Source organism: Eretmochelys imbricata, chromosome 4, assembly GCF_965152235.1.
Source record: "Eretmochelys imbricata isolate rEreImb1 chromosome 4, rEreImb1.hap1, whole genome shotgun sequence".
Taxonomy (NCBI): domain Eukaryota; kingdom Metazoa; phylum Chordata; order Testudines; family Cheloniidae; genus Eretmochelys; species Eretmochelys imbricata.
Window position 1 is genome coordinate 110,135,830 of NC_135575.1, and position 144,179 is coordinate 110,280,008.

The 144,179-nt window shown below is 43.2% G+C and overlaps 2 protein-coding genes across 3 annotated transcripts; one reads left to right on the top strand and one right to left on the bottom strand.

Moving 5' to 3' along the window:
- Window positions 1–17,725: 17,725 nt before the first annotated feature.
- Window positions 17,726–79,592, top strand: CCDC149 (coiled-coil domain containing 149). 2 transcript variants are annotated; one of them, XM_077815797.1, is made up of 12 exons: window positions 17,726–17,909; window positions 28,212–28,373; window positions 29,588–29,626; window positions 40,949–41,056; window positions 50,345–50,461; window positions 52,271–52,443; window positions 55,013–55,085; window positions 56,448–56,532; window positions 57,810–57,954; window positions 69,403–69,479; window positions 76,269–76,385; window positions 78,646–79,592. In XM_077815797.1, exons 1-12 carry the CDS (start codon window positions 17,862–17,864, stop codon window positions 79,200–79,202), a joined length of 1,701 nt encoding a protein of 566 aa, XP_077671923.1. In that variant the 5' UTR covers window positions 17,726–17,861; the 3' UTR covers window positions 79,203–79,592. The 2 variants fall into 2 exon arrangements, with proteins under 2 accessions (XP_077671923.1, XP_077671922.1); XM_077815796.1 differs by having other exon boundaries at window positions 17,727–17,909; window positions 78,505–79,592.
- A 4,350-nt stretch (window positions 79,593–83,942) lies between these two features.
- On the bottom strand, window positions 83,943–84,680 carry SOD3 (superoxide dismutase 3). The gene has a single exon (XM_077814613.1). The coding sequence runs from the start codon at window positions 84,678–84,680 to the stop codon at window positions 83,943–83,945; it is 738 nt and encodes a 245-aa protein (XP_077670739.1).
- Window positions 84,681–144,179: the final 59,499 nt, after the last annotated feature.

A 144,179-nucleotide genomic window follows, 5' to 3' on the forward strand; every position in this document is an offset into this window, starting at 1 on the left:
TATGATCCGTTATAACCCCCAGATCTTTTTCTGCAATACTGCTGCTTACCCAGTTATTCCCCATTTTGTGTTTGTGCGTTTGATTTTTCCTTCATATATGTTGTACTTTGTATGTGTCTTTACTGAATTTCATCTTGTTGATTTAAGATCAATTCTCCAGTTTATCAGTCCATTTGAATTCTAATCCTGTCCTCCAAAGTACTGGCAACTCCTTTCAGCTTGATGTCATCTGCATATTTTATAATCATAGTCCCCACTCCATTATCCAAGTCTTCAGTGAAAATATTAAATAGTACCAGATCCGGGATAGACTACAGGACTTGTTAGATGAACTGCCTTGAATACCGTATAATTATTGTAAAGTTCAGTAAAAAATACAGTGTATAAAAGTTGACTCTTAAGATAAGAATTTAAATATGGAATCTACATATTATCACCAACCCTGGGATCTCTCAAAAATCCTATTTGTTTAAAACTCCTGCCATTTTATATAAACATAAGATTACTTGTGGTTTTTGTTTGTTTGTCTGTTTTTGTTGTTGTTGGGTTTTTTGTTTTTTCCCTGCCTTCTGATTTTTAAAACTTTAAAAGATGGGTGGAGCCTTGGACCTCCATTTTGTGTGTGCGCATAATTTCAGGTTGAAAATTCAACCTTAAAATGCACCCACAGAAAAGCAGGCTTCTCCTCAGTTGGTCAGAATGGGACTCCACTTACCATCTCCTAACCTACTGCCTAGAGGATCACTTTTGCTATCCCTAGTTGTTCCCCTCCCCTGCTAATCTCCAGCGTTGAACTTGCGGTAAAGGAAAGCAAAGTTGATTAACAGCCTGAATGTAAATTGGCATTATCCATCACAAACACTGGTCCCCACACTAGCGTAGTACGAGGTTGTAATGAAGGCTACAGACATGCCATTGACAACTCTGAAAATACAAAAGAGGGAAGTCTGTCTGGTCTAGAGATCTTTAATTGTGAATTACTCCCACTGGGGAGCCCAGAGCTGGAAAGCAGCTCAAAGACAGACAAACAAAATAAAGTCAAATAGTAAAAGAGTCAGTGTGAAGCCAAAGGGAAGACAGAAGCCAAGAATAAATCTTCAAAAAAAAACACAGAGGCAGAGAGAGAGAGTAAAGGAAATGGGCCAGTTCAGAGTCAAAGAAAAAAAGGGTAAACCAAAAGTTAAGAGAGTTAAGCACAATAGATTAATGCAGAGCCAGTTGAACATAAGGTAGAATAGTCCTTCCAGCAGGCTCAGATGTTCAAGTCAACCACTGTACCTTGTCCTCAATTCAGATTTATGTTTTGACTTTGTTTGGCCTTTTCAATATTAACAATGCTCATGAAGTTAAAAGAGGGAGATGTACTGAAAGGCACTAAAAGGATGCTTATTGTAGGTCTCACGAATGACACCTGGGTAATGTTTCTTGAGTCTCCTCTGGATTATCACTAAAAAACTCTGACCTCTGTAGTAACCACGCGTGTTCCTGCCTACACCACAACATGACAGTACCCTCATAAAAGCTGTATAATAGAGGGTGAAATCCTAGCTCCATTGAAATCAATGGCAAAGTTCCCATCAACTTCAACAGAGCCAGGATTTCACCTTAAGTATATATTAAAAACCAGAACTTAAATATGGAACTTATTCAGTATGAACAACTTTATGATTTGAAAACCATGAGTCATATCTAAAAAGTTGGCAGCCAGTTTATCTTCCACATTCACTAATGTAAGTAGGTGTGGGAGTGACTCCCCTAGAGTTACTGGGAAGACTGCCCATGATTTGTGTAAATTTGTTTAATTCTGTGAAAAAGCAGTGTTCTGTATTATGCATGGGAATGAAGGTTTCACAGAGATTACCACAAAACAGGAATCTTCAAACAAGACTTCCAGTAAGGAGGTTCTCCCCTCCAGCCAGAGCATTGTCTCCTCCTCCTCTGTTGGTGTGTACAGCACTTCACAGACAAGTACAAAGACAAACCAGATCTCTGCTCTGAATGTCTTACACCCTAAGTAGATTGATAACATAATGGAAGCTGAATACAGCTATATTCAGAAATAGTTGAAGGAGATCATCCTCAAGTCATGGACAAACACAAACTCTGCTACTCACTCCACATATGTCTCTTGGTCTGCTGCTTCTTTTTACAGTTGCTTTCTCGCCTAGTACTCTTCAAAAATAGCCGTTAAGAAATCAAATGTCTTTTTATTCTTCTCACAAATATCCTCCTAACTTTTTAGAGGGATTCTTATCACACTACAATTATGTTTTAGAGTTGGCGTACTCAAATCCTCACTGATTTTGAGAATAGTCTTAAATCACACATTATAAAGCCTTATCCTCCGGCATTCTGATTGCTTTGGATTTACAGTCTCAGTTAAAGTCACATCTATGAAGGAAGATGACATGAGCAAGCACCTTGCTTCTCCCTATGCTTTTAAGCCCCCAAATTGATTTGGTATCTTAAGTTATTGCTATAGTTTATACTGAGTCCGCTGAATCAGTTCATTGAATTTTAGCGGCAGCTATATAAAATCCCATATAGTAAAATTATTTGACCACACTGAGGATGACTAAGCCCTGATCCATCAATGCCACTAACTGCCAGCAATAAAGGAATCCTCCATCCCACTCATCACAATGAATTTTTTCAACTATTATTGAACATCTGGAATACACTCTCCTAGGTTTCTAATTATTTTTTTTCCTTTGGGTAGCACATCAATAATATTCATATGAATCACACTTGACTGGTGAGTGACTTCTATAGCTGTCAGAAAGAGACATTGGGAGGATCCAAGGAAATACAGACTTGTAAGTCTGACTTTAATAGTCAGAAAGATAATGGAAACATTTATAAAAGACAAAATTATAATTCAGTTAGAGATGTGATTTAGTAAGGGGCAGCCTGCATGGATCTGTAGGAAAGGAAAATCGTGTATGACAAAACATACTAGGGTTATTTCAGTGCATTACTGAATTGAGAACGATGAAATTGTTGACATAATGCATCCAGATTTCAGGAAAGTATTTGTTACTGACTGCACAGGCGATTGGTTAGCAAGGTCAGGAAGCAGAGTACAGCGGACAACTTTTGAAATGGAATACAAATTGGTTTGGGCACAAGAAACAGATGGTGTCCAGTAAAATGAAACAATTCAGGGTGCAGAAAGGTTGAGACATGCATGAATACGAATGCTGAATACCACAATTCAGGTCCAAAAGTATTTGTTCCACGAGGAATGTGGAAATGGGCAGAACTTCACGACTTTGGAATGAAATGATTTGCAAAGCTCTTTAAGGTGACTGATTGAAAACTACCATTGAAATGCAAATCATTGTAGAGAAATCCATGCAGTAAAAGTATGATTAAATTTCTCCATGGCATAGAAAAAAGCCTAAAATTCACAGGTGATTAACCACTTCTATCTGCCTTTTAACACCATCTGTGCACCCTGTTAAATAACAAATTGAAATAAATACATTTTAATTGTGTGTCGGAATCATCCCATCCATTGAAGTTGGAAAAACTTACACTATCATTAATGGATCCATCAGCTGTGAGGAATCTGGGGGTCAGAGGGCGTAGGAGAGCCATCCCATGGTTACACGAGGAAGCACCTCAACCAGCTCTTCTGGCTTTTCTCCTCTCCGTGTTTCTTTTCTTTCTGCTTGGAAGCTGAGAGCAACAGGATAATGGAAGGATTCTCGAAGGTGGAATTTCTTCACCCAAAGTCATAGGCTTTGGGTATTCTGCACACACGGCTACATGCCATGGGCTATCTTGCCCAACCTTGAGAACATTATGGGCCTTGTTAGGAAGATTATTAAGACCACTAACTGAATCGTATGTGTATTAAGTTTGCCATAGGTCAAAGGATAAATGCTAAGAGTTAGATTACTAAAAGTGTTAGAAATTCCAATGGCAGTTAGGGACCTATGTTAGGGGCTTTTGAAAATCCCACTAGGCACCTATCTGAATCTTCAGGCATGCAAAGACCTTTGAAAGGTTGACCTAAGGGCCACATCCTCCAGTGGTGTAAACCAAATAGCTCCATTGATTTAATATCTAGTAGCACTGTCAAGTGATTAAAAAAATCAACCGTGATTAATTGCGCGATTAATCGCACTGTTAAACAATAATACTGTAGTGCAGTCTCTTTATCATGAAAGTTGACATGCATCCATGCTGATAACGGGTTCTGCTCGACAACAATCCAAAGCAGTGCAGATCAACACATGTTCATTCTTATCATCTGAATCAGATGCCACCAGCAGAAGATTGATTTTCTTTGTTGTTGGTTTGGGTTCTGTTGTTCCACTTTGGAGTGCTGCTCTTTAAAGACTTCTGAAAGCATGCTCCACACTCAGTCCTGATCAGATTTTGGAAGGCACTTAAGTTTCTTAAACCTTGGGTCAAGTACTGTAGCTATCTTTGGAAATCTCACACTGGTATCTTCTCTGTGTTTTGTAAAATCTGCAGTGAAAATGAACACGTGCTGGGTTATCATACAAGACTACTATCACATGAAATATACGGCAGAATGTAGGTAAAACAGAGCAGGGGACATAGTATTCTCCCCCAAGGAGTTCAGTCACAAATTTAATTAATGCATTATTTTTTTAACGAGCGTCATCAGCATGGAAGCATGTCCTCTGGAACGAAGGGGCATGAAGCATGAAGGGGCATACAAATGTTTAGCTTTTCTGGCAAGTAAATACCTTGCAATGCAAGCTACAAACGTGCCATGCAAATGTCTGTTCTTACGTTCTGCTCACATTGTAAATAAGACGAGGGCAGCATTACCTCCTGTAAATGTAAACAAACTTGTTTGTCTTAGTGATTGGCTGAACAAGAAGTAGGACTGAGTGGACTTGCAGGCTCTGAAGTTTTACACTGTTTTGTTTTTGAGAGCAGTTATGTAACAAAAAAAATCTACATTTGTAAGTTGCACTTTCACTACAAAGAAATTGCACTATAAGGTGTTTGTGTATGTAGTGCTTGTATGAGGTGAATTCAAAAATACTATTTCTTCTATAATGACAGGTTTCAGAGTAACAGCTGTGTTAGTCTGTATTCGCAAAAAGAAAAGGAGTACCTGTGGGACCTTAGAGACTAACTAATTTATTTGATCATAAGCTTTCGTGAGCTAGCTGTAGCTAGCTGTAGCTCACAAAAGCTTATGCTCAAATAAATTGGTTAGTCTCTAAGGTGCCACTAGTACTCCTTTTCTTTTTACTATTTCTTCTGTTTATCATTTTTACAGTGTAAATAACATACACTTTGATTTCAATTACAAGATAGAATACAATATATATGAAAATGTAGAAAAACATCCAAAATATTTAATTAATTTCAATTGGTATTGTATTGTTTAACAGAGCGATTAAAACTGTGATTAATCACTATTCTTTTTTTAATCACAAGTAATTTTTTTAGTTAATTGCGTGAGTTAACTGCGATTAATTGACAGCCCTATTATCTAGCCTCTCTCCAGCCATGAATTTGTATAGCTCTGTAAAGCAAAGTTACTTGAAATTAACTGGTGCTGAAAAAGCTTGGAACAAAACTCACAAGCAGATTAATAACATATCCGTTTGTATTACCCAATGGGTACAGCTACACAGCAAGTCTCAGAGCCTGGGTTCACTAGCGTGGGCTTCCATTATGGGGTGCTAAAAATAGTTGTGCAGATCTTGTGGCTTGGGATGGAGCTTGGGCTCTGAAGCCTCGGGAGAGAGGTAAGCTGGCCAGGCTGGCTCTTCTCTCTCTCTCTCCTGTGGCTGGTAGTTGTGTGAAGAGACTAGCTTCTCCCTTTTCCCAACGTAGTTTTGGAGAGAGCTAGCTGTGGGATGAAAGCTCCTGTGAAGCTGGGAGCTTCTGGTCCGCTGGGTTCCTCTTGTTGAGAAACAAAATGAAGTTCTTTCTCCTACTCTGCAGAGAATAATTATGGGGCTGCATCTCCATCTGCTGCTAGAACCCCGCTCCCTTACCTCCCTACAAACAATGCGTGTGGGGGGGATGGGGGGGAGGGGAAAGATGCATGTATTGGTCTGTCCTGACCATTTGCAGGCGATCCTGAGTGTGGGTTGGGGGTCCAACCATGTCAAACTCATAGCCAAGTAACACCTCCTCTTCTCTGCCCCAGCCTCCATTGCTGTGTGGGCCTCAAATATAGAGGTCACATAGTAAGTTTCTTGTTCCCAGCTGCTGACTCTATGCTGTCTGTGAGAGCTGCTTCTCTCAACCCCTATAAATTAACTTATTCTACTACGAACTGACCCCTAGTCTGCTGTCCATTGTGTTCTCTAGCTTGTTCTTCTCCTGTTCTTCTTTATATTCTATTAGAGCTTACAAGGTGCTAGGCATTGTTTCCACATACAAGATGTCACGGTCCCCACCCCAAAGAGCTTAGTCCCTAGTATAGTTATAGCAGCTGAATGGAAAACCTAATATGTCTCAGAGATGATCAAACAGCTTTCAGAATCCGGAGTACCCCATCAATGAAAAATGAATGTAGCCTCAGAAAAGATATTCATACATCATATCTGCTGACAATACCTAGTTAACCTTGACAAATTACATTGTATCATAAAGTAGACTGAATGCCCCAATTTTTCTCTCCTGACAAAACTATTTCCTGTGTATTTAGGGTTTTTATAGTACTGATTAGAGTCTAAATGCAGTACACCTTTCCTTAGTACCCCTTTCAATTGTGCCTGTCTGAGCCGCTAGACAAAATACTTTCTCTAATAAGTAATTGCATTTTTTAACTGCATCAATAAAAATATTATTGGGGGAAAATAATGCGGCAGGAGGACAGTGAGAAACTGGCAAACTGTCTTGACAAGAGGAGTCTGATGCTTCTGGGAAAACAGCATTCACTTTTTCAGAACTCTAAATTAAATTATAATGGCATTTTCTTAAAACAAGCAAAGGCAAACTATTGAGCCTGTGCTCTGTTCTGTACTGAAATGTTCTGATTCTTATTACATCATCTTTATTCGTAGGGTCACAAGAGAAAGAGTCAGGAAAGAGTTGTATTGTACATACAATAGCTCAATCTTAATCCTTAGGGAGTTAGCCACTTCCCAGGTGGATATACCCAAAGGACCACTGAATTGCTGCTATAGGGCAGAGGGAGGGGGGCTCAGGACTTCTCCCTGCAGTTAGTATTCACCTGTTCAGCCTCCACCAGGGGGAAGCACATTCTCTCCCTTAACCAGTCCACTCAGTGAGAGCTAAAAGAAAAGGAATACTTGTGGCACCTTAGAGACTAACCAATTTATTTGAGCATAAGCTTTCGTGAGCTACAGCTCACTTCATCGGATGCATACTGTGGAAACTGCAGAAGAACAGTTTCTGCAGTTTCCACAGTATGCATCCGATGAAGTGAGCTATAGCTCACGAAAGCTTATGCTCAAATAAATTGGTTAGTCTCTGAGGTGCCACAAGTACTCCTTTTCTTTTTGCGAATACAGACTAACATGGCTGTTACTCTGAAACCTGTCAGTGAGAGCTGTTTCCCTCTGCCCAGGGAATTTTCAGATATGGAGCCCAGTGTAACTGCTGAAGAAGCGGGCAGCTGCTGACCAAGTGGATGAGGAGAGTAAAGATGGCCACCTGGTACTAATGAGTAACGTAGTTCAAAAGGCCAGAGTGAAGGGCTAAGGTAAGGACTCTTACTGAGGAAGAAGAGGGAGGAAACGATATAAGAGAGAGAAGGGATGTACTGGTGGGGAGCTCAGATGCATTTGAAATGCAGTGTATTGAGGATAACTATATTCAATACAGTGCAGTGTATTGAGGATAACTATATCCATCCACAAAGACCTAGTAATCATTATAGTGTCACTTCCTTTCTGTTTGAAAACCAGAGTGCAGCAGAAGCAATCAGACCTACAGTTAAGGGAGGCTCCAGTCCAACAGGAAGGGAGTGGCTGACTCAGGACACATTCCAATAATGTGTCCAATGGTTCAAATCCCACCCAATTTGGAAGTGAATGAGAGCTGCTTAATGGCCCATGTGAAATGGACTGATTGTCTCAGTCCAGGTTCTAGTGGAGAGGTATCACCATCACATTTGCACTGCCTTCCTTGCTAGCAATCTCAATGAAGAGACCTAGAAACTGCCTCGATATAACGGATGAACTATCCTCTCCACGTAGCTGATACTGCTGCTGCTTGTCGTACTATACCTTTTTTTACAGCTAAAAGGGGAATTTCACTTTCCCAACCTGTTAATCTGGCACCTTTCACAAACACAAAAACCCGCTTTAAAAAAAATCATCTTAACTTTTGTCACTAGATTCTAAAGAGGATCCAGTTTATGCAGAAAAATATAATGAAAAGCCATTCAAGGTCATGCCTGCTGACAGCAAACCTGGATTCTAACATTTTCTGATTCCTACAAGAGAGGTAGTCTTTCTAGGTGGTCAAAAAATAGAAAGGTGTTTTCAAAAGGTGCTAAGATCCTAATTGGTTTTTAGGTGTGAGCTTGATTCACAAAGCAAAATAAAGGGATTTTAAAAGATTTCATATACACTGAGAAAATGCATACATTTGGGGAGATAAAGTAGTGGCAAATGTACTTTGGAAGAAAAGCTCCCAGGGGTAAGACTCTCATGGACTTGACTCAGGACCTTCCATAATCAGAATTGTTGGGACTTTGAAACTGGGACCATTATGTCTAATAGAACTTGAGTTCAAATCCACTGCTCTGGAAGAACTCTTGAATCACCTTGTCTCTTGTATTTTGGAATCTGTTTGTGTTTCTGTGTTTAGATAAATGCAGCTATTTGAACTGTCAGAGTACTTGTCAGAGAATACGGGTAAAAGTTTCAAAGGCACCAGTCACTCAGGAGCCCAAATCCCATTTTCAAATGGGAATTAGGGTCCTAAGTGTCTACGTCTCTTTTGAAAACGGGACTTGGGCTCCTAAGTCACTTCGGTGCTTTTGAAAAATTTATTCTAAGTGTTCTTATATATAAAATATTACACACAAAAAGACTACATTAAAATAACTTTCCTAAGGCTGCAAACTCAAACATTCAGAAGTGAGGAAATGCCAGAAGCAAGGCTGCCTGTACATATTTAATTTTGGGCCCCTTGGCACTATGTTATGATACAGTTTTTAATTACATGACCACATTCTTTTTTTTTCCACATACAATCTCTCCCTTTTCCCACACCCAGTCTCTGTCTCCTTGCCTAGCCAGTCTCAGTTTCCCCCTCTTAGCTCCTCATCCAATATGTTTCTATCTCCTCACTACCCCGATCCTGCTGGTCCCCAGTCTCCCTCCTTGGGCTCCTTATCCAATCTGGCTCACCCTTCACCTTACCTCTCACCCTTGTTCTTGTCTTGTCTTTTCCCATCCCATCCCAGTTCTCCAGCCACATCCCAGCTCCTTGTCAGAGCTGACTCCCTTCCCTCTGGCCCTGTTCCCCCACACTGGTTCATAGTCCAGGCCTCTTTGCGCCCTTTCCAGCCATGCCTGACACATTAACCCAACTCCCATCCTACCTTTACCCATGCCTCCCAGTCACAGTGTTTCTATCCACCTCCAATCCCAGTCTTATCTGACTCCTTGCCCCAGTCTACTCCTTTCCCTCTCTCCCCCGCCCCATGTTGGGCTATTGTCCCCTCTGTATTTGAATCAGATGGCTTCCTCCTCCATTTTGCATGGGCTCAGCAGAAAGGACATAGAGAGCACTAGAGTGACAGGCTCCCTGTTATTAGTTTTGGTGTATCTGATTCTAAGGGTACGGCCAGTATCCAGTATCCAAATGAGTATAATATATTAAAAGTCCAAAATCACAGAGGAGTAAAAAGGAAACACCATCACTTCAAAACTCTCCAGTGTTTGTCTAAGAAGTGTCTTTCATGGACATGACTGATTGGGCATGAAAGGATTCAAAATAAATGAATAGCAGCTAAACTGCTTCTGATCTCAGTTCATATTGTCTTGCTGACAGACCATGCATGTGAACTAGAGGAGTTGACAGATAATAGTGGAACCAGCATTGAACCTGAGAAAATTGAAGAGGCACAGCAGGAATATAAATGGACAAAAAACAGCCTCAAACTAGATACCAGAGACAAGAAGGCACAACAGAAGTAGAGTGGATACCTAGGGGAGAGGGCAAATGTTAAAATTAATAATATTGCCACAAATGTGGAGTGCCTCCAACAGAATGGGTGCACAAGGTTGCAGGATGTATTTATGTATTAGCAGACTAACAGAAGTATAAAATGAGACTATTGCTGATATAAATTACCATAGGTCCTAAATGCCTGTGCTATCCATAATAGGTGATATCTTCATTCAGAGGTACTTAAACCTTGATTAAATAGTTGGAACATCTGTAGAGAGCAGGACCAAATTATTCTTCTGCGGACAACCATTACATACTTTCATTAAGCTTCAATGACTTATCCTGCCAGAATGTATCCTGTGTTTGTCTTTTTACCATATATGTCTTCAAAGCAGAAGATGGAAGTGATGATCATGTTAGTGCAGTAGATAAACAATGAACACAACAAAAATAAATAACAAAGTTGTAGACGATCCCATTTACTGGCCTAGCTATAAATAAAACAAAAGGGCAAGCTTTCTAGAATGAGGCTGACTGACTGACAGGAGACTGATTTTTGAAAGCTAAGTTTTAAAACTGTGGGCTAAATCTTCAGCTGGTGTAAATTGGTGTAGTTTCACTAAAGTCAATGGAGCTATGCCTATTTACACTAGCTGTGGATCTGGCCCTGTGTTTTTAGTTAGTCCAGTAAAAAGGATTACCTAGGGAACTAAGAGGCTCAGGGATTGGTAATGGTATTGCACTGGTGATCAACACATACATGGAGGATAAATTGATAAAGAGATCATGTGAAAAGCAAGATACCCCAGGAGAAGATTTGAGAAACAGAGTCAGAAATGTGAGAGTAGACAGAGTGGTAAACAGGGGTGGAAAAGGGGTAGACAGTGAGGTGGCAAAGTTTGCAGATGATACTAAACTGCTCAAGATAGTAAAGACCAAAGCAGACTGTGAAGAACTTCAAAAAGATCTCACAAAACTAAGTGACTGGGCAACAAAATGGCAAATGAAATTTAATGTGGATAAATGTAAAGTAATGCACATTGTAAAAAATAACCCCAACTATACATACAATATAATGGGGGTAATTTAGCTACAACTAATGAGGAAAGAGATCTCGGAGTCATCGTGGAGAGTTCTCTGAAGATGTCCACGCAGTGTGCAGCGGCAGTCAAAAAAGCAAACAAGATGTTAGGAATCATTTAAAAAGGGATAGAGAATAAGACAGAGAATATCTTGTTGCCCTTATATAAATCCATGGTACACCCAAATCTTGAATACTGCGTACAGATGTGGTCTCCTCATCTCAAAAAAGATATACTGGCATTAGAAAAGGTTCAGAGAAGGGAAACTAAAATGATTAGGGGTTTGGAACGGGCCCCATATGAGGAGAGATTAAAGAGGCTAGGACTTTTCAGCTTGGAAAAGAGGAGACTAAGAGGGGATATGATAGAGGTATATAAAATCATGAGTGATGTGGAGAAAGCGAATAAGGAAAAGTTATTTACTTGTTCCCATGATATAAGAACTAGGGGCCACCAAATGAAATTAATGGGCAGCAAGTTTAAAACAAATAAAAGGAAGTACTTCTTCACACAGCTCACAGTCAACCTGTGGAACTCCCTGCCTGAGGAGGTTGTGAAGGCTAGGACTGTAACAGGGTTTAAAAGAGAACTGGATAAATTCATGGAGGTTAGGTCCATTGATGGTTATTAGCCAAGATGGGTAAGGAATGGTGTCCCTAGCCTCTGTTTTGTCAGAGGGTGGAGATGGATGGCAGGAGAGAGATCACTTGATCATTACCTATTAGGTTCACTCCCTCTGGGCACCTGGCATTGGCCACTGTCTGTAAACAGGATACTGATACCAGTCAGAATACTGATACCAGTTTTTGGGGAACCAGGGTGCAGTATCTAGCCTGTCTAACTCATGAAAGACACACCACCACCACCAGTCTCTTCTTGAAGCAAAACCGATCAGAGAAAAGGCTTGCAGAAAGCAGTGAAGGGTGTTGGGAGACATAACTCGACCCCTCCTGACAAGGGTGACAAGATTAAGACATCTCCATTAGCATACAGAATGGAGAACAGAGAACCGCACTGAACTCTGGGATCAGAAAAGCAGGGATGCACTGTATCATGGGAATCTCTGCTCCAGATGGTAATGAACCTATGCCTGCACACACCCAGCTCAGCAATTATCAGACCAATTCTAGTAATAAATCCTTGATTGATATCCAAAATACTGAAGCAGCCTAGTTGCACTGTGAGCTCCCTGGAAGAAAACACTACCAATAGCCGAGAGTGATCAGCTCCTATTGTCTAGCCCAGGGGTTGGCAACCTTTTAGAAGTGGTGTGCCGAGTCTTCATTTATTCACTTTAATTTAAGGTTTTGCATGCCAGTAATACATGTTAACTTTTTTTAGAAGGTCTCTCTCTATAAGTCTATATATCATATATCTAAACTATTGTCGTATGTGAAGTAAACAAGGTTTTCAAAATGCTTAAGAAGCTTCATTTAAAATTAAATTAAAATGTTGATCTTACGCCGCTGGCCCGCTCAGCCCGCTGCCAGCCCGGGGATCCATTCACCTAGGCCAGCAGCAGGTTGAGCAGGGCCTGCGGCCGGGACCCCACGCTGACAGCAGGCTGAGAGGGGCCGGCAGCCGGGGCCCCAGACCAGCAGTGGGCTGAACAGCTCAGCCCGCTGCCACTCAGCCCGCTGCCAGTCTGGGGTTCCGTCTGCCGACTCCTGCCAGCCAGGTTCCTGGCTGCCGGCCCCGCTCAGCCCACTGCCGGTCTGGGATCTCGGCCCTGGCCACATAGAGTAGGTACCTACCTTCTCCCTGGTTCTAGCCCATTCTCTTCCTCTCTCTCTGCACTGAGCTGAGGGTGGGAGTGCACTGGGGGCGAAGGAGCAGGCTGGGGGTTGGGGTGTAGGGTCTGGCCAGGAGCTATAATGAGGGAGGGGGCTCAGGGTTGGGGCAGAAGGTTTGGGTGTGGATCCCCAAAGATTGCTTACCTGGGCAGCTCCCATTTGGTGCGAGGGTGCAGGTGGGAATGTGTGTGGGTGGCAGGGGGGTGCAGGAGCTCCCGTTTGGTGCTCAGGGTGGGGGTGGGAATGTGGGGGTGCAAGAGTCAGGGCATGGGGTGTGGGGGGCTGGGTATGTGTGGGGGTGTAGGGGTCAGGGCAGGAGGCTGGGGTGTGTGGGTGGTGGAGGGGTCAGGGCAGAGGCCTGGGGGTGTGAGCTAGGGTTGTGGAGGTGCTCCCAGTCCCCTGCCCAGAGCAGCTCACAGCAGGAGGCTGCAGGGGGTATGCCCTGATTCCACCCCACCTTCCCCAAGGCCCCGTCCCCACCTCTTCTGTGCCTCCTCCCCGGAGCAGCGAGCACCCTGCAGCTCCGCTTCTCCCCCTCCCTAGCAAGGGCCATCAGCTTATCAGCGACAGGGAGGGAGAGGGGGAGGGGCAGAAACCCAGCAAGCTGGGGGGAAAGGCAGGGGAGGGGGGAGCTTGCTTGCCCTGCAGCAGCAGCCAGCAGGACCAAGCTTCTTCACCATGCCCCCGCAGGGGGGGAGGGGGCAGAGAAGAGCAGGCCGGGGCGGGCAGGATTTTTAATGGCATGCTGCTGCCTGCCGGGGTCCCTGACACTGGCCCCACTCAGCCCTCTGCCGGTGTGGGTTCAGCAGCAGGCTGAGCGGGGCCGGCAGCTGGGACCTGGCAGGCAGCAGCATGCCATTAAAAATCAGCTCACGTGCCATCTTTGGCACACGTGCCATAAGTTGCCGACCCCTGGTCTAGCCTAAAGAAAACCCTTGAGTCATCAGTTTACCAATAAACAAATCTAGTGTTCTCCCTTGAACCACTGTATTTTCTCTACAAAAATCCTTACTCACACTCCAGTCAATGTTCCGATGCTTAGATCCAAACTATGCATCAGTTCCACTGGGAATCCATCTTCTCCTGACTGATCCTGCTGGGGACTCTGCCTGTCTCCAGCACTCAGCACCCTGAGCTACCACCATCACCTGGGAACCCCGACCCGTTCAAGCCTCATGGAGTGGGTGAGATCCCCTTCTTTCTCTCTCTGTTTCCCTTTCTACCTTAGGTATTAACCTTTAATGTATGTTATGTTGGTTTAGCCCTCTTTGTGTAGTTATCACTATTATTCAATAAATAACTTTTATGGTTAAGCTGGTTGCTTCTCTCTCTCTCTTTCTGAACTTTACTCTTTTGTGTTTTTAGCTTCCCCCATTTACTCTGCAGCAACACTTCTTTTACCTAAGCTAAAGAACCCTGTAGTGCCCAAAAATACCGTGGGGTTTGCTCATCAAGTGAGTTACTGCCAGTACAATTGTGATGTGAAAGTGGGATAGGGATGTGTTAAACCTGGGGCACATAAGGGGAGGGGCAGCTGAAAGTGCTGCTCAGCCCAGCCTATTGAGACCAGGGGCACAAAAGGGTGACAGCTTGAAGGTGCTGCTTAACCCAGCCCATTGAGTACAGGGACATATGAGGGGATCAGCTTCAGAGTGCTGACTGACCTGGTCCGCTCAGACTTGCTCTGTTACTGTGTGTGTGTGTGTGTGTTCATGTGTGTGTGTGTGTTTTCGTGTGTGTGTTCATCTAGTTTTAGGGCTGGAGAAACCCAGTCCTGGGGAACCTAGGTACTGCAGGATAGCTCCATTGGGAGGGAACTTGCAGAAGGAAGGAGTAGAGCTCCATATGAACACAGAAGTGACACAAACAGTATATTAATAGAATTACAGAACCCCTCCTCCCCCAGAGGAGTAACCCTAATAAATGAGCATACCCCAAGGTAACAGGCACATCTGGTAACATGGACCTTTGGTCTGACCCAGTATGGCCATTCTTATGTTCTTATGTAGAGTTTGGAGTTACACAGACAGTTGCAAGTTATCTGCAGAGAGGTGAGAAAAAACCCCAGAAGCAGACAAGATTGTCTGGAAAGAGTATGAAAGAAGAGACTGAGGACAGAACCCTGAACAACATCAAGAGAGAGGGGAGACAAGGAGTCTAGAGACAAGAAGACCGGATTGAAGTTGGAGAGGGAGGTAGGGCTATGAATTTTTTTTCCAGATTACGAATTACAAGAGTAGGTTATTGGTGAAGTGATGGTGAAGGCACAGTAACTGACGTAGGAGAACCTGGAGAGCTCACCTGTTAGAGAACAGGAAGGCTGGTTTTGTGGCTAAAGCAGTGGGCTGGGACTCAGGAGATCAGCATTTAATTCCCAGGATCCAGGGGAGAGTTGTTAAAGCTAAAGAGGAAAGGGATGAGAAAAAGTGAGAGAAGGCAAGAAGAAGGAGGAAGCAGGAGAAGATGAGGTTCAAGAGTTAGAAGAAGATTGCAGGAGGATATTAAAGAGTGAGAGGAGGTTGGAGAGGGGGTAGGAGGGATAGATAAACACTTCATCTCTGTGACTGTCAAGATGACTCCTATCCCCATCGTTAACAGGCGCTACAAAAAGGAAGTGGATATACACAGTGCTGGGCTATTTGTTTATTTCATTCTCAGGGAGCTTACACGGGTTCGTATTCGAGTAACTAAATATTTCATAGCTGCAGAACAACAACAACCCCCTTGCCCCAACTATTTTTCATGATAGCTTTCTGACTGTCAAGGCCACAACTTTGGGCCACAGTGTGTAACAAAGACCTAAAATGAGTGACACAAAAAAAAAAAAAAAGCATTCAGGAAACTTAAAATACTGTGGGATTCACTATTGCCAATCGCAAGCGATCAAAAATCATGAGTCAGGCCCTAAAAATAACAAGTGACTTTAAATCTTAGGTTTTAAAAAGTAAACTTTGTGGCCTTGTTATTTGCCTTTTTGTTTTTGAGCCTTTACAGTGCACTCATGTCACATTTCAGGCTCTCTCTCTGCAACCATGAGGACTAGAAAGTCACTTATTTTTTCAAATTAGAGTTGGGAGTCTGACATAATCACATAACTTCAGAAGATGGGTCTTTAAAAAACACACCATAGATACAAGATTTGTGATAAAATCACAAGAGCTGTTAATACAGTCCCCAAGGCTGATTCTGCGTCACCTTGCTTACCCGTCCCTGCCAGTTGCTCTCTGTGTGATTGAACTTCATGGCTTCAGTAGCCAGGATGCAGGATGCTGATGGTTACAACTTGAAACCTGACGCTGGAGTAAACGGAGGCAGAGAAGCAGAGTCCAGCAGGTTCATATCCAAGATCATTATTACTATGTATTCATCTGTATAACTTTAAACAGACAAATAACACGAGTCCATGCCCTATGGAGCTTACAATTTAAGAGCCAGATTCTGAGAGATTGGAGTCTGTTCTCTAGTCTTCTTGCCGCCCGTATGTTGCTCCTCCAGCATACATGGGAGGGGAACACTCACTGCACTATGGGTTCTGTGAGTGACATAAAGCAGCCAAAATTACCTAATGGCGCTGCCTCGTATACCCTGGTGTAGGAGATCGAGAGGCAGTGGCTGGACCACTCTGCACTGTGACTAGTCATAGCTGCGAGGAGTCTGTTGCTCTAATTTACAATGGCAGTTGAATTGGCCCATCCAGTCTGAGGGGTCAGGCAAAGGTTGTACACCAGTTTAAGCTAAGGTGTGAATTTAAAATAGTATATTGTTATTACTTCCATGTGAACACATTTAAGCCAATATAAGAAAGTGCCTTTTCCCCACCTTATATGAGAAGAAGTATGGGCTGGTGGTTATGGCTTTTGCTTAAACTGTGGGAAACACAAGTATCAAGGGGTAGCCATGTTAGTCTGTATCCACAAAAACAACAAGGAGTCTGGTGGCACCTTAAGGACTAACAGATTTATTTGGGTAAAACACCACTTCTTCAGATGCCTGGCATGCATCTGAAGAAGTGGGTGTTTTACCCACGAAAGCTTATGCCCAAATAAATCTGTTAAGTCTTTAAGGTGCCACCAGACTCCTTGCTGTTTTTGTGGGAGACACAGGTTCAATTCCCTGCTCTGCCACAAAATTCCTGCATAACCTTGGGCAAGTCACTTCGCCTCTGTGTGCCTCAGCTCCCTGTCTGGAAAATGGGACTAATACTTCCTTACAGCAGGGCACTGCGAGGCTAAATACCTTAAAGATCTTGGAGAGGTGGAGAGCTACTGCTGAGAAGAAGCTGTTTGCTTCAGTTTAGCTTATGTCGCTCTGCTCCGGGTTTCAGCTAAACTGGAACAGCCCAAGGCTCTTCTGGCGTGGCAAGAGCGTGCAGGTGCGGGGCCAGCCGCAGGGCTGCGGCGGGTAACACTCGCCCCTGCTGGGGGCGCTGCCGTTGGAGTCCGCGCGCCCTGGTGCCTGCCGGCCTGGCTGGCGAGGGCGGGGCTCCTGAGCCGGGGGCAGAGAGCAGGGGCCTTGTTGCACTGGGCTCCAACGCCCGCTCGGGCCGGGCCGCAGCGGGGGCAGCGCCCCCCACCCCGGCCTAGGCAGGAGGGGCGGGGCCGGGCCGCTGGTAGGGGGCGGGGCAGGCCGGGCCGGAGGGGCGAGGCTAGTCAGGCAGCGCCCGGGGGCGGAGCGGGGCGGACCACGCCGGAGGGGGCGGGGCTGGGCAGGCTCATACCGGGATGCAGGGGGCGGGGCAGCCTCGGACCAGGATGCCGGAGGCGACATCGCCCCGGCAGGTGGTGGGGGGGGCTCCGGCCGCTGCGCAGGCGGCTCCGCTAAGCCCACGTAGCGCTGGCGCTGCCCGGCCCTGGAGGCGGTGCCGGAGCGCTCCACTTGCCGCGCAGCCATGAGCTTCAATCGCACGGAGAGCGACTGGCAGGGGCTGGTGGGCGAGGTGAGGCGGCCTCGGCGGGGGGCCGGACTGGGGGAGCGGCCGAGGCTGTAGCGGGGCGGCGTGGCCCGGGGGCCCAGAGGGGGCGGCTGCCGGCGCTTGGCCTCAGCGCTGTGCTCCGCGGGCGCGGGGTCCTGACCAGCGCTGGGGCAGGCCGGGGAGCCCGCCCGGGAGCGCTACAGGGGGCAGAGCCCGGAGCTCGGAGTAGGCCTGGACGTGGGCCGGCGATGCTGGCTCCCGCCCCCGGTGAGCCGAATGGTTCCGGCTGCCCCCTCTGCTGGGCTGTTCCCGCGCCGAGCCGGTTGCTCGTGAACAGCCTGGGGTGCCGCAGGTGGAGGCATCGCCGCAGGTGCTGCAGTAACAGCGGGTGGAGCGGAGCCTGGGTGTTCCTGCTCCTAATGGAGGGCTGTGACAGCCCGCCAGCCAGCTAGCCAGGCCCTGGACCGCTGATCCTTGGCCCTTGGTTTGCACCTTCCTTCCCAAAGCACTTCAGAGCTAGAAACACAGTTCGGTGCGGACCCAAAACACTGCAGTGACCTTGTGTGAGCTGTCGGGCTTGGAGCCCGTCCTGGAGAATAAGGAATGTGTGCCTTTCAATGATACGTCTTTTAAAAGTTTGTGACGACTTGGTCTGTGATGACTTCTCAAGGTGGGCGCTCTACAGGCACGGGAAGGAAAGCTCCATAATGTTTAAATCCTTCGGCTGGCTTGTGGATGTTCCTTGCCCCCTCACTCTTCATGTATAATTGTTAGGCATCCTTCAGAAATTTTATACAATGTGAAACTTCATGGTGCACTGCTATCTGGTGTGTATCACATCTGATGCTGTAGAAATTAAATATTGGCACCAGATAGCACAGTTGTAAATGACATTGTCACAAGTTGCTTTGGGCCCAAACTGAACCAACTTCCTGATTACTACCAGAAGGCAGTTCTTACTTAGGTACTGATCCTGCAATTGCCAGTGCAAGAGTCACAGGGGGTTCACCTGTGCACAGATCAAATTGCAGCATTGCGGCCCTAGGCCTTAAATTGTTTTAAGCTTTTAGATAGTGTCAACGGAAAACAAAGGTTGAGAGCGGACTGCACTTGAACGTAAGTATGCTGTGGTAGCCGATAGTATGTATACACAGCTTTGTTCATGTTTGAGACAAAATAGACTTCAGCTTTTGTTCTAATCTTGTTGCAAATGCAAGGCTTTAGACATCTACTTTAGAAGAATTGGGTACTTAAGCTATGCAAAACAGTCTTTATGGTAGACAAAGATTTGGACCTGTAACCTCAATAGGTAGAAGTAACAATTCAATATTGGAAATATTATTTCTGTTTTACATGCCTTATACAAACCTCTGAACTATCTACACTTAAAAAAATATATAGTAACAGACTGTTAACAATTGATAACACATGCACAAACCCAAAGTAGCAGGCAACCACGTAAAGAGACATCAACTTGAAATTTATTTAGTTTCCAGCAAGTGAGTTAAAATTAGTATCTGGTAGTATACTGCCACTGTACCATGCCCACAACCTTTGCTGTTTTACAAGTACATTTTCTTGTTTACAAAAACAAAAAACTCGTCTCTCTTCTGCTGCTGTTTGAAAGTTCCCAAACTTACAATATGATTCATGTGGGTGAACCCACTGATTTCACTGCAGCTGTGCATGCATAACAATTGGTAACACATTGCAAGATTGTGGCATAGGGCCCTAATCTTGCAAACAATACTCCAACACAGAGCCATGAAACTGTGACAACTTCCAGTGACATCAGTGGGAATTTGTGTGAGCATGGGGATCTCAGCTAATTCAGCTACTTCCAGGATTGGGGTCTAACTGTCAACACACACAATGCTGTATCAAATACACAATAAGTTGGAAGACTGAAATATGCATTTTCTCTATTCTTCTGTTTTTTACACAATATGAAATGTCAGGACAGAATTTTTCTCATCAGTCTTGAGGGAACATGGGGGATGGGGAAAGAAAAGGGTTTTTTAAATTATGGTGGAGGGAAGTGTCCCCAGACTTCTTAAAAACACTCATGACTTTATTTTGTTCATCAGACTTCCAAAATATTTTAGCCTACAGACTCCAAGTCTGGGCTCTGATCCTGAAATTAAACCCATGTGGATGAGCCCTTGTGCCCCTGCAGAGCCTCATTGATCATACCAAGTTTAGGCTATGGTTAGGGCCCTACCAAATTCACTGCTGTGAAAAATGCATCATGGACCATGATATCTGGTCTTTTGTGTATTTTTAACCTATACTATTCAGATTTCATAGGAGAAGCCAGCGTTTCTCAAACTCAGGGTTTGAGACTCCCAAAAGGGAGTCGTGCTGGGGGGAGGCAGGCACAAGGTGATTGTAGAGGGGTCATGGTACTGCCACCCTTACTTCTGCACTGCCTTCAGAGCTGGGAACCTGGAGAGTGGCAGCTGCTGGCAAGGACCCAGCTCTGCAGGCAGCAGCACAAAGTAAGGGTGGGACTGCCATGCCATGCCATCCTTACTTCTGCATTGCTGCTGGCAGTGGCGCTGCCTTCAGACTTGGAAGATCAAGATTCAGTTTGCAGTTCTATCACAGATTTCCTGTGAACTTAGGCAAGTCGCCTTGTGTTCACAAGTTGCTCTGGTTTAACTGGAACGAATTTTAAAAATCAGTTTAGTTAAATCAGTGCAAAACCATGTGTGTACTGTTGTAAAATGATGTAAACTTGGCTTATATTAGGTCAAATTGCAAAGGATGAATATAAACAAATAACCAGTATGTAGGGACAAAATTAAAAAAGCCAAGGCACAAAATGAGAATAAAATAGCTAGAGACATAAAGGGTAACAAGGAAACCTTCTACAAATACATTAGAAACAAGAGGAAGAGCAAGCACAGGGTAGGGCCACTACTCAGTGGGGGGGAACAATAACAGAAAATGTGAAAACGGCAGAAGTGTTAAATTGTTTTTTGTTTGTTTGTTTCAGTTTTCACCAAAAAGGTTAGTGGGCTAGTAGCAATAGGAAGGCTAACATAGTGAATGCCACTGAAAATGAGGTAGGATCAGAGGCTAAAATAGGGAAAGAACAAATTAAAAATTACTTAGACAAGTTAGATGTCTTCAGGTCACCAGGTTCTGATGAAATACATCCTAGAATACTCAAGGAGCTGACTGACGAGATATCTGAGCCATTAGCAATTATCTTTGAAAAGTAATGGAAGAGATTCCAGAGGACTGGAAGAGGGCAAATATCGTTCCAATAAAAAAGGGAATAAGGACAACCCCGGGGAATTATGGACGAGTCAGCTCGGAAAGATAATGGAGCAAATAATTAAGCAATCAGTTTGCGAACACCTAGAAGATAATAAAGTGATAAGTAACAGTCAGCTTTCTTTGACAGGGTAGCAAGTCTGGTGGATGGTGGGGAAGCAATATACAGTGTGTAGTATATCGTGTCTTTAATAAGGCTTTTGATACTGTCTTGCATGACCGCTCATAAATAAACTACAAAAATACAATCTAGATGGAACTACTATAAGGAGGGTGCATAACTGGTTCAAAAACTGTTCCCAGAGAGTAGTTATCAGTGGTTCACAGTCAAGCTGCAAGGGCATAATGAGTGGGGTCCCACAAGGATCAGTTCTGGGTCCAGTTCTGTTCAATTTCTTCATGAATTATTTAAATAATGGCATAGAGAATAGACTTATAAAGTTTGCGGATGATACCAAGCTGGGTGGGGTTTCAAGTTCTTTGCAGGATAGGATGAAAATTCAAAATGATCTGGAGAAATGCTCTGAAGTAAATAGGATGAAATTCAATGACGACAAATGCAAAGTACTCCACTTGGGAAGGAACAATCAGTTGCATACATACAAAATGGAAAATGACTGCCTAGGAAGGAGTACTGCAGAATGGAGTCTGGGGGTCATTGTGGATCACAAGCTAAATATGAGTGAACTATATAGCACAAAAAAAGCAAACATCATTCTCGGATGTATTAGCAGGAGTGTTGTAAGCAAAATACGAGAAGTAATTATTCTGCTCTACTCTGCGCTGATTAGACCTAACTGGAGTATTGTGTCCATTTCTAAGTGCCACATTTCAGGAAAGATGTGGACAAATTGGAGAAAGTCCAGAGAAGAGCAGCAAAAATGATTAAAGGTCTAGAGAACATGGCCTATAAGGGAAGATTGAAGAAATTGTGTTTCTTTAGTCTGGAGAAGAGAAGACTGAGAGGGGACATAAGTTTTCAAGTACATAAAATGTTACAAGAAGGAAGAAAAATTATTTTCCTTAACCTCTGAGGATGGGACAAGAAGCAATGGGCTTAGATTGCACCAAGGGTTGTTTAGGTTGGACATTAGGAAAAACTTCATTACTGTCAGGTTGGTTATCGTACTGGCTTCCACATTTCTTGGGCAGTACAGACAGTTGGATACTGGGGAAGCAAGAGGGGTGAAAGAGGTGAATACTGTGTCTCTGCCCACTGTGGTCAAGAACAGGAAAAAGGTATCCAATGGGTACCCCAAGAAATGTTGAAGGCTGAACACGGGTAATAAGATCTGAACCAAAGACCGTAAATCCCTTAAGGGCTTGTCTACATTACAAAATATGCTCTTTGAACATGACTTTGAAAAATGAAATCAAATTACATCATGCTGACCTCTACTTAAGTCAGTGTAGACCAGGACAAATAGTGTTTAGTCACAGTTACTTGAATCGCTGAACTCTGATCCACGGTGAGACTGTTGTCTATAGGATCTCTGCCTCATGTACTTTATCAGCTGGGAATTGTATAGTGAAGTAAGCAGGGACTGCAGGAAGAAAAAGAAAAGGAGTACTTGTGGCACCTTAAAGACTAACCAATTTATTTGAGCATAAGCTTTCGTGAGCTACAGCTCACTTCATCGGATGCATACTGTGGAAAGTGTAGAAGATCTTTTAATACACACAAAGCATGAAAAAATACCTCCTCCCACCCCACTCTCCTGCTGGTAATAGCTTATCTAAAGTGATCACTCTCCTTACAATGTGTATGATAATCAAGTTGGGCCATTTCCAGCACAAATCCGTGAGAAAACCTGGATTTGTGCTGGAAATGGCCCAACTTGATTATCATACACATTGTAAGGAGAGTGATCACTTTAGATAAGCTATTACCAGCAGGAGAGTGGGGTGGGAGGAGGTATTTTTTCATGCTTTGTGTGTATTAAAAGATCTTCTACACTTTCCACAGTATGCATCCGATGAAGTGAGCTGTAGCTCACGAAAGCTTATGCTCAGATAAATTGGTTAGTCTCTAAGGTGCCACAAGTACTCCTTTTCTTTTTGCGAATACAGACTAACACGGCTGTTACTCAGGAAGAAAAAGGATTGTCTAATGGGTACAGCAATTGACTGAAACCCAGAAGAACTGTTTTTTATCTTTGGCTTTGTCACAGACTTTGGATGAGATGCTGGGAAAGTCATTTAAATCAGAATTGTAACAGGTGGCCACTAATTGTATTCCTCATTTCCTCAGACCTAACTAGACACCTAACGCCTAATTTTCAGGTGTGCTGAGTACTCAACATTGCAACTGAAGTCAGTGGGAGAAGCCAGTGCTGACCTGTGAAAAGTCAGCCCCATGGCAACTTGAAGGTTACTCCATCATTAAGACACCCAAAGTCAATGGATATCTTTGGAAATTTTGGCATTAATCTTTCAGTCCCTCAGTTCCCCATTTCTGCAATACCTCATAGGGGCGAGGGCGTTGTGAAGATAAAGGCTTTAATAGTTGAGGGCGTGAAACATTAGTGATTCGGACTTCTTGTCCAAAAGATTTGAGTGTATAGTTTCAGCTCTCAAGAACGGAAATAGCAATGGAAGAAGATAAGTTTCAACATCTTTGTATAGTACCATTGAGTTCCTACCAAAATTTAGGAGTTGTACTGATTCCAGAATGCTGAGAATACATAGAATGCAGTCCACAGTGATTCATAAGCAGAGGTTAGAGATGTTTTCATTACTCTTGCTCTCAGCCAGTTGGTGATTTGATGCGGAAATAATGGCAAGAAGGGAAATACGAAGCTATAAGCCAGTCATTTATACAAATGTAATATAGACAAATTTCTAAACTATTTTGTGATATGAACTTGTCATGCATTATTGTAAATTCTAAGACCTTGACAGTGTCCCAGCTTCATTGGATTATTAGACCATGTCTGCATAGTAGCTGATGAGATCTAACCAGATTTGTCACTAAAAATAGCTGTGGACAAATAATTAGTGTTTGGGGTAGAGAGGGTCACCTTGGCACAATTCCATTCTCCTGTAATATCAGTCTCTTACTCGGTTTCACTAAAGAAGTTACCAGGTCGTAAAGCATTTCAGGCAATAAATAGTTTGTCATATATATATATTCCTTTTAATTATTATGATCTGCCTGGTAGCAATTATCATTTGTTTTATTGCAGATAACAGTTAATTGGTAGATAAGAGTCAGTAGGCAAATAAGGAAACCCGTACACTTCAGCTTTTTAGATTGAAGGGACGCAAGCAGGTTCATGGGTAACTTCTTGTTTTGTTGTTTTTAAGCTGACTTTGAAAAGGAAGCTTTCTTGGATTTTAAAATTTAATATAACCATGCAGAAGAGATTTTTATTTCTTTTTTATTTTTGGTGTGGTATAAATATTTTACTGTACCTAGAATACATTACAGAATTCATTTTGTTCATATCTCACTGATTGTGTGGCCTACTGTACGTAACCTTTTTTCTTCCACTTGAGAAAAGGAAACCTTTGGCATTCATGTAAACAGAAGCAGCTATTGGATATTTTTTCTAAAGACCTACGCTTAAAAATCTCTTTGCTTTGCTTTTTCCATTTCTTGCTTTGTTCAAACCAGAATATTCAAGTCTGTGTTTTCTGTTTTAATCGGCACCATACTGGTTCTGCTGGTCTCATTTGTTCAGATATGCAGTTTTCAACAGGGCCCTGTTATTTCCTTAAATACCTTCCTCTCTTGTTGTTATTCAGTTGGTCTCATTCACTTTATGGCCATTATTCCTTTTTTAATTGGTAAAAAGCATATGCATTGCATAGTGTCTCGCTTGCCTACTTTGAATTGTCTTGATATAATTTATTATTACGTGAAAAACAAATAGATTAGAATTGGGAACATAGTTCTGGAGAATCATAGTTTTGGAGAATCATCAAGCTTAGGAGAATAGGCTATTACTGTAGATTTTTTTTTTTTTTTTTTTACTTTTGACATAAGTCCACAGAAGCAAACTCCATATTATTTTTTTAAATCCATTTAGAAGGTAAAAATGCCTACATAGAAATATCAAGCCACCTTCTTATGTATGGCTCTTCATCAGTATATAATTCACTAAGTCAGAGCACAATTGACTCAATGTGCGGAGGACATTGTGATCCCTTTTCATTTGGACCCTGAACACAGTTGTCACCATCTGTTCATGGTTCAGTCACTGTCAGCCTAATTGATAAGGGTAAATCACCTTCTCCCCATAAAAGGTGACATGTTCTTTCATGCTCTGAATGTACTTCTAATGGAGGCCTGACATGGATGGCAAGATCTATTTTTGTTTAGCATTTGATCTATATTTACAGGTTGAAAGCCTGCATTTGTACTGCAGTATAGTTACAGGCTACCATGTAGCTCTTGTAACTAACAGATCTTCATTCGTAATTCCATTTTATGGTCTGAAGGCCTGAATCTTAAGACTGGCTCTACCCAGCCAGTAATAGTGGTGCTTGGAAGTAGTTGCTCATTGTGAACATCTTCTGATACGAGGTGCTCAATTGCTGCTCCCCTCTCATTATACACATTGCCTAATCAGTTCTATGATCCACATAAGGCTGACTGCATGTGCCAGTGCCCTTGTTCCTGGTCAATAAATGAGTATGGGGACTTTTTTTTTACAAGGAATTTTGTGTTTACTTTCACTTTTATAGGTATTAATTAACCTGTCCAATTGCCATTTCTGGTAGTGAGTAATTATTTGGAATTTGTTGGGCTTACGTATATGAGAACATCTGAATAAAGGAAAGGGAGCTCTTCAAAGAAGAATCCTTCATAAAGGGAAAAAGTTTGAAATTCAAGTGATTTATCAGCAAAACTGTTGGAGGCAGATTTTTATAGATATCTATAAAGGGCCTGTCAAAGTTAATTCTCAGGTCTCATAGTTAGTATTTTAATTCCTTCTATTTATCTTTTTCCTTTATTAGGAATATGTTAGAAATGTTTTCATACATATGGTATATTAGGATGGTTTTCTGTTCCAACAGCTTTATTCACCTGAAGTCATAACTCTTGGCTTGTGATTTTACTTCCAAGTAGCAATTCATAATCTTGTACAGAAATCCCTTACTTTTGGTTGGTCTTAAAGTAGGGAGAGAAAGAAACTAGAAATGGAAGAACACAATTGTTCATTGAAGTTTAGAATTGTTTACGCTGTCATTAGAGTAACTGACAGCATTACATTTTAGATTCTGGATGGCTTTTTTGGTTTTTACCATGGATTTGCCACTTTCAAGGTGTCAGGACACAAGTACAGAGGTATAGTTGCCTTCGTGAGGCTTATGCCAAGGCATCATAATCCAGAACATTTATGGCAGTGTTTCAATTTCTTTGCTGCCAGGAATAAAATTAATCCAAGGTGGAAGTGTCCTCTCCAGGAGCTCAAATCCTTCTTGGAATTGCTTTTCATTTCCCTTTTGGTTTTGCAACTAAGCATTTGCCATTTTTGGAAGACATTAGCTGTACTAATGTATCAAACACTCCCCCAACCTTTTCCTTACTCATTTTAAATTGAAGTTAAGTAAGTCAATTCCAGGCAAGTAGTATATATGAGTAATGATTTTTGTCCTGAAGAACTACACTGACTTGAACAGTATGGAAGTGCTGATGCTGTTGCTTTGTATAAGAGCCCATAATGACAAAATATTCTTGTCAGAGTATATAATGAAACTATAAATTGTTTTCATGAATGCTCTGATGTTTGGTCTCTTACAGGGCAAATTCAAAATGTATTTAGTACCACATCTCATATGTGAATAACATCAAGTTGTACAGTATGTACAGTAGAAATATAGCACTCTTCACAGACACACTCTCGTGTGCGGTGAGAGAGTCTGACTGCACGTTGTAAAAACTGAAGCAAGTTGTATAAACACTTTTTTTGAGAATTAAAATTCAGATATGACAGAAAAGCATGATATATGCATATATAATACATACATAATTTCTCCCACTTTCTCCCTCAAAATCAAGGGCTCAAGGGAAAGTGGCAGCATGGGGTAGACTAGTAGATAACTTTAATGGCTTGTACACCAGTGCTAGGAGCTTGGGTAGTAACAAACAAGAGGAATTGGAATTGCTCATTTATGAACATAAATTTTGATCTAGCTAGTGTTACAGAAACCTGGTTTGAATCCCATGATAGGAATATTAAAATCAATTGCTAAAATCTATTTAGGAAGGATCGAGTGGGGGATAGGGGAGGGGGAGTGGCACTCTGCCAAAAATGGCATTACCTGTTTCTAAGTTCCTGATAACTCAAAAGAAAATGATCCTGCATGCTTACAGGTGCAAACAGATAAAGCATAAGATGGGGTATTACTTGGTGTCTGCTACAGATGTCCAAATCACATTACGGAGCAGAATGACCAGCTCCTTATGCATGTATCTATTGTGTGCAGGGGGGGAAAAAAGCTGTGTGATTATGGAGGACTTCAATTTAGGTGATACATGCTTGAGGTCTCATAGTGCTGGTACTAAAACATGCTTGGAATTTCTAAATATTATGGATGACAATTTCCTAACTCAAAAAGTGTTGCAACCGATGCCAGGGAATTCTATATTAGACCTAGACTTGACAGATAGAGGAACTGATTACAGAACTAAAAATTAATGGTAATTTAGGTAATTATGATTGGGAATTGTTTAGGAACATTTTACTAGATGCTCAAAAAGCCACAATCCAGGTTAAGCTGTGGAATTCTCTGGCTGCTTCTATGGATGGTGTCTAGGGGGAAAATGGCCAGGAAACTCTGTGACTTGAAACTGTTGGAATAATTTGGCCCTAAGAGTTGATTTTAGGATTCTCTTGTCCAGCAAATACTTTCCCAGTGATTCTAGTATATTAAAGTCTTCAGTTTTAACCTAGAAAGACACAAACGTACACCTCTAAACCCTTACAGATAAATTGCTTTTAAAATATTTTCTTAATGCAAACTTAGTCTTCTCAGTTCAGCATAGTCTTGTGAATTAATGCTTTGTCCAATTACTTTCCCTTTTCTCTTTTGCAGTATCTGGTATGTAAAAGAAAGCTAGAAAGTAAAAAGGAAGCATTGCTGATACTTTCCAAGGAACTGGACACATGTCAACAGGAAAGAGACCAGTACAAGCTTATGGCCAATCAGCTGCGGGAACGACACCAGTCACTGAAAAAGAAATACCGGGAGCTGATTGTATGTTACTTTATGAACATTGTAGTGATTTGGGCAAGAATGAACCTGAATTTAAAGTGTTTTCCTTTTATGAGTGCAGTGTATGCTGTAAAAATTAATTGTTTGCTATACTACTTCCAGATGGTATGATCCCGATTCCACCATTATTTATTTGTTAAGCGCTGATGTAGTTGGCGCTATAAAAGTTGGCTTGGCAGGATTCGATTTAAATCGACAGATGTTTGTAAATGTTTCAGCTGCCACTCTGAATCCGATTAAGGTAACAGTCGCTGTAAGTTCAGCCTCCCGTCTGCACCTTGTGCCTGCAGAGATTGGTGTCGCTGGCCCTGTGGCAGCACAGAGCCCTCTGCAGCCCTGCTGTCAAAGGAGTGGGTGGAGCTGTGACAATGGGCCGATAACACTGGACCTCTGCAGATGCAAGGTGCAAGGAAGACACTGGTCCTGGCCAGTGGAGCAAAGACCTCTGGCCAGACCTGTAAGGAGAAGGACAAGCCTCTGGCCATGGGAGAAGCCACCTCACCGCTGAATGGCTCTTGCCCAGGGACAGAGCCAGTCAGCGTGGGGTGCTCTTCCTCCTCCTCCACATTGAGTGGCGAGTTGACCTCCTGGCAGCCCTGGCCGGGGATCTGTGCTCTGCCAAGCCAGGACTGCAGCCTCCTCCGCACCTTGCACCTGCTGTCTTGGGCCCCTCGACAGCATAGAGCGCATCCTGCAGCTCTGCAGTCAGTACATTAACCCCCCTGGAGCCTTGCTGTCAGTGCTGCCCTAACCTGCTCCCCTTAATTTTCTTCAGTTAACTATTTTTACAGTTGCAGGAAATTAATTAATGGAAAAAAATAAAAATTAAATTCTGCCAAGACTGTGTATAAGGCACAAACAAAGACCATTCCAATCCCAAGGAGGTTAATCTAAAAGTCAGGCTACCATTTAAAAACTGACTGCAGTGTTATGCCACGGTAACGTCATGCACTGTTATGGAGAACAATGCAACACAAATGTATGATATGCTGTTTTTAGCAATGTACATAAATCTTAACTCTCCAGTTCCAAGAATCTTCTGAAGTTAACATGAAGTGTCTTTAATCAGACTGCAACTTTTTGAAAACTATTGGTTCAGATACATTCTGGTGTTTTAAAGTCTTAGAGCCGCAAAGCTTATATGGTTACCGATTTTAGAAATAAGCTGCCAATAAAATGTATCTCTTTATTTGTAGGATGGGGATCCCTGTCTTCCTCCTGAAAAAAGAAAACAGGTAGGCTTTTTCTGTTTTTAGTTGGCATCATACATAAACTATTTTGTGAGAATTCAAACTCTTAAAACTATATTGATGTCAATAAAAAAAATCTGATATTCAAGTGGACATTCCAATTCACATTGGAAGACTATGAAGTCTTCAGTGACTCGTGCTTTCTTTTAAACATGCTAACTCCTGAAATATCTGAGCTATCATTAATAGAGCAAATGGTTATGCCTATCATTTTACCTAAACTGAAATCAACAAGGGTAAGAGAGTTGAGATTACCTCTTCATTTCTATTTCTTGTATCCTAAAACAAGTGAACAATTAGGGGCATCATGGTGTCAAAGGGGGCTTAGAAATCTTTTGCATGTGTACCAGTTACTTACACCGTGTTTAGGTGCTCTTTCCAATTGCATGGTCTCCTGGTTTTGTGGGGGGGTTTCAGTGTGGAGCTATATTAATTACTTATACTTATTTTAGGCTAGAGGTTCAGCGACCGTGCTCAACAGAGTACTTGTTGGTCTGCAGAGAGCTGGCAGTTGCATGAGGATGGATCTTGGTTTCTACTGAGAAATATAAGAAATGAGAGGGTGTGATGAAATGAAGAACAGAAATAACCATTGTAACTTCTCAAAACGGGCAAAACATCTGTTGCACTAATGCCAGGCAAAAATATATGAATATTTTCCTGTTGTTGTCTTTGAACAGAGGGGCTAGCTTTTTTTTTTTTTTTTTTTTTTTTGCCACTGGGATAGTATTTGAGCACAGATAGGAGGGAAGGTGGTGGTCTGGGTGAGCCCAAAGGAAAGGTGTCCATGAAACAGTCTCTCTAAGATGTAGCCCACATTATTGAGAATTTGAGACTCCCCATTTTAGTCAGTCATCAGTCTCTCCTGGTGCCTAACATTCATATTAACAGTTTTTTCTTCTCAGTATCTAATTTAGCATTTAAAAACCTAAATTCATATTCCCTTTAAACTCCAGAGAGGTGAAATCCCAATCCATATCCCCAAATGTTCAAAAATTACCTCAGGCCTCAAAAAATCATGAGTTTTAAAAATAACAAATTATGGGTTCCTTTTTGTTTTGAGTCTCTGGGCTTCACTCAGGTCACATTTTCTATTTTTTTTTCTGAAACCTAGAGAGCTTAAAACTTCCTTTTAAAAATTTAAATTTTAAAATGGTAACTCAGATGTTCATAGAACCACTTGACTCCAGGAGCTGCCGTTTTAGGAAAAAACACCAAATATGGTGAGACTTGTGATGAACTCATAAGTTTCGGCAACTCTGCCTAATACTTCCCTTCAAAACGATCTATAGAAAAGTCAGAAGAATGCTGAAAATAATAATGTAGGTAGAAAGGTTAGAAAACAGCGCTTAGAAGGAAGTACACTTGAAGGGCTGAAGATTTACATGTACTGTAAATACTGCCTATGTGCACTGGAGTGAAATTAAAACCACATGTCAACTTTTATTCTGAGTTTACTGGCTCTATTGTGCTCATGACACCTGTGGAGCTGCCATTCCACATATGCATGTCAGCGGCGTGGAAGGGCCATCCCTCCATGTTTACCTACTCCTTTAACTTCAGAGTAGAGGGCAGAGAGGAGAACTGGCTCCTCTGTCTCAAATCTGGTTGGCCAGAGGACTGGGTCAGAATCCCACTCCTGCCTTCCCATTATCAGGCTGCTTCCCACTGGAGGAGGAAAGTGCTACTCCGCAAATGGAGCTTAGCTCTCTCTCACTGGGGACAGGATTGGTTGGCTATAGGCTACTTGGGTGGCAGAGGGGCGTTGCTGGGATAAGGCTGGCTTTGGGCAGCAAACAGCTGCTGCTGTTGGGAATAGGTCTAAACACAGCCTGCACCCAGGGCTCGGATATTGGCCCACAGAGCAGGCTAAGGCACTCCCATAGCCAGGGTGGAGGAGTAGATGAAACCCAGCTGAGGAAGCCCTGACAAGCATGGAGACCACTGGGCTGGACACTACAATATAGCAGCATCCAAGATTCACAACTTGGAGCTCACACCACACCCAAACGTGAGTGATAAGTGCAGGGGACAGGAGATGCCCTCTTTTGGGACTAAGGGACTCTGACTGTTGAACCACTTGGAGGAGAGGAAGGTGATCAGGAAACAGCCAACATGGATTCACCAAGGACAAGTCATGCCTGACCAACCTGATTCCCTTCTAAGTTGAGACAAGTAGGGGGAGGGGTAGCTCAGTGGTTTGAGCATTGGCCTGCTAACCCCAGGGCTGTGAATTCAATCCTTGAGGGGGCCATTTAGGGATCTGGAGCAAAAATAAGGGACGGTACTTGTTCCTGCTGTGAAGGCAGGGGACTGGACTCAATGGCCTTTCAAGGTTCCTTCCAGTTCTGAGAGATAGGTATATCTTCATATTAAAGACTAAACTGGCTCTGTGGATATGGGGAAAGCGGTGGGTGTGATATACCTTGACTTTAGCAAAGTTTTTGATACAGTCTCCCCCGGTATTCTTGCCAGCAAGTTAAAGTAGTATGGATTGGATGAGTGGACTATAAGGTGGATAGGAAGCTGGCTAGATCATTGGGCTCAACAGGTAGTGATCAATGGCTCAATGTCTAGTTGGCAGCCGGTATCAAGCAGATTTCCTCAGTGGTCGGTCCTGGGGCTGGTTTTGTTCAACATGTTCATTAATGATCTGGATGATCGGATGGATTGCACCCTCAATAATTTTGTGGATGACACTAAGCTGGGGGGAGAGATAGGGGCCAGAGTGACCTAGACAGAGTGGAGGATTGGACCAAAAAATCTGATGAGGTTCAACAAGGACAAGTGCAGAGACCTTAGGATGGAAGAGTCCCATGCACTGCTACAGACAGGGGACCGACTGGCTAAGCGGCAGTTCTGCAGAAAAGGACCTGGGGATTAAAGTGGACAAGAAGCTGGGTATGAGTCAACAGTGTGCCCTTGTTGCCAAGAAGGCTAACAGCATACCGGGCTGCTTTAGCGGGAGCATTGCCAGCAGATCGAGGGAAGTGATTATTCCCCTCTATTTGCCACGGGTGAGGCCACATCTGTCCCCACTGCAGAAAGGATGTGGACGAATTGGAGAGAGTTCAGCGGAGTGCAATGAAAAAGGTTAGGGGGTGGGGCGCATAACTTACAAGGATAGGCTGAGGAAACTGGGCTTATTTTGTCTGCAGAAGAGAATAGTAAAGGGGCATTTGATAGCAGCCTTCAGCTACCTGAAGTGGGGTTCCAAAGAGGGATGGAACTGGTCTCAGTGGTGACAGATGGCGGAACAAGGAGTAATGGTCTCAAGTTGCAGTGGGGGAGGTCTAAGTTGGATATCAGAAAAAACTATTTTACTAGGAGGGTGGTGAAGCACTGGAATGGGTTCCCTAGGGAGGTGGTAGAATCTCCATTCTTAGAGATTTTTAAGGCCTGTCTTGACAAAGCCCTGGCTGGGATGATTTAGTTCGGGTTGGCCCTGCTTTGAGCAGGGGGTTGGACTAGATGACCTCCTGAGGTCTCTTCCAACCCTAATCTGTGATTTAATGATCTAAACTGCTTGCATGTCCCCTTCACCTGTCAGAATCCAGTTTAAAGGCTAACTCCATTCAGTTACGCTTGGTGGCTGTTTCTGACTATCAAAAATTAGTCAAAAAGCTGAGCAGTGTGACTACAGCCCCTTGTCATCAGATTTGTGCAGGAAGTACTGCTAGCCTTTCACTAAAGTGCTAAGAGCCATGAGTGAAAATCCTGAAAGATAACATCTTCAGAAAAGTTTCAGAGTAGCAGCCATATTAGTCTGTATCCGCAAAAAGAAAAGGAGTACTTGTGGCACCTTAGAGACTAACAAATTTATTTGAGCATAGGCTTTCGTGAGAATGCATCTGATGAAGTGAGCTGTAGCTCACGAAAGCTTATGCTCAAATAAATTTGTTAGTCTCTAAAGTGCCACAAGTACTGTTATCTTCAGAAAAGCAGCGTTTTGGAGGTAAGCAATCATCCCTTATCTACCCCATGGATGTTGTGAAGATTGATTAATGTGATTTCCCTTTTGTTAAGGGGGTCTGAAGATGAAAAGCACTACTCATGTGCCAATTACTAGTAATAAAATGAGACCTACCAGCTTTGTTGTGGTTTGTGGGTGAGTGACTCCCTGACTGCGAAGAGGCAGATGGAAAACTGCAAGATTTTGTCCTTGTAATGCTTCAGAGAACAGTATTCTTGTATATTTCAAACTTCATCTGCTCAGAGGAATCCTATCTGCAGAGTGGAGGTACCCTGGTTTCTACATATCTTTAGTCTTACAGAAACAGGGCATTCTGTGTATTGTGAACATGTAGGTCGAAAACTAGGATTTTTAGCAATGTTGTAAGCTTTGTTCTATAGGGTGACAGTGTTTTTGTTTTCCTCATAATGTAGTTTAAAAAGAAAAGGTGCCCTTAAAAGTTGAATCTAACAGTCATTATGGTACCCATTTTCATAATGTTGGGATCTTTTCAGGCCCAACCCCTCATGCTCCCTGTGCTCCTCTCCTTTCTCAGTTTCTTACTTTTCTGGAATAGAGAACCCTTGCCCATGGATAAACTTTAATATCCTTGAAAAACAGCCCAGTGTTCATTAATCATAACACTCTCAAAAGGCTACAAAGATTTTGTTTTTCTGTTTTACTTTCTGCTTGAGGTAAAGTTGTTCATCTCAGATTCTGAAAGCAACTGAAATGACTCCCATAAAACATCACATGAGAGGATTTTCTTGTTGGGCAATATGGAGGCCTTTATTTAAGCAGAAAATTTTCCTGTTTGGCTAGATCTGACAAATATTTGACGCACTAGCAGCATGTGTTCGGGATGTGAGGACAAAAACGCCCTTAATGAACACTCCCACTGAGCAGTGCTTCTAGAAACTTGGTTATAAAAGCTACTTGCAATCTTAAGGTCCTCTGTTATTGGTGAAGGAGTGGGAGTGAGCACTGGGAACAAGTGACATCTTAAAGGAGGCTACAGTTGTTACCTACCTGTACTCTTGTTCTGCAGCCCTTCCCAACTGGGACAGATCTGGGTAACTGTTAATAGGTGCTCTGCTACAGAGGACCAGAGCTGACATGCAAAGGATTTCTTGGTTGACACACACAAACCCACAGTGGTTATATATCTGTAGTTTCTAAATTGATAAACCTAGATACAGCTCCTTGATGGTATATTTATTTCTATAAAGAGCTTTGCATGGGGGGAAAAATCCATGCTTCATATTTTTTTAATCAGCCCTGTATTTACAAAAACACATACCCCACATTTCTGAATTCCAGTCTTGAAAGTTATTAGGGTTAAGTAAAAGTGAGTAAGTCTTAACAAAACATTGTCAGGCCCTGGGTGATGTATTTCTGTGCTAGCATCCCTGTGACTGATCTCAGAGAGCCTGGATCCTCCTCCAGGGGTTCTGTATTTATTTATTTTATTAGGTCATCACTGTGGAGGTCTTTTTTCTGTCCAAGGGAATGTGTGACTTGTAGACGGTGCATTTTGTTTGCTACATCCAGGTCACCATAGCTTCAAAACGATTTTGGGGGAAGACTGATGGTAGGAGGTTTAAGTTTAGTTTCTAATAAGATTGTAGTGCTAACAGAGGTCATCAAATTTTGTAGCTTGAAGTGAACAGGGGCCCTTGCTAAGCAAAAGCAAATTTCTGTGTTAACTCACCCATCAACATCATATGAAAGCCCAGGAGGACAAATTGCAGTTAAACTTGCTATCAGTCACAGCCCTAAAGTGTACCTGATGTTTCAAGAGACTTTTATCCTGTTCTCCCTTGTTGAAGGTGTGGGTGTGAGAAATGGGAATATTCTAAGACATTAAGATAAAGATGAACTATTTTTACACATTTGTATCTAAATATTTAAAGGAATATTTTTTCCAGATGTTTACCTTCCATTCCCCCACCACCGCTTTAAAAAAAAAAAAACACAACACTCTTTTCCGGCAGTATCTAAAGGATACCGAGGAGAATTTTTTAAGTGCCATATAAGAGTTATGTGCCAGAGAATTGAGGTATCTTAAAGGGGTGTTCCTATCCATTTTTATACAGTAGTGTGAAGGAGCATAACACTTAGTCATATGGCTAGACTTGAGAAACTGTTAAAGGAGTCTTATACAAGGACAGTGCATGGTTCCAGAATGTATTTGAATAAGGATTTTTTTTCTTACCTCTTGATTAGTGGTTCAAATACTGTTCATGTCAGTAATAAATTTAAATGAATGAAAATCATTGTTCCCTGGCAGCCATTCACTCGCCAGTATCTCATTAGCTGGTGGTTTTTTAGCGGTGACTTCAGTTGATTAAGTTAACTTAAAATAAAACCCTTATTCACCCTCATGCTCCTCCTCCTGCCCCCAAAATGTTTTGAGTACTTAACTAGAAATGAGCAGTGTTTCTCAACAACTGGGCCGTGGACTGGCCCCAGTCCCTGAGATCTCCTTGATGCAGTTTAGGAAGGCAGCATCAGGTTGACGAAACACTGTTATAGAGCATCTGAGGCTCCAAAATTCTTGCCCCTTGCATGTTTAACTGAGAGCCTTGATGATGTCTTGCCAAAACCTTCGGAATCTGGGACAATTCAAAATGCGTGTAGTGCAGAACCTCTAAGCTGGGGGAATGAATTCTCCAGCAATTACTCATTGGTGGTGTGGCTTATTTGTTTCAGTTTAACAGAAGTAAAATAGAAGCTTTGCAGTAAGGGGCAAGTCTGTGCTTAGCTTATTGAGATGCTCTTAGCATGTTAAAGTGCTGTTTTATTTTGGCGTCTAAATCCTTTGTTTAAAAATTTCTCCCAAAATCTCAGTTGTGTATATAAAGATTAATTACATTGTCTTAAATCATTCATCTGATTAAGCAGTAAAATGCAGCAGAGATTGCAATTCCAGAAAAATGTTTTAGTAGGAAATAAATGGGTGTGATCATACACCCGTTAGTCAGTGGAGCTGGATTTGGCTCGGAGCTAGTACAACTCCAGTGTCGTAGTTGTCAACACTGATTAGTGACATTCAGTTCTTCTAAGGGGTTCAAATTACGTATGGTATTGGAGTGTGCAGATGTCTTCACGTTCATAACAGAAATGAATTTCACAAATGGAAATATTTCTAAGAGATTTATACAAATAGCATTCCTCTTAAGTAACTCAATCTCTCACTTATCTCGTCTTTATTGAAATTCAGTCACTTTTTGCAACATTTGCATCAGAGCATTGCAAGTCAATTGATTCTAGAAGAACTTCAGCCTCAGCTACTTTGGTTTAGATGAAAAAGTCCTGAAAACGACCTGAAATATTTTTAATGCCCCTTAGACAGTAATCTCTGAACCACTGACAGAATGCATCTTGAAGCTTCTTGATCCATTCAGTATACTGATGACTCATTTGTTAGCATGCAGAAAAAAATCATTCTACTGAAGAAGACCTTGAAAAAGAGTTGTGTTGGCTGAAAGGTTGCTGTCTGAAAACTAAAATCAGAAACTAGTTAATTCTTGCCCTAAAGTTGGATAGTTATGTTGTTTAGGAAATATGTAACCTCTGAAACAGACAGATCTGAGCCATTCCCAGTTTTCAGCCATATCAGCAGCTAAAAATAGGGCTGTAGATTAATCACAGTTAACTTACGTGATTAACTCAAAAAAATTAATTGCGATTAATTGCAGTTTTCATCACACTTAAACAATAGAATACCAATTGAAATGTATTAAATATTTTTGGATATTTTTCTACATTTTCAAATATATTCATTTAAATTACAACACAGAATACAAAGTATACACTCTTCACTTTATATTATTTTTTATTACAAATATTTGCACTGTAAAAATTATAAAATAAATAGTATTTTTGAATTCACTTCATACAAGTACTGTCGTATAATCTCTTTATTGTGAAAGTGCAGTTTACGAATGTAGGTTTTTTTGTTACATAACTGCACTCAAAAACAAAACAATGTAAGTAGAGCCAACAAGTCCTCTCAGTCTTACTTCTTGTTCAGCCAATTGCTAAGACAAACAAGTTTGTTTACATTTACGAGAGATAATGCTGCCCTCTTCTTTACAATGTCATCTGAAAGAGAGAACAGGTGTTCACATAGCACTTTTGTAGCCAGCATTGCAAAGTATTTATTTGCCAGATATACTAAACATTCGTATGTCCCTTCATGCTTCTGCTACCATTCCAGAGGACATGCTTCCATGTTGATGATACTTGTTAACAAAATAACGTGTGTGTTAAATTTATGACTGAACTCCTTGGGGGAGAATTGCATGTCTCCTGCTCTGTTTTACTTGCATTCTCCCATATATTTCATGTTTTAGCAATCTCGGATGATGACCCAGCACATGTTGTTCGTTTCAAGAACACTTTCATTGCAGATCTGACAAAACGCAAAGATACCAATGTGACATTTTTAAAGGTAGTTATAGCACTCGACCCAAGGTTTAAGAATCTGAAGTGCCTTCCAAAATGTGAGAGGGAGCATGCTTTCAGAAGTCTTAAAAAAGCAACACTCAAATGTGGAAACTTCAGAACCCAAACGAACAACAAAGAAAATCAACCTTCTGCTGGTGGCATCTGACACAAATGATGAAAATGAACATGTGTAGGTTTGTACTGCTTTGGATCGTGATCGAGCAGAACCTGTCATTAGCATGGACACGTCCTCTGGAATGGTGGTTGAAGCATGAAGGGACATATGAATCTTTAGCACAGTCTGGCACGTAAATATCTTGCGATGCCAGCTACAACAGTGCCATGCGAATGCCTGTTCTCATTTTCAGGTGACATTGTAAATAAGAAGCGGGCAACATTATCTCCCATAAATGTAAACAAACTTGTTTGTCTGAGCAATCGGCTGAACAAGAAACAGGAGTGAGTAGACTTGTAGGCTCTAAAGTTTTACATTGTTTTATTTTTAAATGCAGGTTTTTTTGTACATAATTCTACTTTTGTAAATTCAATTTTCATGATAAAGAGATTGCCCTACAATACTTGTATTAGGTAAATTGAAAAATACTATTCCTTTTTTTTACAGTGCAAATATTTGTAATAAAAAATAAATATAAAATGAGCACTGTACACTTCGTATTTTGTGTTGTAATTGAAATCAATATATTTGAAAATGTAGAAAACATCCAAAAGTATTTTAAATAAATAGTATTCTATTATTGCTTAACAGTGCAGTTAATCACAATTAATTTTTTTAATTGACAGCCCTAGTTAAAAATACTTTGATCTTTTCCAAAAACGCAAGGAACTTTACTGTGATCTTCTGAGCCTCTAACCTCAAAAGTAGAAACCACATGAATTGCCATAGTGGATCTCACCAATGGTCTGTCTAGTACAGAGGACCAATGTATTTGGCTTCTTGTTTCTCCTTGAAAGTTTGAAGTTGGCCGTGATATAGGCCACCTGATCTAGCAAACTTGACTATTGTAACAACAATCACAAATGAGTTTTTCTTGTTCTATTTCTATTACATTGGGATTTTTGGACGCTAATCAGGTCAGGTCCATGGCACTGGATACTGCATATACGTAGGTCCTGATCTTGCAATCAGATCTCTGTACGCAAACCATTATGCCTATATGGACCGGGTTTGCCAGACTAAGGCCAGATAGCATGAGACTACGACTAAAATTTCAAATGTACCTAAGTGAAAATTGGATTTAGGTTCCAAAGTCACATAGGATAAAGTTTTCAGAAGCACCTGTGCCTTGCCAAATTGCTTGTAGTCTAATAGCCTAATCCTGTAAACACTGAAGTAACTTTATTTAGGTGAGTAGATCAGTTGAAATAGAGAAGACAAAGGGTGTGGGAAAGGGATGCAACATACAAGCAGAGTAGTCGCAGTGATAGTTGTCAAACATTGTGTTAGTTCCATGGTGTGTGCGTGTGCGCACGTTGAGCTTTTGCATTTTTTATTTAAAAAGAAAAAAGTAGTAAGTAGCTGAGGGGAGGATTAAGGGAAAGAGAAAGGAAGGATGAGGAATGCTGAGGAGGAAGGAAAAGGGGACATCCTGGAAAGCAGTGAGAGTGAGGGAGAGGGGTGGATGGAGGTCAGAGCAAATACCAATCAGCGGATAGCCTCAAATTCTAGACATTACTTTCTAAGCTCTTTCCACACAGATCCAAACAGTGCTTCATTGGGTCATACTCAAGTTGTCTTCTGAGAAATAAATAGGATTGCCAGCTTTAATTGCTGAATACCAAACATCCTTGCCCCGCCCACTCAGAGGCCCCACCCCTCACTCACTCCTTCCCCCTCCATCTGTTCTCTATCCACTCCCCTCACTCACTCTTCCCTCTCCTGGGACTCGCCTGCACATCCAGGGAACAGCAGGGCATGGGGTGGATTGGTCCCTGGAACGAGGGGCTGGGGCAATTGAGACATGGTAGGGGTTGGTCCCTGAAGCAAGGGGTCAGGGCTGGGCCAATCGGGGAACAGTAGGGGTCTGTCCCTGGAGCAAGGGGCTGGGGAGGAGAGGGGCCAGTTCCCGTAGCGAGGGGCAGTTGGGGCACAGCAAGGGCCGGTCCCTGGAGAGAGGGGCCGGGGCAGAACAGAGAGGCAGACAGGAATGAGGGGGGGGAAAGAGTAGCTAACTCTACAAAATATTTAGGATGTCAGTAATGATAACTTCTGAGACACACACCATTTGTTTTTTTTCAGGAGTGTACATCTTGAGGATGTTAGTGGAAGAATATTATTTTTTGGTTAATCTGATATTTTTCAGTAAACGTGCAATAACAAATAATGCTAGATCATGCTCAGCATCTTCTAAATGTTGCACCACTTTGACATACAAGACATTTCCAGAGTAGCTATGAATGGGGGTAGGGACTTGTTGGGGGAGATGTAGAGAAATTTTCTGAAGTTCATTTGCGTAACAGCACATAGAATTTAAGCAGAGAGAACACCCCACCCACTTCAAAGCTCTCTTTCTCAGTTATTCCTTTTGCCTAATTATACCCATGTTTAAAACAGTTAGTTTAGCTATCTCATATCAGATTTTGTCTATTAAGCTTTTTTTATTTTCAGAGGTATCTGAGATAGTGTGGGTATTCCCACCTTTTTTTTATGGTTATGTACTGTTCTGGAGCTTTGTAATACACATACTTTATTAATTATTTTGCTGTAATTTAGGTGCTAGAATCCTGATGCTGTTTCTAGTGAAACGTTGGGGCTAGATAACATTGACAAAACTAGACACAGTTGAAAGGTAGTGCATAAAGCCCTGGTTCCTTCTCAACCACCACCTACACTCATTACTCACAAAAGCACACTTTTGTCTAATATAACTTTGTAACTTTCCTAGGCTAATCTTGCCCAACTATTGAGTGATTCTCGGGATCGAAATAAGCATCTGGGAGAAGAAATTAAAGAACTGCAGCAAAGACTGGGAGAAGTACAAGGAGACAACAAGGTACTGCAAACTTTTTTCTTTACTAGGAAGACTACATGTAATGTGTAAACTGGACTAGAGACAAGCTCCTCAGAAAAACTGAATGAAGAAATATTTTGTTTTATTCATAAGTTTCTAGAATATTGAGGTTACAAAAAATACTCAAAACAGGAAAACAAAAACAGCCTACACAGGATGCTAGTAACCTAGGTTCCTTGGATATATTTTTTGTGCATGCTACATTTGTTCTGTTTTCTTTGAATATTTATTGTGGATCCTGTTTTGGGTTAATCACCATTAGCTTCTGCTCTTTTATATGCTGTTCCTGGTGTTTCCATTTGTAAATATATTTGGACAAGCTTTTAATCTTTTCTTGGTTATGTGATATTTTAAAGTATTTTAACAGGGTTAGGTCAGATGGCTACAGGAGAGTGTTAGAAGGAAGATATATTAGGCCCAGATTAAGCAGGTCCATTTTCCCTGGGTAAGGTAACAGGGGCAGTTCCAGAACAAGAAGGAACTTGCTGGAACAAATTCAGGCAGGCAGGCTAATTAGGACACCTGGAGCCAATTAAGAAGCTGCTAGAATCAATTAGGGCAGGCTGGCTAATCAGGGCACCTGAGTTTAAAAAGAACCTCACTTCAGTTTGTGGCATGTGTGCAAGGAGCTGGGAGCAAGAGGTAGTAGGAACTGAGAGTGAGAAGGCATACTGTTGGAGGATTGAGGAGTACAAGCTTTATCAGACACCAGGACAAGGAGCCTGCGGAGAGGATAAAGAAGGTGTTGGGAGGAGGCCATGGGGAAGTAGCCCAGGGACTTGTAGCTGTCGCACAGCTGTTCCAGGAGGCACTCTAGACAGCTGCAGTCCACAGTGCCCTGGGCTGGAACCCAGAGTAGAGAGGGCAGGCCTGGGTTCCCCCCAAACCTCTCAACTCCTGATCAGACACAGGGGGAGTTTACCTGGACTGTGGGTTCCACGAGAGGGGAAGGTCTCTGGGCTGTTCGCCGACCCACATGGTGGATCAGCAGAGACTGTGGGGATTGTTCTTTCCTTTTTCTCAGGCTGGCCAGTGATGAGGTTAGCTGAGTGAACGGCAGGTTTGAGCCAATAGCAAAAGTGGCCAAACTGAGGGCTGCTGTGAATCTCTGAGGCAAGCAAATCACAGATCCTCCAATAAGTGCAGGACCCACAAAGGCAGAGGAGGAACTTTGTCATGGTATCTAATGCAATAATGTAGAATTTCAGTATATGATTAAAAAAGGTGTTTTATATTTTTCTCTCAAAAAAACATAGACCCAAGTGGTCTTGAAGTACATATTTCGTTATGAATTTTAAGTAATCATTCTGCTAATTATCTTTACATAACCAATTAATTTTATTACCAAGTTTAGCAATGTATATGGAACATTGCTCGAAAACTGCTGTTCAGTATTAATCAAACTCCTGTTTTCTGTTAATTGAAATATATAAGCTCAAGCTAAATGTGTGTACCACTCGCAGCTGGAGCTGTCTACAAAAGTGTGCACACAAATCAAACTAGTGAAAGGTAGGACTTGTAACAGGTGGTGGGGACACCAGGTAAGGACTAAAAACTAGCAAGGCTTATAGGGAGCAGAATAAAAATTACACAAGGCCTCAATCCCGTACTGGCGTATCTCTCTGATCAGTGGAGCACTACTCGAGTAGCTTGCAGGACTGGGGCCTAAGAGCTGGCTTAAACACACTTTTTATACAGTTATAACTGTATCTGTTTAGAAACTGATAAAATGGTAAAACTCTTATTTGGATGCAGTTATATTGATATAAGGTGCTTATAACAGCTGCTGTAGCTTATTCCAGTAAATCTATGTAAATGTTTTTGCTTTGTTTCCTTTCACTCTTGTGCTCCATCCCTTGTCTCCATTTTCTTTGCTTCCTTTTGTGTTCTGTTTTCTTTCATGATGTCTCCCCATATATCGTTGGAAACTTACTTTTATTTTGTAAGAGCATCCTGTCTCCAGCTCTCTCCTTTGCAGAGGAAGGATGGTCCAGTGGTTAGGGCACAAGCCTGGGACATGGGAAACCCAGGTTCAATTCCTTCCTTCAACAAGATTTCCTTTGACTTCAGGCAAATCACTTAGCTGCTCTGTGCCTTCAGTTCCTCTTCTGTAAAATGGGGATATTACTGCTGTACCTCACACTGGTGTTGGTTTATAGATAGAGCTACTCTGATACTATGGTGACAGTGTCTATATAAGTACCTTAGATTGTCAGACTTGCCTTTTATCTGTGTGTTCCTCTCTCCCCGCCTCTTTTTTCATGTTCCCCTGCACCCCTTTCCCATCTTTGTCAAAGGTGCTGTTCAGAAAATGCCTACAGGATGTACTAATGCAAATTCTGAGTCCAGTCAAGGAACAGTAAGATGTCAACTAAAAATACATATGTTGGCTCACATGGCTTTTGAAAGACCGTGCCTCAGGAAAAAAAGTTTAACAAAGTCTCTCCACTTTATTCCACTCCTTCTGTTCATAACATGAAGATACAAAAGATCAAAACCCAGAGTTCTTGCCAGAAATGGCTCATGATCTGACTGCCCCACGAAGGGCTACATTGTGGCATTCAAGGTGATCTGTAGAGGAGGAAAATAATTATGAATGCCTATTTCTTATATAGAGCTTTTTATCAGTAGATCTCAAAGAACATCACAATCTTTGATATACACCTCTACCCCGATATAATGTGATCCGTGGGAGCCAAAAAATCTTACCGCATTATATGTGAAACTGCATTATATCGAACTTGCTTTGGCCCCCCTGCTCTTTGGCCCCTGACCGCCTCCTCCAGAGACCCCCCAGGACCCCGTCCCTTACACAGCCCGCTGTCTTCTGTCTGCCCCAACCCCTATCCACACCCCCTGACAGGCAGTCACTGGCAGCGGCGGGAAGCAGAGCCATGTGGCCACAACCCACTCCACTCCGCCAACTCCCAGCGGCGGCGCTCCATTTCCCGACGCCGGTGAGTGCGGGGAGGTTGGGGAAGGGACGTTCCCCGCATTCACCAGTGGTGGGAAGCAGAGCGCCACGGCTGGGAGCCGGCGGAGTGGAGCGGGCTAGCGCTGGGCAGCTCTGCTGCCACTAGTGAGTGCGGGGGGGGGGGGGGGAATCCCTTCCCCCAAGCCCCCTCCCCCAAGCGACACGGCTAGGGTTGGGGTGAGGGAAGAGAAGTGGGCTGCTCCCAGCCCCCTGCTAATCACCCGGACCATAGCTCCTGCCTCCCAGACCTGGGGGTGGGGGAGGCTGCTTTACTGCTTTGGCAGCCCCCCTGAAATGTGCTCGCAGCTTCCAAGGGGGCCTCAGACCCCTGATTGAGAACTACTGCTTGTTGCCATATTTTACTCTCTCCTAGCTTTGGTAGGAAAAGTTCTGGGATGGTTCTTCTGAGCTGGCAGAAGAGTTAACTCAGCATTGCAGAACTGATAAAATACAGTATACAAAAACAACAAATTACAATAATTTCTTACGTTTTTATACTGCCATTTTTCTCTCTCCATTTTTTCCAAAGCAAGGGAGGGCCCCGGGTCAACGTCAACTTTATTTCTGGCAAGAGATGAACAAGCAGCTGCTTTTGCAGCCAGTGAAGCTGCTGCTGGATGAACAATTCTGCCTGTGCTTGAACATGCATGACTCATAAAGCCTGTCCCTCAATGACATGTGTTTTGTAGAATTAAAAAAAGACCCTCAACAGAGCCGTTGTGTGATATTTAAGGAGAAGTGTGTTGATGGCCTGATTTTTTTTCCTTCAAATTGCATTAGTGCTCACCAGTAGTGAGATACAACGGTTAATTGGGTTAGCAATGGGATTTTAACTGATGACCTTTGTACTTGTTATGGGAATTGTGGATTCTAGATATTAAGTACATAATCAGTTAGACAAGAGCAAATTGTTTGTATTTGACTTTTTTAACTGGACTAATTTTCCCATTTATTCAGCTAGAACTCAAATGGCACAAACAGTAAAACATTTCCAAAAAGTCTCTTGAAAGATTTGTTGCTGCAGCTAAAGAAATACAGCTACAGTTACACTGTAGCATTCAAGCAACTGAGTTCTAAGGGTATTTACTCTTATGGTTGATCACAATCTCTTATCAACTCTGACACATGAAAACTACTGTGTTTACCGGGTACTTGATTTTTAAACCCCTTTTCTACCCAGCGTTGGGACAGCGATACTTGGAGAATAAACCCTTAAACTTAGAGGGCCTGAAGAGATCACGCTCGTGCCTTAAATGGAGACATAGAAGTTGTTTGCGGGGGGGGGTGTGGGAGGCTAGACGCTTCTAGGAGATGAGGTGACTCTCATCTCCACTTTAATTCCCACTCACACAAGTCACTGACAGAGAAATGATTTGCTGAACTGCTAAGGGTATAGTTCAGTGATAGGACAACATGTTGTGTCCAAAATAATTGCTACAGTATTACTGCCCATACATGAGACACAGTCATTGTCAAACTAAGTGTCTCATGTGAAAACCCACTGTGTCAGAGGTCCCATCCCTGGCCCAAGCAGCCTGCTGTGGCTTGGAAGTCCTATACATCAGCTTACCAATTACCAGAATTCCCTTACTCAAACTACTTGCTCAGTATGAGACCTTTACCATAATTCAAGCCTGTGCAGAATTGGTCCTCATTTCCAGCCTAGGTCACAGGCTATCTGGCAGTAGCAGTGTTATGAACTCTGGTGTAGAGTGCTGGTGGTTGCCTCAGTGTTATCTAGAGTTGTTTTCATCAGGGTTAGGTGGTGGTACTGGAGAAAAATGCCAGCAGCAGCTTATCTGCACCAGCTGGTGCAGCTGCCCTAGTGCTGGCAATGGTGTGAAGTTTGAATTAAAAAAAAAAGGTGAGACACATCTCGGACAATTAGGGGATTGAAGGGTCTGTTCATAAAGCAGCATAGATATTGTTTTGATGCCCTTTTCAGGGATGAGTCCTTCAACTTGTAATCAGTCATTGACTGTTTAGACTTGGTGGTGACTTGATATACCTCCGACTGTGACTGTGAGCCACAAGCTATTCAGTTACTGCTGTGGAGTATAGTGGTAAGCTAGTCGGTCTGGCAACTTTGCCTAACCAGCTGAACCAGAAGCATGACAGCTAAAGCCTGCTAGGTGGGGGTGGACACCTGTAGCATGATTCAAATGTGTGAATCGAATTGCTGTAGAAACTAGCTATGTGATAAGTGTAATTATTATACTAAGAAATCTTGTTATTATTTGGCACTAACAGTGCACTTGGTCCTCTATAAGCAACATAGGCACTCAAGGTCCCTGTCTCAAGTTGTTTTATGGTTATGCAAAGTACACAAAAGTGCACTGGGATACCCAGAAGTGCCAGTGTAACATTTCATCAACATAATGGGCTGGAGACAGCATTTCACTGCTATGGGTTAAGGTTGGTGCTCTTCATGGAGAAGGTGAGTTAAAAAGAATTACTGTACCTTCATATTGTATATATGTGTGTGGCCACGAGTAATCTAGTTATATATTTAACTTCCTGGTTAGTATTTTGAGATAAATTCTGTATGATCAGATAAAACGATAGTGCAGTACAGTATCCCTGTATTCAGTTCACAACTTCAGCCTACCTTTGGAACCTAAAAGAGTGTTTAAGTTAACAAAATTTAATATGTCACTAGTGTCTCCCATCCCTAATGAACCAAAAGAGGATCCAAAATAATGCTCCCAAAATGCATATGTACATGCTGTGAAAGAAGTATCACTGTACTCTTCATTTTCCATGGCAATTGCTCCCTGTGCACATTGTGCTCCTAGCAGGACCTATGAATCTGGGGGGGGGGGGGGGAGGGAGAGGGCGAAGGGAATAGTTTTAGCCAGGGTGCAGTACATTTAGTAAATAAAATACCACAGAGGTAACAGATTCAAAGTTGAAACTTATTTAGGGGTGACAATGGCATTGCTGTGGCTCCGACCCTGCAAATATTTACATAATATGCTTAATATTACACTTTTTTATTTGTCCCATTGGTGGCTAATGAGTCTACTCCATGTGTCAGCCAGATTGATGGGATTACTCACAGTGCATAAAGTTAAGCACATGCATATGTCTCTTGCAGTAGGTCCAAATCCCCTCTAAAGACTCACTTATGCCATGATTAAGGCTATGATTTAGTCATAGGTATTTTTAGTAAAAGGTACGGAGAGGTCACAGGCAATAACCAAAAAGTCGCGGGCAGTGACCTCTCCGTGACTTTTACAAAATGTACCCCTAACTAAATCTTAGGTACTGCAGGGATAGGGGGCGCTCCAGCAGCCACTGCCACTCCTGGGGTGGCGGGATGGGCCGGCCTGGGGTCCTGCCACTCCTCCTCCCCAGGGGGCTGCCCTTGGCCCCACTGCTGCTCCTGGGGTGGGGGGGCCTGGCCTGGGGCCCTGCCACCACTGCTCCTGGACCACTGCTCTGGGGCAGTGTCCAAGACCAGTGCCTGTGGCCTCCGGAGCAGGCCGGCCCCAGGGCCAACCCAGCTGCTCAGGCAGCCCTGGGGTCAGCTGCTGCAACTGAAGAAGTCACGGAGGTCCTAGAAAGCCACGGAATCTGTGACCTCCATGAAAGACTCACAGCCTTAGCCACGATGCCTAGAAGGCTCTGCCAGATTAACATGCTTGTGTTAACTGTGACTACTGCCTGCTGTGCAGAACTCGCTTTTCCCCTCGTGTCTGTTCAGCACCTCGAACAGCGAGGTCCGATGGAGGTATCTCGCTCTGTTTATTTTAACCAAAATTGTTGGGTTAAAATAAATTTTGATTTTATCATTTTTGCCTGCGCCTAGCCCAGTAGAGAGTGATGCTAAATAATGGCATGCTGCACCCTGCTTTGTTTGGTGAAAGCCTGTTTGTTTAGTGTATGCTGAGCCTCTCAGGAACCGCTGCCTCTGTTTAAAGTGCACTTCACTTCAAAATCTACTGTGCTGGAAATATTTTTGGAGTCCTGAGGGGTCCTCTATTTGTATTAATCTAGTCTGAGGAATAGGGCAACAAAATGAAGCTGAGTGGTTCTATCCTGGATGAATTCTGAATGATAGTTCAATAAAAATACAGTGCCCAGAGGGACGGAGTACAAACTTTATAATAAAAGGCTAAAATATAGAATAAACCCTTCTTTCTCCCCCCCGCTCCTTCGCTTTCCCCCTAGCATAACATGAAAATGCTGACATTCCAAGAGTTACAAAGGAAAAAATCTTTACAGCAGGTGGTGCAACATCAGCAGATGTGCAGGGTGCAGACCTGGAGGGCTAGACCTGCTCAGCCGCACCTGCTGTCTGAGTCGCTGAATGTCTGAAGTGATCTGTCATTTAGGAATAAGATGTTGGATTTGTGTTTAGGATTCCCCCCACCCCCACACACTTCATCAGTAAATAAAGAACTGTGATTTGACTGGAACAAACTTTGGGCCTTGCAACCCTTATTCCTGCAAGTAGTATTTACTCAGGCTGTAATCAAGGGTGCTGGGGATGTGACAGTACCCCCTGGTTTGAAGTGGTTTCCATCATATACAGCGTTTACAGTTTGCTTCAATGGCTCTCAGAACCCCCACTGTACAAATTGTCCCAGCACCACAGGCTGTTACATATTATACCCCAGCCCCTTCTTGGGGTATGGAATGAGCATGGTTGAATGGCGTTAACCAAGCTCTCCCTATCTAGAGCTGTGTGTGCTTTGGAGAGATCCTAAGCTGTTACTTGCATTGAGGGGGGAGAAGGTTCCCTGCTCCCATTTTCTGAGCCTTCTGATCCTTATTTCAATTTACTTTTCTAACCAGTCGCAAAGTGAGATGCTGTAATACAGTTTGGCTATTAGCACTATGTGTTTTTCCCCTTTCACATCTGTATGATCAGACGAAAGCTCTGGCCCCATTCCTAAATCTGCTTGGTTTAAAAAATTTTTTTTTTTTAAATTAGCCACTGGTATATTTTCCAGGAACAATTCAGTGTGTGCTCCTTACAATATAATCCACACTCTTTCTGTGGGAAGGGGGAAATGCAGTTTGTCAAAAATAAGGCAGCCTGTGGACCATTACTTCACTCAGGAGCTGTAAGTCTCCCTTTAGAGCTTATCAGAAGAAGCTATAGTAGCAGCACTTGTGTGGACTAAACGGGCTGAAGTGGAGAAGAACCTGTTTTTGATGGTCTGCTTTGCATCAGTAGGATTTTAACTAGCACATAGGAACTGTGGTGACTGGCATCCTCTAAATACCTAAAATAGATGGAATATACAGTCTTCTGTTTCAGAAGATTGATTTGCTAACTCTGAAATATAATGGTGCACATTAATTCCTTTGTGCCACTGAAAAATGGGAGGGAAGTCATGGGAATTCTCACTGCAGATTTCTCAAGCCTCTATGGAAATCCCACAAATTGGGCTACTGGGATGTAGCACTTTTTCTGAACTGTGCAAAGTATAAACAATTCTAAATGATGCATGTTCTTTAGCCTATGCACTCTGTAGGCTGTTTATTTTACCCCTTTTAATCCTTGAAACCTAATCCTCAGAGTAGCCTCTGTTTAACAGTAGTATTGAAAATGGTTTTGTTAATTCAGGTCAGGCTTTGTTTAAAAAATGTTTACTAGCCATGAAAGATGCTGAAGATTTTGTTTTGCATTTTAACTAAATATTTTTAACATCTTCCACTATCATTATATGTTAATAGATATTTCAGAAACATTTGTTTTCATGTTCATGTAAAAATAGCCCCGTTCTTTTAATCTTTGTGCTAATTCTGCACAAAGGTTGCAACTGGATTTAGTTTAGGAGGTGCATGTGTGGTGCTGGGCAAGTCATTTGACTTCTCTGTGCCATGTTTCCTAATCTGTAAAATTAGGATAATAGTTATTGTCCTTTGCAAACAGCTTTCAGATATAGGGGTGAAAAGCCTGACATAAAAGCAAGATATTATTTCTGGTAGTAAATAATTTTTAAAATTCAAAACCTTGTCTTTTCTGGAGAATGAGGATGGATCGTATGTCCATGCTCACTTTAAACATATGCCCATATGTAAAATTCTTAAATTACTGCTAGAGGGCCTAATCTGGCTCTTTGAAGTCACTGGCCAAACACCCATCAATTTGAATGAGAATGGGATAGGGCTCATAGGCACAAAAGTGATCTCTCATAAAATATCTCTGGTTCAGATTTGTGAGAGTCTGGAAAGGCTCTCTGATAACATTCCATATCTAGTGATACAATATACTCTGCTAATATTCTCTCAAGTGTTCAATCTGTGTTCTGTGGTTTATGAAGTCTTGGCATTTCTTGCAGCTCCTTAGAATGACAATAGCAAAACAAAGACTTGGAGATGAGGAAGTTGGGGCACGCCACTTTGCAGCACACGAGCGTGAAGACCTTGTTCAGCAGCTGGAGAAAGCACGAGAACAAGTAATAACTAATGGGCATTCAGTGAGAGATTGTTTTCACTGCTGGCAAAAGAACAAGTAAATTATAATGCCTCTGCTGTGCTGTAATTGTTGTTACCTGGTTTGCAATGCAGATAGTGGTGTTGGTGGCAAGGAAGTTTATACTCTGGTAGTATTTATTGAACGTATGTGTAAAGAGCATGCAGAGCACTTTATGCATTTACAAGGTATGCACCACTGGAGATGAAGTTGCTTCATCTCAGAAATTCATCCACCTCAAGAGGTGGAATGTGACAGCTGTTGAATAGCACATAGCAATAGTTTAGGATTGTCAGTGAAGAATCCCATATTTAACCAGAAATGTCAGAGGCACATATGTTGACATGATACGAGATGCCCAAACTGAAATTTAGCCAGGGGACAGATTAACATGTTAAAGTGCGTTCTTTAATTTCCACAATTGGGGAAGACTTCTGATTGATGTCTTTTCCAAAATCCCTTGTGCCTTTCATCAGGAAAGTGCTCTTTAACACTGCACTTAGTACTCACTGTGTACTGAATCACCAAGACTTCATGGTGTCTTCACCTAGATGTCCACTGGCAGTTGGTATCTCTCATCCCAGTACTCACCTGGTTTACTCCTGCTTCGTGTACTGAAGGCAGAACTTCAAAGTCCTGAACACATTTCAGTAGAAACAACTGAATTTTAAGGACAGGTGTTAGAACAGTTTTTCTACCCTATGTAGACTGGTTGTTTTCTTATAATTAGAAATGGGTCAAAACTTGAACCTTGAATATGAAACCCTTTTAATTGTGAAGGCTGCTGGGTTTTAAATTCTAATCCCAGGAGCTAAACCTGTCATTACAATCTTGGATCCAGTCCAATCCAAAACCACCAAGCCCCAACACCCCCCCCTTCAGATGGAACTGTAATTTCTAAGAACAACTGATCTCACAAGAAAGCCTTATCTAGTTTTTGCCTCACACCCTACGCTAGCCCAGACCTACTCTATACCCAAACGCTAGCTCTTTAGTCCCTTGATACCAAGTTATAACCATGCTAGGAACCACTTGTTGCTGACCTAATTCCGACCTTAGTGTGAATAAGGTCTTCCTTTGCTTTTGTATTCCAAATGGTTTTTAAATATTTTGCAAGCTAGTTCAGTTTTAATTGCTGAACTTTGTTTTAACATTAGTTTTAATGAAATAGAGAAAAACAGAGTAAACGATACTTTTAAAACAAAATTGTGTATGCATGGTCAAAAGAGGAGAACAACAAATGCAATCTTTATTTCCTTTTTTTGGCTCTCATTTTAAAAGGGAGGAAATAGCGGTGCAGAAAAAACTGTAGCTATATGAATTTTAGAGTCAGAAGCTAAAGAAATTTTGCAGAAAGGTTATGCATCTCAACTTTTCTTACAGTGGTGTCTTCAGTGATATTACTGACAACAATTATAGGGAGCATCATAAATTAAAATATTGCTTGGTCAGGGTGAATTCTAATTTCTTTCCCAATATATTCAGGTAGCTTGAGTAGAGATGTAGTGATCCACAAAGATTGAAACTAAACTTCTCCAAAGTTTTAAGGATGTTTGAATCTGGGGGTTTGATTCAGTCTTTGTATGCTGCCTTTTAGTATGCTTATGGCTACTTTTTGTTTTATGGATTATCAAAAATCTACTAATTGGCCTTCTAAATCTGACCTTCTTCAGAAGCGAAGTACTTGCTACTATTCTGTGTCTGGATATGATTTCAGATATGTTCTGTGTCTGGATATGATTCCTTCTTCAGTAAATTCTGCAGAATAACAATAGCTTTGATTTCTTCTCAGATTGAGACTCTGGAACATGATCTTCAAGCCGCATTGGATGAGCTACAGGATGTAAAAGAAGAACGCTCTTCTTATCAAGATAAAGCAGACCGACTCAACCAAGAGCTTAATCGCATTCTGGGAGGACATGAAAATCGCATCATTGATGTAGATGCCCTGTGTATGGAAAACAGGTGAGTGTATAGGAAGTCTGCAGTGCTTCTTCAGTATGTACAGTGTGATGGTTCACATGGTTCAAGGACTGAGTCACCTTGTTACCCCCACCTCCAGCGTGAGGTAGCTTTGTCTGAGGTAGTTGGGTGTTAGTGCCTTAACACCCCCAGCCTGTCAGCCACTCAAGCACTCTCTTTGAGCTGTGCCAGTTGTGGCTTTGCCTTGCAGATTAACAAGAGGGGCACCCCAGACCCCTTGAAGCATTCCCTTGTGATATCCAGCCCCGACACTGGCTACTCACAGAAATCCGAGATCATCCATTCCCCAGCGAGTAGTGTACTCAGTTTCAGTTTTTTCTTAAATTGCTGCTCATGTGTAACACACAGCACTTGTGAGCACTTATAGTAAAACAAAAGGTTTATTTAAGAAAGAACAGAGATTTCACTAGAAACAAGAGTGATGGAAGCAAATGGTCTCAATACAAAACAAAATCATAAAGCTTGGGAGCCTATGCTTATTAATAGTTACCTTTCCTATCTAATAAAGTAGGTTTCTCCCCTCCTGCCAGAGTTCTGTTGTAAAGCTGGCTGGTTTCCTAGGAACCAGGATCCAATCTTACATGAAATACCCCCGTTCCACAGGCTGTCGGCTCAGTGAATGGATGCAGAGTGTTTTTGTCCACCATGTGATATATGGAATCACTATATCACATGCTACACTTCATGAATAAATACCATGCAAGTGGTGTGTTAGGTGTAGTGAGTTTGTCAGGTTGGAGAAAGGAGTTGCTTGTAAAGAAAAATGAACCCTTTGCCCATTAGCACCAGTTAGCCTCTGTGACACAGGCAGCAAATTGCTGAAATTGGTGCTTGCATCAGTAGCTCAGCCACATCACAGCTTTAAAGAAAATATTTCAAAGAATGTAAACTGACGGATTTGGACTCTTAAGTGTTGTGCTTTGTACTTGTTCAGTTTCACATTTGTTTTCATTCCATCTATATCATGAACAAGCAGTCAGAATTCACAATGGCAGGCAGCTTATTTGGATTTTGCTCTGCTGAAATGGTGGGAGTGATGCTTTGCAGTGTGTGGGGATGAGGAAGGAGGGAATGGTTCATATTCTTTCAATCGGTTTATGGCACAGAATCAAAGACAATTTCAGAAGTAGCCATATTTTTACCCTTCAGACATCCTGCACTGAATACTGAGACCAAACAGAGTCTTGAGCTTGTAAATGAGGGGCCTGAGCACATGGATACATGGTTCTGCATCCGCTTTGACCACAGAAAGGGCTTGTCTTTTTATGGGAAAATTTGCCAATATAGTTATGCTGGTAAATTTGCCCTTGTAGGCAAGTCCATTAATTCTCTGTCACTGCTTTGGAAAGGGGAAGTGCAGTTACTGTATGATTTGGGCTCTCTGCTAGGACACTAGAAGAGAGGGCTCTGAAGAGGCTTTGCAGTATGTCTATAACATTTAATTACCTAGAATTTCAGAGTTACAGACACTGTTTGAGTTGTTCTGAAATGTTCATAATTCTGAACAAAATGTTATGGTGGTTCTTTCAAAAGTTTACAACTGAACATTGACTTAATACAGCTTTGACGCTTTACTATGCAGAACAAAAATGCTGCTTTCCCTTTATTTTTTAGTAGGTTACGTTTAACACAGTACTGCACTATATTTGCTTTTTTTTCCTTTTTCTCTGCTGCTGCCTGATTACATACTTCCGGTTCAAATGAGGTGTGTGGTTGACTTGTCAGGTCATAACTCTGGTGTTCATAACTCTGAGGTTTTACAGTATACACATCCAGACTTAAGGGGCCAAAGGTGGGGAAATGACTTCTGAAGTCAAGTATGTCTTCCCTGAAGAATTAACTCAGGCTTTAGCCCAGATGTTGCCCTGATCTCTAATCGGTGATTGAGGGTGCTTTAAACCCAGGCTAGTAGACACAGTTGAGGGTATAGTCTTGAACTTTGGTGTAGCTTCAGCCTGGGCTGGCAACCTGTCTACTTTGCAGTGAGAATGCAGGGTAATCCAGCCTGGCTGCTGTTAGTCTTCTGATGCTGTTCCACGACTGCACCTGGGCTGTACTTTGTTTGATCTTTCCTTCTGCATTGGAAGTCATCTATGCTGTCTCAGCATTTTAACCCCATATTTGCCTGCTCCATGTCTGCTTCACTTGCACAGCATTTCAACAGATGTCTCCACTTGGAAGTTCAGAACATAAAAGTATTGTTCTCATGGCACTGCCACAGATGACAACTTCATGCCAAGTGAGAGAGTGTGAGCATCCTGTGAATGAATTTGTAGAGCAGACCAGTATAATGTACCACAAAGAACCAGCACGTGGGCTAATACAGCATCATATGTGAATGCATGGGTAGGGCTTTGCATTGGGGATGCTCCACCAGTGCTAGGTGAATTCTCCAGTGAAGACATAACTGTAGAAGCCCCCTCTTGTGAAACGTCTTGGCAGTGGCTCCGTTTGTGCCTTGTGCTATGCAATGACTAATACATTGCCAGTGTTTAATACAAAAGAAACACAATATACAGGAGTCTAATGATATATATTATGTATTTTCCAGATACCTTCAAGAGAGATTAAAGCAACTTCAAGAGGAGGTCAACCTTCTTAAATCTAATATTGCTAAGTACAAGGTAGAGTTCTATCAGCATATCGTTATGCAGCGCTCCTCTATAGAGTTTACTTTTTTTCATTTGTTTATACGCATTTTAAAAAGTGTAAAATTGTTTGGATCTGTAGCACCTCAGGAGTTAAAATTCCAGGTGCAATTACCACTTCCTCTTACTTGTAGTTTAAGACAACTAGATAATTTTAGTACCTTTATGTATTTTGTTTACATCCCCAGTCTTCCCTATAGACTTCTCAGCTGTTTTATAGCATAAAGAAATACCTGCTAGAAATATCTAGAAAGTGAATGTGTTCTCTCAAGATCTAGGAAAAATTGCTCCTAGTTGGGGTTAGAATGTGACGTTGTTCCAGCTTGTCACTAAATGGAAGATTGGTGGTCGTAGAAAATTAATGCTCTTGTGTTTCTACAAAGTGTTAGGACATTTATTATCATGCAGCTGTTCTTTTATCTCCATGTTTCCCAACACCAGTACTGTTGATTGGCAAATTTTAATGATTGATATATCTTCCTTATACCTCCACTTTTGGGATAGGCTGTATGTGTTCTTTTGCAGAATATATCTTCTGGACTAAATCTAGTTATCTGAGTATTCTTCCTCTAACCCTCTGCTCCAACTTCAATCAAAAAACACATCCTCCATTTTTCTGCATGAGACGTTAAGCCTATAGGTGATGCTTCTTAATTCCTTAATCACTGTTAAGCAGTCACAGCATTCCCTGCCATTCTAGTGAAGAGCAAAATTCCTCCAAAGCACTGCCATCCCCATCCCAGGCACAGGTATGAGAAACTGAGGTCACAAAGCAGGTGTGTGTGTATCTGATTTCTGAAGGACAGTTCTTTGGGAATAACTAGGGCTCAGCTTTAGTGAGAATCATGATTTTGCTTTGAACTCTTCCTAAAAGCCAGCATTTTCTGCTGAAAGGACCTTAAAGAGAGTTTTAGTGCTCTTTTCTTTTCCCTCTTTAAGCATGTCCAAGAGAAACTTTCTGGAAGGTCAGAATTTTATCCCAGGCTGCTATTCCCCATGGAGTGTTTCTGCATTTACAAATGTATTCAACTTTTTCCAGAAATAGGAAAGTTTTAAAAACCCAAGTGGTGGTGTGGGGGGGGGGAAGGGGGATAGAAAGAAGAGTAAAGGGGGATGGTGATGAGGTGCATAGATTCTTTAGGGTCCCAAAGGCTCTCTTGGCTAGTATATCCAATACTTCAGAAGGAGTCCCACTCATCCAACCAACAGTGTAGGTATAGACTCATGCCCTAGAAGAGAAACTCCAGGATTAATATCCCCACCCTCAGATCCCTTACTCTAATGAAAATGCTTACTTAGGCTAATGTGTCTGAAAAATAAATGTTTTTGTTTCCTTAGAATGCTCTAGAGAGACGGAAAAATTCAAAGATTCACAATAGATCGGGCAGCAGTGCACTGACTGGAGTCCTTTCTGCAAAGCAAGGTACTGCATAGATGGAACGTGGTAGTACAGTACCTCATTCTTTCTTCAGTATGAACTGAAGTTTTTCTCACATCACTTTCTTCCTAATCATCTCTCAACCTGCCAGCCAATCTAGAATAAAGCTGCTAAACCTACCTTCCTTTTCCTGTCAGTCTGACCGTGTAAATTCCGCTCCTTTGCTTCCACCTGTTCACTACGTCAAGCTTGAACTTCTTCGCCTTGCCTTCAAGGCCCAATATAACTCTGACCCAGATGAGTCTCTTCTTGTGTCACCTCTTTTCTCTGCTAACAATGCCAACCTTGATGCTCTGTTTTAGCAGTAGTACAGAGAAGGCATGTTAAGGAAGGTGGGGGCAGTTTAAGTCCAAGTTCCACTCCTGCACTTGGGAGCTACTGTGGCTTGCTTCTCCCTTGTGGGAGGAGTTCTGAGGTTTCCTTCAGGAAGAGACTAACAGAGCAATCGCCTCATCCCACATGTTTTCCCCCACACAAACCCTGAACAAAGGCTAAGGATCAGAAAAGATGAGAATAGGATAAGAAAAAGTAACCTTTTTTTTTCCCCTGGCAAATCTTGTCTCCTGCACCGTGATCGTCACCCTCTCTCCATGCACACAGGCACATACCAAACCAGCAGTACTTGTCATGACAGGTTGAAACTCAAGAAGTTCGCCAGCACTGACTGCTCTGTTTATGTCCTCTTCTCCATACGTTTGTATAGTTTCTAGCCACAGCAGATGACCAAATGTGATGATGCAGGTGGACTTGCTGAGCAAGGTTAATGAGTTCGCAGGCTTTCTTACTGCAGAAGAAGGTTCTTCTTGGCTGATGTGTGACAACTCCGTTACATCAATCTCGAACAACCTTAGGGAATCAATAGTTCTAAACATGAAGCCTTCTTTGTGGGCTTGGTTTTTCAGTTGGACTGAAGAAAAATATTCCTGTCCTGCCAGTGGCAGGAGATCATAGGTTAGAAAAATGAGGCTCTTTCCAACTGAATGGAAATCTGTTCTTTCCAAAAGAAATATTAGCCAAGCAGAAAATGGGTCTACCTATGTTTGTGCTGGCAATTGCTGCAGAACAATGATCAGCTTAAACAGCCACCATTTTTTATGACTGAGTATTATATGTCTGGGTTTGTTTTGCTCGTTGGTTGGAATGAATCTACATTCAGCTAAGTAATTAAACAAAGGTGGATTTGCTTTGTAAGTCTCACTACCTACTTGTGTCACGTTTCTGTCCACATAAAGGTAAGATTCATTTTTGTTTTAACATTTTAGTCCAAGAGTTGTTATCGGAGGACCATGGTTGTAGCCTACCAGCCACGCCGCAGTCTATTTCAGATCTCAAATCTTTGGCTACTGCCTTGCTGGAGACTATCCATGAGAAAAACATGGTCATACAACACCAAAGGCAAACCAACAAGTAAGTAGTATGACTTGGAATTTGGGGGAAACCAACACAGGTGTTCAAAACACTTTTTAAACTAGCATTTGATGTTTGAGCTCTTGTATAGAAAATGGGAACTTAAAAACAGGAAAGGGAAGGAAGGTCAGGTATCTTGTACTCCTCTTCTGTGAAATGTCATTGTCATAGGTTTGGAATAGCAGTTGCTTAGCCACAGCCATGACAATTCCTAATATAGCAACTTGAACATTGGGTTTTTTTGAGGCATAAACTGTTGGATTGTAACACTACTGTATGATTCCTATTCTGTTTTGTGATTTAATAAATTATTTATGTTGGACAGTAATCTTAACTATCCTACCTCGTCTAATCTAATCTTGCTATCTCACATACTTCAGGATTTTCTATAGCAGCCAGCTTGAGAATATATAACTGTCTTTTGACACAGTTTAAGACATTGGACTGTGTCCTTATGCAACACGAGAAAGTGGGAACTAGAAAGGAAGCATTTCTTGATTGTGTTTAGCCTTTTAGCAGCACTGACTCACTAGTGGTAATCAGAGGTAATTCAGGCTTCTCAAAGGCACATCAGGACCAGATGTCACAAACAGGCAGATATCTTTCATGAAAGGAAGACGAAATACTAAAGGAAATTGGATTGCACTAGGATAGATGATTCATTTTGAAAATTGATAACTCTAATACTTAAGCAGAATCCATAGTATAATTCTTGGAAGTGGCAACAAAAACGGAGGAACAGTCTGTAGGCATACTTAAAAGCTTTGGATGAAATAAGGGTCTGTTGAGCTGAAGAGAGGCTAACATCACATTAGTACCAGGGAATCTGAGGAGAAATCCAGACACCTTCCAACCTAGCTGTCTCAATGACTTCCATCATTCCACCATGCTTCAGTCTAGACCTATTATGTCATGGTTCTTTGTCATTCAGCTGCATTATAGTTGACCTGTTCTTGTCTGTAAACTTTGCATTCTATCTAGGCATTAAGAGTGTGTCTCCCTAGAGCTCAGAGCATGTCTCCCAGTCTGGGTAGACAGTCTTGTGCTAGGTCTGCTCAAACTAATGCACTAAAAATAGCAGCATGGACATGGCAGCACCAGGTGTAGTTTTTCACTACCAGATAGTTGCCTTTGTTTAACTCTTAGTTAGACGTGATTGTCCCTCACTATTCGTCTGTTTTCCCCAGATTCTAATTTAAATAACCCTCCCAAAGTTTGGTAAGTGGAAAGAGTTACAGATATTAATGAGGGCCAGAGAAGGGATCAATAGAAATTAGAAATGTAGCCTGAAAAGTAACATGTGGAAACTTAAGAATACTTTCGGTGGAAAATAATCTGGATGCACAGATACTGAATGAGGCACAAACCTGAAAAGCAGTAAAGTTGCAAGATATTTAGTGGTGGCATTGGATGGTGGATTGCATGTGATTTTTGCGCTGCAGTGTGACACAAAAAAGGCCATTGCAACTTTGGGCTACATATATGCACACAGGCATATCCCTCTCTCTCTCCAGCTCTGTTGTGACCACACCTGTACGTAAAATATTGCATTCAGTTCTGGGTGCCTCCATGAAAGACCAACTGATAAACTGGAGTGAGTTCATAGCAGAGCAGCAAGGACAGTTGGCCAGGCAAAGAAACTTTTACAACCAAACAAGATTTAAATATCTAGCATAGCTACGGTAAGCACAATTAGTCAGAGCAACCTATGGATATTTGGAAGCCACAAACAGCAAGGAGGGATAGGAATTTATTTTGGATACTGCATGAAGCAACAGGATGAAACTGAAAGAGGAAAGCTTACCAGAAAAACATCCTGACAGTGAGACGTATTAAGCTATGGACTAGACTCCCAAGGGAAGTGAAGGAAGCCTTGTTGCTTCAGACATCTAAAACAAAACTTTAAAAACCCATATAAAATGTTGAGGGTGTGAACTACTAGTGGTAAAGGCAGAAGATATCCGAAAATAGGGAGGCAAATCAAACTGGTGATGAGATGTGGACTCAACATGGGGTTTTGATAGGGTGGGAAAGGATGCACAGGGAAGGGGAGGTTTTTTTTTTAAATTTGAGACCGGAGCTGCAGAGGTGAAATTGACAGGGGTCTCGTGCAAAATTCCTCCCTACTCAAGGTTGGTGATGTAAGGAGGGTGACTTAGAGAGCAGGCTGGGAGGGGAAGCTGGAGAGAGAAGGGACTGTAATGGGAGGAAAGATGACCTGGCTCAAAAAGGTAGAAGGATCTCCTTTCTTCATGCTTCTGTTCCTTTCTTCTTCCCCTTGGCCTCCCTTATGCAGAGACCTTGCTGCACAGAAGAATCTGTGAAATCACATTAGGTGTTTTTAACTGCCTGTTTGTTTGCAGAACCCTCTTAGAAGTTCAGAGATGCAATTTATTTTCCTGTCAGTTTTCTCCTTTCTTTTTAACCAAACAGTGATGACTCTTTAACATATGGTGCTTGTTAACCCCTGAATTTATTTACTACTTTGTGCTCCATCTACTTAGACAACGTCCCTCGAGAATGGTTCCCAGAATGTGTTTCATTAACTTGCAGCAGACCAGCAGAGGGAGCACCACGCAGGGAGAACAATTTGAACCTACAGAAATGGTGGATCTTATTATTACCACCAAATGGGAAATAAATGAAAATAGACTATTTAATATTGCCTTCGCTAATCAGTCTTTGCAACTATACTGAGTGCTCATGAATAAGAATTGTAGACATCAGTTGCTAACCTGTCTCACTAGAAGGCGTTCTTTTAAAATATTGTGGATTAAAATGGCTCTGTCTTTGTTAGGAAGGAAAGCGGAGATGGATTAGTGATTATTAGTACAGAGATGGGGATGTGGTAACAGACCCACTTCCCCACACTCCAGCCAGGTGAAGTCAGTGTTTTTTAAGTGACTGGCCAAACACATGTTGGTACAATAGGGATTTAAAGTGTTTGCAGTGGGATATACACACAACAGTTGGAAGCAGCACACGAAAGCATCATTTGGAACACAGAGTTGTCTTTTACTGCACTCTGAACAGGGCTGTGAGCTTTGCTGCTGTTTCTGCTTGTCATAAATATAAAGGGAAGGGTAAACACATTTAAATCTCTCCTGGCCAGAGGAAAAACCCTTTCACCTGTAAACGGTTAAGAAGCTAAGATAACCTCGCTGGCACCTGACCAAAATGACCAATGAAGAAGCAAGATACTTTCAAAGCTGGAGGGGGGGAAACAAAGGCTCTCTCTGTCTGTGTGATGCTTTTGCTGGGACCAGAGCAGGAATGCAGGTCAGAACTCCTGTAAAGAGTTAGTAAGCAATCTAGTTAGATATGCGTTGGATTCTGTTTTGTTTAAATGGCTGATAAAAATAAGTTGTGCTGAATGGAATGTATATTCCTGTTTTTGTGCCTTTTTGTAACTTAAGGTTTTGCCTAGAGGGATTCTCTATGTTTTGAATCTGATTACCCTGTAAGGTTTTTACCATCCTGATTTTACAGAGGTGATTCTTACACTTTTTCTTTAATTAAAATTCTCTTTTAAGAACCTGATTGTTTTTTTTCATTGTTCTTAAGATCCAAGGGTTTGGGTCTGTGTTCACCTATGCAAATTGGTGAGGATTTTTATCAAGCCTTCCTCAGGAAAGGGAGTGTAGAGCTTGGGGGGATATTTTGGGAGGGAGACATTTCCAAGTGGGCATTTCCCCTGTGCTTTGTGTAACACTTTGGTGGCGGTGGCATTTAACCTAAGTTGGTCAGAATAAGCTTAGGGGGTCTTTCATACAGGTCCCCCCCCCACATCTGTACCCTAGAGTTCAGAGTGAGGAAGGAACCTTGACACTGCGGTTAATCCAGTTTTTGTCAAAGGCAACAAGATCAACTCCTATGCGCATATTATAAATAAAAATAGAGTAGGAAAGACTATCCTGAATGGGTGTCAACTCATTTGTCTCCCATCAATGAATTAACCCATTCCCAAAGTCCAAACCCATCTTCACTGTTTGACGGCTAGGACATAATTATTTTTCAATTTACCAATGATGGTGTACTTTTGTTTAACAGCAGCAGCAACACGGGGGGGGGTTTAATAGGGGGGCTTTCAATTAGATAAGGTACCAATGACACAGAGAAAGGTAGGAGAGAGATTCTGGAGGCCAAATTTAAGATGCTAGGTAAGAGGTTAAAGTCCAACACCTCCATGGTAGCATTCTTTGAAATGCACAAGACCAGTAAAGCAGAACTGCAGGATCTCAATGTGTGGATGAGACAATGGTGTAGAGAGAAGAGATTTAGGTTTATTAGGAATTAGGGAACCTTTTGGGAAAGGAGGAGCCTATACAGGAAGGATGGGCTCCACCTAAACCAAATGGAACCAGATTGCTGGCATGTAAAATTAAAAAGGTGGTAGAGGAGTTTTTAAATTAAGGGCTGGGGAAAGCCAGTAGGTGCGAAGGAACACACAGTTCAGACAGACATCCCTTAGCAGAGGCTCTATTAACAGGGATTCACTGTAGCTTAGTAAGGAGGAGAGGATAGAAGTTAATAAAGTACAGAGAGGAACTGAAGAGAAACAGTCAAATGAAAGAGTCCCATTCAATTACATCACATGAAGGCAGACAACTAAATATTGACAAATGTTATAAGTGCTTGTGTACAAATGCTAGAAGTCTAAATACTAAGATGAGTGAACTTGAGTACCTGGTATTAATTGAGGTTATTGAGCTAAGAGGCATCAGAGAAACTTGGTGGAACGATAATCAGTGGGACGCTATAATACCAAGGTACAAAATATATAGGAATGTCAGAGTAGGTTGTACTAGTGGCAAAACAGAGTCAAAAATAACAAAAATCTTAATTGAATCAAACTCTACCATAGAATCTCTGGGGATTTAAACTCCAGGTTTGAATAATAAGAATATAGCACTAGGGATATACTACTGACCAGCTGACCAGGATGGTGATAGTGATTGTGAAATGCTCACGGAGGATAGAAAGTCTATAGAACTGGAAAAATTAATAATAATGGGGGATTTCAACTATCCTCCTATTGACTGGGTACATGTCACCTCAGGACAGGATGCAGACAGACACTTTTAGTGACTGCTTCTTGGAGTAGCTGATCCTGGAACTGACAAAGGGAGCACAAGATGTGGTCCAAGAGATGGATGTAGCTGAACCGCTCAGTAATAGCAACCATAATGTAATTAAGTTTAACATCCTTTTTAGGGGGGAAAACCAAGCCCACCACAAAAGAGTTTAACTTCTAAAAGGGGAACGACACAAAAAATGAGGAAGCTAGTTAAACAAAAACTAAAAGGAATAGTCACAAGAGTGAAATGCCTGCAAGCTGTCGGGAAACGTTTTAAAAACACCATAATAGAGGGTCAAATCAAATGTATACCCCAAATTAAAAAGAATTGAGACCCCAAAAAATGCCACGATGGCTACACAGAATAAAAGTGGTTAGAGACAAAAAGACATCCTTTAAAAATTGGAAGTCCAGTTCAACTGAGGAAAATGGAAAGGAGCATAAAATCTGGCAAGTCAAGTGTAAACATATTATGAGGCAGGCCAAGAAAGAATATGAAGAGTAGCTAGCAAAAAATAAAAAAACAGCAAAAAAAAAAAAAAAAAAAAAAAGTATATCAAATAGGAAGCCTGCTAAACTATCAGTGGGTCCACTGGACAATCAAAGGAGCGCTCAAGGAAGGCAAGGCCATTGCGAAGAAGCTAAATGAATTCTTTGCATCAGTCTTCATTGCACAGGATGTGAGGGAGATTCCCACACCTGAGCCATTCTTTAAGTGACAAACCTGAAGAACTGTCCTAGACTGAGGTGTCAGTACAGCATGTTTTGGAGCAAATTGATAAATTAAACAGTAAAAAGTCACCAGGGCCAGATGATATGCACCCAAAAGTTCTAATGGAATTCAAATATAAAATTAGAGAGCTATTTACTATGGTTGTAACCTATCACTTAAATCCTCTTCTGTAATAGATGACTGGAGGATAGCTAATGAGACACCAGTTTTTTAAAAAGTCTCCAGAGGCAATCCTAACAATTACAGGCTAGTAAGCCTAACTTCAGTACCAGGCAAACTGGTTGAAAATAAAGTAAACAACAGAATTATCAGACACATATATGAACACAATTTGTTGGGGAAGAGTCAGCATGGCTTTATGTAAAGGGAAATCATGCCTCCCCAATCTATTAGAATTATTTGAGAGAGTCAACAAGCATGTGGACAAGGGTGATCCAGTGGATATACTTGGACTTTCAGAAAGCCTATGGGAGGTCCCTCACCAGAGGCTCTTAAGCAAAGTAAGCAGCCATGGGATAAGAGGAAAGGTCCTCTCCGGGCTCAGTAATTGATTAAAAGGAAGGAAACTAAGGTTAGGAATAAATGGTCAGTTTTCAGAGTAGAGAGAAGTAAATAGCAGTGTCCCCAGGGATCTGTATGGGACCTGTTAAACATGTGCATAAATGATCTGGAAAAAGGAGTAAACAGTGAGATGGCAAAATTTGCAGCATGTACAAAATTACTTGATAGTTAAGTCCAAGGCAGACAGTGAAGAGTTACAAAGGAGCCTCATGAAACTGGGCAACAAAATGGCAGATGAAATTAAATTGATAAATGCAAAGTAGCGCACATTGGAAAACGATCCCAAGTATACATACAAAATGATGGGGTCTAAATTAGATGTTCCCATTCAAGAAAAAGATCTTGGAATCACCGTGGACAGTTCTGTGAAAACATCTGCTCAGTGTGCATTGGCAAAAAACCTAACAAATTAGCAACCATTAGGAAAGGGATAGATAATAAGATGGTAAATATCATAATGCCACTATATAAATCCATGGTACACCCACATCTTGTATACAGCAGTTTTAGTAGCCCCATCTCAAAAAAGATATATTAGGAAATCAAAAGGTACAGAGAAGAGCAACAAAAATTATGAGGTGAAATTAAAAAGGTTGGTAGTGTTCATCTTAGAAAAGAGACAGTTATGGGGGGATATGTTAGAAATCATGAATGGTGTAGAGAAAGTGAATAAGGAAGTGTTACGTATATCTTCACTTAACACAAGGAATAGGGGTCTCCAATGAAATTAATAGGCAGCTGGTTTAAAACAAAAGTGAGTACTTCACACAATGCACAATCAACCTGTGAAACTCGTTGCCATGGGATGCTGTGAAGGCCAAAACTATAACTGGGCTCAAAAAAGAATTAAGAGAAATTAATGGAGGATAGGTCCATCATAATGGTCAGGGATGCAACCCCATGCTTTGGGTGTCCTTAAGCCTCTGACTGCCAGATGATGGGACTGGACAACAGAATGGATCATTCGATAATTGCCCTGTTCTGGTCATTCTCTCTGAAACATTTGACACTGGCTACTGTCAGAAGACAGGATACTGGGCTGGATGGACCATTGATCTGATCTTGTAGGCCCATTCTTCTGTTCAAGCATTTTTATTCTTCTTGTTTCTTTAAAGAAATGTATGTAAGCAGAATCACATGCTAAACAGAATCAAGGAAGTAGCCTAAGGTATGATTGAGCTAAATCCAGCCTCTGATTTTCTTTGGCCCAGTAGTTAAGAAAAATAAAGGTTGGTTCCTGTACATGATACGTACTTCTCACCCGTGGGTTGTAGGCAGTTCACCTACATTTCTTCTCACAAGCATATCAACTTAAAATTTATAAAGCTGACTGTGTGATTTTGAAATGCACCACAGAATGGAATTATGTAAATTAGAGAAAATTAGGCCCTGTCTAGAGATGGTCTAAAATCGTCTTAGCTTGAAACAGTTAGTTTATATCTTGTTCATGGTAACTTGTTTACTCATGAATTAGGTGGCCATTCTGGATAGGGGTCAAGTGAGATTAGGAACTGCTGTAGACCATGTCATTAGCTTGTGCTGGGTTTAAAAACGCTTAGAAGCCTGGACCTTTGCTGGTTTAACTCCAATATAAGATGGACTGAGAGAGAAAATGTGTCAGTCTGAGGATAAATAAAGGATTCTAGGTGATACACAGCGGATGTGACAGTGGACTTATTTATAGACAGCAGAGAGATCTTATAAGGGTAGGACAGATCCTCAGCTACTGTAAATTGGTGTAGCTCTGTTGAGGTTATGTCTATGCATCACTGGGGAGCGTGGGCAAGCCAGCATGTGAGCTGCTAAACACAGGACGGGGCTGAGGAGCGAGCTGGCATTGCCACAGCAGTTTGAACATGGGCAGTGGAAGTGCAGGAAAACCTGATCCTAAACAAAGAGGGCTGGGTTAACTCTCATGAGGTGCCAGGCACATTACTATCAGGGAGTGGAGACTGTGCTTCTCTCTACTACCAGGCGCACTTTTGTCAATGAGGCCATGGTAGTTTACATCATCTGAGCATCTTGCCTGGTGTGTCTAGATCTAGGCAAGAGATTGCAGCTGTGCACGCAAAGGGAAGTCTCCACAGACTCTTCAAAAATACTCATCATTCTGGGGGCAAGGACAGTGGATTGATACAAGTGTAGGATTACATTTTCCATAGCACAGCAGAGACAATGCATTTTATTTAAAAAACAAAAATCAAACTAAGTAGTAGTCAAAATTGACTCAGTGATTGTTCAAGTAAAGTATTCTGACAAGTGTTCACTGGCTCGATATATTATTCAGCGAACTTAACTTATGTTTGAAAAGGGGTATGGAAAAATGACCATGGTTGAGGACAAAGTAAAATAGCAATATGCTTTGTCTCGTGGGAGCAGCCACATAACAGTCCTTTGAGAGCTTGGGAACCTGTCATAGAGGAGAGAGAATTCCCCAGCCCCTGATTACAGGATCTATCAATGGGGTTGGGGATAGACACCATGTCCCAATAGCTTGGGAGAGTGCAGCATGTGAATGACAAAGTTCAAAAGGGGTTAAAGGAAGTTGGCCTTGCTACTCCTGCACTAACGGGCAGTGGTGCAAACCTGGGTCACAGTGGCTCTTTGATATGTTGGTGATATCTCTAGCAGCCCCCATCCCTGCTATGATGAGCACCTCCCTCCCCTTCCCTGCCCAAACTGCCAGGAGAGGAGGGGAGACAATCCTGCCAAGGAGTCTCTTCTGCTGTTAACAATGGCACAGAGATCAAACTGTGACTCCTTGCCTTTATCAGTACACCCCACTTTGCATACCGCCTCTGCAGCACTTGCTCCTGTGCTGAACTTGCACATACTGTATATGAAGGCTCTTCCCTCCCTCCTGAGCAGTCCTCCTCATTTGGGTCCTTGAATCCTGGTATACCAGTCTCCTTGTGTGGAAACTGAGAGCTTGTTGGAAGCTGCTGTCTGCCTTGCAGACGTCATCACTGGGCACCCAGGGAGAAGTAAAGCCAAGGACATTAAGAGTGAGTCTCAAAGTTAACTCGAAAGGAAATATATAAAATAAAAATGCAGATTGGCTCAGATTTCATTGAAGTTAGAGATGAGAAAACAGCTGTTTGGTCACTGAGTGTGTGCCTATGCCAGAGCATGATTGCTCCCACTGGCACATGACCTAATGTTTTGTCACTCTTGCACTACACTGCAATAAAATACACGTGCGCACTACACTGCAATAAAATACATGTGGCTGGCCCCTGTCAGCTGACTTAGGCTGCAGGCCTATAAAATTGCAGTATAGACAGCCTAAGCCCAGATGTTTACACTGCAATTCTATAGCATTTCAGCCAGAGCCCAATGAGCCCAAGTCAGCTGACCGAGGCCAGATGTGAGTGTTTTATTCTAGTATAGACACCCTTTGGGGCTAAGTATTCCAGCTGATGGGCTTGTATTACTATCCATAGGCTATTCCCCGTCCCCATTCACTTCATTCCTGTCCTTGATATTTATCATAAATTTTCCTTTTTTTTTCCTCTTCATTTCGTCCCCTTTCTCTTGTATTACCCTCCTCTCCCACCTTAGTATTTACACTACTGAAATACTGGTAGACTTTTATCCTGTGCCTTGTACACACCTCATGGTAGATGCTTTGCTAGGCTACAGATATTTAGCCCCTTTTTAATCTTTCTTTCATCAGTCTCTCTTGCCCCTTAATTTGTGTTGCTGTGTTTCATATTCTTTCTAGTTTCTAGTTTTTTTCTGGTAACCAGGTGCGCTCAAATGGGAGAGGCATAAAAACCTGGTGAGGTGGACTGAGCACAGTATTCCATCCCCACCAGAGCTGTGTACAGAGACTGTTGCTTCACTGGTTTGTAATGTGCTGTCTGAATATTCAGACTTCATTGTCTTTTCCTGTTGCTATATCTTCATGTAAAGTTGTATATAATTTGCTGTTCATTATTACTGCTGGATCACTTTTAGCATTGCTGTATCTTCTGGGGTGTATCTACACTTGGAGCTGGGGTGTGATTTCCAGCTTGAGGAAACATACATGTGCTAGCTCTAATTAACTAGTGTGCTAAAAGTAGTGTGTGGCACGAGCAGTGGGAGGGGCTAGCTGCTCCGACAACCTGCCTAGGGTATCTGACTGGCATGTATGCAGGGCAGCTAGCCCCTCCCGCAGCTTGCACCACCACAGTTGTGCTCTATATTTAGCTTGCTAGCTCAATTAGAGCTAGTGTAAGAGCGTCTCCTCGAGCTGGGAATTACTCCCCCCCACCTCCAATTTTAGACTTACCTTAGGTATCTCCCTTCCATTGAGTATTGTTTGGGATTTAGTTAAGGCCTTCTGTTTTTTAGAGACTTGTTCTAGAAGTGAAACACATTCAAAACTTACAACAAAATGGAACCTTTCTTGTTAGACACATATCATCTGATTTTTTGGGGAAAAAAATCATGGCTAAAAGGTAAATCTTGCTGGAGAGCTGAGGATTGTATTTACATAGGGATCAGAAACGAAAGCCTTGGTGACCCAGGAAATGCAGTCAAAACTGAGAGCAGTTGATACGGTCTATAAAGAACTTGAGACTGCTCAGTACTGAAGTGAGACCCTGTTCAGTGGAATCAAACAGCATTAAATGTGCTACAAAGGAATATTAAAGCTTGATGGGCAAACCAGATTGGATAAAGTAACTGGCCCAAAGCTAAGGCTAATACCTTGCAAAATTCAAATCTTATTTTGAGGCTCAAAGATGTTTGCCTACCGCTCTGCCTCCTGGTTTCAGCCAAGGAAGGGAATAGAAATACCATAGGGGCTATTCTCACAGTATTTCTTTCATAGTAAATCTAAGATATACTGGAAATTTATTTGGGACTTTTGTTTTGGGAGAGGCTCAGGTAAGCATCCAAATATTATTTAATCTGAACTTTTGGGGGTTTGCCCATCACTGTCATTGAAACAAAAGATAAACAAGTTAATATGTATGTGCTGTGACTGTGGAGAATGTATCCACAACCATGCAAACATCTGTGGGTGGAATAAATCCCTGTGACAATGAGTCTTCTCTTTCTCAGCTGATATATCATGTTCTTTTTTCAGAATTCTAGGTAATCGGGTGGCAGAATTGGAGAAGAAGTTGAGAACTTTAGAAATTTCTGGTTTGTGGAGTCTTCCAGGTTAGTAGAAATTTAGAAAAACATAACATAAGAATGGCCATTGTGGGTCAGACCAATGGTCGGTCTAGCCCAGTATCCTGTCTTCCTTCAGCGGTCAATGCCAGATTCTTCAGAGGGAATGAACGGAAATCGGCAATTATTGAGTGATCCATCCCCGGTTGTCCAGTCCCAGCTTCTGGCAGTCAGAGGGCTAGGGATACCCAGAGCATGGGGTTGCATCTCTGACAATCTTGACTAATAGCCATTGATGGACCTAACTTCCATGAACTTATCTAGTTCTTTTTTTGAACCCATGCCCTGTCAATGAGTTCTGCAAGTTGACTATGTGTTGTGTGAAGAAGTACTTCCTTTTGTTGGTTTTAAACCTGCCACCTATTGATTTCATTGAGTTACCCTTGCTTCTTGTGTTATGTGAAGGGGTAAATAACTTTCTTTCTTACTTTCTCTATGCCTTTTGTGATTTTATAAACATCATTGTAGTTTCTTTTCTAAGCTGAACAATCCCAGTCTTTTTAATCTTTCATATGGAAAGCTGTTCCATCCCCCTAGTCATATTTATTGCCTTTCTCTCTACTTTTTTCAGTTCTAATCTGTCTCTTTAGAGCTGGGTCAACCAGAACTATATGCAGTATTCAAGGTGTGTGTGTACCATGGATTTATATAGATGCATCAATATTTTCTGTCTTATGTATCCCTCTTCTAATGGTTCTAAACATTTGGTGACCCTTTTCTTTTTTTGACTGCCACTGAACATTGAACAGGTGTTTTCAGAGAACTGTGCACGATGACTCCAAGATCTTTTTTTTTTTTTTGAGTGATATCAGCCAATTTAGACCCCATCATTTTGTATGTATAGTTGGGATTATGTTTTCCAATGTGCATTACTTTGCATTTATCAGCGTTGAATTTTATCTGCCATTTTATTGGTCCGTCTCCCAGTTTTGTGAGATCCCTTGCATTATTAAGTGTTTGGGTGTCTGTTTCCATATGACAGGTTTCAGAGTAACAGCCGTGTTAGTCTGTATTCGCAAAAAGAAAAGGAGTACTTGTGGCACCTTAGAGACTAACCAATTTATTTGAGCATGAGCTTTCGTGAGCTACAGCTCACTTCATCAGATGCATACCGTGGAAACTGCAGCAGACTTTATATATACACAGAGAATATGAAACAATACCTCCTCCCACCCCACTGTCCTGCTGGTAATAGCTTATCTATACTTTAGATATATCTATACTTTAGATAAGCTATTACCAGCAGGACAGTGGGGTGGGAGGAGGTATTGTTTCATATTCTCTGTGTATATATAAAGTCTGCTGCAGTTTCCACGGTATGCATCTGATGAAGTGAGCTGTAGCTCACGAAAGCTCATGCTCAAATAAATTGGTTAGTCTCTAAGGTGCCACAAGTACTCCTTTTCTTTTTGTTTCCATATGAGGATTTGAATGTACACTTTGTGAGAAACTTGTTAAAAATACAGCCAAGTTTCAGTGGCTAGTGGTTTTGAAAAGATGGATGTTTACCAGTTTTTGGGAAAATCCAGCTTAAGGTGTGTCAAGTTGGAAACCCAAAATCGCTAGTCACTTGTGAAAATGCTGGCTTTACACACATTTTAAATCAGAATACAGTAGATAGCAGAAAAAATACCCTTTGGAGAATGCAAGAAACAATCGAACTATCACCATGGTTTGTAGCTGAAAAATATTAACTATCTGATTTAAATGTTAGTATAAAATCATGCAACTTAAGATATTAGAGCCAGGTTTTTTTTTCAACATTTTATTTATTAATTTTAGTTAAATGTGCATTGTTCGGGTTACATTCATTTTTGGTTATTTTTCTCTCATTACACCTAATTGTTTCTCCTTTAAACATCTTTCTCCTTGATGTTCACACCACTAGGTTATGTTTGTGGTAACGGTTTCCCACTGCTGCCACCATTAGAGGTACCTACACTAGTGTAGACAAGGTTCCAGGTGTTCTAACCTATATCATTAAGGTCTAACCTCACCAAAAAAAGGTAATATTCAGCAATGTATCTGAAGAGTCTTTGTGACAAACCTCCCCAGTTCCACTCCTGATGTTAGTTTTAACTCAAATCCTCTTGATGCAAGATGCAGATAAAATAATTATCTTGAGTCACACTAATATAGGTTTACATTCTAATTGAAATTTAATGTTGCCTGGGTATTTAACAGATTGGCATTCTACTTTGTTTAAAAAATGTTGTTCAGTGAAATTCATAGTTAATAAATGCAATGTTTGGTCTTTGCAGAAATGTATAAAAATACATAAAAAATAGAATAAATGGAATGCTGAGAGCTTGCTCCATTGTTAGTCTATTTAGGTAAGACATCCAATTAATATTAATACAATAACTGTCTCTTTTCTTCCTTTCTTTTGCTGCCTGAAGGCCTGAGCTACAATGTCTCAGTGGGATTTGGGAGTAGGTTCTACTTGACATGTATATTTTTAGTAACTAATTTTAGCAGTACGTTAAATATTGTCACAGCATGTAAATAAATGAAAATGTTATCTGAACATTTTTATATTTGTCAGATTAAGATGTTCAAGTGAGTGAGTTAGATGTCCGCAAGGGAAATGGAGACTGCTGCACAAGACTATTCTTTTAAATTGGGGAAAAATGATGATAAAGGCTGATACTCAATAGTTGTAACTGAATTTTGCAGTAGATTGCGACTTGCATCAAACAGTGAGGTTTATTTGTTTGTTTAACCAGAGAAGCAGTAAATTAAGAATGCACTTTTGTTTCCAAGTGTGATTGAGCTCAGAGATACTCAGTATGAATCTTGAGACACCCAGTGGGGTCAGGAACGCTTTTTCGGATGGTTACCAGCTGGCTTCTGCTCTGTAAAATACCATCTCATATCAATACTGTGAGAACTATCATAAGAATGTTGGCTTGAGTGAAGGGTGAGAGCACCTGCTCTGATTGATGCTAGAAGAAAGATTTTCAGAAGAAAACATCACTTGATTTACAGTGAGTTGAACTTTTTGTCATTGGAAAGACTTGCCAGTGAGAGCTGACTTTCAATCATATTTGTGAAACAGACACGTCAGTCTAGTTTAATAAATTTCAGGTTCCTAAAAGCAGAATAAGTATTGCTACCTAAACATTGCCATCAATAGACTATCTATTTACTTAGCCCAGCACCATGCCACCTATTTACAAATAGAAATAGCCTTAACATTCACTCTCTTTGCCAGCCTGTAGAAGAAATGGTTTGATAGTTTATAGGTTCTTTAGTTAGTTGGTTTTTGTTTGTTGGCATGCATGTAGGGGGAAACAACTGGGTAAGCGAAATCAAATAAATGAATTTTGTGTTTGAAAGTGGTGAAAGGTCCGCAGTTGTCATCTTTTGTCAGGGGTGAGTTCCATAGAGCGAGTCTCTATCCTGCAAAATTTCTTTCACATTTAGGATTCTCCCTTATTGGCTGATGGTTTCATTGTTCAGTGAAACTCAACCTGTCATGAGAGAGCATGGTTGTGTTGGGAGAGGTCTTGGGCATGGATTTGCTCTGATCTCGTTTACATAAGCTTGTCACTGCTGAGGGTGGAGCAACAGTGGGTATCCTGAAATCCTGATAGCATTTCATTCTTTTATTGGTTGCCTAGATACCAATAGGTGATTGATGCATCATCAATATCATCAATAGGTGATTGATGCATTAGAAATGTGTATGTACAGTGAGTGTCACCCCGCTTCTTAGACTTTGGTGTAACTGGTCACTTTACATCAGCAATTGGTTTATAAGCTATTCTGCTCTCAAAAACCAATTCCCAGCTCAAAAGGATTAGGTTGAGTCCAAGAACAGTTCTCTTGCTTTTCTTTGTATGACCACAGGAAATGCTGCAGATGGCTTTTGTTACTCAGCAACCACCCACTTAAAACATGCAGCTCCTCAACTGGCCTATCTCCAGAGGGAGTGATGTATTTAGCTCTGAGGCAGTTATGTTTGACCTTCTATGAGCGGATATTAAAAGAGAGGTGAAAACTTGACGGAATTTACAAGACTCCACGTATTCCTCTAAAGAAAGGAGAAAACAAACTTACCTTTCCATGAATAGCTCTCTCGTTTACCTGCTTATTTTCAGCCCTGTACATTTTTAACCAGAAATCCCCCCTGAAAGCTCCCTAAATTGAGGATGTGCCTTCCAGCAGCTATAGGTGGAGAAGAATAATGTACAGAAGTGAGCTAGCTCCAAGCACTCAATCAAAATTACATTTGATAGCCCCACTCATACCATGCTTCACAGAATATGGTGCAGCAGTAGTCAAACCTCCCACTTACAAGGACGTGAATCACTGTTCTGATGTATGAATAAGGCTTGAGAGTCTGTCACGGATTCCTTGACTTCTGTGACCTCCGTGACTCCCGCAGCGGCTGGGCAGCCCTGGGCCAGCAGCAGCAGTTAGGATAGGAGGGAGGGGGCTCAGGGCTAGGGGCAGGGGTTTGGAGGGTGCGGGGGGGCGGGGGATTACCTGTTGTGGGGGGCCCCCCCCTGCAGCTCCTAGGCAGTAGAGGGGCGAGGGGTCTGCATGCTGCACACTGCTGGTGCCTGCAGGCCATGCCCCTGCAGCTCCCATTGGCTGTGGTTTCCAGCCAATGGGAGCTGCAGCAGCTGGTGCTTGTGGCGGGAGCAGCAGAGGAGCTCCTGCCCTGGCCCCTGTCTCCGCTGCCTAGGAGCTGCAGGGACACAGAGCTGGGTAGGAAGCCTCCACCAGCCCCACCTTCCCAAGTACAAGTGGGGGATCCAGGTCACCTCCCCCAGCATCCGTGGCACCCCCTAAGCACCCTTCCCCTTCCCCCCCCCAGCAATCCCACCCAAGTTTTACTTAGGGCAGGTATTTTTAGTAAAAATCATAGATAGATCACGGGCCTGTGAATTTTTGTTTACGGCCCATGACCCGTCCATGACTTTTACTAAAAATACCCGTGACTAAAAGGTAGCCTTATGTATGAATAAGACTCTTTAGGCAGGTGAAACAGTATTGCTTAGATGGCTAGATGATGATGATCTGATTATTTTGTGGAACCAGTTGGTTTCAAAGGGGATGGTGAAAGTTATAGAAGTGAATGTGTTTACTGGGTAACAGCTGGTTGGAAGTCAAACTAGTTTGGTGTTTATACTGGAAGCCACAAGCGTCCCAGCTCAGGCTTTACTTTCCTGAATCTGACATGCTGTGCAAGGTGCTCAGAATAAACAACTCCGCTGGCTCCCATTCTGTCTGGGAAGAGCCAGTTCTGTTTTTTTTTTAAATATCTCCACAGACTTGCTCCATCCTGTGTCATAAACCTTTCATGTCACTACCCCCCTTCCAACCACCTCTGTTCATCTAGCCCTGCCCATCTCTCCATGCAGTCTTACCACTGTCGTAGAGAAAAGCCTTTCCCACTTCAGCTTGTGCCATTTGGAACAGCCCTCAGGTTTGTTCTGCCTCATCAGCTGCCCACCTTCAATTTTCAGCTGAAAACTTGTCCCTTTTCCCTTATATCATAGTTTCTCTCACTCGGCTGTCTAACTCCATAATTTTATTATTTGCTGTAGAGGATGCAGAGTTCAAATGCAAATTATGTTTAAGTTGGAATTCTGATCTTGATCCAGTCAAAACTTCTCCAGCGTTGTTATTTTGTTTGTATTACTGTAACATGTAGACCCCAGCAAGGTCAGCTCTCTGTTGTGTTAGACACTGAACAGACATGTGGAAGCACGGTTACAGCCAAGTTTTTCAAAAGTGACTAGAGATTTTGGGAGCCCAACTTGACATCTGAAGTAAGGGACCTGAGGTAAAGGGAGGGTACTCAGAACTTCTGGAACAGCAGGCTCCTTAAGGTGTTTACAGACTGGACACCCAAAAATTGAGGACCCCAAAGTCCCTCTTTAAAATCATAGCTTTTCACACTGATGTAAGATAACATGCAGAGTATGCCCAAACAAATTTGTAGAAACAGAGTAATGGTAATACAAATGTGTCATCTTATTTGTTTAATGAAGATAAGCAGAGCAATAGTCTGAGCAGAACATCTGTCCAGACCTTATCTATTAGCTGGCAGTGTTCTATAGGCCTCACAGAAACTTGCAAAATTATATCCACAGTGGAATCCCCCTTCCGGTCTGACATTGAATCAGACCCCTTAAAAATGGATTTGGGTCTATGGATTAAAATCCCCAAGACCTCCTTTTTCTTGCAATATTACTGTTTGTGTTTACTGCTTATCTCATAATTCATACTAATACTATAAGCCTTTGGGGGGTGCAATTTATATTAAAAATGGGGAACAAAATTGCATTTGTAATATCGAGGGTACAGCAATGAAAGCAGGATGTAGAGGGTGAAAGGACAGAGTGAAATGTTTGGCGTGGTGTGCTCCTAGAGTCTAGATGTAAATGATCTCCGCATTAGTGTAACGCTTTAATCTAAAAATAATACTTTCTGCATCACTTCTAATATGATCTGATTACAGCAGAATACAGCAGCAGCTGGTCGTCTTTCAGCAAATTCGAGAACTGCCCTTTAACCAGTAGTGTTGGTAGAAATTAGTGTGTGCTTTTTGTATTTGGCTAGTGCACTTCAGCTGCTGTACATTGGTACTTTGTTCTGCAGAAAAAATCATTTTAAGCTACTTTACATATCACTCTACTTTTTTTTTTGTAATGGCAGAAAAAAATAATTAAACCGCAAGATGTTTTTAAACAAAACCAAACTCTTTGGTGATCATTCATTGCAATCTGTTACTGAATCTTTCCAATGCTTTCTTCATTTCAGGTGGAAAAGATACCATAACATTCAGTGACCCAACCCTGCCTGTTCTACAGAGGTCAAGATCGCCATTGCTAACATTTGCTGACAAGCCACAACAGAATCAAGCACAGAGGCACGAAGGTGAGCATCTAGGACAGAGATGGGTCGACACTACACATCTTATCAAATACAGTAAAAGTAAAAGCCAAGGTTTCATGCCAGTATAGCAGAAGGTAAAGATTCAGTGGTCACAGAGATTAACTAAATCAATCACGACCAAAGTGGGGGATCATCCCAGTTTGAACAGTCCTGGAGGGACTGATAAATGACTGTATAGTGACTTGGACCATGCTAGAGGTCAGGTTTTAGCAGCTCAAAGGAATTTTGCAACATAGCTGTATGCCATAGGAAAGCAACACATTGTACCTGTGTAAAGCTGGTTCCCTCCTGTTCTCCTCTCCTCCCCCCCTTTACAGCGCATGATAGGAAAGTAGACTATGGAACTATCTTAGCACTCTCCTGCATTAGACCTGATCTACAGATGAAAGGCTTCGTGATTGTGCCTGGCAAATTGAAATAAACCCCTGCTGTTGAGCAATTGATTCTTCTTTTATAGTCATGCATGCATTTTGTTAAAATCCTTTCCCAATCACAAGCACTAAGATCTTCCCTTAAAAGTCCAGCTCAGCTCTATTTGATACTAAACAGCAGGCTAATATTTTAATGAAAGCACTACTTTTCTTTAGTTGGTGGACAGGGAATAAATTTTGAGACTTGCCTATCAACATTTGGATAAGCTATTTAATGGCTATAAAATTTTTGACATGCCCAGATCTTATTCAGTCAACCATGAAGCACTGTAAATGCTTTGATATTAATTTCTCAAATTAAATAGATCATGGCCTCATTTTGACTTTATTATCCATGTTATCAGATGATTGACAGGTTTCAGAGTAGCAGCCGTGTTAGTCTGTATCCGCAAAAAGAACAGGAGTACTTGTGGCACCTTAGAGACTAACAGATTTATTTGAGCATAAGCTTTCGTGAGCTACAGTTCGCTTCATCGGATGCATGCAGTGGATTGATCGCTTTTAGTCTTGATCAGCTAATTTTTTCTGTGCTAAAAATAGAAAACCTATTTAATCACTCCTTCACTGAATAACTTACAAATATTAATTTTCATTTTAAATAATCATTGGGTTCTAATTAAATCTTCACTCACTGAAAGTGTTTAGTTGATATTGTTATATTGATTTTGCCTTATTTGTCATTGTTTGCCGGGCTGGTAGCACTACCTACTATTAAGGTTGCGCAACACTTCCCATTATAAGACCCTGCATTCACTTGCATGTAATTTTGCTGAACTCCAGCCATTTGAGTTGAAATTTTCTATGCTGGGTGACTGTCTCAGCCTGAATTGTTTTTTGGGGTGTTTTTTTTGTTTTTTTTTTTGTTTTGTTTTTTAAATTTAAGCCAAAACAGTTGAGCTGTTTCTGAGAACAAAGATTACCACTCCTCTGCTGTGGGCAAACACTTGCAAAACACATCCCCCTCTAGTAGTCCACAGTGAGGATGGCAATCTACTACTGCTGTCAGTTACTCTGCTAGCTCAAGTAACAGAGGCCAATGTGGTACAACCTAGTTTGGCCCCCTTGTGCAGATGCACTATGATGCTGTCTTTAATTGCATAATCCCTTCTTTCTGAATTGTTTTTTGTATAGTTATATCCAGTGCTTGGATTTTGTTGTAATGATACGCTTAAAATGTTTAATATATGGAGAGAGAAAAGGAAAAAAGCTGGGTTTTTTTTGTCCCTGCCTTATCTTATGCTGCTATCAAAGCATGTTATTCAGATGAAATGTTGAAGGGTTAATTATATAACTTCATTATTGGATGGGTTTCAGAGTAACAGCCGTGTTAGTCTGTATTTGCAAAAAGGAAAGGAGTACTTGTGGCACCTTAGAGACTAACCAATTTATTTGAGCATAAGCTTTCGTGAGCTACAGCTCACTTCCTGATGAACTTCCCAATGTTCTGATTGGTTCTGTTCTTTGAAGTGAGTCCAGAATGGGGTAAAGAGCCAGGGTAGAATTCAACATACTATAGTTAAGTTGTGCTCTGATCAATCTTTTACCATGATGGTGAGCCACTGGTATTTCACTAGCTAGATCATCTTCTGCATGGCTTTCTTGGTCTTTGCCCCATGCATATAAATTCATATAACGTACACTAGTGTGACACTGTCCCATTTCTCTCTTAGCAAAACAGAAGGGAAAACCAGATGAAATTTATGCCGTTTCAACAGAGTTGACAGTTCCAGAGGAAGCTGCTAAGGTCTACAACAATTCCCAAGCAAACATAAATAACAGTAACCAAAATAAGCCTTTTCATCCCTCATTAGCCCAGTTTCCTTCTGAGGAGGAAGAAATAAACAGTCTTGGAAGTGAAATAATTAAATTGACAGAAGAACAGGCAGCTGCAGAACTGGAAGGGAGCAGAAGAGAAAGTCTACTGGAGGGCCAGAGTACAATGGACCAATCTGACCTTAGCAGCTCATCCAAGGAAGAGTGCCTCTTGTCCAGCCCTGACCTATTTGACCCTGCGGAGACATCAAACTCCAAGAATGAGCATGCAGCTGAAAATTGGGTCCTGAAAGACCATGAGGAAACCTCAGAGAATGATTATGAAAATGTAAATAAGAGAGAGGGTGGAAATGGCAACACACTGGACACTAAAGACACAGAAGGATGTGGAGAACTAACTGTTTCAACATCTGACTTAAACAACATCTCCAGTAATCCCCCTGAACCTGAGTGTGACAAATCATTTGATCCTGCTGAATGCTCTGAATATTTGGATAACAGCATGGCTTGTGGTATGAAATCCAAGATCTCAAGCTTCTCCCTGTCATCCTCTTGCAGTGGAAGCTGTGCTGCCGTGAATACGGATAGTCACTGAATTAATCTGCCATAGAATTGGTTTTTTTACATTGGTCTGTCAGCATTTGTCCATTAAATAGATGTTTTTCTATTAACATTGACTGTGCTTAACCAAAATAATGTAAATATATAAAATGGATAGAACTTGAAAATGATGAGGGGCAGGGTTAATGATGGCTCTGGTGTTTACAGTGATTGAAGTTTCTTGGGAGACTGACATAATTGAGAAAAATGGGGCCAGGAGACTCACCATTATCCTTTATCATGTCAAGTCCTAGCTGGGTCTTCATAGCATGTATGTTCTTGTCCAATGCACAATGCCTACTGGTATGTATTTTAAGGGTTTCAAATGGCTATTTTCAGCAGATGAAAAACTTGAAATGATAAACTAAAAAGGATCTAAAGGTAACAGGCTTTTGTTTATTTTTCTAAACTTGCATTCTCTCTGTGTATATTTGCTGAGAATGCATATTTAGAATAGCAGCATTTGGTCCCTACTGAAAAGCAAAGTGGTTTTGAAAAGTAGCCCCTGTGCATGAAGTTTCCATCTCTTAAACCTCCATATCTCCTCTACATTCCTCTGAAGTTTTCCTTCCTTTCCCCAAGAAAACAGGGGGGACTTATGTCTCAAAGTGTTAAGGCCCCATTCCAACTGAAGCTCTTAAAGCTGCTCTAGTAGAGGGAAAGTTCCCCAGGGAACTAAAAAATTATCCTAGGGGACATAGCAGAACTGCCTAGGGGAAGAGAACATGTGTGTGTGTGTGTGTGTGTGTGTATATATATATAGGCCAGCTTCCTATTGTGTGCTGCTAGTACCAATTCATGGGACTATGTTCCTCCACCTTGGCCTGGAGTCGCCTGTGTGGCCCCTGGTGGGAGATTGAGTGGATCTAAGCCTATCTCCACTTTTGTTAGGTATAAAACAAAAATGTGAATGTGAAACTCTTCCTTTCCTCCCCCGGCTCACCAGTCTTTTGGATAGTGGTGGGGTTATTCTTTGGGCCCCAGTTGCCCCTTTCAAATTCTTCCTAACCTGACACGTAGTCTGCAAGAAAAATCTTCTGGTGTTAGAGTGGGGGGCGTGCAGAGAAAGTCCCCATCTCTCGAGTGATGGAGTTGTGCCACGCTGCCCCCCGGGAAGGCAGCAGCAAGGGAATACTTAATGTTGGAGTTCACAGCTGTGAGAGCTGGGGAGGCACTTCCGCTCCTCTTTCTAGAACGGGGAACAGTCTCTGCAGCTGTGGAGCTTCTATGGGCCAGCAGCCGTGGAGGCAATTTTTCTGCTGGCTTGGGACCTAATTGTCTGTAAATGTTCATTTCTCACTCCTAGAACTTGAAACCAATCAGAGAGAATTAAACCAAATTTAATAAACTACTACTAATAAAAAGGAGAATCCCTCCCAGATTGAGCCTTTGTTTGACAAATATGTGCCAGCTGCAGATTTTTACAGCCCACTTGTCAGCTACTGAAAAACAAGGTTTGTATTAGCAGCACTGACAAACTCGTCTCTATATGGATACTGAACTAGCAGGTGCTGCCATAATCAAAGGTGTTTTGATTCCATGAACAGTTTGGGCTTGTCAGAAGAAAGAATATATGTAATGGTTACATCTGAATATAATGAACGATGGGAGGCTGAAAAATGTGACCTGCCTCTTATTTTTGTGCATTCCCCTAAGAGGGGCATGCATGTAACCCTTTCTCTGCTGTCTGTCTGCTCTTTTCTTGCTGTGTGCAGGCAATAAAGGAATACTTGTATCACTCCTCTAAAATGCTTCCTTTCTACTTAAAGTACTGTGGCATTGCATCACACTGGTATCAACAGCCCCCTTTGAACCAGTTTGTTCCAAATTCAGATGCCTTGGGAACATGCTACACTGAAAAGTTTAAGCTTTCTTCCCTGGCCCCAGTTATATTTATGTTCCTCAAAACCCAAAGACCAAGAGGGGCTGTTGCTATTAAAGGTAAAATAACTGATTACATTATTGACTCAGTTATTTATATGACACCACTGGCAAGCATGAAGAAAAATAGACATGCACTGAAATAATTGAAGAGATTTTTACAGGGTTTTGTAATGTTTAAAATATAACCCTCCCCGTAATGTTTGTTCCAAGGAGTGTATTCCTTTCCACCTTTCATCACAGCCTGAGGCATTCTGAAGCTAAATGCTAGAGAAGTTTTAATAAAAATGCAGCCAGAATTGAGGCTGGCTTTGATTTTTCTTTTTTTAATCCCTAAATGTCAGTGTTTGTTTATACAGCTTAACTCTGAAATGTTGAAGGTATGTGCATGCTTGATTCTCCTCTCCCATACGTTGGCGTAGAGGCCTGAGGCAAAGCTCATTGAAGTCAATGGGAGTCTTTCCCTTGACTACTGTAGGCTTTGGATCAGTCATTAAAATAGGAGTAATCCCGCTGAAATCATTATGGTAATGGTGTAAACCTGGCGCAAGTCAGAGCAGACTCAGGCTGACAGGCATCTTTAACACACAAAACTGTTATTTTTGTTCTGATATGGCTGGCAGGCTGCTCTTTGAAAAACCTCCGGTAAATTAGATCCTTCTATGGATTAATCTCTCCCCATTCCTCCCCACCTAAATTCCTCTTCTGTACCCTTGCAACCACTTGCTGGCACAGACTCTGGGTAGGAGGCTCCCTGCAGACCTCACTTCAGTACCACATAATTTCCCTGTCTACAGGGAGTCCAGTGCAATGCATTTTGTGCCCTTTTCCACACAGGGGACTGTGCATCCTCCCGGCTGTGCTTTCAGCCTTCATCCTTGGGACTTGAGCCTTTACAGACTGAGACATGAAGCTTCAATACAGCACCAAATCACTCTTAAAGTAAGATTTGTTTGCTGCAATAAAATTACAGTTGACGCTGAATGTTGGGGGGAAAGGGAGGGTTATTTTCCTTTTACTGGTGCTGCTGTTACACTAGTATAACTGTTGTCTTTACTGGAATTACTTCTGATTTACACCAGCCAGGAGAAGAATCAGGCCTTCTCTGTTGAGACCTACATGCTGTCTCCGTAGGACTTTAAACCATGCTCTGACAAGGTACACCCAACCATAAACCACCCTCCTCACTGATGGGGAGGGCGGGAGACAGAGTGGCAGCTTCAAATCCAACATTTCAAAAACTGATTTTTAAGCATGCTGTTTCATAATCAGACCAGATGACTTCCCTTATTCTATACCCTTTTGAAAGACAGTGAACTTGTGCTGGAGCCCAGCAGCAAATACATGTTTTAACTGGGAGAAAAGAGGAGGGAAAAAGACCCAGACCCTTTAAATTAAACCTATTACAGAAAAGGTGTTCACTGAATCTTTAAAACGTAAATTTGTGAAAATGACAGATTAAGAAAGATCTTTTAAAGCACTGCTTCCTTTCTAAGTGAGACTATTTTTATGCATAGGGCAACTTGTATAATAAAGAAATTAGAATTTCTTTCATCCACATGAGCCGAAGAATGTATTTTAGAATCTTAACTGAGATTAATTTTTAAAAGATTGGGATTTTTTTTACCAGTTGCTGTTTTATTTAAAGAAAGATATAGCTTTTATTTATTTGCAAGCCTTTCCTTTGTTGCAAACCTACAGTCACCATGTAACATGACAACTATATATAAGTATATATATTTTGGCTCCTGGAATAAAGACAAATTTCCAGATTTGTTTTGTCCTTTATCTTCTCCCTTATTAATATGGGAGGGACGTTAATTATGCCTTAGTGTTTTATCAGTGGGTCATGTATTAAATTGTGGTCATACTTTCTTTTTATAAAACAAGGAATGTAAAATTTTATTCAATAACTTTCTTCAGTTTGTATAAAAAAAATCTAAATTGAAAGTCTCTTCCACTGTCACTTATTCCTTGCAATCTGAACAGACTAATTTGCTATATTTGTGTGGGTATGGAAGATCACACTATGTACCCTTGCCTTCAAAATATTATATATATTTTTTAAATTAATGTATCTACATTGTGTTAACAGCATTACACAATTTTACCAGCTGTGTTATCTAGTAGTAAGCTCTCCAAACATTTCCAAGCTACTTTTTTAAAAAAAAAAAAAAAGCCAGAACAGTTCTTGTAAGTCTACTTTCAAATGTAAACAATGTGATTCGGGTACAAGCGAATGGATAACTCAAACCAGTTAAGATTACACATGTTGGAGAATAAAACCAGCAAATATAAGTAGAATAGTATAATGGATCAGAAGTTAAAAATAGAAATAATGTCTATACTCTTCCTGAATCTGAGGAGAAGGCTATTATCTAGCTTTACTAGGCTACCACACAAAGCTGTTGAAGTTATAGAAATCTTTATACTTTTCAGATATGTAGAAAAACACTGCAGAGCATCTTAGCCAAAAGCAGTTTGACATTAATTTGTCTTTTTCTTTGTACCTCAGCTTGTGATCGCTCAAGAGATCCGTTAGAATGGACAAGCTCTTTCCAGATTTCATAAACTAAATATTTTGCTAGTCTTACCATGTTGCACTAAACTTTTGAGCTGAATAAATGGGAGTTTAAAGTTTAAAAAAAAATTACATTGCAAAGTTGAGTTGATGCTGTTTTTTATTAATCTGCTTACAGAAGGGAAAAACCTCTAAAGAGTAATATGCATTTCTCAGAGAGCAGTAGGACAGAGATCCAATGGAAACAGGAAACCTTTCGCATGTCTCTCATTGATCAACTACATGGACTATATCTATTCTGTGCTGCCTAGGCAATGGATGGTATGGTGGCCTTTAGTTAGGCCTGGTTGTTTTGTGCTCATTTGTGATCCTCTTCTTCCTCCTGTCTGTAATGTCAGGAAGCTTTTTCTCCCATAAGTTCTTGTTGCATATCCCAATGACACAGCAAGCTAGACGTCTGCCAGCATTCCCATTCTCCAAACTGGCTTTATTGTTACCCTTGCCCATGTCATCTTCCTGTTCATGGATCACAATGGATCTCCCCATGATGGAGTAGGGGCCAAACAGCGTGGCGAGCAGATTTGACTTGTATTTTCTAATTTTGCCTTCTTTAGAGTAGAAGTTGCCAAAATCCCCTGGATGGCGAGGGTGGTTCACGTTGAAAGGGTTATAGTGCCCCCCAGCAGAGTCACAGCTGTTGCTGAGGTCTCCGAGCTTATGGATGTGAATAGCTCTGCCAGACTGATTGCTGCCTGATGGAAACCCATTCAAGTCAAAGAGAGCCTCTAGTTTTCCATTTGGGTAGGACTGTCTGAACAAGACTTGGCCTGTCACCTGTGGCTTGTCAGCATCTAGGTTGGAGCTGGGCTTCACTTCACAGGTGGCATAACCTGCCCGGTCAGTCTCCTCATTGATGAACTGTGGGTAGAGTAAATTCTGCCACAGGTCATTCACTTTTTTCTGTATGTCTTGAAGTGGGCTGTCTCCATTGGAATCAACCTCACCTTCTCCCCTCACAACACCAGATGCAGAGAGGCCCTGGCTGATGGCCAGGTAAAGGAACAGAAACATGTCTGCAATTCCCAACCTGCAAAATACAAAAGGCTACAAAAAGGCAAGGAAAAAAGTGCCATGATTTTTTTATTCTGTGTGGAAGGAAGAGTAACCCATTATGGCGAAAGGGACAGGCACATCATTAGCTTTTAATATTACCAAGCAAAACAGCTGAACTGTGTGGTCACGACACACTCTGCTTATTTCTAAATCTCTCTACAATGATTAATCACCTGACTAACCTAGAACGCTCTCTTCACATGCAGTTTTTAAACCTACATAAACTACCAACTATGAATGTAAAAATATCAGCAATCTAGAGCGCAGAGCAGGTCTGCAATATCTTCCTTCTTGCAGAAATCAAATCTAAAATTTTTGAATTAGTATTAAGAATTTTTTCCCTAAATCAAACCCCTCTAGGAAAATCTGCCAGGAGACTTTATTGTGGGCTACACATTTGCAGCCAACTGATTATGAAAAACAATCCTGATGTTGCCTACCTTTTCAAAGATTTTTCCAAAAGCTCTTCACAGTGGGTTGCAGTCTCTGCTTTTGTGAACTTGGAGCAGTGATCAGCCCAAATTTCAGACCTCTCTACAGCTGAGACTTATGAGAGCTGCCTGTTTATGTAAAAGTTGGGTAACACTACTCATGGGAGTGGCCAATAGAACTCTGGGAAGAGAGGAGGAAAAAGTTTAACTAGGAACTTTTTAGAAAGGATAAACAGTTTGTCTCCTTTTCCTGAGTCCATACAGCAAACTGGCTCTGAGACCTCCCTGACTCCCCCTCCCGCCCCCCCAAATGATTACCAAGCTTTTAAATTCATCTTCCCTTTCATGATTTCATGTGTGTGTTTAAGGCATATGAGTGGCAGAGGGAAGGAGAATTTTATCAGGGTACAGTCATCTTTGTTTAGACAGGTTTCAGAGTAACAGCCATGTTAGTCTGTATTCGCAAAAAGAAAAGGAGTCCTTGTGGCACCTTAGAGACTAACCAATTTATTTGAGCATGAGCTTTCGTGAAGTGAGCTGTAGCTCACGAAAGCTCATGCTCAAATAAATTGGTTAGTCTCTAAGGTGCCACAAGGACTCCTTTTCTTTTTTGTTTAGACAGTTCTTCCACTTAAATCTATCGTTTCACAGATTTTGCTAGGTGCTGCAGTTTATTTCATTAGAAATAATGATAGCAGCTGCTTTAATATCAGAACCTGATTTACATGGGCACATACGGAGCTGCTGGGATTACAGAATCTGAAAGGCACAATAAGAGCTCTAAAGCAGCGGTTCTCAACCAGGGGTCCGGCGGGCTGGGGGTGGGAGGGCGTGAGCAGGTTGCCAGGGGGTCTGCCAAAACAAACCAGAGAGCAGGGCCCGTGTTAGACTTGCTGGGGCCCAGGGCAGAAAGCTGAAGCCCGAGCCCCACTGCCTGGGGCTGAAAGCTGAAGCCTGAGCAACTTAGCTTCATGGGGACCTCCTGTCGTGTGCGGCCCTGAGCAATTGCCCTGCTTGCTACGCCCTGATGCCGGCCCTGGCTTTTAATCTACTGAGTATGTATAAAAACAGTTGTTGTGGCACAGTTGGGCCATGGAATTGTTATAGCATGGGGGGTGGAGGGGGCTGAGAAAGAAAAGTTGAGAACCCCTGCTCTAAAGCCTTATGAAAAACTTTTAAGAACAACTTTGCGTCTCTATAAAAATTATCAAAGAGGATCCCCTCCCTGCAAACCCATTCTTGCCAGGCTGTTTGTTCTGTTGCAGTGGGTTATTGTGGAAGTGGTTAATTCTTTCCACAGTGTGTGTTTTGGGTAAGTACTTCTGCAGCAGTGGGGTGTCAGACGTAAGCACGGAGTGCGATTGTTGCCCAGAAGCTGACTGAAGAGCCTAGATCAATCTATAATGCACACACATTTAGTTGGCTTTTGAATTAAGAAATGTGCCGCTGTTGGCAGGACTGTTGCGTTACTGGTAGCATTTTGAAGTGCCATACGGGAGAGTTGGTTTGGATTAGGAATCCCAGTCTCTGAGCCTAACTAACTGGAATTGCTGCAGAGATAGAGTGGCTCCTGATACGCAAGGAAAACTCTTCAGCCTTCTCTACGCTAGAAAATTGTTGAGGAAAAAGCTCCTACCAGTTCAGTAGTGGTGGTAATTGGGGTGTGCATGGCACTGCCAGCTTCTGGAATTGTTAGCACTGTTAGTTAATTCTCATGGAACATACTCTAGATGCAGTTTACAGTCATACCTGCTTACTGGAGAGCTGATTTTTGTCTGGGGAAGGAGATCAGAGAGGAGGGATGGTCCATCAGTTAGGGCTACGAGGTCTGGGTTCAAATCTTTGTTCTGCCACAGTCTCCCTGCATGACTGTGGGCAAGTCATTTCATTTCCCTGTGCCTTCATTTCCCATCTGTGAACTGGGGGAAAATAAAACTTGTCTGCCTCACAGGAGTGATGAGAGGATAAATACATTAAAGGTTGTGAGGTACGTGGGTAATACAGGGATGGGAGCTACACAGTGGCCTTAGGTGGAAGTTATGATTGGTTCATAATCTTAGGTAGGCACAGTCCAAGCTCAGGACTGAGACAGGAATACCTGAGTTGTGATCCTAGTTCTGACACGTCCTCCTTCAGTAGCCTTGTCCAAGTCACTTAATCCAATGGTTTCCTATCTGTAACAAGGAATTAATATATAATTACAGCACAGTGATGGAGTGAAACTAACTGAAGATAGTTTATAAGATGTTTTGAAGAGATGAAATGCTCCACTGAAAAGTCAAGTTGTTTAAGACAAAAAATCCAAAAGGTTGAGGGAGGTCAGTTGTAATGTTGTAAAATGGGCAATTTCAACTTCTTAGATATATATAAAAGCGGCAAAGAGTTTTGTGGCACCTTATAGACTAACAGATATATTGGAGGATAAGCTTTCGTGGGTGAATACCCACTTCATCGGATGCATGTACATGCAGAAAACTTATGCTCCAATATGTCTGTTAGTCTATAAGGTTCCACAGGACTCTTAGTCTGGATCTGTAAAAGCAGCAAACACGGCTACCCCTCTGATACTTAGATATATAAAGTTACTGAGCATCCCATTGTGATGGGGTGCACCACTCACTGCTTGTCTGGCACCTCCTCCTAGTCACTCTGGGGTGTCGACCTCAAGAGCTAATCCCCATTCTGTGGTCGCATGCCATCACACTGTCTCTCTCAGGTCTGCAGCTCCTCTCTTGTCCCAGAGGCCAGTGTCCTCTTCATGACTCAGCCCTCTGGCTAGGTCACTCAGCATTTCTCCTCTTCCAGGGTATAGTCCTCCAAATTCTCTCACTCCAGCAGTGACACAGGCAGTCTTCCTGTTCACTGCCCCTCTGGTGTAGGTCATGCCCTTGGTGGCTAGTGGTAGGGAACCTGGGCCCGCCCCCAACTTCAGGGACCCTACACCCAGCAGTTCTGGGCTTTCCTCTCCCAGCCCTCATTGCTCCTTCCCTGGACTGCTTCCTACATCTCCTGGTTTCCCTCCTCTAGCTGGGTGTACCAGCTCCAAACCTTCCTCCTCCTTCCCAGGGAGGGTTTGTCTACACTAGAAACATAAGTCGACCTGTATTAGGTCAACTTACAGCCACTACACTAATTACTGCAGTAGTGCATGTCCACACTACCCTCTTTCCGGTAGTGCGCATCCTCACCAGGAGTGCTTCCACTGATCTCAAAGAGGCAGTGTGGGGAGCAAACATCTGTGTCTCAGCTTCGCTGGCAGCTCCCTGCCAGGAGCCTGGGTGCCCCAGGGGCTCCAGGGCTCCCAGCACACTGTCCCCCGTTCTCTCCCTGGCTCCCAGCTGGGAGTGGGGTCTGGCAACTTGGGTTTCCACTTTGGGTATGGGAGGCAGCTGGGCTCTAGTTGCCCGACTTTCATGAAATTGGTAAGTCAGCCAACAGCCATGTAAGAAACAGTGTCTACACAGACATAAGTCTTTCTTACACCTCTCGTGGAGGTGGAGTTATTACGTTGGTGTAGAAGGGCACTTAATCACCAGGAGGAAGGCTGTAGTGTAGACACTGACATAACTGGGTCGACTTTTAAGCTGCCTTACTAATGGTGTAGTGTAGACCAGTCCAGAGTGACTGCTGTTTCCCAACAGCTCTGTCTGTTGCCAGCTTTCTGACTTTATAGGCCCTGCCCGTTCCTGCACTATTAAACCTGCTTGCAATCAATTCCCTGTTTCCCTGGCCCTTCCTCCAGGTGCAGCCTGTGGCATTAATAGACCTAACTACCCATCCAGTTCTGTGTGCGTCTCATCGCACTCATCAAGATAGGGTTTGAAGAAAGTATTTCTCCACATCAGAAATAATTTTCTTTTGGGGGAAGCTTGCTCTAGAACACACAGGAGGCCGAGGCTGTTTTTTGGCATGTGTACTCAGGAATGCACATGAGTTGGTTGAGCTGCTAAATAACCGTGGTGATAATTAAGTTTGATGTCCTTGCAGAGGGAGTCCTAATCCAAGACTTCGTGTTCTGACACTTTACTTGAGGTGAGTAAGTTATAAACCATTTTAAGGTGAATGTTAAGAAATTAGGGTCAGATCCTCAGCCGCTGTAAATCAGGATGGCTCCTTTGACTTCACTGTTTCTACATGGATTTCTACCAGCTAAGGGTCTGGCCGTAAAAGGAAATTCAAAGAGCTAATAGTAAGAGGAAGAAGTTTTCTTGATGTACCTTACAAATGGGAAGCATGCAGGAGGCCAGCAGGGCATAAGGGGGGAAATCAAAGAGACTGTTTCACTGCACTCTAAATGATGTATTTCCAGTGTTCTTCACTTCAGAGAATATAGTAGAAATACCTACCCCGGGCTACCATCAGATATATTTTTAAAGAGAGACACTGAAGAACACAATAATTAAATTGTCATAAGTTACTCAGATGAGCTGGCTCACCTGGTGACTGATATATTCTTTATTAAATAGAGGGGCTGAGGTAATATAACTTGTTAATGACCTTTAGTTAGGTTAGTCAACAAGGCATGGGAGGGAATACCAGAAGGACCTAACCTTGCACTGCTCTGCCATGATCCTTGCCATTTAAAAAAACAAACAAACAAAAACCAGGACCTAACTCTTACTTGGGCAAAGCCTGATTCAGTGAAGAGACCCTTGAAGTCAGTGTAGGATTTAGCCTGAGTAAGAAATGCTGAGTGGTGCCCTGAGAGTAAATGCCACTGGTTGTGATGCAGTGTGTAAATGGCATTGGATGATTTATTTATTTTGCTTTTATAATATGTCTCTAGATGTGGCCACAGTGCTACTGAGCTCGCATTAGCAGATAGCACCAGGTCTACTTCTGTCTTCTCTGCCCCGGATACAGCAGCTGACTGCTTTACTCTGTTTCTAGCTGAGAATGGAGCAATTATGAGAGCAAGTGGTTGAGCTTCGATCCAGCTACAATAGAAGTTGTGTGAGGAAAGCAAACTGAAGATCTTTTGAAGCTTAATCTGGTCCTTTGGTCTAAGGGCATGTATCTGCCTTTTGTTACTTATGTTCCCACTTTGGGAATCTGGTTAGATCCAAAGTTACTGTTGGATAGTAGCATTGAATCAACTAGTTGTATACAGTGTTATATGTAAATGTGTCAAGTAAGGTCTTTTATGAAATCGTGGAATGTTCTAAACCTGATGATTCTTAGGCGATCTGTATACAGCTATGGGTATGAATGGATGCATGTAGAACATTGTCATTGTAACCAAGGGTGCAACTACAGCATCACCTCTCAGCAGTGCAGGAAGCAATCAGGAAGGACACCTCCAGTAGTGGATCATTACAGTTAATGGAAAGACATTGAAACTGAAAAGAAAAACCCCAGTCTTGGAAAACTAAGGAAGGAGGGAGTTTCCCCTGCTCTGTCTGGTAATTAAGAACTTGCGGGGGGAAGGGGGGTGGAGGATGGATTTAGGGAGACTTGAGACCAGAAGAGCTGTTGGAGTCACCCTGCAGAGGGTAACTAGGCAGGTGGAAGCCAGGGTGAGACCTTTATGCTTGTGGGCTAGCTCCTGGTGTCAGAGCTCTGAGCCATAGCAGCATAGTATTGTTGCCGGCACGCAGTGCCAGAGGCGAACAACAGCAAGGTTCGTTGCCCGGTGTGTGTCACCCAATAATCACAACGGGGTGGAGAAGTAGAAAAGTTTATTTGCAGCTGCAAACAAGGTACAGGGAGAATAGAATCTCAAATCCTGCACACAGAGCAGGAAGTTACACAGGCTTTTATACATCCTTTCTTCAGCATACTTATCCAATAGCAAGCTGCCCTAAGTATCCATATAACCAGCCAATCCAGGCACCAGCTAGTTCCCTGGTTCTCTGTACCATCTGTTAAACCATACATAAAGCTGCTTTATTCAGCACTGTTCTTCCATATCTGCCCTGTTTGGCCTTGTTTAATTTCAGGCAGTCTGACTCTGCAACATATTGTTGCAGATCCCTCAGCATAACTGCTGCGAGTGCCTCCAGGTGGAGGAGGGGCCAAGGACACTTGGGCCTAGTGCGAGGGGGGTTCATCGACACTCGTGGTCTTCCATCCCCTCGAGTTACCTAGTGGCCATGCCCCAGTGTCCCCAACAACTCCCTCCTTTGAGAACACTCAACAACCTTGGCTCTGAGTTTTCTCACTTGGGCTACTTATTTCTTTACAATAGGACTTTGCATAAGCACTTTGTGATAGCCCTGAAGAGAATGACTTATTAACTTTTGCAAAAGGGTCCTGACACATGAGACTGCACACATAATACCATTAATATAAGCAATACAGGAAACAGAAGTTTCAATAACAGGCTAAATAAACCACCAAGCCAAAACGACAAACCCCAGCCTGAAAACAAGGTTTGCAACCAATCGCTCTCGGGGGCAGTATAGGCAACCTGTGCTCCGGCTCGGGCATGGGCCTCAGCCTGTACCACCTTTTCATAGATCTCATAACTGCTATCATTTACATATACACAACATCGGGGCCCAATGAGGGCACAAACCCCTCCTTGGGATGCCAAGAGATAATCCAAAGCCAGCCTGTTTTGGAGGGAAAAGGTCCTGAGCTGCTGTACCTCTTTATTTAACGTTTTTACTGCTGACCCTAAATCACTAACCGAGTCCTCTAACTCTAAGGCAACTTTCTCAAGTACCATTTGCAGCCTTACAGTATGGCGGCCTATGCACGCCATGGCTGGCCCGGTAAACAGTGGTTCTATTCCCAGTACAGAGCACCCTACAAGCTTCTCGGTTGTGAGGGGATTCTTTATATTGCCCTCCAATGCTGTAGTCAGTTGCCGCTGGGTCTTTTTTCGTGACTCAGCAGAGGTATCTTTACTTTGGGCAGTGTGGCAGTTATTGACAGATGAGGAACTCCATGAGCTATATAACAGCTACCTGTCCAGTTGGCTGGCAGCACCTTGTAAGCCTTTCGGCCACATACAAAATAGTGACTCCGTAGGGCCCAGTAAGGACTGTTTCTTAAGGGGATTCCTGGGATATTTAAGGCTGCTTGGCTGCTTTTCCAAACAGTTCATATGCTCCTAAGGGGGCATCCCATCCTCCTGATTGGGTACAAGTGGGAGTGTTTCTAATTGTGCTGTTCAAATTACACTCGCCATAGGGACCAGTACAAACCCACCATTGGTTTGCTACATTGGAGATATTAACCAGACAGCAAGTTATATTTCCAAACCCTTCTTTTGTGGTAAGATTATTTGTAAGAGTTTCCCTAAAAGGGGAGGAACCATTACACCCACACTGCTGGCCTCCCCTCTTGGTCTTTATCCGATACCCATCAGCCCCCTGTGTAATAACACAGGAGCTCTTTCCCACAGGATGCCCATAGTGATCAGATTGGTTTGGGTGAAACATAACACTCCCTCAGTGAGTACTGCAACTGAATACTCCTGGTCCTGATAGGTGGCTTGCTGTAAAGAGGTCTTGTTCCAGAACGGCGAGTCCATTCTTTTCTGCTCTTTGGTGGCAGCTAATTCTGCTAGGGTCGGGGCAGCATGTCAAGGGGCATTCCCATTTTGGGGGACAGTAGAGTTGGAGCACATACCCAGCAATCAGTTTGGTTTGTTAAAGAAGCAACATGGTGCGCAAGCGAAACAAAGGAGTTATGCTCCCGATATGCACAGTTTGGAAATAACAATACAGAGAATAACAATGTTACCCAATTAATTATTACCAGAGTCTTCCCAATCCAGGGTCTCCAGTACCTGAGTGGGCCCATTTTGGCGTTAAGGTGCCTGCTATTTGTGTCTCTTAAACAGTAGTTTTAGCCCGAGATCATCACTAGATGAGGAGTCAGCAGGTTGGACGGTCCACTGTTCTGCTGACGAGGGGGTGTGTACTGCCTTCAGATGAGAGTGATGGGTCCAGTTCTTGTGTCCCTCGATCTTTGGCGCTGTATGGGAGATCAGCAGGACGGTGTAGGGTCCTCTCCACTTTTCCTGGAGAGGCTCGTCTTTCCAGGTACGAACAAGCACGGAGTCACCGGGCTGTAAGGAGTGGACAGGAGAGTCCAAGGGGAGAGGCTGGGAATCCTTGGTATACCTGTGAAGAGACAAGAGAGCAGCAGACAGGGAACACGTATACTGAGACAAAAAAACATTACCCAACTCCCATTCCCTTGACAGAACTGGGGTGCCATTCATAGGCCATGCCCTTCCAAACATAATTTCAAAGGGACTAAGCCCTAATCTACCTTTTGGGAGAACGCGGATACAGAGTAGGACAAGGGGCAAAGATCAGGCCATCGCAGTGAGGCTTCTTGGCACGCTTTTGAGACATGTCGTTTAAGGGTCTGATTGGTATGCTCCACTACACCACTGGCTTGCGGTCTCCAGGGCGTATGGAGTTTCCAGGGGATCTGTAAGGCATGTGAGATGCTTTGAATGATTTTTGACGTGAAGTGTGTCCCGTTGTCAGATTCCATCCACTGCGGGAGTCCAAAGTGAGGAATGATCTCCTTAAGAAACTTGAAGGCCACTGTTCTGGCAGCGCAATTACGGCATGGAAAGGCTTCTGGCCATCCGCTGAACTGATCCACTAGGACGAGGAGATATTTGAACCCTTGGGTCTGGGGAAACTCAGTAAAGTCTATTTGCCACACTTGTCCAGGGCCTGGTGAGTTCCAGGTGGCACAGGATGTCCTGGTCGGGGGTTATTCTTTTAGCAGACTAAGCAGTCCGCTTGTACCTGGGCAGCCAGGGGTCGGAGTCTGGAAGTGATAAAGTATTTTCCCATTAGTTGGATAAGTGCTTCCCTGCCAGCATGAGTGGTTTGATGTAGTTTCTGCAGCACCGGCCGGATCAGGCCCTTTGGTAGGAGGACCTTCCTTTCCGGGGAATGGAGCCATCCCTCCTTTTCCCGGAGACCGAGTTTGTCAGTTAGCTCCTCCCCAGAGTACTGAGGGGTTGGAAGCTCCCCTACTGATGGGATAAGGGCATGCATATGGGCGTTCTCAGTCTGAGGGGATGGCAGCGTGGCAGCATGCTTAACCTCTCTATCTGCCCGGGTGTTACCTCTGGCCACGATCTTGATCTTCCCTGTGATGGGCTGTACAGTGTATCACCGCCACTTCTGTGGGAAGTTGTACTGCTTCTAAAAGCCAGAGGATTTGGGGCCCGTACTTGACTGGGGAGCCTTGGTCTGTCAGCATTCCCCTTTGCTTCCATAGGCCAGCATGAGCATGCAGCGCACCAAAAGCATACTTTGAATCAGTAAAAATGTTGACCCGCTTTCCTTTTGACAGTTCAAGTGCACGGGTTAGGGCTATTAGTTCGGCAAGCTGGGCAGAGGTCCCAGCAGGCAAACCTTCAGCTTCCACAGTGTCATGGAGGGTCACAACAGCATAACCCGCCCTCCTTTGCCCACCTATTACGGTACTGCTACCATCAGTGTACCACTCATAATCTGCATTTGGGAGAGGTACATCCTTTAAATCTGAATGGCTGGAGTACTGGGTATCTATGATCTCTAAACAGTCATGTTCTTGTTCCTCTGTTTCTGGCAAGAGGGTGGCTGGGTTAAGGGAGGGGCAAGGCTGTAAGGTGACTTCAGAGTTCTCTAACAGCTTAGCCTAATACCGAGCAATCCGAGCCTGGGTGAGCCAGAGCCCATGGGGTCTAGCAGACCCTTGGTGTCTAGCAGGGCTCGGACCATATGGGGAGTATAGATTTGCATATCCCTTCCCAGTGTTAGCTTCTCGGCTTTCTCAAGCACTAGGGCAGTAGCTGCGGCCTCCCATAAACATGCCGGCCAACCCTTCGCAACCTGATCCAGTTGCTTAGAAAAATAAGCCACGGGACGTCTCCATGCTCCTAACAGCTGTGTGAGCACTCCTAGGGCCACCTCCTTTCATTCATGTACATACAACTGAAACAGCTTAGAGAGATCCGGCAGGCCCAGAGCTGGGGCTTCCATCAACTTCCTTTTCAAGATTTTAAATGCCCTGACAGCCTCTGGGGTCCAATAGAAGGGGTCGTGATCCGTTCCCTTGACACAGTCGTACAGGGGTTTAGCCCATAGTCCAAACTCTGAGATCCAGATCTTGCAAAAGCCTGCCATACCCAGAAATGCCCTGAGCCGCTTACGATTACTTGGGGTAGGAACTCGACAGATAGCTTCCTTTGTTTTGCTTGAAAGCTAACGCTTCTTTGCCTTAGCTGTAACCTGATTCCGCTCCACCTCAGACAACAGAGTTCTCAGGAGGATATTACAGTTGTCCCAATCCGGCTTGTGACTACTGAGGCACCCCTCAAAGACTGAAATAAACCAGCTTGGGTTCATGGAGAATTCCCCAGTGTTTTACAAGCTGCTAGGTCTATGGGATTGAATGACACATGGGTGTAAACTTGCATAGTGATAGCCTGATGTCCGTCTGCCGCTGGGCGAGCCACAACAGTCTCAGTAATCAAAGGATAGAGTCCCACTGAGGGGGCAATCTCTGTAACCCGAGACATTCTACCCTTATAAGGTGGGGGTGTGGGGGCTGAAGGGGACACCGAATCTGCCATTACAACAGTGTGGGGGGCGGTTCTGGGGACTAACATTAGCTGCTACCAAGCCAGTTGGAGTCAAATTACAGCTCTGTTCTATCTCTTAAAGCCATAAACACTTGTGCATACAGATGTTCATTCCATTTACCCATTCACTGACAAAACAAAACTAATTGGAGGATCGTATTATAATTAATTGACCCTCCCTGTGGCCACCGTTCCTGGTCCTCTAGCCGATATTGAGGCCATTCTATTGTACAAAACTTTTTCAATTTGCTTTTTGTCATTGGATCTGATCCAAACACTTTCCAGTTTGCTAGAATGCATTCTAGGGGCGTACACTGTGCCCTAACCCCCGAGCTCTGTCCCAGTCCCATACCTACAGGGTAACTCTAGGCGTCCCCAGGTTCCAACAGAGTATACAATCCGGATTTCAAAAGGTTCCTACCTTACCCCAGGGACCGGTTCCCCACCGTCGCCCGCAGCTGCTCCTCCCCCATGTCCAAGGGACCGGTTCCTCACCATCGCCCACAGCTGCTTCACTATATGAGTGTGTTGCACCGTTGTGCCCTCCGGGCTCGATCAAATCACATCTGCTCCGAGGCCCCCGATGAACTCACCGGTGCACGCTGGGCGTCGGTTCTCGCCGCAATCCTCGACCTCCAGGAGGGGTCCGGGAAAGGCTAAATAGCAGCCTCGTTGCCCACCCAGGGACGCTGAAAGCTGTTGCCGGCACCCAGTGCCAGAGGCGAACAACAGCAAGGTTCGTTGCCCAGTGTGCGTCACCCAATAATCACAATGGGGTGGAGAAGCAGAAAAGTTTATTTGCAGCTGCAAACAAGGTACAGGGAGAATAGAATCTCAAATCCTGCACACAGAGCAGGAAGTTACACAGGCTTTTATACATCCTTTCTTCAGCATACTTATCCAATAGCAAGCTGCCCTAAGTATCCATATAGCCAGCCAATCCACTTACCAGCTAGTTCCCTTGTTCTCTGTACCATCTGTTAAACCATACATAAAGCTGCTTTATTCAGCATTGTTCTTCCATATCTGCCCTGTTTGGCCTTGTTTAGTTTCAGGCAGTCTGACTCTGCAACATATTGTTGCAGATCCTCAGCATAACTGCTGCGAGTGCCTCTAGGCGGGGGAGGGGCAAGGACACTTGGGCCTAGTACGCATAACTGCTGTGAGTACCTCTAGGCAGGGGAGGGGCAAGGACACCTGGGCCTAGTGCGAGGGGGCTTCATCGACACTCGTGGGCTTCCATCCCCTCGAGTTACCTAGTGGCCATGCCCCAGTGTCCCCAACAGTATTAAGGCACCCAAAGTTACAAGGAGGCAGTGCCAGATCTGGTCTGAGGCGTCCTCAAAAGGTTACAGTGGGGTATTCTGCAATCTTTTTGCAACAAGGAGGTTAGTTGGCCGTTGCTGATGTATAGTGGAGTTTGCTGTTGATTTTGTCTTTGTTACAATTTGTGCTTATACAAGAAATATTAAGGGGCACTGAGAGCCTGGAATAGCCTTCTTTTAAAACTTTTAAATAAATACATACAACTGGAAGGAAGCTGTGCACATTTCCAGCTTCCCAGGGAATGCAGCACAGTGAGAGCTGAAGTTAAATAAAAATACTGCTCTGAAAGGAAACTAATTTCTGCTAAAACAGAGGAGAGGCTCACATGCCTTCCAAGCTGGTCTTACTGATCAGCATCTGACTTGGCTGGCAGGCCAGCCAGCCAGTTCAAAAAAAAATTCTTGAAATTCCTGCACTTTAAGAGCTTGGGATAAAATCACTTTGTAAGTGGGAAGAGGGAGAGAGAGGCCTTCAATAAGCTAGTCTGGAAACAATCCATCTAAAAATTAGAACCAGATCTGTCAGTAGAATTTAATTTTGTGTGTGTGTACAAGATAGAGAATTAACCCAATTACGAGGACAGTTATTGTATACAATTACATAGTGTTTGGGTCCGTTCACTATTAGATAATATATTGATGGCCTCTTGTAAATCATGCGTGCATCAAATTAAACTGGAGGGTGTAGACACTGATTATTTTTCTAATGGTGAGGGAAAGCAAAGAAATATATCAGCCTTGAAGGTCACCTCGTAGTCGACCGCTGTAGTGGAAGGACCTCAGCACTATTGTCAATGGGTCCAAACCCAAGAGCCACTGGAGATTTGGGCCAGTAGTTCAGTAATATGAGGCGTAACCAGGCAACAAATATTTAAAAGATAAATCTGTCAGAATTGATTCAGTATCCCAACAAACACTGAGTGCATTGCAAAACCCAAATGCCTTTTCCCATGAGTTATGTCACACGGCTAAGAGAATAGGACTTTTGACCTCTGTTACAGGCATTTACCATTCAAACGGGCACAGTTAGACAAAGAAGATACTTGGAATTTAATATCGATTTCACCTCACCAACCCGGTATTCACTTCATGTTTGATCTAGAGTTATTTCTCTCCCCTCTGTAATAGCGTACAGAGTAGATGGGATCTTAGTTTCAGCTTCTCTCAGTGAATTGCATTACCCTTCTTTGTTCTTAGCTGGCATTAAGTTCATTAGCCCATCGCTTTACCCTGCTTAAATGACGTGAGTGTGTGTTCCGATATGTACTGTCTCAAAAGCTGGTCACTTGGTAGTTGTGGTCACCAGACACTGAGGGATCCAGCTGAGCTGTGGGATCATTCTCTCTTTCTTCTCGGCTGTGGTCTTGGCTTCAAGTCTGGTTACTGGTGTTGTCAGAACCCAGGTGTATTCCTAAGGAATTCAGGGAGAGCGCTCACCATACTACTTAACAGCCAGGTCTCTGGCATAGCTATCCTCTGCGAGGAGTCGCCCCTGTACTTGTGTATGGGTTTAACTATACACATAGTCACTGCACAAGCATATTGATTCATTGATGGCTGCGAACAGATTGTGATGCTCCTGAGCGCTTCTCTAACTAATTCACTCTGTTATCTTACTCTCATCACATACCTAGTCATTCTGCTTCTTTTGAAGTTTGCTACATTTCTTCAATACTTAGTGTGCTTATTAGAGGCTCTCTGAGTCCATGCACAAAAATTAATATGGAAACCAGCTCCCTGAGGCATGCAGTACATGCACGCACTGCAAAAGCAAGATTTTATTGCTGCTTGCCTCATCTTCCCTTTTTTTCTCCCCAGTTGGATGGTTGGTTGTTATACTCATATAAATGGTACATCAGTTGTGCCCAAACGTCCCAATCAGATTTGACATAACATAACAATCCCAATCCGACCCCAAAGAGCTCATCTTAAAAGTGCTTATGATCATTTAAGCCTTGATCGTTTCTCTCCCTTGGTCTAGAAGGCATTATGCAAATTGACAGACAGTGTATATGTTGTCATCTTGATTTAAGCTTTATCTCCATACATTTAAAAAAAAAAAAAAAAAACAGAAGGGACCATTGTGATTATTTTGTCTGATCTGCTGTGTAACTCAGGCCATAGAAACTTCCCTGTATTCATTTCTTCTTCAAGTCCAACAGGTATGGTTAAACAAGAGCATCTCTCTTAGAAAAGCATCCAATTCTGATTTTAAAATGTCTAGTGATGGAGAATCCACCATAACCCTTGGTAAACTGTTCAAATCGTTAATTACCCTAAAAAAAAAGATTGCCTTATTTCTCAAAGTAATGTGTCTAGCTTCAGCTTCCAGCTTTTGGAGCATGTTATAGCTTTGTTTGCTAGATTAAAAATCCCTCTATTGCAAATTTCTATTCCCCAGGTAGATACTTATAGACTGATAATCAAAGAGAAGGTTAAAGTGTGACAAACTAAACAGATTGAGCTCCTTGAGTCCACCATTACTAGATGTATTTTCTAATCCTTTACTCATTTGCGTGGCTCTTCTCTGAACCCTTTCTACAAAGTTTAAGATCATACAAACTTTTGTACACAGAAGTATCCTTTGGTTTTCTTTTTCCCTTTTTCGGTTTTCCTTCTTCCCTCCTCCTGCCACAAATCAGCTGAGATTTATCGTTTTGTTTTTTAAATATTTGGTAACGCAAAGTGGGTTGTTACATTTTACTGCCTTCGGATTGAGATTTATGATCACTCTATAGTCTAGTGCAGGGATTCCCAAATTATGGTACGTGTACCCTTGGGGGTACATGAGACATCTCTGAGGAGTATGTGGGAGAAATTGTGTAATGGTGGATTTATTTATTTATTTATAGCATTTTCATAATAGGCTACTCAGATGAAGCTTTAAAACTCTGTGGGAATCTGTTATATAAAATACTGTAGTTAGTTTACTTCAAGATGTACCAGTGAGAACACAGATACGCAGAGACTCTAACATACGGAGCCCTCACTTCCAATTGCTGTACAGTGTGGGTTCAGTTGCCCAGCAACTGTCCAGTCTGAGCTCAGTACTTAGGGAAAAAAATTTCAGTTGTCTACATCGCATTATATCTGTACATAACAGTGAAATGTGGAGAGATGGCTAAAGACAGGTAGTGTTAAGAACATACAAAGTCTCAGTGATGAGATGGGTAGAAACACATGGGCAGCTGGTAGAACTGGAAGGGGGCACACAATAAGAAAAGCTTGGGAACCTCTGGTCTAGTGGTATTCATGGTAATCCCAATGATAACCGATGGAACATTATAATATGAAAGAGTAGCCAAAGAGAAGCTTTGGAGAGCTTAAATAATGGTATGTTACTTTCTGGGTATATTCTGGAGAAAGATGTAAAGAAACAGATCTATTTCTCAGCAGAAGAAAAATAGTTTTCATTACAAAATGGGTCCCCACCTCTTAACAGTATTCAGACTAATGTATTGATTTTGTAAGCATAATTTAAAGCCTGGGAGACTGACATTTAACAATGTGTTAATGATCATTGTTGTTTTCTCAGTTAAAATACAATATCCTAGATCCTAGTTATGATCTGAAATTCCAGAGGTTCCAAGCCTCTTACTTGACCATAACATCATCTCCTCGTTACATGTAGCTTTCGTAAGCATATACACTTATTTAAATTCCCCTATGGAGAATGTTTTTTTTAAAGATCAGATGAACAGGGGTTATAAAGAAAAGAATTTTCTTACCCCAATTTAACTAGTTTTTGACATTGAAGTGTGAATAGTTAAGGCCTTTTTTTCTTGTACCATCAAAGGGGCCAAGACTTGGATGGGGAAATTGATAGTAAAAATATTTTCATTTCTAAGCGAATCCTTAAAGGATTTTAACTTTTTAAATGTTGTATGCCAACTCTTAAGCCCCTGTGAACAACAGTAATCTCCTAGAGGCGTGTATTTTCCTGTGAAATCACATCATGGATAACGTTTCCATCTAAGGAAATTATACTATATGACCAAAAATGGAATAGGAAAACTCCAATCTGAAGAATTTTTCTGCATTGCATATATTCTGAAAAAAGATTCATTTTGGATTTATGAAGGTGCATAATAAAATGTCAAGCTTTAGGACACTGCATAGAGATGCAGAGTTCTTTTACTGACTCACTCTGATGTCAGATCAGGTGAGTCCCACTAGCTCCAACTTTGGAGTAAGAAGAGTTTGAGTATCTCTGAGGAAGGGGGAATTAGGGACAGAAAAAGAGGGGTCCTACTTGGAAAGATAGACCATTAAGAACAGTCAAGCTGAGGAGAAAACTTCCTCTGAGGTTTGTTTTGTTTATGTTAACAATAAGGGCAACCCCAAGAAAGGGTTAAATTGGATCTGATCAGTCTATACTTTTAACAGCAGGAGTGGGAATGCCACCTGCTTACAGAAAAGCCTTAAACCCTCAGTACATGGAGACTTGATTAGTATCCCATTAAATATAGTAACGTTTCTAGGAGCAACATTTCTCGGAGGGTGTACACATTTATACAAAATTGGGCTCCTACTGGGGTGTTCTATGAGGCGAGGCTTTGCATTCTAGTTAAATAAGATAAAACAACTGTTCTTACAGGTATGTGGGGAAAGCCTTGCACCACCTGTGGCTCAAAGCTTGGTATTTGGATGCCAGCAATGAGAATGTCAGGGGGAAAAGAGGAGTAGAAATACAAGAATATACAATAGTGGTTTTTCAGAAGGGAAGGCCTCACATTAGAATGTATCAAAAATAATAAAACAGTTTTGGAAAAAATAATGAAAAATCTGTCATCTTTGAAATTGTAACAAAATGAGGAAAGGACAAATTGACATTCCATCTTCAAGTTCCAGAATTCCCTCCCATGAGTTGTCATCTATTTGTCACTTGCAAGACTTATTCCCAAAGCCTGCAGATTTTATTAAAACTGAGGATTATAAGGTTATAAAGTGCTTTGAAAAAGCCAGATACAGATTGAATGTTTTTATTAGAGGATTACCAAATTTTTGTCAACAGAAGCGAGTCTGAATTAATTCCACTGGAAGCTTTACTGTAGAAGTTATGAAATGTTTGATCTTGAGGATATAAAACTGCACCTTAGGAAGGTACAATTCTCTCACTGTGCTATTGAAAGGACATGTTTGATGTATAAAGTTGGATCTCTGCCAACCCCTATAGTCTCTTACCGTTTAAATGGGAAAAGTTTGTTGATTATGCCAGGAAGAAATTGTCACCTAGTACAAAAAGGACTGAGGATCCTTCCTAGTCTTCCTGTTCACTTCAGAATCCCTACCCTGTTTCACAGAAGAAACCAAATTAGTAGATTGGGAGCACTGACTGTGTGATTCAATGTTCAGTGCCAGAATCATGATTTTCTACTTTTTAAGCTGTGTCCACCATTTGTACTGACAGGAACAGGAAAGTAGTAGGACCTATATACACACTCCCAAGCAATGAACACATTCATTTAGCCCACATGTTAATACTCATGTGGGCCAGAGCCAATTCCAATAAACTAGAACAACTTGCAGGGTTAACAGTCTTATTCAGGCTTAGGAACAGGTGCAGGAACAGGCAGGGCCTTTAAAGCAGGAAGGTGCCAACAGACAGGAGCAGTTGCTGGGAAAGGGCAGTCACTCCTTGGGAAAGGGGGTGAGGGTTGGAGCTGGTACACCCAGAAAGAGTAGGGGAACCAAGAGTTGTAGGAAGCAGTCCAGGGAAGGAGCAATGAGGGAAGAGAGAGGAAAGCCCAGAGAACTGCCGGGTTGAGAGTCCTTGAATGGGAAACTGGAGTAGAGGGCAGGTCCAGGTTCCCCTACCAGCCGTTGAAGGAGTGGCACCTGAGGCAGTGAATGGGAAGACTGTCTGGGACTGGTGAAGGAAAGACTTTGATATACCCCAGAAGGGAGGAATGCTTAGTGACTGGACCAGTGGGATGAATCACAAAGAGGACGCTGTGGTTCCTGGGGCAAGAGAGAAGCTACAGACCAGAGAGAAAGTCGGAGCAACTGCATGCCAACTGCCAAAGGGGGAGTCAACCTTGAGAGCTAAATCCCCTGAGTGACCAGGAGGAGGCACCGGACAAGCAGTGAGTGGAGCACCCCATGACACAGACTGACCCATACTTCACGTAGAATGACACAGCCCACTTTAAATATACACAACAGAAATATCCCTGTCACGTAACGCAAGAACCAGGGGTCACCCAATGAAATTAATAGGCAACATAAGGAAATACTTCTTCACACAACGCACTGTCATCATTTGGAACTCATTGCCACTGGACGATGTGATGGAACACTCTCCCAGCTCCTTCCCTTGACTGCTTCCTACAACTCCTGGTTCCCCCTTTTTCTCTGGCTGTACCAGCTCCAAACCTTCTTTCTTCTTAGGGACTGAATGCAGCCTGCATGCCTCTGCAGCTTCCAAACACGTCTCCCACTTCCCAGGAAGTGACTGCCCCTTCCTGGCAGCAGCTCCTGTCTGTTGCCAGCTTCCTGACTTTATAGGCACTGCCTACTCTTGGACAGCTGAACCTCCTTGCAATCAATTCTGTGCTCCCTGGCTTTTCCTTCAGGTGCAGCTTGTGGAGTTAACAGGCCCACCTGAGCATCTTAACCCCTTCCAGTCCTGTCCTTTTGGGTTCCGGGAAGTGGGCGGACGCAAGCCCACCCATTGCTAAAGGACTCTCCCCCAGCCTTAGGGGAGGATCCACAAGGTCCAGGAACTCAAATAATTACAACCAAAAATGGAACAGGGGCAGGTGGGAAGGTCAAAGGGTCAAACAAAGAGAACCTGAAGAGGACACCGAGCAGAGACCCCTGGACACTGCTCCTCGAAGGTGTCAAGGGAGCCAGGGGTCGCTGCCCAGACAAACTCTTCCGGGATGCATGAGCAAAGGCAGGATCAGAAATAGGCCCCACAGTCGCAGGAAACCCCCTCACCCAACCTCCTCTCCCTGGTCTTATAGATGGCTACTTTGGCCAGCACTAGGAGGTCCCGCAACTTTGGGAGGCCATGGGTAGGGTGTGAGTACATGAAAAGGTGAGGGGAAAAGTGCAGCCAGAAACATAAAAGGATGGTCAGGAGGAGCCGGAACAGGGGCTGCAACCTGGCGCACTCCAGGTATATGTGCACCAGGGTCTCCCTCGCTCTGCAAAAGGGGCAGGCGTCAAGAACTGGAGTCAGGGACAGGGGTGACCCGTGCCAAGTACACACCCATGCTCACAGCTCCATGGAGGAGCCACCAACTAATATTCCCAGCAGACCTTGGGACTAGGGTAGACTATAGGCTGGCCCACCGGGGTTTCTCTCAGTCAACAGGTGGCAATAGGTCCCACCACTTTGTATCGGGGCGGGACATGAGGGTGAGGAAATGAAGGATGTGAAACATGAGCATGTACAGATGTTTCCTTGGTGTGGTCCAGAAGTGAACTGGCTGCAAATCGTACAGCCAGCTCACAGTGTACGGGTGGGATGGTTGCGGTGCTCATGGGGCAGGGGCCTGATGAAAAAGTCTAAAGGGTCCAGGGTGCAGGGTGGGCGAGAATTATCCTCCCGCAGGACCCGTTTGATGTAAACCCAAACACTGGGCAGTAAGGCTGCCCTCATCTTCTGAAGTTCGCGCCAGGGAGTACAAAGGGTGGAGAGCCCATTGCACTGAGCCAGTGTCAGGGAATCCAGCCAGTCTCTCCAGTCTTAGTCCAGGAGGTCTCCGACTCTGGTCCTGCAGATGTCACCAATCTTTGATGTACCTATGGGGACTCTGCCACCTGCACACGAAGTTGGGGATTGTGTAGCAGGGGCTCCGCAAGGAGATCTACCCCTTCAGTAGCCACCATGGACCTGGTCACCGAAACCAGCTTCCAGGTCTGGAGGAGGTCCTGGTAGAAGACCAGCAGCCCAGAGAGGTCTCTCGGAAAACCTCTCGGATGAAGATAAAGGAGCTGCCAGTCGTATCAGAGCCCTCGGAAGTGGCGCAGGAAGGCATGTGCCAGTGCACTCCGTGCCGGACTACCTGCACCATAGAGGAGTCTCTGCAGGGCCCGGAGGTGGAAGACCTGGTCCTGAGTGCGCAAGCATGTCAGGCCCTGTCCTCCCTCCTCCAGGGGGAGCTGGAGAACCCCTGCAGAGACCCAGGGCAGTCCTGGCCAGAAGAATTCCAGAACCAGGTTCTGGATATCAGCCAGGAAACCCGGGGCTGGGACCAGGGTGCTGAGCCAGTGCCAGAGCATGGACAGGACTAGTTGGTTGAGCACCAGTGCCCTCCCCAGCAGGGAGAGGCACTGGAGTAGTCCTGTCCACCTCCGCTCAGACACCCTGCCTTCCAACCCCAGCCAGTTCTACAGCACAGAGGGATGCATGGCAGAAAGGTAAATGCCAAGATAGAGCAGCAGACCCGCTCTCCACTGGATGGCTTGAAGCGCAGGTGGGAGGGAGTTCGCCTGTCGCCGCCAGAGCTCTTGACCCAGTTGACCCGGGCAGAGGAGGCCGCCGAGTAGATGGCCTGGCAAGCCTCCACCCATACCAGGTCGCCCAGGTTCTGGACCACGAGGAGCACGTCATCAGCGTACGCCAACAGGACCAGCCACAACTCTGGCTCACGGAGCGCCAACCCTGTCAACCTCTGACGGAGGAGACAGAGGAAGGCCTTGATCACCAGAGCATACAGCTGGCCTGACACCGGACACCCCTGACACACCCCATGCCTAAAGCTGACCGGTTCGGTCAGGGTCCAGTTGAGCATGACCAGACGGATGGATACCCCATCGAAGTCTGGTTTGGTTGTGGCTGGTTATTCATGCTTCCAGCTGGATAGCAACTGAGGCAGTATGCTTCTTAATTTTGTTTTGACTTAGCAGATAATTTTTGGATTGAAGGGTTGCTCTATCTTAAGCAATTTTTGAAGTACTTTGGGGGACATTTGACAGGGGCTTTCTAGTCTGTTATATGTCCCACAATTTTCTATTAGATAGCTATTCTATACTTTAGACAAGTTATTACACTTTTTATAGGAGAATATTATCTTTCAGACAAACAAAACATGTCTGTTTTGAATGTTCATTGTTCGGTATGTTGCTGTAGTTTAATAGCTGCCTTTTGTGGTTTCAGTAAAGAATATTAGCATGAAATGGGATGAAGGATGGTCTTGTGATTAAACACAAGACTGAAGATCTGGGTTCTGGTCACAGCTTAGTCAATCTCCTTGTGACCTTGAGCAAGTCACACAAACTACATGTACTTCCAGTTTCTCCCTTCTGTAGAACGGTGTGTTATGGGGATGTTATGATGCTTCCTTAATGTTTATGAAGTTCTTTGTGACTTGGAAACGGGAGTTGTTGAATGCAGAGAATCTTTGTGAGATCTCAGGACTGAGCTTTCCTGGCTTGGAATTAAAAAAAAAAAAAAATCCACACACTAAATGTTGTTCTCTTCTTGTCCCCTTGATAACAGTCCTTGAAATATCAGAGCCCAACATTAATACAGAAAACAGAGGACACAGTGGACTGGATAGCCCTGACTTGTGGCTTTCTTAAACAAACAAGGTAAAGCATAAGTTATTAGTAAATACCAAGGCTTCATTTAGATTGAATAAAGCTGCAATCCCACAAATAAATGAGCCATCAAGTTTGAATTTATGTAGTATACAAAACACATTAAAGGCATCTGACCATGACAAAGGCCTTCTCTGCTGTGAATAATGAGGCCTGCGCATTCTAATATCCTTTGGATGAGACATTAAAGCCAAGGTCCTTTCTGTTTGTCTCTGGTGGCGGTCCAGGTAGAAGTTAATGACTTCAGGGTATTTTACAGAGTATGGAAAATCTCCAGTGTCCTGGCAATGTTTCCTTTCTTGATAAAACAGACGGGAACAGCCAAAGCTGTGCATGGACTAAATACCATTTGGTAAGTGCCAAATAGCTGCTACTTGGCCTATACAAAAGAATGATGGGCCTAGTCCTGCTACCATAGAAATCAATAGCAAAACTCCTGTTGACTTCAGTGGGAACATGATAGGGCCCTATACTATCAGTTTCTGTCTTGGAAGGTGCTTTGGGATCCCAGGAATGTAATAGGTACAGTGTACAATGTACAATATGCAATGTAGTTCCATTCAGTTTCTCTGTTTCCCATCAAACTATACTAAACTGCATGTAGAAGTTGCTTTATGTTATGAGGGCTCTTCATTGAATGAAAAATGGAATGTATATGTGTGTACATGAATGTAAATGGGAATATTATGGAATACATGGTTTACATACAGATCTTCTGTATTTTTTCAAAGAGAGAAAAATCACTTTCTCAGTAAGTGAAGTGTTGTGTAAATTAGAATTTCTTATATTAATTTACATTCAGATGATTACATTTTATGCACTGGAAGCTGACTCTTGGTTTTGAGTAAAAGCCCAGTTGTGCAACCCTCATGCCTGCAGGTAGACTCATTGACTACTTCAGTAAGAGAGGATTGCACAATCAGGCCCTATCGAATGAGGCACTCAGTACTGATCTGCACACGATTTGCATGCTGTGCACACCAGTTATGTACACTGGTTGACCTGTATCAACTCAGTGTAGCCTGATTTTCAGAGAAGCCCCAGCCGTTCCCATTGATTTCATTTGGAGTTGAGTGCTCAGCAGATCGAAAATCAAGCTTGTAAACTTAATTTTTCATGCAGTGCTTGGTCACGGTTTCATGTGTGCGCATGCATGCATAAAAAGAGTTTTACAGCAGAAGCTGTTTTATCCGGCACTTCACCAACCAGAAAGCTCTATCTATAAATTGACATTTCTGATCTTAACTGAAATTCTGGTTTCTAGTTCAGTTGGCACAAGGCTGGCAGGGGGTTAGGGGGAGGTACAGGAGGGGGTGTGGAGCGTGGGATCTGGGAGAGAATTTGGGTGTAAGAGGGGGCGCGGGATGGGTGTGGGGTGCTGGATCCAGGGGCAAGTGATGTCCCGGCTGCTCTCATTGGCTGGGAACTGCAGCCAATGGGAGCTGCGGGAGCAGCGCCTGCAGGTGGAGGCAGCGCACAGAGCCTCCTGCCACGCTTCTGCTTAGGAGCAGCCGTGACAGGTCACCATTTGTGGGGAGCTGCTCGAGGTGAGCAGCCCCCAGATCCGGCACCCCACACTCCAAGCTGCTGCCCTGAGTTCCCTCTGGCACCCAAACTCTCTCCCAGAGGGCTCCCCCTCCCCCCCACCACACCCAAACTCCCTCCCTCTTAGTTAAACAGCATTTTTCATTTACCAGCACCCCCCATTCCCCCAACAGGCCGGGTAAAACAGCTTTTACTGTATTTAGTTCTTTTCAGAAATAACAAAGTAAGTATTAGAATACAACATGGGAGAGAAGAGCAAATCTATATATATTTGCAACAGGTACTGAAAGCAGCAGAAGAGTTCAGAGTTAAATGGAAAATATATTTTTAATATGAAGCGAAGGATGTACAGTCATGGTATAAAGAGGTTTGATTTGTTTAACAAAAAGGACTAAACAGATACCTACCCAAGTTTAATTTATCTAGTGTAACCCTGACAATAAATTCAGTATCATGTAAGAGATTTAACAACGAGAGAGATTCCAGTTAGTCTTCATTCTGAGTCAAACCCATATGCATTTACTTAGCATGAAACACTGATGCAAGACTCTTGCAATACTGCGGCACAACAGGTTGTGTGAAACGTAAACTTTTGACTCCTCTTGCAGTTGTAAGTCTATTATCTTGTGGCTATTAGACTGAAGTTGCTTGTTTCTTAAGTTTAAAATAACAAAAAGAGAGAAAACAAATCCTTTAACATGTATGAGGGTGAGCAGTGGAAGAATCATGCCAGAACTGAGCCGCTTTGGGACAAGAAGCAACATAGGGCCTTTCATGATGATTTTGAACTAATTGAACCTGGGCATCATTCAGTTTTTGAATAGGGGATCAATTGCTCCCTCCTGCAGAGAAACACACAGGATGAGAAGAAGTCAGCTGGAAACTCTGCAATGTCTGTTTTCTTCTGCATCTTCTCCACTAGAGTGGTGTTTTGTATCTTAAAGAAGGGGCCGGGGTGAGCCCTGTGAGATAGCCACAGGAGAATACCCGTTGTACTGGTTGCTACACAGACTTCAGCGCAAGCTAGCAACCAGAGTACATACCCAGTGTTCCCACGGGTATGAGGTGGCTACTTCACTACTGTGGTTACCTGTGCTTGTTAGATTAAAGCTAGCACCCGTATGTTTACCTGAGTTACAAATCACACCTTCATTAGCTATGTGGATGTACCCTTGGACAGAATGGAGAATCTAGGCCACGATTTTTAGCCTGCTACTGTCCTTTTAAAAGCTTTGTCTATGTAGGATTAGTGACCTGCAGCTCATGTACATCTTTCATATGATGTGGTTTATTGTCATAATATAGCCTTTCACTGATCATTTTAGTGTCTTTGGTGGAAGATGAGAATATTTTTAATATGTTAAAGGCTTTTTGATTCCACTGAAAATATTTAACAAATCTGTGGTCACCTAAATATTCACAGTCGTTTCTGACATCACAGAGGACAGAAGGGGGAAAAAGAAAAAGGATGCAGAACTTGGCTATTCCTTCTCCAAAACGTAGGGCCCTGCTACTTCAGGGCGCTATGATATACTATTAGTATATTACTAATTCATTTGTGTGGTTAGTAGTATAGGGTCTATGATACAGAACTGAACTGTTCTGATTCTATCCAGAAGAGGGCAGAGCAATTTGTTACAGGAATTTACAAAAGCAAAGTAATCTAAAGGGTTGGCTGTTACGCCACGATAGTATTCTCCTGAACTCTGACCTGTAGCAAGTTCTTATCTCCCAGAGTCCAGGGATGTTTATTTTTTCAGCTGAGTACCGCAAGGCAGTCTGTAAGGCTTAAAAAAGAAAAGGAAAAAAAAATCAATAAAGTTGCAAAGATACTTCACAATGTAACACAGATGACAACATATAGAAGAAATTAATAGGGACATTTGAAGGGAAGACAGGGTTACGCCATTAGCCCCTACTGAAATATACTGGATTTGATGGATTATTTTAATGGGCCAGAATGACAAAAAAGGGACTGTTCCACCTAAACAGGGACAGCTGGCACCTATGACAAGGATACATTGCTGTCTGGTTGAGTCTGTCAGCCAGCATGACTGAAATAATAGCATTGAGAGGTATGAACATTCCCTATTCACCTTAATTGGAAGTTAATATGAATCCTCATTATGAACACTTATGTGTTAACCACTTCATGGCTGACTAGAGACATCCAGCTAACATACTTGCAGCATGTCCAGGGCAAGAACCATTTTAATTTTCTGCATGACATTTCATGTTCCAGCTGACCCATGGACTGTGCCTAACTGCATGTAATGAATGACTTTTGCAAGTGACTTTTGCAAGCATTTCGTTCTATGTTTGACACCAGAGAAGTCCTCTTTGGACAGAATTTAAATCTAGGAAACAAACTGCATTTTTCTCAAAGGCTCGCACAACTTCTTGTGTAGAAGTTGGGGGTGGGAAAGAACCTTACCAGTATTTGCAAAGCCAGCTGGCAGCTTTCCAGTATATTCTGTGCCTCTATGGAAACCTGCCTTGAGGTGAACTGTACTGTAGCAGCGGCCAAAGAATTGGATTCAGCCTGGTTCCTGAAGTTCTGAAGGCCTGTTTCAGAATTCTGCTATCCAGAACCAGCATCAATTGGAAGGACATGAGATGATAGAGATATGTGCCCATACTGTATGTCTTGAGCCATCTGCCAGGATTCAAAGCACGACAGGTGGGATTAGAGGATTTAGGCAACTAATTACAGTATTTACTTTCATACAAAGTGTTTCTGTGTGAGAGAGAGAGGAGGATTAAGTTAATTGAAGAAATCTCTGGCAGTTATTTGAAAGGTGGTTGTACAATGATTATTTAATCTTGCATCTCACCTGCTTCTGAGATCAGAATTGATTAAATTTAAAAACACCAACTAGAAGGGGACTGGTGGTGGGGTTACTGCACCTTTCCCTTTAGGTCACCACTTCAAATCTTGCCTAGGTTGCTAATGATGCAAAGTTTTTACCATCATACAGGTTTGTGGGCTATGTAATATAAGATTGGGAGTGACAGTACAGCTCCAAAAAAACCAAGGGTCTGAGTCTGCTCCCATTGCAGTGAATAACTAAGGATCAGGGCTAAAGTAGCGACATCGCAAAGTCCATCACTGGAATTAAGAACTTCATTGGTTATATCAGCAAAAAGATGGAATAGACTTTGAAAACGCAACTCCTGGTGGTTTTTCCAGTTTTGGGGAAGTATTTGGGGGATTGTTCAGTTCATATTTGGTGGATAATGAGAGGATGTCAAGGCTCTGCAGGATTATCAGTCTGGGACCTTTCTTCAGCCCTAAAGAAAAGGGGGGTGAGGGGAAGCAAGCAAAACACAAACCAAAACACAAACCAAACCAAAAAACCCTCAGCCTCAGAATCAAAACAGCTTTGATCAATGGATCTGTTCTCAGAAGCACTTTATTTTGTTAACTGCTTTCTAACAAATGAAGAATTGCTCTGTGATTTCTTTCCAAAGCTGGAATTCAGCTTCCCAGAGCAAGATGAAAAGCTAATTTTCCTCTAGTTTAACATATTTGTGTACGCATGTCAGGTGAAATAAATGACATTGATATTCAGTCTGTAGATAGAGTTTGGGAGCTGGTGCAACCTATATCTTTCTCATCTGACTAGAACATTAACTTATGCTCCTGAGGGCTGTGCAGCGTGCAGAGAGAGAGCACAGACCTAAGGATAATTTATCATCGCTCTCTCCTGTGTATCACTCTCTTGCCCCAAACTTTCCCATATCAGACAAGGAATAGAAATAATTTACTTTTGCCTTAGCTGCTTCAAACTGAACTAATTTAAGGTCTTATTCCAAACAGTTGTTTGCATCCTGAAAACTGAATATACAGTGTGGTCTTTTTGTAACTAACTTTTTGTTTCTTTGCTAAATGGCTGATGGGGCATCTTTACCATGCATTTGCTCCAGGCCTAGCATAATGGAGACCCATTTTTTTTGTTGGTCCCCAGGTACCACCATAATAAATTATGAATAATAATTAAATCTGAGTATAAGAATAATATAGGCTATGGTACATTATCAGCTGACCTTTTCAAATAATTATATTGACAAGAATACTTTGTTCCTGTGACCTTTCATCTAAGCATTGCAAAAATCAGTCTGCAAGAATTATTTACAGCTATGTCTACACTACACCAGCCCAGCTGCAGATAACGCCACCATAATGCAGTAGTGTAGACACTTCCTGTGTCGACAGAAGGGCTTTTTCCATCGCTGTAGTTAATCCACCTCTCTGCTCAGTCAGGGCTAACTTTTAAGTGTTCATCAGGCCTAAATCTCATAATGTTCCTTTGAAGTAGGAGTGATTGTTATCCAGGCTGTACCATGAGGCACCAAAAGGTTATAGGACTTCTGCAAAGTCACAGAGCAAAGCTGCAGTACAGGTTTATAGATTCTAAGGCCAGAAGGGACCACTATGATCATCTGGTCTGACCACCAGGATAGCACAGCCCGTAGGACTTCCCCCCCAAGTAATTCCAGTTTGACCTAGAGCATATCTTTTAGGACAGAGGTGGGAAAACTACAGCCCGCAGGACCATCCTGCCTGGCCCTTGAGCTCCCAGCCGGGGAAGCTAGCCCCTGGCTCCTCCCCTGCTGTTCCCCCTCCCCCGCAGTCACGCCACCATGCGGGCAGTGCGTCTGGCTCCAGCCAGATGGTGGAGCTGCAAGCTCCTGCTGCTCTCAGCTGCATGGTAAGGGGGTGGGGGGTGTTGGATAAGGGGCAGAGGGTCCCAGGGGCAGTCAGGGGACAGAGAGAGGTTGGATGGGGTGGAGGTTCTGTGGGGACAGTCAGGGGACAGGGAGCAGGAATGGTTGGATTGGATGTGGGAGTCCTGAGGGACCTGTCAGGTGGCTGAGGTGTGGATAGGGGTTGAGAAAGTGAGGGGATGGGGAAAAGGGGGGGTTGGATAGGGGGTGCGGATAGGGGCCAGGGGGGCAGTCAGGGGCAGGGAGTGGGAGAGTTGGATGGGTCAGGAGTTCTGAGGGGAGTAGTCAGGGGGCAGGAAGTAGGAGGGGACAGATAGGGGGCAGGGGCCAGGCTGTTTGGGGAGGCACAGCCTTCCCTACCCAGCCCTCCATACAGTTTCGCAACCCTGATGTGGCCCTCTGGCCAAAAAGTTTGTCCACCCCTGTTTTAGGAAAACACCCGATCTTGATTTCAAAATTTAAAAAGAGCTGGGAATAAAACAGAGAACTCTTGGGGGTTTGTCTTAAACATACAGCTAAGGGTAGCATAAAATCCCTCCTGGGTAGCTGTACTGAATCTTTACCTGTAAGGGGTAAGAAGCTCAAATAACCTAGTTGGCACCTGATCAAAAGGGCCAATGAGAAAAGAAGATACTTTCAAATCTGGGGAGGGGAGTTTTGTATGTGCTCTCTTTGTTTGTTCCCTCTCTGGACAGAGAGAGAGAGAGAGAGACCAGGCTGGAAAAAATCTCCTGAAAACATACCTGAAATGAGAATCTAAGATTACAAAAAGTGTAAGTAATGGCAAGGAAATGCATTAGATTATCTTTTGTTTTAGCTTGTAAATTTTCCCTATGCTAAGAGTGAGTTTTATTCCTGGGTTTTTTGTTTGTTTGTAACTTTGAAGCTGAGCATAGAGGGGAATCCTCTGTGTTTTAAATCTTTTTATTACCCTGTAAAAAGTACCTTCCATCCTGATTTTTGCAGGTGTGATTCTTTTACCTTTTTTTAAATAAAATTCTTCTTTTAAGAACCTGATTGATTTTCAGTGTCCTAAAAACCAAGGGGTTTGGTCTGTGCTCACATTGCAACTAATTGGTTAGGAAAGTATTCTCAAGCCTCCCCAGGAAAGGGGGTGAAGGGCTTTGGGGGAATATTTTGGGGAAACAGGGACTCCAAGTGGCCCTTTTCCTGAATTTTTGTCTAAATCACTCGGTGGTGGCAGCAATACTGTCCAAGGACAAGGAAAGGATTTGTGTCTTGGGGAAATTTTTAACCTAAGCTGGTAGAAATAAGCTTAGGGGGTCTTTCATACTGGTCCCCCACATCTGTGCCCCAGAGTTCAGAGTGGGGAGGGAACCCTGACAGGGTTAGACTAGATGACCCTTGCAGTCCCTTCTAATGCTATGATTCTATGAACCACAGTTCCAGGCTTCTTTTTGGTCATCCTGTAACCAGGCACGCATGGGTGACAGGTGGACCTCCACTTTGGGGAGGCTAGCCAACTGACCCCGCCCCTTCTGCCCAAGGCCCTGCCCCTGCATGCTGGAGCCCCGAAACACACACCCCCCATGACAGCAGGAGCCCTGAGGCCCCCCCTTGCAATCAGAGGAGCCTCGACTCGCTCATCCCAGCCACCCCAGGCCAATCCCCGCCAGGACCGGGCCGAGCTCCGTGCCAGGCCACTCCCAGCACCAGGCCAGGCAGCTACTTGTCTCTCCCCTTCCCCCAACCCCCCACAACCAGCAGACCAGGCCAGCCCCAGTGCTGGGCTGAGTCGAGCTGCCTGAGTGCCAAGCCAAGCTACTCCCCCCTGCTTGAGTGACGGGCAGAGCTGGTGCCCTCCCCTCATCTGAGCCGGTGGCCCCAGTGCCCGGCCAATCCACCACACTTCCCTGCCAAACCCCCGTGCCCACCGCTTGCTTGCAGCATCCCTCCTCACTTCCCCACCCTGAGGAGAAACGATACGGCGAGCAGCAGGGACCTGGGGGGCGGGAGGTGGAGTGCAGATAGGCAGGCGGCTGCAGCAGCAGACAGTGGCTGGAGGGGCCTCGGGGAAGAGGCGGGGCCACCATGGCCCAGGTGTCTCTTGTGGGTGGCTGCGCCAGGGAAGGCTTTGCCTTCCCTGACCTATTATACACGTCACCCATGCAGGCAAGGATACCAAACCCTTGGCAAACAAGATCAAAGGGTTTGTTACCTGGGGTTCTTTCAACCCAAAGCTCTTGGTAACTTTTACTCTGTGCAAGGTGGTATCAGGAAATAAATCAGGGGAGACATGGCCGTCCAACCGATAGATGGCTGGCACAAACAGGACAACACAAGAGTGCTTTCACTTAAAGCTAAACTTGACTTAGTCTCAAGCACTTATACACACGTCTGCAAGAGGTTAGTAAAACACCCCAACCCTTGATAATTACCAAAGCTGAGTGTGGCTCTCGAGTGGCGCAGCAGTCTGCCGCTGGGAAACACAAGATGCATCCAGAGGGAGAGAGTCCAGAACTGAAGAGTCCCCCGACCTCAAACTTTTCCCCCTTATTTATACATTAGTAATGGAATGACATGTCCCTTAAAGAAAACTTGTTAAGCAAGCAGTTCCAATGGGCAAGCAAGAGGCTCCTTCTGATTATCGGTGAACCAGGAGTGGGTTTTTCCAGAGTTTGCAGCCTTGAGGTGCCAATAGACATTCCTGGGGCACATCCTGCTCTTCTAAGATGCAATTATCAGCAACTTCAACACAATTCATATCAGGAAGGATGCGGGGTCAAGCTGCCCTCTCTGTGGCACCCAAAAAACCCCCTCCCCTCCAGCCTTGGTTAAGCTAAGCCTGCTGACTTGGCTGCTTTTAGCAATAAGCCATAGTGGTTTCAGGCACTTTACTGGTTTGCCAAAGTCTCCCCGTACAGGTTCAGCATTGTAAATATTTGGAGGTGGCAGACTTCACAGGTTAAAAAAGAAAAAGGCAATTTTTATTCTTCTGCATAATACACAAGGAACAGTCACTGGCTCCCTGTACAATAGTGCAGCAGGCTTCAAGTCTTAGCCCATGTCTACGCTGGGGTTTCTTGAATCATAGAATCATAGAATATCAGGGTCGGAAGGGACCTCAGGAGGTCATCTAGTCCAACCCCCTGCTCAAAGCAGGACCAACACCAACTATATCATCCCAGCCAGGGCTTTGTCAAGCCTGACCTTGAAAACTTCTGAGGAAGGAGATTCCACCACCTCCCTAGGTAACGCAGTCCAGTGTTTCACCACCCTCTTAGTGAAAAAGTTTTTCCTAATATCCAACCTAAACCTCCCCCACTGCAACTTGAGACCATTATTCCTTGTTCTGTCATCAGCTACCACTGAGAACAGTCTAGATCCATCCTCTTTGGAACCTCCTTTCAGGTAGTTGAAAGCAGCTATCAAATCCCCCCTCGTTCTTCTCTTCCACAAACTAAACAATCCCAGTTCCCTCAGCCTCTCCTCATAAGTCATGTGTTACAGTCCCCTAATAATTTTTATTGCCCTCCACTGGATGCTTTCCAATTTTTCCGCATCCTTCTTGTAGTGTGGGGCCCAAAACTGGACACAGTACTCCAGATGAGGCCTAACCAATGTGGAATAGAGGGGAACGATCACGTCCCTCAATCTGCTGGCAATGCCCCTACATATACAGCCCAAAATGCCATTGGCCTTCTTGGCAACAATGGCACACTGTTGACTCATATCCAGCTTCTCGTCCACTGTAACCCCTAGGTCCTTTTCTGCAGAACTGCTGCCTAGCCATTTGGTCCCTAGTCTGTAGCGGTGCATGGGATTCTTCCTTCCTAAGTGCAGGACTCTGCACTTTTTCTTGTTGAAGCTCATCAGATTTCTTTTGGTCCAATCCTCTAATTTGTCTAAGTCCCTCTGTATCCTATCCCTACCGTCCAGTGTATCTACCTCTCCTCCCAGTTTAGTGTCATCTGCAAACTTGCTGAGGGTGCAATCCACACCATCCTCCAGATCATTTATGAAGTTACTGAACAAAACCGGCCCAAGGACTGATCCTTGGGGCACTCCACTTGATACCGGCTGCCAACTAGACATGGAGCCATTGATCACTACCCGTTGAGCCCAACATTCTAGCCAGCTTTCTATGCACCTTATACTCCATTCGTCCAGCCCATACTCTAACTTGCTGGCAAGAATACGATGGGAGACCATGTCAAAAGCTTTGCTAAAGTCAAGGAACAACACGTCCACTGCTTTCCTCTCATCCACAGAGCCAGTTATCTCGTCATAGAAGGCAATTGGATTAGTCAGGCATGACTTGCCCTTGGTGAATCCATGCTGACTGTTCCTGATCACTTTCCTCTCCTCTAAGTGCTTCAGAATGGATTCTTTGAGGAACTGCTCCATGATTTTTCCAGGGACTGAGGTGAGGCTGACTGGCCTGTAGTTCCCAGGATCCTCCTTCTTCCCTTTTTAAAAGATGGGTACTACATTAGCCTTTTTCCAGTCATCCGGGACTTCCCCTGATCGCCTTGAGTTTTCAAAGATAATGGCCAATGGCTCTGCAATCACATCCGCCAACTCCTTTAGCACTCTCGGATGCAGCGCATCCAGCCCCATGGACTTGTGCTCGTCCAGCTTTTCTAAATAGTCCCGAATCACTTCTTTCTCCACAGAGGGCTGGTCACCTCCTCCCCATGCTGTGCTGCCCAGTGCAGCAGTCTGGGAGCTGACCTTGTTTGTGAAGACAGAGGCAAAAAAAGCATTGAGTACATTAGCTTTTTCCACATCCTCTGTCACTAGGTTGCCTCACTCATTCAGTAAGGGACCCACACTTTCCTTGACTTTCTTCTTGTTGCTAACATACCTGAAGAAACCCTTCTTGTTACTTCTTGTTACATCTCTTGCTAGCTGCAACTCCAGGTGTGATTTGGCCTTCCTGATTTCACTCCTGCATGCCCGAGCAATATTTTTATACTCTTCCCTGGTCATTTGTCCAATCTTCCACTTCTTGTAAGCTTCTTTTTTGTGTTTAAGATCAGCAAGGATTTCACTGTTAAGCCAAGCTGGTCATCTGCCATATTTACTATTCTTTCTACACATCAGAATGGTTTGTCCCTGTAACCTCAATAAGGATTCTTTAAAATACAGCCAGCTCTCCTGGCCTCCTTTCCCCTTCATGTTATTCTCCCAGGGGATCCTGCCCATTAGTTCCCTGAGGGAGTCAAAGTCCGCTTTTCTGAAGTCCAGGGTCTGTATTCTGCTGCTCTCCTTTCTTCCCTGTGTCAGGATCCTGAACTCTACCATCTCATGGTCACTGCCTCCCAGGTTCCCATCCACTTTTGCTTCCCCTACTAATTCTTCCCAGTTTGTGAGCAGCAGGTCAAGAAGAGCTCTGCCCCTAGTTGGTTCCTCCAGCACTTGCACCAGGAAATTGTCCCCTACACTTTCCAAAAACTTCCTGGATTGTCTGTGCACTGCTGTATTGCTCTCCCAGCAGATATCAGGGTGACTGAAGTCTCCCATGAGAACCAGGGCCTGCGATCTAGTAACTTCTGTGAGTTGCCGGAAGAAAGCCTCATCCACCTCATCCCCCTGGTCTGGTGGTCTATAGCAGACTCCCACCACAACATCACCCTTGTTGCTCACACTTCTAAACTTAATCCAGAGACTCTCAGGTTTTTCTGCAGTTTCATACTTGAGCTCTGAGCAGTCATACTGCTCCCTTACATACGGTGCAACTCCTTCCTGAACAGTTTATATCCATCCATGATAGTGCTCCAGTCATGTGAGTTGTCCCACCAAGTCTCTGTTATTACAATCACATCACAATTCCTTGACTGTGCCAGGACTTTGAGTTCTCCCTGCTTGTTTCCCAGGCTTCTTGCATTTGTGTATAGGCACTTGAGATAACTCACTGTTGTCCTGCTTTCTTAGTATGAGGCAGGAGCCCTCCCCTCTCACGTGCTCCTGCTCGTGCTTCCTCCCGGTATCCCACTTCCCACTTACCTCAGGGCTTTGGTCTCCTTCCCCCGGTGAACTTAGTTTAAAGACCTCCTCACTAGGTTAGCCAGCCTGCTTGCGAAGATGCTCTTCCCTCTCTTCGTTAGGTGGAGCCCGTCTCTGCCCAGCACTCCTCCTTCTTGGAACACCATTCCATGGTCAAAGAATCCAAAGCCTTCTCTCCAACACCACCTGTGTAGCCATTTGTTGACTTCCACGATTCGACGGTCTCTACCCGGGTCTTTTCCTTCCACGGGTAGGATGGATGAGAACACCACTTGCGCCTCAAACTCCTTTATCCTTTTTCCCAGAGCCACGTAGTCTGCAGTGATCTGCTGAAGGTCATTCTTGGCAGTATCACTGGTGGCCACGTGGAGAAGCAGGAAGGGGTAGCGATCCGAGGGCTTGATGAGTCTCGGCAGTCTCTCCGTCACATCATGAATCCTAGCTCCTGGCAAGCAGCAGACTTCTCGGTTTTCCCGGTCGGGGCAGCAGATAGATGACTCAGTCCCCCTGAGGAGAGAATCCCCGACCACCACCACCTGCCTCCTTCTCTTGGGAGCGGTGGTCGTGGAACCCCCAACCCTAGGACAGTGCATCTTATGCCTTCCAATCTGTGTGGCTACAGCTGCACCAATGTATACCCTCTAGTAAAGGTGTACTGCACTGCTGTAAAAAGTGAACTTACACCTGGTGCAGCATATCCTACATTAGGAATATGTCTTCACTATGGAGACTATATGAGTGTAGCAAGGTCGCTGTAGCTATGCCAGCATAACCCTCCAGAGTATATGGAACCTACACTGACAGCAAAAGTTTTTCTGTTGCTATAGGAACACTACCTCACCGAGTGAAGGTGGATATATTGATGGAAGCATTCTTCCATTGACAGCTGCAGTTATGCTGGGGGCTAGGTCAGCATAGCTGTGGTGCTCAGGAGTGTATTTTTTTCACACCCTGAGTATTGTAACTATGTCAGCCTAACTTTTGTAGACCAGGCCTAAGCCTTTGCTACACCAGGTGGCTATTAACCCAAGTGGACAAGGCTTTGATCTGCATTTCCAAGAGTCCTCATAGTCTGGGCTCTGGATACTGAAGGAACCACCTCAACCTCCTTTGCCCACCTTTCTCTTGTCAGGAGCAGAGGCACTGTCCATACCAAGGGTAAAACTTAAGTGGGCAAGAGACAGGAACTTGGAACAACAACAAACCTTCCAACTGTCTGGGCCAAATGTCAAACCCTCTTCTTCAGCCTCTCTTCCCTCCCTAAGTAGTAGATACTGTTAGCTTACATAATAAAAGAAACACACCAGGAAAAAACATGCTTGTAGCATTTCCTGGTGTGGGAGGAACAGAGAGGGACCCTCACACAACAGATGTTAGTCTCCTTATTGATTCTTAACAGTGGAAGGTACAGTATTAGAATTTAAAAGAATACAATAGAGTTCCTCGCTCAGGGCTTATTAGGTCATTCAGCTCTGCTCATGCCCTGTAATTCTGATATAGGCACAATCATCTATGCAGATTCTGGTCTCTCTGCTGCGTAATCAGAGCTTTGGGAACTTCCTGCAGTATTAATAGTTTCTTTTAATGAGATATTGGGTGTGGCACTTTGCATAGGGTAATATGTGAGGTCTTTAAAGACTACTCTCAGAAGACAGTAATATCCTAATGCCTCCACAATTTGCCAACACAAATAACTGAAAACCTAAAGCAAAACTGGTTAGTATGTTATCAGCATGTAGCATATGGGGTGTATGTGTATATATGAATCTTTAAAGCTTTCTGGAAATAGACTCTTCTTTCTTATTAAGGCTGAACACAGAGGGACTGCTGACCTTAGTATCTTACGGTACTGTCTTTATCCAAGTGCACGCTGCATTTTAGAATTCCATGAAGATCACTTAGATTAAGATGGGAGCATTAGATACTCAGACCTGTAGTCTCTTGAGGCCGCACTCTTGTCCGAAGGATGAGGTAAGGCGCAATCTTTTCCATTGAATGACAATTAGGTTTGGCGCACAGCTCCTGACACCCGTGACAATCAACATAAAATTTAGAGCATTTTACTCAGTTTGAAATCTAACAGATGCCAACAAAGTCATTAGCTGTCTGGATATGTGTAAATGTGACACTCCCCAGGGGTACACATGATTGTGAGGCACCACACCACTGAAACGGATCTTTAATGGCCCACAGCTGGGCCGATTGTTACCTGCACGAATGAAAATTCAGAAACAATATGCTTAATGCTTAGTAATTTATTTGAGACAGAGTCACACAAGCAGTAAAGATTATATATTACGCATCTCCCTAATAAGCCTCAATTCCCCAAGCATAAACCCTCAGTAACTATGTTGGTCTTACACAGTATCCTGATTGGCCAACAAAGCAGGTATATCTACCAGTTCAGATGGAGACTTCTTTTCTTCTCTTCTTCTCCCCTCTCATGTACTTGGTCTGTCAAATCTCCCCCAAAGCAGGGTCTTGGTTAGCCAGAGGCCTTCTGTCTTACAGCGTCATAGTCTTCTTCAGATGTTAATTGGGGAACTAACTAACTAATTTACTTTGCTTAGCATTTATATCTTTTGTTCTCAAAGGAGTCACATGTCCCAGAAATATGCCCTGTGGACATTCATTACTGGTTTTCTCTAATTAATATTTTGGAAGGGGCTGCAAAACAGGCACAGACCAAAGCTCAATCAACTTTTACCCTCTAATCAATCATTCACTTGAGCTCTTAGCATGATGCCATCCAGAGGGGTCATTTTGACCCGGGTCAGCTTGCACCAAGCCCACTGATCGCATGTTTTTATGTTTTCTTTATTTTGTAAGCTGGTATAGTCCAAAGTTCGATGTTGAAACATACATGCAAATTGAGCCATTATTAACCATTCAAGTGCAATTTCAGCACTTTCAGTATATTTCCACACTGTTTATTTAATGCTAAGAGAATCCTGCTCCCAGAATCCTCTAGCAAATTCAGACGTACCATGCCATATCAAACTCATGCTTACCACATTCATTTATATCAGCCACAGTAATTCACAATAATTTGGCACCATCCCAAAAACCACCACCGGCCCTGAGCATGAAGGAGCCTTGTCTGTGGATCAGCTCCCTGAAACCATCAGCCTTTGGCAGCAAAGCCCTGCCTTTCAGGCCTCCACAGGCCATGCACTCCCTCTGTATGGGTAGCAACAGGCACACACCAGCCCCCAAATACTTGGAGCTTTCCCTGCAGTCTCCTGCCCCTTATCCGCTGAACACTCAGAATTACCAGGCCTGCTAGCCCCAATGGGACAGTACACACCAGCTTGTAAAATTTAACTCAGGACCAGCACGTTGATATAATTATAGTGAAAACCAGAGTAAGTGTATTATCAAAGACTAGAGAAGCAGGAGAAGACAATGAGGATATTGGAAACAAATGGTTACATAGAAAACAAACTCATAACGTGTTCTAGAGCCTAGACTTAACTATCAGGTTAACCTCCTGTCTAAAAAAGTTTATCGCATCCCATCCACAGTCCTCTTCAGCATTTTCAGCCAAGGACGGCTGATACCCCAATTTCATGAATGCAAACGTGCCATCCTTTTACTTCCTATGTGCAGGATAAAAGGGTGTCATCTTTGCCTTTTAGAAAAAAACCCGAAAGTTCATTGTCTTTACTCATAGACAGATAACCCCCTATGGCTTGTTTTTTTCCATTGTGCTCCTTTCACATAGATGTCACATTTGTTAACATTTAACATCTCTTTGTTAACATTTAACTTCATATTTAAAGAGGCATCCATTGTGTCACCTTACAATGCTTAATTTCCACCCCCACAGAGAGAGAAGTTCCTTGCCTCCTGGCTGGAGGAAGCAGTCTAAGCCATGTCTCCTTTTGGTGATCTGCTTTTAACGTACATGCCCAGGAATGTAATTTTCTGTTCCAGACATGTAGCTCCTTATATTCATTTCATAATGATACTGATGGCCAGTGTGACACTGGCTTTCCTCTGAGACATCATGTGACATTTGTCAGTGAACAAGAATGTTCATACCAGAATCAGGAGATACTTGTACCTCTCTGCACTCCCTTGTCAGTTGGCATTAACTGGTTCGGGTCACAGTAAACTACATGAAAGTGAATTTGGAGACAGAAAAAAATTAAAGGGTGAGCTAACTAAAAAGGAGATTACTGATTCATGGCTGAACCTAGGGCTGGATGTGCTTCTGGCTGATGGTATATACATCACATTCTGTCTGTGTAGAAAGTATCCACCATCATCTTGGCATCTGAACACAACCAAAATACAAAAGCAATCAATCTGCCCCAAAATATGCTGAGAAAGCGTGCACAGTCGGGGATGGGAGGGAGAGAGATGCCATCTTTAAGAAAGACATTGGGCTTGATTCATCCTGCACTGGGAGTTACAGTTTGCATTCTTCTGCACTTCTGGTATCATCCATCCCTAGGAGAGGGCAGAACTGCCGAACGACTGCCATCTTCCACTAGCGGAGGCAACATTAATTTCCATAGGAGCCCCACCAATGGAAGAGAGATTTGGCATTCTTCACACAGTAATGGTTTCTGAATGATTCACAAAGCTAGCTTTACCCCGCCCCCTCTAGACTTATCCACTTTTCGAGGCTGTACCAGCCAGCCCCCAGCCATGTGCAGCTTGAGTCCCTGCAGCTTCACACTGTGCGGAGTTCCTGCTGCTGACCCCCACTCTAGGTTATACCAGTAGAACAACAGGAATGTGACTGTCAGGTCTATGCTCACCAGAGAGGCACAGATTCCTAGCCAGCCAGGACAATACAGGGTATTTCTGGTTACTGAAGTTATTTGGGTATACAGACACCAGTGAAGACAACTGAGACTGCACCACCTTGATAGACGGAGGGCAGATGTCCCAAAACTGACAGTCAGATTATGGTTTTGGTTAGTTCTTCAGAACATCCAGGGGCTAATTTCCTTTGGACAATGGGAAAATTGGATGATGCCACTGATTTTCTTTGATGAGAAGGAAGTGTGGAGTTGGATGCCTTTATGTAGTGCTGACATTAAGGTCTGTTGTGTCTCAATCTCTGAAGGAGCATACCATGTAAATTGAATAGGACGGGGGATCGGATTGAAGCAAAGCGTTATGGAGAAGCAATATTTAGAAATGCAACTAAACTGTGTGAAATAAAACATTGCTGCAAAAGTGAGCAATGAGGGCCTGACCTTGCTGTAAGGCCCAAATCTGTCTTGGCCCTTATTCGATAGGTGTCATCAAAATAGCCAATGTCTCTGGATGGAATTACTTATTACTGAATGCCCCAACAGATGATCAATAGTCTTTATCAAAATCTTGGCTGCTGTGATGTCCATCTTAATTTGGGTTACCTTGCTGGGTTTGGGGAGGAGGAATTGGTCAATGGCAATGGCCATTGAACAGAAGGCAGCTGGCAATATTCAAATCAGAGAGAGATGATATCAAAAAGATGCCAAGAAATGGGTCTGGAGAGCAAATTTGGCTGTTTTCATCTGGCAAAGCTATTGGGATCTTTTGGGTGGGGCTGCTGTTGCTTCATAGCCAACTAATCAACACCCCCAGGTCAATGGAGCTCTTGTGGGCTGGGTCCATGTCAAATGTACACAGAGGATGTGATGGAACTGATTTTAATTAAAGGATGTATACAGCTATGGAATCCGCAGAGCTTTTGAATAATGTGGAGTGTATGTGCAAAGTTAAAAGCTTACTGCTGCTCCAAGGGACAGGGCAAGTTGGCAGAAAAACTTGATCTCAGCCACTTAGAAGCCTCAGGTTTCAGGCTCCACAAATTATAAATAAGGCCTTTCTAAAATTGTACATTAGGGTGGTCAATGGTTTGTATTTGGCTTCAGCCCAGAAGCGTTTTTTGTATGTTAATACATTTTTCCACACACAGAGCTAGAAGAGGTTGAAGTTTCCTCTGGAAGGCTAGCCCTTACCTTTGGAGAAACCAATTTCCCCCCACTGTCCAGTAATAATTCAAATACATTTTAAATTCAGCACCCCCTTCTAAACAAAATTTTTTCTATCTTAATGAAAAAGGGTATTTGGCTCTGGTATAACTAAGAACAGAAGTTGGCCCAATGTCTTCAAGCTAGTCATCTTAAATGTTTTTGACTTGCGTAACAACTTAAATATGATCAAACAGATTTTGCTTTTAATCTGTGAAAGAAAATATTTGTGCTTGACCTGTAAATCATGCTGTGCCAAATTTGATCATGGAACAAATGTCGATGGTCAAGTTTTAATCCCCTGAAAATAGGAGTTGAAATGGGAAATGCTGACACAATAGCCTAACTATGGCTGTGGAAATGGCACCGATATAATATCTAAAATAAATGGATACAGCAAAAAAAAGTACTGAGGTTTGTATTTCCTTAAACCACGTGTTTCTGAGCCTACTGCGTATGGGGAGAAAAAGAAAGACGTCGTAGGAATCTACAGCATGTGGTGGAAAAGTCTTTGCTGACATTTGCAGAGTATTATGTTGTGCCAGCATTGTTGTAAGTGTCTGAGAGAGAGAACATTGCAAAGTAATGAACTCTGGAGCACTGTGAAAAAAGGATTACATATGTGTGTGCACATAAAAATATGTGTGCATGCCTAAATATAGCTATACTAAATATAGCTATATAACAGAAGATGAGATTTATATAATAATGCTGTTCGGGGGACTTGTCCTCTTCCCTCCCCCCTCCCGCCCAATTCAATATACTTTTCAGAAGCAGATTGAAGTGATGTTTATGACAGACAGATGACTGTGATGGAATGCTGACTGTGAATATCTTCCACAGTGGGAGTAATTGTACAGTGAAGTAACAGCTGATAAATGTAAAAAGAAGTGACTTCTAATGTGTGTGTTGTTTTTTAAAAATCCACTTTATTAAAATATAAAATCTTTTTATATTGCTAATGGATCTTTAAAACAATGAATAGATTTAAGGAGACATCTTTAAAATACTGTTCAAATTATGGCTACAAAACATATGAATCATTGCTGTTCTGTAGCACAATTAATTTTCATTGCTATATTTGTGACCTACTTAGGCAACCCACAAATGCTAATCTTGCTGGATAATTAAAGGAGTATAAGTATCATTTGTCCAGTCCCTGATAATTTATTTTAGATATCCAGCAAGCTCTCTTCAGTGAACTTGCAGATAAAAAATCCTCATTTATGTACAGACTTCAATTATCATATACCACTAATGATTCTTAATATTTTATTCAATTTTTTCCTTTGGAAAAGAACAAGTTGCATTTAATATGGCAATGAGATATTTCCTCCCATAAATTATTTTATTTTCATAAATGTGGCATTCAGATTTCGACAAGACTTGGATGCATTGTACAAAAGTAACACATTTATTACAAGGAGTATTTATGGCACCTTAGAGACTAACAAATTTATTTGGGCATAAGCTTTCATGGGCTAAAACTCACTTCATCGGGTGCATGCAGTGGAAAATACAGTAGGAAGATATATATACACGGAGAACATGAAAAAATGGGTGTTGCCATACCAACTGTAACGAGACCAATTAATTAAGGTGGGCTATTATCAGCAGGAGAAAAAAAACCTTTTGTAGTGTTAATCAGGATGGCCCATTTCAACAGTTGACAAGAAGGTGTGAGTAACAGTAGGGGTTTGGCCAATATACATGGCAGAGGGGCATTGTTGGCAATCTCTGCGCAATCAAACCGGACAATCTCTATGCAAAAGAATAAATGGACACAAATCAGACATCAAGAATTATAATATTCAAAAACCAGTCGGAGAACACTTCAACCTCCCTGGACACTCAATTTCAGACCTAAAAGTCGCAATTCTACAATAAAAAAACTTTGAAAACAGACTCCAACGAGAAACTGCAGAATTGGAATGAATTTGCAAACTGGACACCATTAAATTAGGCTTGAATAAAGACTGGGAGTGGATAGGTCATTACACAAAGTAAAACTATTTCCCCATGCTAATTTTTTTCCCTACTGTTACTCATACCTTCTTGTCAACTGTTTGAAATGGGCCATCCTGATCATCACTACAAAAGGTTTTTTTTTCTCCTGCTGATAATAGCCCACCTTAATTGATTGGTCTCGTTACAGTTGGTATGGCAATACTCATTTTTTCATGTTCTCTGTGTATATATATCTTCCCATTGTATTCTCCACTGCATGCATCCGATGAAGTGGGTTTTAGCCCACGAAAGCTTATACCCAAATAAATGTGTTAGTCTCTAAGGTGCCACACGTACTCCTCAGGTTTATTTTGCTGATACAGACTAACACGACTACCCCTCTGGAACATTTATGACAGTCTTATTGATAAATAACCTGGGATAAAATAAACCATGTTTCCTCTGAACGGCACTGCCTCTTAGCCTCTAGGCAACACCTGTGTGTTTCAGAAAGCATAGACTTCTAGGGATCTTCCCTTGCATGATCTGCCACTCTTTGGTAGAGGAAGCTGACAGGAAATGGTAGGACGGTAGGGGGATGAGGTCATTATCTAGTGTCCATCTAGGAGACAAAGAGAAGGAATTCTTTAGGCTTGGGGGAGACAGAGAGGTGGCTGGAATGAGAAGCTCCACCATCTCCAGGGCCACAGGCCTCATTCAATCCTGACTTGACTGCTGACACAGCAGCCCAGAAAGAGTAGCCCTTAGTAAGATCTTCCATAGGCTGCAACCAAACCAGTGGCAAGAAAAGGCAAATTCCCTTGCTGCTAGGCCTCAGTGGGTGTGCTGTGGGCTCAGATGTTGTATGGTGTGGAGGGTGTTGCTGAAGTTTGTTTTGCTCACTTGCCATATCTCCAGTTTAGCCTCAAATTCTGAATGTGCCACCTTGTGGGTTACCATTTGGTAATCTGAGAATCCCAGTCTATCCAGAGTAGGGTAGCCAGATGTCCGGTTTTCGACCAGAACGCCTGGTGGCTCCAGTCAGCACTGCTGACCAGGCCATTAAAAGTCTGATCGGCAGCGCAGCAGGGCTAAGGCAGACTCCCTACCTGCTGTGGCTCGCACGGCTCCCAGAAGCAGCAGCATGTCCCTCCTCCAGCTCCTATGCACTGGGGCAGCCAGAGGGCTCCATGCGCTGCCCCTGGCCGCGTCTCCACGTAGGAGTGACATGCTGCTGCTTCCGAGAGCTGATTGAGGTAAACACCACCTGGAGCCTGCACTCCTGACCTCCTCCTGCACCCCAACGCCCTGATCCCCATCCTGCCCTCTGAATGCCTAGTTCCCAGTCTGGTTCACCCTCCTGTACCCCAAACCCCTCATCCCCTGCCCCACCCCAGAGTCTGCACCCCAAGCCAGAGCCTACCCCCCAAACACACCCCAACCCTTCAGCCCCAGTCCAGAGCCCCCTCCTGCACCCCAAATCCCTAATCCCTGGCCCCATGCTGGAGCCCACAGCCAGAGCCCTCCCCCCTCCCGCACCCCACCCCACTGAGTCAGCCCGGTGAAAATGTGCGAGTGAGTGAGGGTGGGGAGAGCGAGCAACGGGGGGGGGGGATGGAGTGAGGGGGGTGGGGCCTCAGAGAAGGGGCGGGGCCTCAGAGGAGGGGTGGAACAAGGGTATTTGGTTTTGTGCAAGTAGAAAGTTGGCAACCCTAACCCAGAAAGGTACCACAATTGCCTTTGTTTTGGGTAGGTATCAACTTATTTCCAGGTGGTGATGGCCCGAGGTGCTAATTTAAAAGAGAACCCTGAGCCCATTGATATCCAGGCTGCAGCTTATCCCCTAGTACCCAATATCTCAGGGATAATGGTCACTGCAATGGTATTCAGTTGAAACAACAGGGAATTTTAGGTGATCAGTAAAATGTCACAAACTCATCTACTAACCTTCCTCAATAACTGTTCATTCTACTCACACCACTCACTTCCAGCTGACTGCAGTTTTCTGGACCAAGAAAACATAAACATTGTTAAAAATGGCACAAAGTTTAACAGTGGGATTGGTTTATTGGTTTATTGCTGTACTCCTCTTCATTCCTTAATTGTTATATGTGAGTGACAGCAAGGAAAATAATCTTCCCCGTGGTGTATGTCAGTGAATGACACAAGAGTGGTTCTACTTGTGTGAAGTGCATTGCATCTTGTTAAATGCTACCAAATTCACAGCCTTGAAAAACGCATCACAGACCATGAAATCTGGTCTCCCTCTGTAAAATCTGGTCTTTTGTGTGCTTTTACCTTACACTATACAGATTTCATGGGGAAGACCAGCGTTTCTCAAATCGGGGGTCCTGACCCAAAAGGCAGTTGCAGGGGCATTGCAAGATTATTTTAGGGAGTTCTGGTATTGCCACCCTTACTTCTGTGCTGCCGTCAGAGCTGGGTGGCCAGAGAGTGGCAGTTGCTGGCCAGGCGCCCAGCTCCGAAGGTGGCACCCAACCAGCAAAAGTGCAGAAGTAAGGGTGGCAATACCATACCAGGCCACCCTGACTTCTGCGCTGCTGCCTTCAGAGCTGGGCAGCTGGAGAGTGGTGGCTGCTGATTGAGGGCCCAGCTCTGAAGGCTGCAGCGCAGAAGTCAGGGTGGCAATACCAAACCATGCCATCCTTACTTCTGCGCTGGCTGCTGGCGGCAGCTGTCTTCAGAGCTGGGCTCCCGGCCAGCAGCTGCCGCTCTCCAGCTGCCCAGCTCTGAAGACAGCAGCGCAGAAGTAAGAGTAGCAGGACCACAGCCCCCAGCACAATAACCTTCCGACCTTCCCCGCAACACACATGCACACAATGACAACTCTTTTTTGGGTCAGGACCCCTACAATTACCACACTGTGAAATTTCAGGTTTAAATAGCTGAAATCATGAAATCTACTATTTTAAAAATCCCTTGACCGTGAAATTGACCAAATGGACTGTGAATTTGGTAGGGCCCTAACTATGGATCTATGGTAACTTTTTTCAGCACAAAAAAGATTGCCCTTAACTTTCAAGATAAATGTTAGGTGATAGCTGCTGTAGGTGAGAGTGGGGTTGGGACAGCAAGGTCTGAGGATTTTTTTATGATCTAGGTTACTCTGGAGTGAGCCTGTTCTTGAATAATTCTGCCTAGCTTTCCAGGCAGTTATTATTTTTGATCTGGTTTTATTTTGCAATGTGGTTCTCACTGGCGTGGAAGTTAAGTTGTGCATGGTTTGTTCAGTTTGCAGACTGATCAACACTTTCCCCTCTGGCTTCCGTGGTCAGGCTAGAGCGTCACTGCTGTTGTTGCCTGCAAGGATCTCAGGGAAGCTCTAATTTCATGAGATTTCCTACAACATACCATAGTCTGTTCACTCTCTTCCTCCTTAGCACTGTCTGTGATCTTGGAACTCCACTGTGATGCTGAGCCTGCGTGTGAAATCAGAGACCACAGCTCGAGAAACTCATATTCCTGTTTGTTTTTTAGGCATTATAAGGTCTCACAGTCCCCACCAGACACTAGCACAAGGTATTTTTTCTGAAACGACTTCTTAAGCTGATGATGTGGCTAAATCAATCCACCTTGCTCTACACTAGCTTTTGCTGAGTAACCACATAAGCCTATTGCTGTTCTCCCTGCCCTTCCTTCCCCAGATCCATCCTACTGTTTTGTTACCCCCTTTGTTTTGTTAGGTGAAATTAGATTGTGAACTCTTCAGGGCAAGGACCTACCATCTTATTTGTACTGCAAGGTGCCTAGTAATTTTGGAGAGCTGTAATATAATAACTAATGATAAACAGAGCATGGAACTGAGCACATGATTCATTGTTAATTAATTTAAGTGGCCAGGACCTCAGCTTTATATCTCATCTGAAAGATTGCATTTGCAGTATCATGGTGCCCCATGACACCAGCCTGGAGATACGTAAACACAGACCCAGAGTACAGCATGAATCATACCAGTGCTGCAGAGAGTGGGTTGTCTGGGGGGCCTCCCATCTAAGTATTTACTGTTTTATATGACTAGAGGGTTGCACACTTTGTAGCCTCTGTAGGCTGAGCTCATTGTCATTTGTGCCATCCTCCCATGCCCCTCTATTTCAAGGATTCCTTGCCTCACCTTAGCACCACCTTCCTCATGCCAGGGGATCTGGCCCCCCCATTGGCCAATGCCAGAAGCTCCATGTCCCCAGTGCCCCCTGTCCTCATACATTGTCCCCCATTCTCACCCCTGGCCAAAGGTTCTGAGCCTCCCATTTTTCCCCACCAGGGATTCTGTGTGCCTGCCTTCCCCCACACCAGGTTCCCTCATTCTCTCCTCCATGCAAAGGGCTTGGTGTACCCTCCCCCATTCTTCCCTTCCCCCATTCCAGAATCTTTGTGTGCCCCCCATCCTTCCATGTCATGGTCTCTGTGTCTCCCCCAATTCCACCTTCCCGCTAATGCTAGGGTCTCTATGTCCCCCTTTCTCTCCTTTGCCACATGCCAGGAGCTCTGTGTGTTCCCCATGTCCCTCTCACCCATACCATTGTCCCTCGTTCTCCTTTCTCCATGCCGGGAGCTCTGTATGCGTTTCCGTACTCCCTATTCCCTCCACCATGGTTATTTCTTTTCTTTCCATCTGGGAGATAAGTCATTCAGAGTGTCTTCAGTTTTAGACTGTTCTGGGGGGATGGGCAGAGCTGAGATCGGGGTAGTGTTATGCTAGCAGGTGTTGATGGCTGCCATGAACTGGTTCTTTGATCTATAGATGGAAATACAGAGTTGAGTGAAGCTGCTGGCTCTGTTAACAAGATTTTAGGGGATTCCTGTGTTTCCCATGCCTCTTCCAGTTTCTGATTTTCAAAATCAATAGAGTTCTGTCCATCGATGTCTAGAACATTTCCTGAATTTTTGGTCTTGATCAGATGCAGTGTTCAAAAGTTATCACACTACAGACAGACAGACACCGAGAAATGCCTTCCAGTTGGGCGCAAGACCTCGCTTCACTTGTCAATTAGTTTGCTATAGATCCTTCGCCACTTCTTGTTCTTCTGGAAGAACTATGCTTGCAAAAATAGAGGCTTGCTTTGAAAACCAGGTCCATAATATACATTTATTTTAAAGAGTAGGTTCAACGAAATAGTTGAATAAACTATCTACCTGGTGGCTTAAGTCTAAATTCATTCCCAGACCTATGAGTTCTTGGTACTGTGACAAATACTGCAACCACATGCAGTACCTTTGAGGACTATTGTCTTAACTTTCTGAATAGATGTATCTTTGTGGGCCTGTGTCAAGGTTCCTCCCCCACTCTGAACTCTAGGGTACAGATGTGGGGACCTGCATGAAAAACCTCCTAAGCTTATCTTTACCAGCTTAGGTCAAAACTTCCCCAAGGTACAAAGTATTCCACCCGTGGTCCTTGGAATGGCCGCTACCACCACCAAACTAATACTGGTTACTGGGGAAGAGCTGTTTGGACGCGTCTTTCCCCCCAAAATACTTCCCAAAACCCTGCACCCCACTTCCTGGACAAGGTTTGGTAAAAAGCCTCACCAATTTGCCTAGGTGACTACAGACCCAGACCCTTGGATCTTAAGAACAATGAACAATCCTCCCAACATTTGCACCCCCCCTTTCCTGGGAAATGTTGGATAAAAAGCCTCACCAATTTGCATAGGTGACCACAGACCCAAACCCTTGGATCTGAGAACAATGAAAAAACATTCAGTTTTTTACAAGAAGACTTTTAATAGAAAATAGAAGTAAATAGAAATGAAGAAATCCCCCCTGTAAAATCAGGATGGTAGATATCTTACAGGGTAATTAGATTAGAAAACATAGAGAACCCCTCTAGGCAAAACCTTAAGTTACAAAAAAGATACACAGACAGAAATAGTTATTCTATTCAGCACAATTCTTTTCTCAGCCATTTAAAGAAATCATAATCTAACACATACCTAGCTAGATTACTTACTAAAAGTTCTAAGACTCCATTCCTGGTCTATCCCCTGCAGAAACCAGCATATAGACAGACACAGACCCTTTGTTTCTCTCCCTCCTCCCAGCTTTTGAAAGTATCTTGTCTCCTCATTGGTCATTTTGGTCAGATGCCAGCGAGGTTACCTTTAGCTTCTTAACCCTTTACAGGTGAGAGGAGCTTTCCCCTGGCCAGGAGGGATTTCCCCTTCCCTTTATATTTATGACAGCCTGTATTCTACCCCATGGAGGACAGTAACTGCATCCCCTCCAGGAACTAAAAATGTGGGGAGAGGGAGTAATATTCTGTTTTGTAATTGCTGTTTGGTTAGTGTAACCACTAGCTTACACTGTTCATAGTCACTGGAGAGAAAGCAAAGCACAGGTGCTGGACTTTAGTGAATTGCATGGGGGATGCAGCCCTTGGTCAGATGGGAGAAGGATACAGCTCCCTGCCTTTAAGGGGCATCTGCAATCCAGACCAGTGAGGGGTTGTGTCACCACCTGCCCTGTAACCATGGTTACCTCACAATGCTTTGCTGCTCTAGCTTCCAACCTGGGCTGCTTAATACCAGCCTGCAAGCATGCAGGTCACACCCTGATTGTCTGTGTGCTAGACAGTCCTGGTTCAGCAATCCTGACCCCAGCAGCATGTCTACAGCCCCCCTCTGGCTTCTACTAGCCATAGTTACTACTTGCATGGTGACTCCAATATGCTTCCAGTCCTGGATTTTCCCCAAACCAGCCTTCTCTTGGACAGCACAGAGAAATAATACGGTTTGTTTACACCTTTAGGGAGATAAAACACACCAGTTTGCCAGATTAACTAAAGCTGACATTCGCTTTAGTACAAATGCAGCACTGTGACCAGCCTTCTCCTGGATCAGGATGACCAACCCTCTCCTGGATCAGGATCTCTTCCAGAGGCTCAAAGGTGCTGGCACCTTTGTCGTCTTAGGTGAAAGAGAGAACATGGGGCTTTCTGCCCTGTTCTTGTATAGTCCAGCGAACCTTTGACATGGATTCTTCTGAAGGTTACACCTCAAAGTAAAGTTTATTCAATCAGTGGAATCTGGTGGTGAAGGAGGCTCCATGCTCTTTCTCCCCATGCTTGTGTTTACTGAAATGCAAAATTATTCTGTTTCCTGCCATCTCCTCCCCCAGCTGTGTTGAGGACCCTGTTTATAAGTAAATTAAGGACTACTTATAAGTAAATTAAGATAAACACACATTCCTTTGTTGAGGATAGATCGGTTTAACAACTTTTGCCTTGGCAGAGCTGTCTGTTTTTGACATCATGTGCTAATAACATCATGCAGGGGAAATTCATAGTTTTACATGTAATATTGCCATATACTTATCACCATGATATTATTGACTACTGAGTTATTCGTTTTCATGTGATACCTCAGAAAAAATATTTTGAACAAAAATAATTACAAGAGTGTATAAGGTGTGAATACAGGAGTGTTTTGGGTTACAGTATTCAGGAGTGGGCTACGAGGTTGGAGGAAGTCAGAGATGCAGCTACCCCCAAATTGAGGTATGATTAGGGCTTTCTTTACTTTTTTACTTTACAACCATGTGCATATATATTTTTATTTGTCTTTCAGCTCTTCGTTGCTGTTTAACAGGTACGTAGAACCTCAGAGTTATGAAAACCTCAAGAACGGCGATTGTTCGTAATGTTGAAATGTTCATAACTCTGAACAAAATATTGTGGTTCTTTCAAAAGTTTACAGCTGAACATTGACTTAATACAGCTTTGAAACTTTACTATGCAGAAGAAAAATGCTGCTTTTAACCATCTTAATTTAAATGAAACAAGCACAGAAACAGTTTCCTTAACTTATCAAATCTTTTTTTAAACTTTCCCTTTATTTATTTTTTGTAGTTTATGTTTAACACAGTACTGCACTGTATTTGCTTTGTATGTGTCTCTCTGCTACTGCCTGATTGCATACTACCAGTTCCAAATGGGTGTGTGGTTGACCAGTTAGTTCGTAACTCTGGTGTTCGTAACTGAGATTCTACTGTACTTAGTACTTGTCTGTCCTTTGGACATTGTTAAAAGTAAAAATGTAGCCACACAAATGGCAAGGAGAGATGTTTCACATATGACCATGGAAAGTAGTTTCCTTTCTTTTACAGCAATGTGTAAAAAAGCCATGTAGCTTTAGAGTGTGGAATCATACACGGACACTCCCACTGTGGCCATATCTCTCAAATATCCTTCATTTCAAGGGATGTCCCTCATTTTACTACAAAAGTTGCCTATATGCCACACAAATTTGGTGCCTCTCACTTTTATTGTTGAATTTATTTACATTAGAAATAAAGAAGCATGAAAGTGAGATTGTAGAAAGCATCTAATGGAATGAATCCCACAACATTTTAAGTTATCGGCATGAATAAATGTTTGTGTCCCTCATTTTGGGTCTTTGTCATGCAGTGTACTCCACACTTGGATCTCTGCAGCTTGAGAGATGTGGCAATAGCTGTGACTGTGGCCTTCCACAATTGTGAAGTTCTACCAGAAAAATGAAATTGTGAACTAAGGGCTTGCCTACATGGGGAGCTATTCCAGAATAGCTATTCCTGACTATGATTCTTAATTAACATCGTGAGTGGAGGCTCTTATTCTGGAGTAAGAATGCCTTGTACCAGATTAGCTGAATCCCCTTTTATTCCCTGGAAATTAATTAAACTAATTCAGAATAAGGCACTCTTATTCTGGAATCAGAGCCCACACATATGAAGTTAATCGGGAATATTTAATCTGCTTTAAATTCTCGCCTTACTTTACTGTGGATTAACTATCGTGCACAGCCAAGCCCTAAGAGGAGGAGGCTTGTAAGCACAAGAGGCAGAACTGTCATAGCAGTTGGATCTATCTAGATTATGGAACTCACTCCCACAAGAAACAGGAATGATCAAATGCAAAACTCGTTTCTTTGACTCCGCTTTCCCTCAATTTCTTCACACCCACAAAGCAAACTTAGAAGCTAATAAAGCCATTTGTCCTATTTGTTTAAGAAGACAGCTATTAAATCTATTTTTAAATACTGAATGCCTTTTTTTCACCATGCCAGCTGTAATTTGAGAAGTGCGAAGAAGTTGCATGTAGAACTGACTGTACCTACGCAGAAATTAGAAGACTTATATCTGAGTCGCAGTCTCTTGCTATATCTTGCCCATTAAATTGTGCAAATACAAAATGATGTGCACATCCTTTATTTCATCTGCAAATATATTCACACATTAAAGCTGCATGGAAATAGAGCTGAAGTTATGTGTGTGGGGAACAATACAAACCAGGGAAAACAAGGTTAAGGTTGAAGCATGCCATGGCCTTCAATATCGAAACACAACAGGGGGCATTAGGACAGTTGTTAATGTAGTGCCTTGCTGTGCTTCGTTATAGAAAGACATATGGTGCATTTCACCCTTGATCTTGATTATTTCTTGATTATAATTAGAGAGTCTGGACACCAGTGAAGGAGCAATGGAATATTGAGTGTACTGTGTGCTTTGCTATGTGCATTTCTTTTCTGTTGGATACCCGGAATCCAGGTGTGCTTTCAGTGTGTAAACAAGTAACACCTGGCCCATGCCATTCTGAAGAAAACAATATTGTTGTGTTCTTTAGGGTTCTGAATCTGATGAAGGCATCTGAAACCAGTGTACGAGAAAGATGATTCCTTATTAAAGTTAACAGCCAGCCTGTTCCAGCATGTCTAAGTGGGAGGGGGAGCTGCTAAAAAGCAAAAATTAAACCAGAGAGAGAGACGAGTAGCAGACGAGCATTGAGAGACATGATCCTCGCAAATATGGGCTTCAGATGCTGCCCAAAGTCGAGGCTTTCAGTGCAATTGAATAATATGCAAGCCATTTGGATAAAGGGGACTGGAGATTGGTGAGTGCTGTGTGTAGAGAGGATGAGGAGGTTGGATGAGTTAATTTAAACACTGTTCCTTTGGATAAATGCGTCTGTCTCCTCTTGCCCCACGCAACATCTTCTCCCCAAAATCACACTGATTCCAATTTTGCTTCGCTTTCACTTTCTGTCCCACTCACCTCTATGCATGCTACCCATGATCACTCTTGAGGAAATGATTTTGTAAGTGACACTCCCAGGACCAAAAATGTGATCTTTCACCCACTTCAAAGAGGTAGCAAGTAGTAGCCATGAGGGCACCTGGTCTGAGAAACACATATATGGCATGAGTGCAGCTTAACTGCCCCCAGGCAATTTTCCTCCTGCAGAAAAAGATAGTCTTGAGGCTTCTTGTATTTCCTTCTCCCTTGGGGAGAGGAGTGAAGTGCCTGTCTGATTTCCCCTTCACTGGAGTTGAGCTCCCTGGAGTTAATATCTTCCCCTTTGCTCCATTAGGTGGGGTGGGAATCACAGGATGCGTTTGTAGTCTCTGGGCAGCTGGCCAGGAATGAGTGGCGAGGGGTGTCAAGTGGTTGGGGTAACAGGCGCCCTTTTAGGTGGATCTCACATACTCTAAAAAAAGGTCTGATTACGACGCTATTCATTCTCTTCTCCTCCTGCAAGAGATCTGCTCTCCTGGCAAAAATCCATAGGATCCCAAACCCCTTCCCCATTCAGACATGCCAAATATCACATATCTTGCATGACAGTCATGCATTTGGCAGCTCTGTGACACCTTCCTGCATCTCAAATAAAATTTCTCCTATTTTTGAGAGACAGAGGGCCCATTCCCCATAAACACCTGGTACTCAGAGGAAAGTGTAATGGGTTGCAAGCCATAACATCCTGAATTCAGGGTTTATTTCTTCCACAAACTATTGTTGTTATTGTATTTCATAACCTTTATTACTAAATTAGGCCTTAAATCTCAGGTCTTTAATGACATACTGAATTCTCATTTCCCTTAGCCTTTCACAATAATAGCACCACTGGAATTTTGATACATAGTGTTCTACTGCCGTCTCACAAGTACTTGTATAACCCACTGGCAAATGGTGTGTTGCATAATAGCCCTGCTGACACCAATTATGCCTTTAGTTCAGCTGGTAGGCTTGTTTGTTGTGAATCTGAAGGTCCTGCCGACAACCCATGTAGTCATGATCTCAAATTGCAGTGGGGGAGATTTAGGTTGGATATTAGGAAAAACTTTTTCACTAGGAGGGTGGTGAAACACTGGAATGCGTTACCTAGGGAGGTGGTGGAATCTCCTTCCCTAGAAGTTTTTAAGGTCAGACTTGACAAAGCTCTGGCTGGGATGATTTAGTCGGGGATCGGTCCTGCTTTGAGCAGAGGGTTGGACTAGATGAACTCCTGAGGTCCCTTCCAACCCTGAAATTCTATGATTCTATGGAGGGGAAGATATGTGACTGTGCAATTAGAAACTGTTTCATGATTCATATGCACAAGGGTCCAGAATTTGCATAGGCAAACCTAATTCTGTCATTTCCTAACTTCTGAATGCTTGACTTTTAAACCTTAGAGTTCTATTAATATAGCTCTTGCATGTTTTATATATATTTATGGGACTGTCTCTTAAGTTAGTGCTTACTAGAGACCTGGGCATGGCTGGTAGGTTTTATGGACCATTTCTCCTGTAGGTCACCAGTTTGAATCCTGCCCTGGTCAGTAGTGACTGACCATTGTTTTCATCCAATATAAGAGCTTGTCCACACATGGAATTATTCCAGAACAGCTCTTCTGGCATAGCTCCACATATGGACACTTATTCCAGAATAAAAGCGCCTTTTTCCTAATTAGTTGACTCCGCTTTGGAAGTAGATCAAGCTAAACCAGAAAAAGGCGCTCTTATTTTTTGAATAAGTGTGTCCATTCCAATGTTCCTGCTAATTTTTCCCATCCATGTGTGGAATACATTTTGTTATGTGCACCAAGGTATGGGCGGATGTGTGCCACCAGTAGAAACAAAAACCTAGATATAATATATATTTTTAAAAAGTTACCATAGGGATAATTACTCCAGCCAAGACAGGTTAGGCATTTTAGAACTCACTACTAAAAGAATTAAATTTAAGTGTAAGAGAAATAAAAATTATGAAATGTACAGACCAGTCAAAACACTAAAATAACACACTTTGAAAGAATAAAATTACAGAGAATATATGTGCATTGCAGGAAGTACCAAGAAGTAACAGCAACAATAATACAAGTGTGTGTTGGGAGGTGAGTGTGAAAGAGTTTGTATGTATGTGTGTGACCCAGAGACAGAGTGAGTGTGTGTGTGACACAGAGGCAGTGTGTGTGCCGGCTGCTGAGGAGGTTTCTGAGAGATGCCGTGCATTGTCTCTTTAAGGCACTCATGGAAAGCTCTCCTGCTCTGTCCTGAGCCCTGCAGAGATGGAATACATGGACTGGGGGGAGGGCGAGAGTGTGTGTGTGTGTGAGAGACACAGACAGACACGCATGAGCTGGCTGCTGTGGAAGTCTCAGAGACCATGCGCTGTCTCTTTAATAAAGGCAGGCACTCACTCACTCACTGCCCGGAGGCTGGAGTTGTTCAGACCGCAGCAGCTCCAAGTCCTGAGTGGGAGTGTCCCCTCTCCCCTGCTCTGCGGAGATGGGGTACGGTGGTGAGTGGAGGGGGAAACCCTGACATCAGCAGCCCTTTCCCCCACCCCTCCCCACTCTGCACAGCCAGCAGGAGGGTCCCAGGAGCAGCTGCAGGAACAACATGGCTGCAAAGCAGCAGGGGGAGAAGGGGCACCTGAACACACACTTCCAGATGTGAGCACTCTGCTAATCAACTGGGTGGCACTTGAATCTCTCCTGGGCAACCGCCCAACCGCACAGCTTAGAGGGAACACAGGTCCATACATGGAATTATATCCAGTATAGCTATTCCACTTGAAATTGAAATGCTATGTTATTCTGGAATAACTTTCATGTGTGGACAAACCTTAGCAGGTATTTGCTGGATCCTGTATTTGTATTTGGGGCGTCTCAGTTCCAGCTCCCGTAAAACAATATCACCTCCATGCTTTGTGCTAATTGGCAGACCCTACAGAGAGATCAAGAACTTATGAGCCTTGAAAACTGAACCTGTTTTCCCTAGCTGTCCTCTCACCAGAGCAGGGTGGAGGCATGCTAGCAGGGCAGTGTGGTGTGGGAAGCTTCCTCTGTACATAAGACAATTTCATTCAAAGGGTAGGTTAATCTGACTTTTTTTTCAGTGATATTAATGTGACGTTTTGGGGTTCAATCCCAACCAGGTGTGTCATTGCCTGCCCTGAAATTCTGGGTGCTTTAAATGCTTTGCTGCTGTGGCTCAGAGCCCTGATGCCAAAAGCCAGCCTACAAGTATGCAGGTCATGCCCTGGCTTCTACTGCCCAGTTACTCTTTGCAGAGTGACCCCAAAAAGCTTCTGGTCCTGAATTTCTCCTAAACCATTTGAAGTTCCCAGAATTATGAATCCCTCTGTTACCCCTCTCTGCCTCAGCCAGTGAGGGTTTTGCTACTGCTAAGCTGCGTGACAACTTCCTGACACATCAGCTTGTCTGCCTTGCCAGCAAACTCTTTTGGGCCTCTGACAGTCCAAACCTTGCCTTCCAGCTAACAAACAATGAACCCCAACTCCTGAATGGCACAGAGATGTGTCTCTGCCGTGTCCAGCCCTATCCTGGAACACTCCCAGAAGTTATTAAGTTCTTTGCTCCTTTAAAGAAATGATACACTGTAGTTCATTAATTTAACTGGAGTTGGACAAAACACTCTTATTTCAATCACAGCACTGAATTCATTTATAATAAAACAAGTTTATTAATCAAAAAGGCATGGGTTTAAGTGATACTGAGTATAAGAAGTAAAGATAGAAAGTGATACAAGCTGTCAAGGTTCCTCCCCTACTCTGAACTCTAGGGTACAGATGTGGGGACCTGCATGAAAAACCTCCTAAGCTTATCTTTACCAGCTAAGGTCAAAACTTCCCCAAGGTACAAAATATTCCACCCTTTGTCCTTGGATTGGCCGCTACCACCACCAAACTAATACTGGTTACTGGGGAAGAGCTGTTTGGACACGTCTTTCCCCCCAAAATACTTCCCAAAACCTTGCACCCCACCTTTCCTGGGAAATGTTGGATAAAAAGCCTCACCAATTTGCATAGGTGACCACAGACCCAAACCCTTGGATCTGAGAACAATGAAAAAGCATTCAGTTTTCTTACAAGAAGACTTTTAATAAAAATAGAAGTAAATAGAAATAAAGAAATCCCCCGTGTAAAATCAGGATGGTAGATACCTTACAGGGTAATTAGATTCAAAACATAGAGAATCCCCTCTAGGCAAAACCGTAAGTTACAAAAAAGATACACAGACAGAAATAGTTATTCTATTCAGCACAGTTCTTTTCTCAGCCATTTAAAGAAATCATAATCTAACACATACCTAGCTAGATTACTTACTAAAAGTTCTAAGACTCCATTCCTGGTCTATCCCCGGCCAAGACAGAATATAGACAGACACACAGACCCTTTGTTTCTCTCCCTCCTCCCAGATTTTGAAAGTATCTTGTCTCCTCATTGGTCATTTTGGTCAGGTGCCAGCGAGGTTACCTTTAGCTTCTTAACCCTTTACAGGTGAGAGGAGCTTTCCCCTGGCCAGGAGGGATTTCAAAGGGGTTTACCCTTCCCTTTATATTTATGACACAAGCAAACATAAGTAAAATATGTTTTTAACACTAAAACTTAATTTCAGCAAGTTACAATCTTTGCCTAACTAGATTTCTCACCTAAACTCAGTTCCCAGAGACTTCAAACCCCCAACCTTCTGCGATTTCAAGAGCTCTGGCCCTTTGAGCCCCCAAGTGATGAACTGCTCAAATAGCTCCCCCCCCCCAGCCTTTATATAACTGCAAACGTCATTGTCTCTGTTACAAGAGGCAGGAAGGCTTCCTGCTGTTCTTCCCTTCCTGGAAATTTCGCACTCCCCTGCTGATACATACGTAAATGGGGCTTCCATTGTTTTGATTCCATAGTGCTTAATTTACATTGGAGACAGGTAGATATCTGCCTTCCCCTCTGTCTGGGAGAGAACCTGTTTTCCCCTGTGCTCAGTCACATACTTTACAGCATAATATCAGTGAATATCCATAATTCCTCAGATAGTGTTAATACATATATTTCACAATGATATTAATCACCAGTGTGTCACAGGCTTTCATAAAAGACCTCACTCGATACACATTTATAATACAGTAATATTGTATACAATCAACTGATTCAATTGCTTATCATTTGAGGTTCAGACCCCCTTGTCTTTATAGACCAGTAACCTTTGAAATGCATTCTCAGATCAAGTTTCTCTCTCCTGCTGGGGTATAGAAGCTATGCTGTCTTCTCCCCTGCTTGATAGCTTTGTTTACTTTGTAAATGTGCTTTTCTTTGTCTTTGGTAACACCATGCCTTATTTAAATCCGAGACACATTCAAGCAGGTGGAACCCCCTTGCTTTGTCTGGAACAGATGTGGCGTAGGCACTGCTTGCCAAATACATTTTAAGAACATAATTCTAGCACAGTTATAACTCTTTGTATACACCCTGTACAGACATCACTCAAGAATATTAATGATCAGTGAGTTATTTTTCCAGTGATATTGTGGTTAGATTTTGATAGATGTTTGGCTGTGTGCCACCCCAGCCCTGCGCAGACAACTGGCATGGCAGACCTTGAGCGAACCGTCCAATGACCACAAGATCTATTAAGAAACGAAAGCATCAGCCAGGTTTATTGTCGATGAAGCACGGTACTAGTATCCCAGAGACTCTACCAGGCCACTAATACATATATGCCCATAACAATGGATAAGCTCAGTGAACGGCGGGACTTTCCATTCCTCCCTAGGCCAGACAAGGACCCCTAGGACCCCAATGTCATGATCTATGGGTCTTGAACCTGTTGCTGCAGGGTTTATAGGAGCAGCCACACTTCAACCCTCTATCTGGCAGTCTGCTGAGCCTTGCCTACCTGGGATTCATGAAGCTCCTGGCCCCAGTTTGAGGCTCTGCCCCTATGGTCCTATTGTTGGAGTCCTGGAGCAGCTGATTGACATGCTGGCCCTACTTAAGCCAGCAGCAGACACAGGAAGCTGGCTGAATGTCTTGTGCTTCCTGCTCCAACTAAACTAACTTGATTTCCTGGCATCTGATTTGTGCTTCTGATCTCTAGTTTGTCTCGTACCTCTGACCCTGTGATATCTGACTTGGCCTGATTATGATTCCTGACCCGTGGCTCTGATCTCTAGTTTGTTTCCTGCTTCTGACCTTCCAGTATCCTGACTCCTGTTTTGTGACTGCGGAATCTGGCTCTAACTACTAGGTCTGTGACAGCTTGTGCCCATGACCCGGCCGTGACAGCTTGTTCAGACCACAGTTACTCCTAAAGGGCCAAGCCTGGTGATAGAAGGTTGGATCCACCAGCACCACTGCAGCCACTAGAAGTATCAGACTCGCCTGAATTGGCCCTCCACCTCCAGGGAGGTAATCAACCACTGCAGGCCTAAGTTGCTCAGCTGACCTTGAACAACCAGTGGCTTCAGGAACAAGTGACGCAATTCAGCACTGAGAATACTACGCTGTGAACACACAGTGCAGTGTCATGCCCCAGACAGGGGCCTGCAATATCCTTGTTCCAGGTTTGATGGGAAGTGCCAGTGGTGCCGGGGCTTCATGAACCAATGCCGCCTTCTTTTTCCGATGAGTTCCCAAATCTATGCTTCTGACCAGGCTAAAGTTAATCAGCCTCCTGACAGAAGAGATGTTAGACTGGGCCTCCCCACTTGCTAGAAGGCCATAGCCTGGTGCTGTCAGCCTGGAATACTTTTCTCCAATTAACGTCAACCATCTTTGATGACCAGAACCAAATGCAAACAGCCAAGGCTGACTTGAGGGGACTTCAGCAGAGTCAAGGCACGGTGGTCTCCTATGCAATGCACTTCCGCTGCCTCACTGTGGATTCATAATGGAACCAAGCAACACAGCTGTACCAGTTCCGCTGGGGCTTACAGGAAGAAATCAAAGATGCATTGGCCCATGTGGAGACGCCAACAGACCTAGACGTCTTTGAGGACCTCACCCTCTGCATAGATAATTGCTGTGAGAAAGAAGAGAGGAGAAAAGAGGTTACCTTCAGCCTCCCTTACCACATACTGTGACCCCAGCTTCTGTATTGCCTGCCAAATCCATGCAAGCCTATCTGGCTCATCAGTGACTCACACCGAAAGAAAAGGAATGGCACCCTCAGTGCCACCCGTGCTTCTACTGTGGTGAACCTGGCCATGCCATTTTGGCCTTTCCAGTATGAATGCTGAAGAGCTCAGGGAAACAAGCTGACCCTGGCCTGATGGGCCTGGACCTTGTGGGAAGAGAACTTCCCTGTACCCTGTTCCTCACTGAGACACACCCTAAGCCCCTGCCACAGGCTTCTCATTTGCAAATGCCTATCCATCAGCACA

Excerpts from the sequence above, each read along its gene's own strand:
- CCDC149 (XM_077815796.1), top strand. The coding sequence starts at position 17,862 with ATGAGCTTCAATCGCACGGAGAGCGACTGGCAGGGGCTGGTGGGCGAG. Across the intron at positions 17,910-28,211 it reads GGCAGGGGCTGGTGGGCGAG|TATCTGGTATGTAAAAGAAA; the intron begins GTGAGGCGGCCT and ends TCTCTTTTGCAG. Across the intron at positions 50,462-52,270 it reads TGGAGAAAGCACGAGAACAA|ATTGAGACTCTGGAACATGA; the intron begins GTAATAACTAAT and ends ATTTCTTCTCAG.
- SOD3 (XM_077814613.1), bottom strand. The coding sequence starts at position 84,680 with ATGTTTCTGTTCCTTTACCTGGCCATCAGCCAGGGCCTCTCTGCATCT.